The sequence below is a fragment of the Pipistrellus hanaki genome, assembly GCF_964339955.1.
Source record: "Pipistrellus hanaki genome assembly, chromosome: 2".
NCBI classification, from domain to species: Eukaryota; Metazoa; Chordata; class Mammalia; order Chiroptera; family Vespertilionidae; genus Pipistrellus; species Pipistrellus hanaki.
In genome coordinates this window covers 91399662-91540950 of record NC_140504.1, presented here as the reverse complement: position 1 = coordinate 91540950, position 141289 = coordinate 91399662, and the positions used below count along the sequence as shown (strand labels likewise).

General features: G+C 36.8%; 2 protein-coding genes across 2 annotated transcripts; one reads left to right on the top strand and one right to left on the bottom strand.

Moving 5' to 3' along the window:
• Window positions 1-39572: 39572 nt before the first annotated feature.
• On the bottom strand, window positions 39573-51043 carry RBM11 (RNA binding motif protein 11). The gene is made up of 5 exons (XM_084871434.1): window positions 50863-51043; window positions 46814-46976; window positions 43829-43901; window positions 42506-42602; window positions 39573-40592 (listed from the first exon to the last, which is right to left on the bottom strand). The coding sequence occupies exons 1-5, from the start codon at window positions 50956-50958 to the stop codon at window positions 40305-40307; spliced, it is 717 nt and encodes a 238-aa protein (XP_084727560.1). The 5' UTR covers window positions 50959-51043; the 3' UTR covers window positions 39573-40304.
• A 5343-nt stretch (window positions 51044-56386) lies between these two features.
• LIPI (lipase I) lies at window positions 56387-99721 on the top strand. The gene is made up of 10 exons (XM_084875957.1): window positions 56387-56503; window positions 66973-67358; window positions 70262-70370; window positions 73329-73430; window positions 78568-78657; window positions 79755-79922; window positions 82277-82378; window positions 87813-87924; window positions 90856-91032; window positions 99337-99721. The coding sequence occupies exons 2-10, from the start codon at window positions 67047-67049 to the stop codon at window positions 99422-99424; spliced, it is 1260 nt and encodes a 419-aa protein (XP_084732083.1). The 5' UTR covers window positions 56387-56503; window positions 66973-67046; the 3' UTR covers window positions 99425-99721.
• The last annotated feature ends 41568 nt before the right edge of the window (window positions 99722-141289 follow it).

The window sequence follows — 141289 nt, the reverse complement described above, 5'->3', positions numbered from 1 at the left end:
CTAATTTCCCTAGGATTATTCAACTAATAAGTAGAATCATGATTCATTCTTCAGTCAGTGCTTAACCCCAATAATGTGCTTCCTTAGACAACCCATAATACACTCCCATAGTACTTTTTCTGTTCAGTATCAAACTTTTGGAGAGTATCCATGAAAGACCTTTCATTGAAGGTTTAGTGTTATTTAATTTTTTCCACTTCTGACAAAGATTTTATAAATAGATAATAGTCTACTTTGTTGTTTTTTAGTAAGTGGCACATAGAAAATGCTAAATATTATGAGTGGATAGAAATGGTAGAAAGAAAAGGAAATGAACAAAGAAGTTCATGGCTTGCCAATTTTTCATGGAATTGTAAGAAAATCCCAGAAAAAAGTCCTACCTAATAAAAGAGAAATGTGCAAATTAAACATCACTCTGCTACACCCACTAGCCACACCCACCAGCCAATCAGAATGAGTATGCAAATAAACCCAATCAAGATGGCTACAGCCACAGAGTACAGGAAGGAGGCTTGGCTTTTCCAGGCAATTAAAGAAGCCAAGCTTTCTGCCTGCCATAGCTGGCCTAAGCCTCCACTCAAGGCTACAAAGTTTTAATTATAGAAGGTAAACAAATCCAAACAGAAATGGTGGCAGCCACGGAGCTGAAAAGAGCGGGAGGCTAGGGTTGCCCCCGGCAATGGAAGAAGCAAAGCTTTCCACCTGCCCTAGCCGGCCCAGGCCTCGATGCAAGGCTATAAAGTTTCAATTATAGAAGATACACAAACCCCAAAAGAAATGGCTGCAGCCATGTAGTGAGCAGGAGGCTTGGCTCCACTCCAGGCTACAAAGTTTCAATTGTAGAAGGTAAATAAATTTCAGATACCAGGGCCTCCACTTGGGTCGCTGGGGTGTGTGGCCAGCCTGCAAACCACCACAGACCCCTTGCTCAGGCTGCCCCACACCCCAAGGGAGCCCCCACCCTGATCTGGGTCAACCTTCAGGGCAAACCAGCTGGCCTCCACCCATGCACCAGGCCTCTATCCTATCTAATAAAAGAGTAATATGCAGATTGACCATCACTCCAACACACAATATGGCTGCCCCATGTGGTCAAAGATCCTGCCCCCACGTGGACACAAGATGGCCACCCTAATCCTAACCCCCAAGATGGCCAGCAGGAGAGGGGAGTTGTGGGTAATCAGGCAAGCAAGGGAGGGCAGTTGGGAGGCACCAGGCCAAAAGATTTAAAAGAATCTTTCCAAAAATCGGGACTTTTTAAAAATGCCCCGAGACACAGGACAAATTGTTAAAAAATTGGAACTGTCCTGCCAAAAGCGGGACATCTGGTCACCTTAGGTTAGTGGCAGTCAGGAAGGCAGGCAGGCGAGCAGTTGGGAGCCTGCAGTCCTGGATTGTGAGAGGGATGTCTGACTGCCCATTAGGCCCAATCCTAAACGGGCAGTCAGACATCCCTCGAAAGGTCCCAGATTGGAGAGGGTGCAGGTTGGGCTGAGGGACACCCTCCCACCCCTGTGCATGAATTTCATGCACGGGGCCTCTAGTTGGTTAATATTTTCCCTGATATTCTCAAGATCCTGATTCTCTAGATCTAAAATTTCTGTAAGTTATTGAAAATTCTTCTGATAAAATATGAAAGAATAAATTTGACTTGGTAAAACATTTATTTAATTGTGTAAAGAAAAATGATTTGACTAATATTAAGTTATTTGGATGTCAAAGCAGAAACAAATGGAGCATGTTTTACAATCATTAACTATTATTTGGTTTACCTAAAATACCTTCTAAAATATTTCAAATTACTTAGTACTTGTAGCTTTATAACTATATATTATTGTATATTTATATATAAGATACATTTCTCCTGTTGAGTTCATCTGATCACATTAAATTTTCTAACATGGCTCATATAGTAATGGAAACTAGAAATGGAATGTGCTATTAGTTGTAATTACTAACTCTCTGTCTCCTAAGTTGCTTATATAATGTTGTCACAATAATAAAGACTTTGTGGCAAAAAGTAGTAGAGGCAGACCCTGCTAAATGCTATTGCAATATTATATATTTTCTAATCATTCTTCTAGAACCAAGTTATTTTTTTTGAGCAGCAGCAATCTACTTCTTTATAACTCTTTCCCAGCTTCTTTTGCAGCTAAAAATGGCTATATGACATAATTCTGACTGCTGAGATATAAGCATAAATTACTGGTTAGATACCATAGGCTGTTTTTATTTTTTTAAGTTTACACATTTGGATCATGCAAACATTTTGCTCCTCACCATTCCTTTCTTCTTGGAATGTAGAGATGATGCTGTAAGGTAAAGCAACGAGATTGCAATTACCAACCAGCAGACATGCTACGGGTGGTTGAGCAAAGGACAGAAGCAGCCCAGTGGGCTTATGGAGCTACTCTGGCCAAGTTTGTCCTCTCTCCTTAGGGCTTCTTTCTACCTGAGAAAAATAAGCCTCTTATTTGTTCACATTTCTTCTTTGGCTTTCTTTCTTTCTTGTGTTTTTAAATTTCTGACCCTAATTTTGAGGTTAAAATTTGGTTAAATTGTCATTTGTTGAGCTTCTGCTTCTAGTCAAGATGGAATAAAAAGGAAATAATCCAACTAAAAGATCAGATAATATACAAAACAAGTTTTCAAGAGCATACAGTACACATTTGAAGCAAACATTAATTCTTGTCTATTATTGCTGAAAAATTATAGTTATAGCAATACAGGAAAAGCAGGAGGCTTTTCTGTAATGCCTGGAAAAGGTTGCACTTATTGCTCAGAAGAAAAGACCAGAAACAGATGCTCAGAGAAAATTAGTGGTGACTGAAGTTACATTGATATGTATGACTACTTCCTGTTGAATTCCAGTGTCACACATTTCAGATCATCATTTAGTTTTACTCTCTGATCACATTACATTTTCTGCTATGTACATGAGTTGAAATAGCAATAAACCAAAAATTATTCACAAGTGTATTAATAATGACATGAATTTTATAATCATGAATTAAAAAATTAATTCTATATCAGTTCCCTTGGCACATAAAGAGTGCATGAGTCACTTCTTAATGTTTTGGAGCAAAGGTTTTTCAAATTTTTCACAAACATTTTTCAATTTATGAACTAATTTTAACATTGCCTATATGATTACTTATTAATTTTATTTTTTATCTTATTTCATTATTAACAGTATGATAGCTGTCTTCCATTTTCTCCCTTTTTGCCCCTCTCCACCCAACTCTTACCCCACCCCAGGCCTCCTACCCCATACCATTGTCTGTGTCCATGGGTTTTGCATATATGCATGTATGTTGTTTGGTTAATCTCTTCCTATCCCCTACTCTTAACCCCTCTCCCACTGAGTTTTGTTATTCTGTTCCATGCTTCCATACCTCTGGACATATTTCATTCATCAGTTTACTTTGTTTTTTAGATTCCACTTAAAAGTGATGATATGTGATATTTGTCTTTCTCTAGCTGGCTTATTTTGCTTAGCATAAGAGTCTCTAGATCCATTCATGCTGTCTCAAAGGGTAAAAGATCCCTCTGTTTTACAGGTACTGTACATAGTATTCCAATGGGTAACTATACCACAGCTCTTTTATTCACATATCTACTCGCCTGCTGACTCATGTGTTTACCATCCAACTGGCTGTGTCCACGGGTTAGGTATGTATGCATACAGTGTCTTTGGTTGATTACCTCCCACCCACCCCCCCCCACCCTCCCTCACATTCCCTCCAAGATTCCTCACTCTGTTCCATGCTTCAATGTCTCTGGATCAACTCTGTTTATCAGTTTATTTTGTTAATTATATTCCACATATGGGTGAGATCATATGATACTTGTCTTTGTCTGACTGACTTATTTCATTTAGCATGATACTCTCCAGGTATGTTGTTTGCTATTTAGTTGAAACTTATTGTTTAGATGGGATAGAACAAACAGTGAACAAATAGACAATTTCTGCTTTTGCAAAATTTATAACATAGAGGTGAGAAAAGGGCAAAATAAGAATAAATAAGTAAAATTTCCAGTATGCTGAAAATTAAGAATTATAGAAAAAGTAATCTAAGAAGGTAGAAAGTGTTGATGTAAAATAGGGTGGCTAAACAAGTTTTCATTAATGTCTTGACATTTGAGTAAAGACCTATAGAAGATGGGTGAATAAGCCAACCACATAGATGTTTGGAAGAAGCATGCTTTAAATCTCAAATAGTGCAAAGGTCCTGAGGTAGGAGTATGCCTGGTTGATTCAGTAAAAGCAAGAAGTTAGTGTTTCTGGATCAGAGTAATAAAGGTAAGCATTAGGAGGTTGTGAGAAAAGAAAGGTAAACGATTTTGGGTTCTACAAAGCTTTATTGGTCATTGTAAAATGACCTGGGATTTTACTCTGAGATTTAAATCCTTTGGAGATTTTGGGTAGAAGAGTAACATGATCTGACTCATATTTGTATAACAAGCCAGTCTGGATGACATGTTGTAAACAGACTGTACAAGGAAAGGATGGTGGCATGAAGACTTGTGAAAAGGCGATTACAATAATCCAGGTGAGAAATGATAGTGATTTGGACAAAGGAAAGCTGTGAAAGTGATTAGTAGTGGTTGAATTCTGGAATATTGGATGTAATTAGAAGATAGAGCCAATGAGATTAGATGTGGAGTGAGAGAGAGTTCAGGGTGACTGCAAGATATTTTTATCTAAGAACCTGGAAGCACAGTGTGGTGTGGAGGAGGAGGGACAGCTGGCTGACCAACCCAGGACTTCAGAGGACAGGTCAGGCTAAGGATATACACTTGGAGGTATTTGCACTTAAAAAGTATCTGAAATTGTGAAATTGGATGGCAACACAAGACAATAAAGTAGAGAAGCAGTCCAAGGCTCTTAAGATCAAAGAGGAATGATTTAGTTGACTTATTGAGTCAGCTAAATCTGGTAAATACGCAAAGCTCCAGCCTGTAACATTCACATCATCCATACATCCTTAGGAATATTCAGTCCTTCACAAAAAATAAAATCAAGGTCCATTCTTTTATTCAAGGTCAAATTCTGTGTTATTGGATCTTGAGGTGCTTGATTCCATGTGACTCATTCCAATTCTCCATTTTAGCTATAATTTTAGCCACATACTTTTTAATTTGCTTATTTCTATTGTTTTCTTTTTTTCAGACTCCTGTTTGGAACTGCTGGGGGAAATAATTAATTAGGCTATTTTGCTTAAATCCCTACTCATTTTAGTTACTTACAAAAAGTATAATATAAGAAAATCTAATCAAGGTCCAATTTTTATTGTTTCTCACTTGTTCTCATCCTTCTCTCACTTTCTTTCTCTGTCCTTCTCCTTCCCCTCCTTCTCATTTACCTCCCTCCTTCCTTCTCTTCCTTTTTTTTTTTTCTAAAGAGATTCTTTAATTCCTATACCAAATCTATATTTCTAGGCCACGTTTCTTGGCTGACAATCATCTCAGTTCATTGCAGACTTTTCATGTCTGCAGCCTATTTTCATGTTCACATCTATAGTATGTATGAAGACTATGGGTTGGGATGTTTTAGCTCACACACATATAACAGAAAAATTAGAGTAGATCTCTACTACTAGAATTTGGCTAGAAATTACAGAGAGTTTAATGAGAATATAAATATATTCTCATTAAATCAAGTCACATTTACCTCACTTAAAAATTAAGACACAGCATTGTAACTCATAGTTTAAAATTTAACAACCACTAAGTATATTTTATATCCATTATAATGTACAGATACTTTTTTATAGAATGCACTTTAAATGTTAAAAATGTAATTAATTAGTTCATAATCCTAGTCAGTCTGCTATTATTCTAATACTTGCTATCAGTCTGCTCCAGGATTTGGTCTTTCAGTATATTTCTAGAGTTGATTACACCAACTCATTTTAAAGCATGAGCTGGAGATGAAGATGGTGAGTACTTTTACTTCCATATAAGCAAACAATGCATAGAACAAAAAGAAATATAATGAAATATATACAAGTTGAAATAATAGCCCTTATCTTGGGGTAAAAAGATTGAGGTACAGGGACGGTAAGCAGGTCACACATGCCAAGATCAGACATCTAGAACTACAAGACTGAGGTTCAAGTTACTGTTAGTGAATTTAGAGCTAACCATATATATTTTTTTTTTGTCATTTTTCACTGTATGATACTTAAACTGTTTGAACTTTAATTCTCATCTTTTAAAAAAAAGGGATCAGATTAGAAGTTTTTTAAGGTCTCATATAAATTCTATGTTTTCATGTTTCTAAAAGTAAGCATGTAGCCCCTAATGGAAAAATCTAATTTATGTCAACTCCCAATTATAAATGTGGGATTCCATATTTCACAGAATGAAAACTCAATTTGGAGATGTTTCAGCATCTTCCTACCTAAGGTACATCCTCATATTTATAGCTTATACTAGTAATGCTTAAATTTATATATTTATAATGCATAGAACACTTTCATATACATCCATTACATAATTAATTAATTATTAAAGAGAACCAATCAAATAAAGAGAATATTATGCAAGACAAAATAAAATGTAGATAGGATGATTGACTTGTCTGAAATCCAAAACTGTCAAAGAGAGGAGAGAGGGGTGGGTTGGAGGAGGGGAGAGAGAGAGAGAGACAGAGAAAGAGAGAGAGAGAGAGAGTTGAATAAAGCTGCATTCTGCCTCTTGTTCTTTTCACACTAAGTCAATGTAGTTGCTCCCACATTAAAAAGTATTTCTCTTTGTTCTATGCATTGTTTGCTCATATAGGTTAATATAATATTTAAGAGTTTGTTTAGCCTCTGGCATGAAACAACATTGGATTCAAATTCTGACACAATCTGTCTTGTTTTGTGCAAAATATCCTATCTCTTTGTAAAATCAGGACCATGAAGCCTCAGGACTTTTGTGGGGAGGATTAAGTAAATGTAAAACTTATGAATATACTGACATAACTAACATCCAAGACTTCTTAGCTATCATCAGTATAAGTAGTGTGGGTAAGAATTAGCCTAGAGCCTGGCTGGCCTGGCTCAGTGGTTGAGCATTGACCTATGAACCAGGACGTTATGGCTTGATTCCCCTTAAGGGCATATGCTCAGGCTGAAGACACAGTCCCCAGTGTGGGGCATGCAAGAGTCAGCGGATCTACAATTCTCTCTCATTATTGATATTTCCATCTCTCTCCCTCGCCCTCTCCCTCTGTGAAATCAATAAAATATATTTTTTTAAAAATTAGCCTAGACTAAACATATAAATATGTGAATTTGTATTTAGTCCTCATATATATGTATAAAGAGCCTTTGTTTCTTTCAATGCCAAGAAGAATCGCTGCAGTATTGAGGCAAAAGGTGGCCCAATGAAGTATTGATGGGATGGTCATAATAATCTGGCCACTCAGTTTATGTCTATGCCATAATTACTCTTATTATAAAGGGTATACACTGTATATAGGGAAGGCTATATGAATATCAGGAGAAGATGGCCATCTACAAGCAAAGGAAAGAGGCCTCAGAAGAAACCAACCCTGCTGACACCTTGATCAGACTTCTAGTTTCCAGAATTGTGAGAAAATTCTGTAGTGTAAGCCAGACCATGATACCAGACCACGCTACCCTTTTAGAGCAGCCAGAATTGACAATACACTCAGCATCTGCTTCCAAATGAATTGTCTTTATTCATTCTACTATGAGGTACATAATTTGAGCAAGAGAGCTATCACTCTGCCTTCAAGAGATTTGCAGTCTAGTGGATCTTTACCAATGATATGAATTGTCTTTACCAATGTTTACTGATAACCTCGTGTGAGACAGCATCTGTGTTCTGAAAATGCAAGGATGAGTTACGTTGTAGCTTGTAGGCTAGTGAGAGAAACTGGCTTGGGTATTGCCATTTCCATCAATAGGAGAGTAAACAGAGCACTGCAAGATAGGAAGGGGGTGCAGAAATCACTTCACTTGGAATACCAGGTGGGTAGAAGATGCTTTCAAATAGGACTTCTTAAAATGACTAGCTTTTGAATTGAAAAAGGCAATATGTGCTTCCAAGCAGAGTGAAGGGCCTCTGTCTACACATGTCAGGGCAGGCTACTCTGATTGACATATCATTTGAGGGCAGTCTGGGAAGAGTGGTTGAAAGATGAATTAGTATCAGAATAGAAATATCTTAGGTTTATATTAAGAAATTTTATGCTGATCACAGAGAAGGGGAAGAGGGAGATATGGGCATTCAAGGCTTTTAAGCAAGATGATATAATCAAAGAATAAATAATGACAAGACAGAGAGGGTGAGTTGGAGAGATGAGAGATTGAGTGACAATATTAGTAGTTAATATTAATTGTTTCTATACTTGGTGTTGCATCTGTCCTAAATATTTTGTTTGTTTTATTAAATGCTCATGAAAAACCCATGAGCTGAGTGTTCTTATAATCTCACACAAACACACCACATGCTCACATATATATATGTTTCATGTTACTTTATAGTATATATTATTCCATTCCTGCCAAACTGTGATTTCCTCATGACTAAGACTTGGTTTCATTTATTTTTGAATCCCAAGAGATAGCATAGCACCCAGAATGCAGTTATATAAAGAAGATATTTGTTAAGTAGTAGAAGGAAAAAGAAGAAATAAAAGATATACTCAGACTATTCCAAAAAAATTGAAAAGGAAAAAACACTTCCAAACTCATTCTATAAAGCCAGCATTACCCTAATACCAAAACCAGATAAAGACAACACAATAAAAGAAAATTACAGGCCAATATCACTCATGAACATAGAGGCCAAAATCCTCAACAAAATTTTAGCAAATTGAAAACAGCATTACATCAAAAAAATCATGTACCATGACCAAGTAGGATTTATCCCAGGAATCCAAGGATGATACAATATCTGCAAATCAATAAACATGATACATCACATAAACAAATTGAGAGCTAGAAATCACAGTCATATCAATTGATGCAGAAAAAGCATTTGCCAAAATCCAACACTCTTTCTTGATAAAAACCTCCAGCAAAATGGGAAAAAGGGATCATACCTCAACATAATAAAAGTCTTATATAACAAACCTATAGCCAATATCATACTCAATGGGAAAAAACTAAAACCATTTCACCTAAGAACAGGAATGAGACAGGGATGCCCACTTTCACCACTTCTGTTTGACATAGTACTGGAAGTGCTAGCCATAGCAATTAGACAAGAAGAAATAAAAGATATCCAAAATAGGAAAAGAAGATGAAAACTGTCATTATTCACAGATGACATGATTCTGTACATAGAAAACCCCAAAGACTCCATCAAAAATTATTTGACTTAATAAATCAATTTGGAAATGTGGCAGGATACAAAATTAACACCAAAAAAATGTATGCCATTTTTATACACCAATAGTGAACTTACAGAAAGAGATATTAATAAAACAATCCCATTTACCAACACACCAAACAAATTAAGATACCTTAAAATAAACTAAGAATTTTTAAGACCAGTACTTGGAAAACTACAGGACATTGAAAAAAGAGATAGAGGAAGACATAAACAGATGGAAGAACATACCATTATCATGGAGTGGTAGAATCAACATCATTAATATGTCCATACTACCCAAAGCAATCTATAGATTCAATGCACTCCTCATTAAAATACCAACAACATATTACACAGACCTAGAACAACTCACCAAAAATTCATCTGGAATACAAAAAGACTCTGAATAGCTGCAGCAATCCTGAGGAAGAATAACAAAGTAGGAAGATATCAGATATCAAGCTATATTACAAAGCCACTGTTCTCAAAACAGCCTGGTACTGGCACAAGAACAGACATATAGACCAATGGAATAGAATCACTATGTTCAATTAATATTTGACAAAGAAGGCAAGAGCATACAGTGGAGTCAAGACAGTCTCTTTAATAAATGGTATTGGGAAAATTGGACAGTTACATGCAAAAAGTAAAAGAAAACTAGACCACCAACTTACACCATACATAAAAATAAACTCAAAATGGATAAAGGTCATAAGATGGGAAATCATAAAAATCTTAGAGGAATTCATAGGCAGCAAAATCTCATGCATATGCCAAAGAAATATCTTCACCAATACAGCTCTTAGGGCAATGGAAACTAAAGAGTAAATAAACAAATGGGACATCAAGATAAAAAGCTTCTGCAGAAGAAACCATCAACAAAACAACAAGAAAGCCCACTGCATGGGAGAACATTCTTGCCAATGTTATCAACAATAAGGGTTTAATCTCCGTTTATAGGGAACTCATACAACTTAACAAAAGATAGATAAGCAACCCAATCAAAAAATGGGTAATAGACCTAAATAGATATTTTTTGAAAGAAGACATAAGGAAGGCCAAGAAACATATGAAAACATGCTCAAAGTCACTAATCATCCAAGAGATGCAAATTAAAATGACAATGTGGTAAAATCTCACACCTGTCAGAATGGCTGTCATCAACAAATCAACAATTGACAAGTACTGGCAAGGATGTGGACAAAAAGGAACCCTCATGCATTGCTAGTGGGAATGCAAACTGGTGCAGCCACTGTGGAGAACAGTATGGAGTTTCCTCAAAAAAATAAAAGTGGAACTTCCATTTGACCCAGTGGTCACACTTTTAGGAATATATTCCAAGAAACTAGAAACACCAGTCAGCAAGGATATATACACCCCTATGTTCATAGCAGCACAATTTACCATAGCTAAGATTTGTAAACAGACTAAATGCTCATCAGCAGATGAGTGGATTAACAAACTTTGGTACATCTACATAATGGAATACTACACTATGGTAAAAAAGACGTAATTCTTACCATTTGCAACAGCATGGATGGAACTGGAGAGCATTATGCTAAGTGAAATAAGCCAGTCAATGAAAGATAAATATCACATGATCTCACTCATTTGGGGACTATGATGAGCAACATAAACTGATGAGCAAACACAGTTCCAGAGAAGCATCGATCAAATTGTCAAACCTCAGAGGGAAGGTAGTGGAGGGAGGGGGTAAGGAGGGGAGATCAACTAAAGGTCTTGAATGCATGTGTATAAGCCTAACCAATGGACATAAACACCAGATGGGTGAGGGCATGATTGGGGGTGTGGGAAGGCAATGGGGGGATAAGGACACATAGGTAATACCTTAATCAATAAAGAAAAATATGAAGAAAAAAAAAAAGCCTAATTGACTGTTACCAGAACAGTTGCTACAATGTGCACTGATCACCAGGGGGCAGATGCTCAATGCAGGAACTGCCTTCTGGTGGTCAGTGCACTCCCATAGCCAACCTCCTGTTGCCTGCCAACTTCCCAAGGTCCCTCCCCACAGCTGGCAGGCTAATCTCCTGTGGTCCCTCCCCCTGGCTGGCCTGTCACCCTCCTGCAGTCCCTCCCCATGAACTGGGCAAGATGGCCCTCATTGCCAGCCAGGCTGAGGGACCCCACCATGCACGACTGCATGCACCAGGCCTCCAGTATTATATAGAAAAGTAAAAGGAGTTGGAATTCTTAAATTATTATTTTCTTACATTCTTATTTTCTATGCTGAACTTTGAAACATATTCTAATGTATGTACATTACTTTAAAAAACTACATTTTGAAAAGGGGATGGAAAAGTATTTTACTTAATAGGTTTAGGGTTCAATCAGTTCTCTAAAATTCTGTTTTTAAGATGCTCTAGTGGTCTAGATTCCTGTTGGCATCTACAACAATGTAGACATGGATGTAATTGAAGAATCAGGAGCAAGCTTCTGGACTTTCACAACTTCTCTCATATGAAATATGAGTTTTTGAATGGAAGGAACTTAGCAGGCAAATTTTTATCCACAGGTACTAAACAATGAATCAAAATGAATTAAACATTTAAAATTTTGCTAAATTTATCTGGGCAGCAGTCATTTGGATAAACAATTACCACCAGTAGGTGTCCTAAAGGAATGAAATGACTTTCAATATCATATATATCATATTTGCCAGATTTTAATATAATCATTCTAGTGAGGGTCTAGTGATATATTTTTTATTTCAATCTCTAGTTCCTAATAATTGAGCATAATTCAGTATCTACTAACCATCTAAATCTTTTCTTTAATGAAGTGTCTGTTCAAATATTTTACCCATTATTTTTGACTATTTGTTTATCTTCTAATTATTGATTATAAAAGTTCTTCATATTTTATAGATACAGCCCTTTATAAAATATATATTATATTTTCTCCTAGTTTGTGTCTTGTTTTTTCATTTTTTGGAGGTGATTTTTCTAAGGTGGGGAAGGGGGGGTAAACTGTGAAGAAACTGGCCTCAGCTCCTTATATCTTCTCTATCTTGTCAAAAGGGATAAACTAGTATTTTACCAAATAGTTAGTTAGGTCTAAGAAAAAACTCATTAGATAGTCCAGTGTTTTAGAAAAGAACAGGCTAATTAAGAATTTATTGATGCCGAAACCGATTTGGCTCAGTGGATAGAGCGCCGGTCTGCGAACTGAAGGGTCCCAGGTTCAATTCCGGTCAAGGGTATGTGCATTGGTTGCTGGCACGTCCCAGTGGGGGGTGTAAAAGAGGCAGCTGGTCGATGTTTCTCTCTCATCAGTGTTTCTGGCTCTCTATCCCTCTCTCTTCCTCTCTGTAAAAAATCAATGAAATATATTTTAAAAAAGAATATATTGAATCTTTATTGCTATTGACCTTTAAGAATTGAACAAATGGCTGGGAGTAGACCTCTCCAGAGTCTAAAGGCTGAAATTTAGATGTAAGCTATATTATTATTTCTATGAGGTTTTTCTAAGTCAAAGATCCAACCATGAGAAACTACAAGACTTCTTATAAATGAAATGGCGGTCACTTAGAAAACTTTGCAATGAATGATAATTAAAAGCCTAATCAAGTTATAGTACAAATCACATTAATTTCTCTGCAATTGGTTTCAATTGAGTTAATATCAAACAATTACATAAGCATTCATAAATGATTTGCTAAAGTATTTAGAGGATAGGATGCTGTTACTAATCCATTCATAGCTAATCAATTTCTGTGGAAATTGAAATGTTTGTTACAAACTAGAAATGTCCATTAAATACTTGCATCTTCAATTCAATCATAAATTTTTATTGACACTAATGACCTGCTGGCTGTAGCCTATTATAGTGGGAGATGTGAAAAGAATCTATTGTTGGCTTTACTAGTAACTTCCTTTGGACTACTCCTGTGCATTCCTCCACTTCCCCTAGAAGAGCAGAAAGCCCGGATGATTTTCCAGACCCAAATTGCCCTAAAAAGAGTCATTAACACTTCTTTTGGGATTTTTATATTCAAGATGCATGACAAGAAAAGGACAGAGACAATATGGTTAGTTCTTGTTATAACTGTTTTTAATTCATAGACAAATCACTGTATCAAAGTACTGAACTTAATCCCTAAAATTGCTGGCTGCTATTCACCTTATTCTACAAATACCCAACCTTCAAAAAAGCATACAACAAAATACTGCTGAGGAAATAGGGGAAATGAGTTAAAAAGAAAAGCATAAAACAACCATAAAGATAAAAGATACATTGACAGGTTTAAAAAGTATTGTAAAAATATATTCATCTTCTGCTTAAAAATATCTCTAAAATTTAAAAAAACAAAGCATTGTAGAATTCAATGCAAAAAACATTTTTTTCTAAACCATACCATGACTACCATGACTTGCTCTGTTAGCACTGATATATATATATATATATATATATATATATATATATATATATATATATATATATATATATTTATCCTAGGAAAAAGGGGGCATTTGTAATACCAATAGCATGATCTGGGGAGAAAAATAAATATAGTGATGCATTTTAGAACCAATTCTCTTCAATCCTGAGGTCAAATAAATATTGAAATCAAAAAGGATCTCCTGACTGCCTATGTAGTTTATTTCAACATTAGTGAGGAAGAAGCTTCTCTGTGTTAGAAAAGCCTTTCACACAACCCAGTGCTGTTCTTGTCTCTCAAAATAAACAGAGATGGATGTTTTTGAGGTTCAGCAAAGCTTAAACTAAAAAGATTTTATTGTGATTTACAGAATGATTGACATTTTGATATAAATTAAATATATTGATATAAATATTTAATAACCATAGTTTGAATATTTTTAATATTATAAATAAGTTCATCCCTATAGAGAAAGCACAGTTTCACGGATCCAAGATAAAAATAAATGTCATATATTGCAGCAGTAAAGCATTATAAACATATTAATAATTATAGAAAAAATAATTTTAAAAGCAATGTCAGGATTGTTGAATGAATTATACTTGTAAGTATAAACAAAATGATACTTTGGGCAATAATAGCATTTAGTTATAGTAAAATCACTATAAAATGTTTAGGTACAATTAGGATAAAGCAAATTTTTTCCCCCTGAAACTAACTTACATGAACTTGTATGAAATCTCTAGTACTTTTTTATTCACTCTATGTTAGGAGACATCTATTATTATCTCATAAGATGTATTGAGGTTTTGTTTACCAAGTGCACCATATCAGTGTGCTAGGCTGGTTCTCTTTCTTTACTCCTCCTCCTCCTCCTCTTCCTCTTCCTCCTCTTCCTCCTCCTCCTCCTCCTCCCCTTTTGACACTTGCTTTATTTATTTATTTATTTATTTATTTATTTATCTATCTATCTATCTATCGAAGGCAGTAGTATACAACTAGGAGCTGGAGAACAATTAGAATTACCAGACCTTTAGCTAGATTCTAATTTCAAAAGCAAAACAAGACTCTTCCTCTAACAAGATATTTTCTTGTAGAGAGGTGTGTTGTAAAACCTGTTAAAAGCATCAGAGTGATGGTACTTCTATGCCCTCTGTTGGCCATTATTAGTAAAGTAATATGAAAAAGACATGATGTAGCAAAATGGCTTAATTGGTATTTACTACATGATTATGTTATACTTTATTCAAATAATTTAAAATTTTAAAGGTAAAGTTCTCAGATCAAAGGGCTGGTTACAATAAGCAGAGATTCATTTTGTTTATGAACCCAAACTTAAGGTAAAGGATTCAATGGGGAATGCCCAGATAACCCAAACATGACATGTCAAAAATTTAACTGAGAAAATCTCAGGGCAAAGGAAATCACTTCTTTGGATTCCCTGTGGTTTTAGCAGCCTTCTACTTGTTGTAGTATCTAAAGATCCTACAGCAACTGGAGATTACAGTAAAGGCAGGCTGAACCAGATACCTCAGACATGGTTTGTTGGCAGACTGATATTATCAATGCACTTCTCTCCCTGCTTTATTAATTCAGAACAGATGAATACTGCTGAACTCCAAAAAGACAGTCATATCCATCTCCATACAAAACAATTACTTAAAATTTTTTTCAATTGAAAACAGAAAATGAAGTCTTTGTGGTATAGTTATCTAAATGGAAAGTCTGTGAATAATAAATGAAATCACTCATTTAGCAAAGACCCTGGTTCTAAGTATATAATTACAAAGGGTGGTAAATATTATTAATTGTATCAGTCATTCTTGGTGTGTGGTACCAAAAAGAGTGAAACTTGTTAAAAATGCAAATTTTGGGCTCTTCCCAACCACTCCAAACTTACTGACTTAGAAACTCTGTGGGTAAGACCCAGAAATCTGTTGTAACAAGTCCTCCAGGTGATTTGAGTTCATTGTAAAGTTTAAGAACCAATAATGCACATTAATTTGTATGCAAAGTGAGCTTATATAATTACACTGGAGGCCTGATGCATGAAATTTGTGCCCAGCTGCCAGCACCAGCTTCCCTCTAGAACCCGGGACCGGGCTTGCTTCCCTCCGCTGCCAAAGCACTTGGGACCTGGGCTTTCCTCGCAGCCCTGGCTTTGTCTGGAAGGACATCTGGTCTAATTAGCATATTTCACTTTTATTAGTATAGTTAGGTCTTTAAAGACCACCAATATTTATAACAATATATATGTAAGTATATATAGATACATACATACATATCTTATTCATATAGAGTTACGCGCATATATATTAGATATATGTATGATCATATATGTGACACATATGTAAGATATATAACATAAAGTACATAACAAGCTACCAAATATCATACACAGTATATAAACACACTATTCATACACATGTGAACACATATAATCTTATAAATAGGCTTTCTCATACGTTTTATGGGACATCTGATTTTAAAGTAAACCCTTTAATTGAGGAGTTAGAATGATAAGTCCATAGTAATTATGTATTATAAAATCTAGTATTTTTATTCAATATGGGATACTACATGAAAGTTCATGTAATCAATTGGTTAGTTTGTATATTATAATAACAAATAGTTGGATTGGTTTTTATATTCATTAGTTGAGATTAAAATATTTATTATGATATATCTCAGTAGTATACATAAGTTATCTAAATGATAAGAATCGACTACTAGATAATCTATATATACACTAATAAAAGAGAAAAATGCTAATTGACCGTACTTTCACTACTTTCACTACACCCACAGCCAATCAGAGTAAGTATGTAAATTAACCCAACAAATATGGTGGTTAATTTGCATACTCAGATGCTGATTGGCCTGGGTCCCAGGAACATCCTCCGGACCCAGGCTGCTCTTCGCCTGTAGGCCCGTAGGCCCTAAGCGGCAGGGGTCCCAGAAAGCCCTCTGGCCTCTTGGAGCCTTTGAGTGCAGGTGCCAAGTGGCTGGGGGTAGGGTGGAACATTCCTGCTTTGTCTGCAGCCACTTGGGAATGCACTGGCACCAAGCGATGGTTTGGGTCCACGCCCCCAGCCTGGGGTCTTAGGCCGGCAGTGGCGTGCGCACCCATGCAGTGATACCTCCCCGACCCAGCCTGGGTTCTCAGCCACTGAGTCACACCAGCCAGGCCAGATATGGAGGAATCTTAAATGTTTCTTTTTTATATATATATTTTATTGATGTTTTACAGAGAGGAAGGGAAAGGAATAGAGAGCTAGAAGCATCTTTGAGAGAGAAACATTGATCTGCTGTCTTCTGCACAGTCCCTACTGGATATGTGCCCCTAACCAAGGTATATGGCCTTGCTTGGAATCAACTTGGGACCTTTGAGTCTGCAGGCCGTTGCTCCATCCACTGACCCAAACTAGTTAGGGTTGTTCAATATATTAAAGAAAAAAACCCTATCTTATAAAGAGGAAATATGCAGGGGAGGGCATTTGGGGGTGACTGAGGGAGGGCAGTTAGGGACGATCAGGCCAGCAGGAGAGCAGTCAGGCGTTGATCAGGCTGGCAGGGGAGTGGTTAGGGAGTGATCATGCTGGCAGGCGGAAGCAGTTAGGGGCAATCAGGCAGGCAGGCAGGTGAGCAGTAGGGAGCCAGCAGTCCAGGATTGTAAGAGGGATGTCCAACTGCCTGTTTAGGCCCAGCAGTCAAACATCCCCTGAGGAGACCCAGATTGGAGAGGGTGCAGGTTGGGCTGAGGGACACACACCCTCATGCACGAATTTCATGCACCGGGCCTTTGTGCATATATATAAAAGTCTAAGCAACTGGCCAACTGGCCAGTAGGTATGACATACACTGACCACCAGGGGACAGACACTCAAGCAGGAGCTATCTACCAACAGCAACTTTGCAGAATGCTCTCTCACACTCCAGGACCCCTCAGGGAATGGCAGACTGCCAGTTTCAGCCCTATCCCCACAGGCCAGGCCTAGGGACCCCACCTGCCCAAGGGACCCTGCTCACTCTGTAGATGCCCTTCAAGCCCCGGACCCCAGGAAGTTGGCTCCAGGGCATGTCCAGCCTGTCTCACCCAGTCACGCACTGCCAGTCACCTTCTAATTAATTTCCTTTCGATGTGCACAAATCCATGCACCAGGCTGCTAGTTAGGAAATAAAAAACTAAGATAGCTGAAACCGGTTTTGCTCAGTGGATAGAGCATAGGTCTGCGGACTGAAAGGTCCCGGGTTCGATTCCGGGCATGTACATTGGTTGTGGGCACATCCCCAGTAGGGGGTGTGCAGGAGGCAGCTGGTCAATGTTTCTCTCTCATTGACGTTTCTAGCTCTCTATCCCTCTTCCTTCCTCTCTGTGGAAAATCAATAAAATATATTAAAAAAAAGAACTAAGGTAAATATTTTAAAGTATGTGTTCAGGATAAAATAGTGTAATTTTGATATTACAAGCTAAGCATTGTATATATATTTATTGTCTATCAATCTTGAAAGCTTAGTCCTAAGACACAGGCACCTAGTCAAGTTTGCAGTCTTAATTTTGTATTAACTCCCTAGTTGACCGGGATAATGCAATCTAGTATTTTGGGTCTTTGTTTATGCAGTCATAAACTGCACATACTAATATTTGGCTTACCTATATTATTTTGATAAAATGTCTTATAAGTTATTCTATATTTAAAAATAAATAATAAAATTATAAGTTTCAGAATTTGATAAAGAAGTATATTCAATTATTGAATAAGACATACCATATGATTTATTTGAAGATAGGTATACATTTAAAAATAGGCCAGAATTTTCCCTAATCTTATGTTACATAATTTATTTCATTAATTAAGTTACTTGATAATGTTGGATATTATATTCATAATGTTTTAATCAATAAATCTAGGTTTGGCCTTTTCATATATATTGTCTTTCTATAAGCCACAATCAAGCAAGAAGATCTCAATGATCCCATAGCCCAGTAAGTTACAAAAATAGATAGAATCCTAATATTTTCCTTTAAAGTACATCTAATAATTTTTTAAAAGTACTGCAATTGGAGCCAAATAGCAATCTTCATGTGAGATTAAATAATGAACCCACTAATCAATATGGTGATTTATGGGTTCATTATTTAATCTCACATATATTTTAACTTTTAAAACCAGAATGCAGTGTTGAATAGTATCAAGTCAGAATACTTAGAACAACTTTTCTATAAAAATGTACCAATTTTTAATTGCTGTTGTACTGAAAGAAAAATATACAATTGACTCAAGGGATAAAAAGAAGAAAAAAAATACTCTGCTGAAAAAAAAAAAAAAAGATATGTATTTTTTTGGCAACTGAATTTACCTTCCTCAGTTGTAGGGTGTTTTGCTCAGGACTAATATTTGGCATGTAGTGGCCTGAATAAATAATAGTTGCTATAATTTTTAACTTTTTGCAGCTTCAGTTCTTCATTCATTTGTTCATTCATTCATTCATTCATTTATACATTTAATCATTCATTCCTACTCCCCAAATTAGGTAATGAACATTATTAGGTAATGAACATTTCTAGTGGTAAACAAAGACAGTATGATTAATGCTTTTTTTTTTTTTTTTTTTTTTTTTTTTTTTTTACTGTTGTCTGAAAATTTAGTTCTTTAAAGCAGTTCAGTGAATTTATATTCAGTGTTCTCCAAAAAAGTACATTATGGTATCCTGCTCAATTCTTTAATAAGGTTTCCAATTACTTCTGGGATAGAGCAGATCAGAATAATTATCTTACTGCTACTTTGATAGGGACTAGAAGGGAAGAAGCTGCTGTGTGAACTACTGGAGAATCTGTGGGTAGAAAGTGGAGGTGGTACCAGTTTATGAGAAGGACATACCTGAGATTTTCATCAAAGTAATGGCTTGTAACCACCTCTCTCCCATTTCCACAGGCTGACGTTTTGGAGTTCTCATTTTCTGAATTTTATATTTATGTAATCAGATTCTATCTGTGTGTACATATTCTTAGGGAGGGGGTAGGATAAATGGCTGGTCTGTTTGCCATTTAAAGTCTTGTGACATGGCCCTGAGTTTTGCCACTGACAAGGGGTGAGGTTTTTACTTTAGAAGATGTTAGTTGAATTTTAAAGCAATATAATTAGTAATTTAGCAATCTCTGCTTAAAGAAACATGCCAGTCTGTGGAGATGGTGTTTGGGAGAGGGGGTTGGGTGGCTCAGGTGTCTCTGTGCCGGACCCAGTCCCTGTCCGGCCCCAGAGACAGCCTGCTGCCTGAGAAGGGATGTGACAAAGTTGAGTTCGTGTCCACCCTTAGCCACCTGGCACCAGAGAAAAAAAAAGGAAACATGCCAATTTTTCAGACCAAATATTGCACGGGCATTTGAGCAGTTAAAAAAATATGATGCATAGTTTGACATGAATACTTAGGCATAAGTTAGTTAAAACAAAAATGCTTAGCTCATATTAAATGCAGTTTAAGGGTTACTGAATTTTACCAAATGCTCTTCTGCATCTATTGACAAGAGCATATGATTTTTACCCTTACTTTTGTAATGTGTGTTGTGTTGATTGATTTGTGAATGTTGAACCATCCTTGTGCCCCTGGAATGAATCCCATTTGATTATGCTATATTATTTTTTGGGGTGTACTGTTGTATTCAGTTAGCTAGTATTTTGTTTAGGATTTTTGTCTGTATTCATCAGGGATATTGGTTGTACTTTTTTTTTTTTTTTTTTTTTTTTTTTGTGTGTGTGTGTGTGTGTGTGTGTGTGTGTGTGTGTGTGTGTTATCTTTGCCAGGTTTTGGTATCAGGGTTATATTGGCCTCATAGAATGTGTTAGGAAGTATGGCCTTTTTGTCTACTTTTTGAAAGAGTTTGAAAAGAACAGGCTTTAATTCTCCCTTTTTTTTAAAAAAAATAATATATTTTATTGATTTTTTTGACACAGAGAAAGGGAGAGGGATAGACAGTTAGAAACATCGATCAGCCACCTCCTGCACACCCCCTACCAGGGATGTGCCCGCAACTAAAGTACATGCCCTTGACCTGAATCGAACTCAGGACCTTTCAGGCCACAGGTCAACGCTCTATACACTGAGCCAAACCGGTTTCAGCTAATTCTCCCTTGAATGTATGGTAAACTTCATTGGTAAAGCTATCTGATCCTGAAATTTTGTTTTTGGGGAGGTTTTCAATGGTTGTTTCAATTTCATCACTGCTGAGTGGTCTATTTAGATTTAGGTCATTCAACTGGGCTTTCTCTTCTTTCTTGAGGTAGGCTTATAATGATATAAACTTCCCTCTTATTGCTACTTTTGTTGCATCCCAGAGATTTTGATACTCATTCTTGTTTGTCTCTATATATCTTCTTGTCTCTACAGTTTTTCTCTTTTAGTTTTTCCCCTAAGATCAGGAACAAGACAAGGATGTCCATTCTAATAACTATTATTAAAAGAGGCCCAGTGAACAAATTTGTGCACCATTGGGGTCCCTCAACCTGGTCTGCAGGATCGGGCTGAAATCAGCTCTCCGACATCCCCTGACGGGTTTCAGATTGTGAAAAGGCACAGGCCAGGCTGAGGGACTCTACGGATTCATGATCAGGGCTGGGGAGGGACATGGAAGATTGGCCAGCCAGAGAGGGTTCCAGGGCTTGTCCAATCCATCTTGCACAGTTCTGATTAGCCAGATCCCAGCAGCAAGCTATCCTACTAATTGAACATCTGCCCTCTTGTGGTCAGTACATGTCCTAGTGAGCAGTTGACCGGCCTTAGCATATTATTATCATATTATGCTTTGATTGGTTAAATGGACAACTGGACAACTGGACACTTAGCATATTAGGCTTTTGTTATATAGGACTAGAGGCCTGGTGCACAAAATTTATGCACAGGGATGTTCCCTCAGCCCAGCCTGAACCTTTTCCAATTGGGGACCCCTTGGGAATGTCTGATTGCCAATTTAGGCCTGATTGTGGGATCAGACCTAAACTGGCAGTTGGACATGCCTCTTGCAATCTGGAACTGCTGGCTTCTAATTGCTCACCTGCCTGCCTGCCTTCTTGCCCCTAATCACCTCTGCCTGCCTGCCTGCCTGGTCACCGCTAACTACTCTCCTACCAGCCTGATTATCTCCAATTGCTCTCCCCTGCAGGTTGGATCTTGCCCCCCAACTGCCTTATCCCAAAGGCCTGACCTCACCCCCAACAGCCCTCCCCTGATGGCCTGATCTCTCCCCCAACAGCCCTCCCCTGCCAGCCTGGTAGCCCCCAACTGCCCTTCCCTCTCACCCCCAACTTCTTTCCCCTGTTGGCCTGATCACTCCTAACTACCTTTGCTTTGGCCCCACCACCATGGCTTTGTCCAGAAGATGGTCAGTCAACCTGGTCTAATAAGCATATTACACTTTTATTAGTATAGATAGATTATATAGAATAGGATTGCTTAAATTGGGAGAAGACTTTTTCAGCAGAAGGATATGCTCTTGGCAGAAAAAAATACATAATCCCTTTATCTGTACTGATAGCCAGCCATATGCACGATAATGCCAAACCAGTCATTAAAAAATTGAACCACTTTCTTACACCTTACACCAAAGAGCTGTTGCTCTTAAAACCCCTTCTCAGTCCTCATCTTAGTTTTTGCCTTCATAGTTCACCCAGATGAGGTACTGATTGGTTGGTTTATATGCCAATCAGTTTCAAAAGCTCTGCCTAGTCAAAACCAGTTTGGCTCAGTGCATAGAGAGTTGGGCTGCAGACTGAAAGGTCCCAGGTTTGATTCTGGTCAAGGCCATGTACCTTGGTTGTGGGCACATCCCCAGTAGGGGGTGTGCAAGAGGCAGCTGATTGATGTTTCTAACTCTTTATCTCTTCCCCTTCCTCTCTATAAAAAAATCAATAAAATATATTGAAAAAAATAAAAAATAAAATAAAATAAACTCTTCCTCTTAGGCAGAAATTGGCTCCGTGCAGTTCCCCTAGATTAGTTTCTGATTGGTCAGTTTCTATGCCAGTCAGTGTCTCTAGGCCTATTCTCTGGTCCTGATCCACAGTCACCATGGCACCTGCAAATCAGGCCCTGCCTTTCTCTCCAGACCTCTGATAAGGCCTGATCTGCAGCTGCCATGGCAGCAGAAAGGTAATTAGGCCTCTAGCCTGGCCCCTGCTGCACATGCCTCCCCCCACCACATGACACCAGCCTTTCTGTGATAAAAGCCTGTGGGCCATGGGGGAGGGACTGAGAGGTACTCCATGCACTTCCTGGTGACCTGTCGTCCAACTGGTTGTTTAGGTCATGATAGCCCCTCGCCTTTTATGATTTAGATAATGCTAGAAGTCCTAGCCAGAACTATAAGGCAAGAGAAAGAGATAAAAAAAGGCATCCAAATAGAGAAGGTAGTGAAACTGTCATTTTTTGCAGATGACATAAAGCTCTTTATAGAAAACCCTTAAGACTCTACCAAAAAAATACTAGAAACAATAAGTAAGTACAATCAAGTTGCAGGATACAAAATCAATGTGCAAAAACCCATTGCCTTCCTGTATACCAACAACAAAACTTCAGAAAAAGAAATGAAAAAAACAATTTCTTTTGCAATAGGAACCAAAACAATAAAATAAGTAGGAATAAACTTAACAAAGAATGTGGAGACCTACATATTGAAAGTAATAAAGCATTATTAAAAGAGATAGAAAAAGACACATCAAAATAGAAAAATATCCCATGTTCATGGATTGGAAGAAGCAATATAGTTAAAATGACCATATTACCCAAAGCAATATGCAGATATAATGCAATCCCCATCTAAATCCCAATGTCATTAAAAAAAAAAATAGAATGAGAAATCATCATATTCATATGGAACCATAAAAGACCCTGAATAGCCAAAGCAATTCTAAAAAAAAACACACACAAAAGAGTGAAGCTGGAAGTATCATGCTACCTGACATCAAATTATACTATAGAACTGCAATAATCAACATAGCATGGTATTGGCAGAGAAACAGACACATAGATCAATGGAACAGAATAGAGAGCCCACCTATAAAACCACACATATATGGACAGATAATTTTTGACAAAGTAGCCAAAAATGCACATTGGAATAAAGATAGTCTCTTTAATAAATGGGGCTAGCAGAACTGGAAAGCCACATGCAAATGAATGAAACTGGTACAGTTTGTCCCCATGTACAAAAATTAATTCAAAATGGATCAAAGACCTAAACATAAGACCTGAAACTATAAGTTACATAGAAAAAAATATGGGTACTAAACTTATGGACCTGGATTCTAGAAAACATAATAAAAGCCAAAATAAATGAATGGGATTATATAAAACTGAAGAGTTTTTGTACAACAACAACAACAAAACAGACAACAAAACAAACAGGCAGGCAACCAGATGGGAGATGATATTTGAAAATAGTAGTTCTGACAAAGCTTAAATTTCCAAAATACATAAAGAACCCATAAATCTCAACACCAAACAAACAATCCAATCAAAAAGTGGGCAGAGAACCTGAAAATACACCTCTCCCAAGAAGACATACACACAGTCAATCGTATATAATAAAAGTCTAATATGCTAAGTGTCCAGTTGTCCAGTCATCTGTTCAACCAATCAACAGGTAATATGCTAATGATATGCTAAGGCCACTCAACCACTTGCTATGATGTGCACTGACCACCAGAGGGCAGACAGTCGACCAGTTGACCAGTTGCTGTAATGTGCACTGATCACCAGAAGGGAGATGCTCCGACCAGTAGGTTAGCTTGCTGCTGAGGTCTGGTCAATCGGGACTAAGCAAGATGGGCCAGACATGTCCTGGAGCCTTCCCATGGTCCTTCTCCAGCTGGCCAACCTCCTGTGTCCCTCCCCAGCCCCAAACATGCACTGGTAGGATCCCTTGGCCAGTCCTGTACCCGCTCACATTCTGGGACCCCTCAGGGGATGTCAGACAGACAATTTTGGCCATAAAAGACTAATATTCAAATCAACCAAATGGCAGAATGAACTGTCGCTATGATGTGCACGGACCACCAGGGGGCAGACACTCAGAACAGGAGCTGCCCCCTGGTGGTCAGTGTGATCCCACAATGGAACACTGCTCATCTAGAAGCCAAGGTCACGGCTGGCAAGTGCAGTGGCAGTGGTGGGAGTCTCTCCTGCCTCTGCAGCAGCAGTGATAAGGATGTCTGACTGATGGACATCCCCTTAGGGCTCCCATACTGCGAGTGTACACAGGCTGGACTGAAAGACCCCCCAACCCAAATGCACAAGTTTTGTGTATTGGGCCTCTAGTATATACTAGGTTTATCAGTTAATAATTTGAATTTTTTTTTCACTAGATGGAGTTACACATATGTTGATATATAGGGAATTTAATATATATGCTATTTTGTTGTATTGACAGCAGGCTTCAAAACTTTCTATATCAAATTTGCTGAAGGTGTTATCATCATAGATATTTTTTACACTTAAAAATGTCAAATTTTGTGCCAAAAAAAGAGCATTTGCGGGAAGTTTTAATTGATCATTATTACTTTTTAATGTATTTTATTGATTTTTTTACTGAGAGGAAGGAGAGGGATAGAGAGCTAGAAACATCGATGAGAGAGAAACATTAATCAGCTGCCTCCTGCACACCCCCCACTGGGGATGTGCTTGCAACCAAGGTGCATGCCCTTGACCGGAATAGAACCTGGGACCCTTGAGCCCACAGTTCGACACTCTATCCACTGAGCAAAACCGGTTACAGCTTACTTGATTATGTAAAACAAAACAAAACAAAAGTTATTGTACACTTCGGGTAGCTTATAGTGAACATACTCCATCTCAAGATACTTGTGAATGCTGGTTTAAATGATTTAAAAGTGATGATTTTGATGTGAAAGGCAAAGAACATCCAGGTCATCTGAAAAAGTTTGAAGACCAACAATTACAAGTATTATTGGATGAAGTTGCATGTCAATCTTAAAAACAACTTGCAGAAAGATTAAACTGCTCAGCAAACAATTTCTAATTGTTTACAATAAATGGGAAAGATTTTAAAGAAAGGAAAATTGGTGTCACATCAACTGAAAGAAAGACAAATGGAAAACCAAAAAGTCATCAACAATGTTGCTTCAACAGCACGAAAGAAAGTCTTTTTTGCATTGAATTGTGACTGGTGATGAAAAGCGGATTTATTCTGAGAATCTCCAATGCACAAAATCATGTGTTGATCCACGTCAACCATCAACGTAGAGTGCAAGGCCAAATCGTTTCGAAAGAAAACTATGCTCTGCATTTGATGGGATCAGGAAGGTGTGGTGTATTATGAGCTTCTAAAACCTGGTGAAACAATTAATACTGATCGCTACCGACAACAAATATGGTTCAATTTGAACCATACTTTGATCATGAAATGACAAGAATGTGCCAGAAGACATGACATGGTAAAATAATTTTGCTTCATGATGACACATTTCAAAACTAAAGACACATTAAAAGATCTTGCCTGGGAAGAATTAATCCACCTGCTGTATTACCAGTTCTTGCTCCTTCAAATTATTACCTGTTCCAATCGATGGCTCATGTGCTCTCTGAGCAGCACTTCAAAATGTATGAAGAAATGGAAAATTGGGTCTCTGAATGGTTTGCCTCAAAACAAGAAAAGTTCTATTGGGATGGTATCAAATTACCTGAAAGATGGGAAAAATGTGTAGCTAGCAATGGACATTACTTTGAATAAAGCACTTTTGATGTTTCTCTTGAAATTACCGTGTTTCCTTTGATTACAAAATCCACACTACTAACTGGTACACCTAGTATATGAAAAGATGTTCAACCTCACTTGCACTTAGGGAAATGAAAATTAAAACTACAGATGGCTGACAGGTAAACACCTGGCCGCAGCCGCACACAACAATTTCAATAAAATACAACTAAAATATAAAATGGACATTACCCAGAACTACAGGAAAGTCGACTGACTGGAAATTCTACAATGAGAAGCAAGGAGAAAACCAGAAGGAAGCGTGGAGGAGCTGTAAAAGCCTAAGGTACGGAGACACGCAGCACGCGGAGAGGACAGAGCCGGAGAGGAGGGGCGGCTGAGGGCCTGGCTGGCATTCCCTAGCAGGAAGGAGATAAAAGCTCCTACTGTGTTGGGCCCCAGTTCTGACTGCTCTGAACCCCAGTACTAGGCCAGACCCCGGGGACCCAGGCTCATCCAGAGGGAGCTGAAGGCAGAACCCTGGGGGAGCTGCAAAAGGAGGTCCCAGCGGCGCACACATTGTGCGCAGAGAAGGGACGGTTGGCTGTGCCGCGGGATTGCCCTGGCGGGAAGGAGACAGGGGCTCCAGACTGCTCTGAACGCCACCTCCAACTCCACTTCCAACTGAACTGAACCCCAATACCGGGCTCATTGGGGGAGAGCATAGACTGTTTGGCAGCAGGCGAAAATCGAGGGCACCTCACTCTCAGAGGTGCTAGCAGCGAGTACTGAAGGACCCTGGGGATTACTGGGACCCAGGAACCGCATAGGGTGGGGCTGATGGAAGCCAAGGCTGTAGGCTCCACCCTGAAACCCCGCACCATCCAAGCAGAACACAGATACTGTTAAGGCTACCAACTCAGGAAAGCTGCGAAAATGCCGAGACGAAATAGATCACAAATGAAAGAAATGGAGGACAAAAAGCGACTGGATATAGAGTTCAAATCTACGCTTATAAGGTTTTTCAAGAATTTCCTAGAAAAGATGGATAAGACCTATGAGGATATGAAAAGGGATCAACTAGAATTAATAAGGAATCAACAAGAAATGATAAGAGATCAACAAGAAATAAAGAATACATTGACTGAAATAAAAAATATTATACAGAGTCCTAAAAACAGAATGGAAGATCGCAAGAATCAAGTCAAAGAGTTGGAACATAAAGAGCCAGAAGACACTCCTCCCCAGAAGCTAGAAGGCAAGAGAATCCAGAAAATTGAAGATAATCTAAGAAACCTCTGGGACAACTTCAAGCGAACCAACATCAGAATTATGGGGGTCCCAGAAGATGAAAGAGAGCAAGATATCGAAAACATACTGAAAGAAATAGTGACAGAAAACTTCCCCCACCTGGCGAAAGAATTAGACTTACAAGTCCAGGAAGTGCACAGAACTCCAAACAAAAGGAATCCAAAGAGGACCACACCAAGACAAATCATAATTAAAATTCCAAGAGCAAAAGACAAAGAGAGAATGTTAAAAGCAGCAAGAGCAAAGAAGGTAGTTACCTATAAAGGAGCACCTATGCGATTGTCAGCTGATTTCTCAACAGAAACCATGCAGGCCAGAAGGGAATGGCAAGAAATATTCAAGGTGATGAATAGTAAGAACCTACAGCCAAAGATAATCTATCCAGCAAAGCTATCACTCAGAATCGAAGGTCAGATAAAGAGCTTCACTAATAAAAAAAAAAGCTAAAGGAGTTCATCAACACCAAACCAGAATTATATGAATTGCTGAAGGGGGTTCTTTCAGAAGAGAAAGTAAATAAAGATAAAAATTATGAACAACAAATACTTAACTATCAACAAGTGAATTTAAAAACCAAGGAAATTAAAAAAAAAATCTGATGAACAATATTAACTGTTGAATATAATAGAATCAGAGGTATGGAAGGGGAGTGAACTGACGATTCTTGGGGAAAAGGGGAGAGGGGGATGGGGGAAGAGACTGAACATAAACTGTGCATCTATGGATGAGGACAATGGGGAGTGGGGAAAGGGCAGAGGGTGGGGTGGGAACCTGGTGGAGGAGAGCAAGGGTGGGGGGGGGAGGAACATTTGTAATAATATGAACAATAAAAATTTATTGAAAAAAAAGAAAAAAAAAGAAAATTAAAACTACAATGAGATACCACCTTACACCTGTTAGAGAGATCATTATCAACAAGACAATAATAAGAGTTGGAGAGGTTGTGGAGAAAAGGGAACCCCTATTCACTGCTGGTCAGAATGTATAATAGATTGGTACAACCACTATGGAAATCAGTCTGGTGATTCCTCAAAAAAAAAAAAATTAAGAATAGAGCTACCATATGACCAGCAACACCACTCCTGGGTAATTACCTGAAAAACACAAAGTAATTTATTTGCAAAGATATATGCACCACTATGTTCACTGTAGCATTATTCATGGTGGCCAAAACATGGAACAACCAGAGTGGCCTTCGATAGAGGAGTGGATAAAGAGGATGTGGTAGATATACACAATGGAATACTATTCAGCCATAAAAAGGATGAAATGGTGTTATTTGTAACAACATGAATGGACCTTGAGAATATTATGCTAAGTGAAATAAGTCAATCAGAAAAGCTAAGAACTATATTATTTCACTCATATGTGGGATATAAAACTGAAACTATGAACACAAATAGCAGTGTAGTGGTTGCTTGTGGGAGGAGGGATGGGAGGTGAAGAGAGCCTTACTTTGAGGGGTCAGAAGATTTAACTTTGGGTGGTGAGCATTGGGTACTATATACAGATTTTATAACTTACAAATCCACACATGAAACCTATATGTTCCCATTGATCAATGCCATCCCAACAAAATTTAATTAAAAAATGGACTCTGAATTCCAAAAATAAAAAAGAAGAGAATAGATAAAAAGGAAAACATTTTTTTTTCAAAATGGATTTGTTGCCTGATATAAATATAAAGAGGCAAGTGTATTTGCTATCAATGGGACCAGCAATCCATCAGAATTTTATAAAGATTATTTTAAACTGAAAACATCTAAATAGATAAACAGCAGTCTCAGAAAGAAACTTTCCTGAACTGATTTAAGCTTCCCTGAACTGATTTAAGAAAGCCACAACACACCTCTGAAGGGTTTACCTATTCCGGAGAAGACTGATCCTTAACACTGGGATGTTAGAATTCACCTGCCATAAGTCACCCTTTGTGTATGTGTGTGTCGGGGGTGGTGAGGGGAGAGGAGGGTCACAGCCAGGAAGGATACTGCCCATCAGTTCCTTGATAAAAAATTGAGAAAGGAAGCCTAACAGAACCTTCCTTACTTTCCCACCAAAGTCCTAAAACATTCCCCACCCTTTTGGTAAGTTGATAACAATTATCCTTGGCACCTTGAAGAGCTACTCCTTATAGAGTACTCACACATGCATGTGAATTACACTTTTCTCCAATGTGATGTTAGTTTTATGGTATGTCAACTTGATTGGGCCACAGGGTGCCAAGATATTCTGTCAAACATATTCTGGTATTTCTGTGAGGGTGTTTTTTGGACAAATCTAAAAGCAGATTGCCCTTCCTAATGTGGGTGGGCCTCATCCAATCAGTGAAGGCCTGAATAGAAGAAAAAGCTGATTCCTCCCTGAATAAGAGGGCTACTTTCAAGCTGGGACAGCGGTTTACTTTCAGACTGGAGGTATACCACTGGCTCTCCTTGTTCTTGGCCCTTCAACGTTAAACTGAAACTATGTTGTTGGCTTTAGCTTGATCTCAGGACTTGTCAGCCTCTATAATCATGTAAGCCAAATTCCTTATAATCAACCAATTAATCCATTTTTCAATCCTATTGGTTCTATTTCTCTAGAGAATTCTGATTAATACATTATATTAATCTGTCTTCAATTAATTCATAGGCCCCCCATAACTTGGACATAAGTTGGTAGAGGAAAATATTTTCTCCCTACTCACTCTCAAGGCTGCAGTTAAGATTTTGAGACTTCTGACCATGCCAGATAGGGTAAGCTTTCTTACCAGTCTGACTCCTGGATCTCTGCTCAGTTCCTGTTCAAGCAAGAACAGTAAGAACCTCTCCTTGATTTTTCTAAAAGGTATGTACATAATTTAGATTTATAGGAGAAACTTTTGGCCCATTTGTCATTGATGTTTGTGTGACTGTTTTGTATTGTGCGACATAAAAGGGTTGTTTGTTATAAAAATATGAATTTTAGAGTAGAAAACAGGCATAGTGTTACAGAAAACCAAAGAAGAACAAAGCAATACATAGAGAGATGGAGTTACATTTATTACCAAGGGTCCAGAGGAAAATGTCCCTCAAATTCTGGGCCCCAACAGGCAGGAATTTTCCCCATTTATGTTTTTATTTTCTTTGCCTCCAAATATGGAGTGTTTCTGGCCCCTTTTGCAAGTTCTTAAAGAGCCCATATGTACTGGGGCCTAGAAACCTCAGCCAGAGGCCTGGCCTGGCACCAGCACTGATAACCTTATCTGGGGAAAGTTTAATGGCCTCTCTGTAGTGGGAGTAGTCTTAGCAAGCAAGAATTTACCGAAGCCAAATAGCAGGGTTAAAATTTCAAACAGCAGTTTTTAATATAAGATGGATGCTTCGATCGTACCTATAAGTCTATTGTTTGAGCTGGCCTCATAGACTAATGAGTTGGTGGTTTTCACTGGATTACCCATTTACTTGAACAAACTTTTCTATGAGTCATCTGAAAAACTAAATTAGTTTCTTCTTCCAACTTGATTTTGTGTCCTGAGAATTTGGCTAAGATACAGACATATAATAGTCCTTATTTTCTATCTGCTGGAGGATATAGATAGGTCAGGTTTATGTCTTGAGGCAGCCAATGGTCAGGTTGAGGTTTCAAGACATAAAATGCACAAACATTATATTCTTACTGATCATCACCAACTTTCAGGGGACTAATTTTAACCCTCCCCCGCCCCCATCTCATTCTCTTTGTAGTGCTTTATATTCCCAGCCCAGTATTGCCTACCTAATATAATGAATTAGCAGGACCAGAATGGAGGCATCTACTTTTGAGGGAGACTGGAGTACCATTTTTACTTCCTGTGACAGCATGTCTTATTTTCAGTGATCTTTAGGACTAACTTTGGCTTATGGGGGATGCATCTTCTGTTCCCTCTTCAAGGACAACTCTTGTGAGATACTTAAAACACATTCTAAGCTTAGAAGATTCCCTCCAGGCCTTCCCATAAAAGACATTGGGTTGGGTCACATTTGTAATAGACATACTTACTTATGCAGATCCAAATTATCCATGGCCAGACAATGAAAATTTTGATTTAGAAAAGTTTTATAATTAAGGGGATTCATAGAGAACTCTCATTCTAAACAACTGCCCTCTTGCTACCTCTAGAAGGATCCAATTGAAACAAGGTAAAAAATTATCACAGCTGGCCTAAAAGACTCCCTTAACAAAACTAAAGAACAGAAGTCAGACTTAGAACAAAAATTAACATTCACACTAAATTTTCCTATATCTATTTACTTTACTCCCCTTTATTCTCAACTCCCTCTTCCTGACCCCCAGAAGGTCTTTTAGATCTCTGGACCCCTGCCCAAATCCATTCACCCCCAGTCCAATTATTTTAATCCTCAAAACTTCTCCAGCTTCCCCAGAAAAATCTCTTGACCACTTAAATGTTTCCCTTTTCTTACCATTACAAGAGACCCTCTAACCTGACCTCAAAATATAGAGCAGTCAAGTCAGTCATATGACTGCTGCCAACCAAGGAATAGCGCTACCAGATAGATGACTGGAGATGCACAGCCTACATTCTGTGACTCTAATCCTCTCCCAAACAATTAGGCCCCACCAGCTTTATGCCTCCCATGAAATGCCCATTATGCAAGTACCTTTTATCCCCACCACAAAGAACTTATGAACCCCAGATAGCAGCTGATATTCTAAATTACAAAACCCCTTTATCTCCACTTACTGGAGATCCTACATATTAAGAGAAGAACTAGAAAAATCAGTGGCCTTCTATAATGCCATTCATGGAGACCTCAACTGATTGTCAATGGGTGTCCTTCCTACCTCTGGTTATATTATAAGTAATATGGCAAGCCAGATGGCCCCCTGGAGAAAAATTCCCTTCACTGAGGAAACAGATGGCCAGCTCCTCTACAAGTGATCAATAAATCAGCTAATTGGAGGTTGATATTCAAGGCCAGATAGGAGTCATTGGAGAAGCCTTCCTTCCAAAAGTTAACAGGTTTAAGTGGAACTATATGCTAAGAAGGCAGTAGAATATTCTAAAGCCTTTGTGGAACAGCATAAAACATTATGAAGATACAACTGTCCTCAATCCAGAGGCCTCAGAACACAAGAAGGATTTGATTTCTGTCTTTTGAAATATCTCTGTTGTAAAAAAAAAAAAAAAAAAAAAGTCTAAAATGATGAAGTTGGGTGGGCAGGTCAATCCCTTAGTGCTATCATTGAGGCTACCATTCAATGCTTTAAAAATAGTTTGTGGAAATCAATAAAAAGAAAAAAGTAAAGACAACAGTAATTGCCCTATGACTGAAGTTTTTATAAGAACAAAAACATGACTTTAATAGAAATCCCAAATCTATCCTTCTTATCAACCACAGAGCCTTGCCTACGGTATTTATCTCAGTACATTTTTAGATACTATATGATGTTAAGACCTTGAAAAAGGAATGCCCTATGCTTAAAGGTAAATAGTGTTTACTCTAGACCTCAGCATCTTCAGAAGTTCTGTTTTTCCCCTTCTGTAGGTCAGTTTCCAATAAAACCCACTATTTGACACATGATAGAATCCTTAGTCACACCCCCAGAACCAATCATTAAAACAGATGATCAGGAATTGGATTTTTAATTGAGTCTGATGTGACTTTCTCTATCATCTGCTCAGATAATTTATCTTTGCCTCTCACCTCTAATTCCATTCAAGCTATTGAGTCTCTGCACAACTTATTTTGCTGCCATATTCTAGCCCCATGGTCAGCAAACTGCAGCTCTAGAGCCACATGTGGCTCTTTGGCCCCTTGAGTGTGTGGCTCTTCCACAAAATACATTACCAAGGCCTGGGCGAGTCTATTTTGAAAAAGTGGCATTAGAAGTTTAAGTTTAAAAAATTTGGCTCTCAAAAGAAATTTAAATCATTGTACTGTTGATATTTGGCTCTGTTGACTAATGAATTTGCCGACCATTGTCCTAGCCTATCCTGATATCCTTAGGGTCTCTTAAGACTCACCACTGGTCTTGGGGCTCTGACTCCTCACCAGCAAATCTTATAGGTAGAAATTTATTATGTAAGTTTAGTGCTAAAATAAAATGCAACAAAAAGAGCATCTTCATTTCCCTACCTTTAGAAAAATATCTCAGCCTTCCTGTTATCTTTAATGAAAAATCATTTCGTTTCAAATGCTCTGAAAAATATCCAGTCTTAAAAGATGTCCCAATTACCTTTTGGCCTTATATGCAAATCAGGTTGCATTATTACAAAATTTAGAGCCCACATACCTTACCTGGAAAGAAACAAACCTCTCCTATTTATAACCCAAACCCTCCTCTATTGAGGTGCAGAATGAGGAACTAAGCCTATAATAGACACCCTTTTACAACAAGATGTCTTTTTCTTCACCTCCTCACTATGCAATACTCTAATCTTGTCATTGAAGGAAGAAAGAAAATTTGATTAGAGAAGAAATTAAAGCTATTAATTTATGCAAGTTCTAAGAATAATTAACTTTATCATGATCCCATGCTATGCCATAAGTCTTTAAATCAGCCACCATCTTATTTCAATCTCTGCCAATGCAATATGATTTCCAGTAGCCGAGCTCTGCTCAGCTTTCTTCTCAATACCATTGCACACTGACTGATATTTTTAAATTTTTTTTGCAAAGAAAAAGACAGCTAATGTGAACTTGCATACCTCAGGCTATTGTGAGTTCCCACTCAATATTTTTCCAAGTCTTTATAGCTAATTTATAGATATAAGCTTTACCCAAGGCTTCACACTTGTCCAAGCTTTGATGACCTTCTACTTTGTAATCAAACTAAGCACAGTGTTCTTAAAGACACCAGCTGGTGGAGGTTATACAGATTCCAGATACAAACTTCAAGGGCTAAAAAATCTGTTTGCTATTTAGATCATGAACTATCTCAGTATATTCATATAGTCACCCCCAAATGCATTGAGTCAATATGTCGTCTAGCTCTCTTCCAAAGACAAAGAAACATTTAGACACATTCTTAGGGGCAGCTGGCTATTATTAACAATCAATTCCCAATTTTGCTGCTCTTATCAAATCTTTATATGTCCTCCACTCAGATATGCCCACAGAACTCTTTTTTCTGGCCTCGCATTAAGCTGGTATATAAACCTTACTTCTACTGTTTGGGAATCTACTCCTTATACAGTACTCCTATGTGAATTTAACTTTTCTTAAATTTACTAAGTCAGAGAGAATTAATCTGTCATCAATTATTTTTCAGATTCAACACAACTTAGACTGAAATTGGTAGAGGAAAGATTTTCCTCCAACACTATCCAGGTTGTTAATTGAGAATATCCCTCTTTAATATATATCACTTCTCCTCATGATGTTAAATTCAAATATCTTTATTAAAAAACAAATTATAAACTTCACAGTTTGGAAAAGAGATCAACTTTCTTAATTTGTATGCTCATGGTTTCAAAAAGTAGCTTCTTAAAAGTTGATATCCTGAAAGATGGGTGGCTTTGGGGTCAGTATAAGTTTCTCACCATCCCACAGAGGGGTTGAAGAAGGACTTCATTAGTGAATCTTAGAGCAAGACAATGAAGGCACAGTTCACCATGCTCCCAATATTCTTTCAAAGTAGCTGAAGTTGTGTGCTGTAGGTATGCCACTGCAGGGACCACCACTGTCCTAAACTTGAAGATACAGGGGAAGTTATAGTTCTCCCTTCTTGGGATGGGAACCAGCCACTTAGCCCTCAGGAAATTGAATTTTAGTTTAATCCTGGCTGGACAAAGTGGCAGGGAATCCTTATTTCAGCTAGATTCTCATCAGACTGGATGCTTGCTTTTTTGTTGTTTTTCTTTCCCAGAATATTCTGCTCCTTGCTAACAGTTGACAATTTACTTTCCTTAGAGGTTCACTTATCTATTCACTTAAAATATTTTATGACAGGAGATAGATTTCTTATGCTATTTTAAAGTGTGTCATATTACTTGAGACTCCCTCAACTTAAATTTTAGTTGACTTTTAAAGTTTTGACTGCTATCAACTATAAATAAGTTCCTTAAATCTTCCCACTTTATTTGCCATATTTTGATTACACTTTTCATTTTCCTACCTCTAAACTGTTAATTTTGCTGGAAAATAACCTCTTTATTCCTAATGCTTCAAAATACAACAGATTATTCTAAATTCAATTTTAAAACAATAATCTTCATTGAAATTACTGTGTCACTTAGGTGGAAATGGAATCAAATTCACTTGAGCCCCTTGCTGTTTGCACTATTTATTTGTTTCAAACTCCTCTTCCAATGGTTTGGGGAAATAATATCTGTCAGTGGGAGTGTCACTCCCTTCATTATGACTGTATCCTCTTCAGAGCTGCATAATAGAGGAAACACAATTGTTGTTTTGGTATAAAACAAATCTTAATATAAGCATTTAGAAACTTAAAAGTGCTTATGTTGTATGAAAATCTAAAGATTTTACCTCCTCATATGCTAAGAAAGTACTCCAGGCCCATGAAAGAAACTCAAAATTGCTAATGTTGTATGAAAATCTAGATTTTATGTTCTCATATCTTAGGAAAGTACTTCATGACCCAATCAATATGTAAAATTGAATCTGACACAATTCTAAAAGAAAAGATGTTTTTCTTAATATTGCATTGTGAAATGCTTTTATACTCATAATAAAATTTCCAGAAACCATAAAAAGGACTGATAGATTTGAAAACATATTAACTGTCTGCAAATTAAATCTTCTGGAAAGAAAATGAAAAAATAAAATAAAAAATATAAAACATATGTATATTTCCTTTTTATTGATTTCAGAGAGGAAGGGCAAGGGAGAGAGAGATAGAAGCATCAATGATGGGAGAGAATCATTGATCATCTGCCTTCTGCATGAACCAGGATTATGCCTGCAACCCAGGCATGTGTTCTGACTGGGAATTGAACTGTGACCTCTTGGTTCATAGATTGATGCTCAACCACTAAGCTATGCCAGCTGGGCTAACACATATGTAAAAGAGTTAATTTTCTTAAGATAAAAATGATTTTAATTAGTAAACAACTTCCTTTTAATCATGACTTGTTGGGAACCATCAGAGTTGAGACAAGCAACTCAGTCTTAAGAAAATAGAATTAAGTCCCTTCTAGCAGAAGTTATGTGGTGCCCTGAGGGTTTGGCCAGAAGATAAGATTAACCTGCTGCTTAACATCTTTGCAACTTCCCCTTCCTGATCCTCCCCCATAGATAGCCCAGCCTTGGAATGTTGCACCTTGGAATGTTACACCGCCCTGGCAGTTAGCCAAACCTGTGTTGCCAGATACCTTACCACCTTACCACTCAGTGCCTAAACCAATTATACACTGCCAAAGACCCCTCTGCATAGGCAACCCTGCCCCCCTTTGTTTCTGCTGTATATATATAGCCATTTCAAAGAATAAAGTCGAGGCTTGATCAGAACCTTGTCTTGCCTCCATTCTTCCGCGTTCCTTGTTTGTTTCATTCTCTTAGGTGGTTCCTGCGTACCCCCATTGTTGCCCCTCGGGCCAGGACAATGACTTATTGAGACCAATTTTATCTTCTCTTCCTTCAAAAATATGATTAAAAAAGAGTAAGAATTTTTTTTTCTAAAATAGTAAGTATTAAGCCACAGAAAATGTGAAAATAGATAATAAATTTTAGACATTCTGGGAGGAATTGACCTCCAGGCCAATTGTCTGTAAGGATCAGTTGTGTCTATGATGTGAGAACTTCTGTGCTGTAGACACCCTTATAAGGCCTATTCAGGTTTTCTGATTCTTCCTGATTGATTTAGAAAGATTGTATTTCTCCTAGGAATTTGTTCATTTTGCCCAGGTTGTCCAGTTTGTTGGCCTATAGTTGTTCATAGGATTTGCCTACAATCCTCTATTTCTGAGGTATCCATTGCTATGGGACCTTTTTCATTTATGATTTTATTTATTTGGGTCCTCTCTCTTTGTTTCTTGATGAGTCTGACTAAGGGACCATCAATGTTGTTTATATTTTCAAAGAACCAGCTCTTGAATTTATTCTTTGTACTGTTTTGTTTTTTTAATTTTTTAAAAGTTTTTTGTTTTTTTTTTGTTTTTTGTAACTGTGTCATTTATTTCTGCTCTGACCTTTATTATTTTCTTTCTTTTATTTCCTCTGGGCTTTTTCTTTGTTGTTAGTTTTCTAATTCATTTAGTGTCAGGGTTAAATAGTTTATTAATAACTTTTCTTGTTTCTTGAGGTAGGCCTTAGTCCTATGTATTGTACTATGTAATTTTTATCTTTACCTTTTCCTTCTTTTCCCTCTTCTTAAAGAATATCTTTCAGCATTTCATACAATACTGGTTTGGCAGCGATGAACTCCTTTAGCTTTTTCTTATCTGTGAAGCTCTTTATCTCACCTTCAATTCTAAATGATAGCTTTGCTGGGTAGAATAATCTTGGTTGTAGATTCTTGTGTTCATCACTTTGAATATTTCTTGCCACTCTCTTCTGGCCTGCATAGTTTCTGTTGAGAAATCAGCTGACTGTTATATGGGTATTTCCCTGTAGGTAACTGTTTTTATCTTGTTGCTTTAATATTCTCTCTTTGTCTTTTGCTCTTGGCATTTTAATTATGATGTGTCTTGGTGGGGCCTCTTTGAATTCCTTTTGTTTGGGGTTCTCTGTGCTTCCTGGATTTATAAGTCTACTTCTTTCACCGATAGGTTAAGTTTTCTGTCATTATTTCTTCAAATAGGTTTTCAATATTTTGTTCTCTCTCTTCTTCTGGCACCCCCATAATTCTGATGGCACGCTTGAAGTTGTCCCAGAGGCTTCTTACACTATCTTTATATTTTTGGATTATTTTTCCTCTTTGCTTTTTCAGGTGGGTGTTTTTTGCTTCTTTGTATTTAAAATCTTTGACTTGATTCTTGGGATCCTCTGGTCTGCTGTTGGATCTCTATATATTATTATTTATTTCAGTCAATGTATGCTTAATTTCTAGTTGGTCCTTTTTCATATTCTTGAAGGTATCACTAAATTTATCAGCAGTTTCTAGAAGATTCTTGAGTAACCTTATAACTTTGTTTTTGAATTCTATATCCTGTAGTTTTCTTTCCTCCATTTCTTTCATTTGTGACCTGTTTCTTTGTTTCCATATTTTGGCTGCTCCCATGTATTGATAGCATGGTTTTATGTGCTAGGTGTCCTATAGAGCCCAGTGGCTCAGCCTCCCTAAGTTCCTGAAGTGGACACTCTTGGTGCACCCCTTTGTGGGCTGTGTGCACAGTCTTGTTGTAGTTAAGCCTTGATTGTTTTTGGTATCACTGGGAAAAATTGACCTCTACGCCAATTGGCTGTGAGGATCAGTTGTGTCTATGATGGGAGAACTTCTGTGCTGGAGATACTCTTTTGAGGCAAGACTTGCTTCAGTGGGGCTTTGGTGCTAAGTTTTCCCCCTAAGTGTGTCTCATGGATCTGAAGTTTTAGTCTGGATGGACTCTCTCTGACCACTGGGTAAACTGGCTCTTGGTTATCCAAGGATAGAGGCCACCCAGCAGGAGCTACAGAGAGATCTGCAAATTCCTCTTCTTTGTTTGGGTTTTGGAAGTGCCCAGATGAAGCTATTCAACATGAAAAAGAACTATCCAAGCATGGCTTTTCCTACTGAATTGGGTGGGGACCTCCCAATGATTTAGTAGCTTTAATAAATAAGTATTTTCATTGTTGAAGTTTATGGTGAGCAAAAAAAAGTGAACAAAAATGTCCAAATAAACCACTGATTTTACATATTAAATAAATAAGCCAGAAATAGTAAACTTGATTGGAAAATAAATATTAAATAACATACATTAATGTGATAGTCTATTTATTGTTATTAAGATTTGCTTGTTAAATATACCCTCTCAAATCCAGTTGGTAAAATAATTTATGATAAATTCATACATAGCCAATTAATTTTCATGAAATATAGTGAGATGAGGCAGATGTTCACATTTCTATACAGCAGTATAAAAGGAAATAATGCTAAAAATAGCTCCATAATAATTTTTCCTCAGGTATCACTACCATATATCCTCATTTTATGAAATACAGTAAACCATAAGACTGAGAAATATCATATTGACAAATAAAAAAAATGAGATTAGCAAAGGAAACTAAAGCTTGCTTATTCCATTTTTGTTAGGAACAACAACATGTAACTCTTAAATATTTGTACTAGTTTCACTCAGAAAATCTACCATTCCATATAAGCAACACTCTAGGAAAGCATGGTGCCTTACCCATAAGTGGATTTTGATTGACAGTTTATGAAATATCAGTATCACTATTAAAATATATCACTCAAAAGTACATTTCTTGTTGACAATGTGTCAAGACCATTACCAAAGCAAGAAGTTGTATATTATTTAAAAGTCTTTATAATTAAAAACAAAATTTTAATAGCAAATCAGATGCCATATTATTATATATTTCCAAGAACATAAGAAAGCCATAACATTTGTCACTTGGTAGAATACAGGCTTCATTTTTTTCCTTTTAAAAGCATCAAGACCAGTATAGATAAATTCATTTGAAGGTAATATTAATATCTTTTCTTCTTCTTACACTTTTGGAACTTTTTGCTATATTCACTTTCTTTAATGTTTTCTGTGCTACTATCACTATCGCTAGTTTGTTTTTGCCTCTTTCGTTTATTAATTTTGTAAAGGTCGAGGTCATGTGGTTGTTGGTGAGTCCATTCATAAGAGCTGGGTCCAGCCTCTAGATTTGGAACATGGTTTAGTGAAGGAGGCACAGCTGTGCCCCTAGGAAGGGGCGCTGTCATCTCACAGTAAGGGAGCTGCAGCCTTGGATCACATGCAGGCCACTGCTGTGGATAAAAACAGACATTCATTTATCAATAATAGCCAAAATGTTAAAAAAGCTTACAGTTAGTTATACAAATAACTGCCAGAAAAATCAAACTGTGTATTAGTATCAGAAAGGCCATGATTTTGCATGTAGAGATGTGGTAGTTTCCTTAAATAGTTAACAAAGATTCAAGTAGTATACAGCTTACTACTATATAGCCTAGTGCTGACCTATAGAAATAAAATGCAAGCTACATATGCAGTTTTAAATCTTCAAGGAGGCACAATAAAATATATAAAAAACAAACAAACAGTGCAATATATAATGCATTTTATTTATCTCAAAATATCCAAAATACTGTCATTTCAACATGTAATCAATAGAAAATTATGAGATATTCTACTTTCTTTTTTCATACTAAGTCTTCAAAATCGGGTATACATTTTATACTTACAGTATATCTCAATTCTGATGATAAATTTTCATAGAAAATATTTTATCTAAATTTAGGCTTCATTAAATGTACATTTGAGAAAGTAGATACCCATATCAAAGTTCTTTCAACTAAAAGTTATCCAGTAACTGAATTAATAATATTTTAAATTTTATTAAAATTTAAACAGCATAAATAACATGGTGATACAGTTTTTTGGCCTCACATGTGGCTCCTATCCACCATATTGTATAGCACAGTTGTCAATAGTTATGATATACACTTCTTTCTTTTTTTTGAAGTAACTTTTAACTCAAATTTCTAACTATTCAAAGTACATTAAAGATTAATAGAGATAACATGAGAGTAAGTATACATGTATGTTTTTCTCAGATCTACCAAAGATTAAAAATGCTGGGGAAAAGATATTGACAGTTTCAGATGAGAACTGGTGTTTACTAGTATCTCACTATAGCTAAGAAAAGTTTTTTCCCCAAAAATTAAATTATCAATTTTTCTTTTTTACAAAAATGAAAACAGCTGTTTTAAAATCTGAAGCTCACATGTATGCTGGATATTTACAAAAACCCTACCCTGTCAATCAGAATAACTGTGTTATAGTCCCACATCTGTCACTAACAAGTACAATCTTGGGTTTGTTGATCAATATTCTTTGACCTCAATTTTATTATGTATACAATGATGAGCTGGAAAAACAAACAATTTCCTCCTAAGTTCCCCTTTAATAATAAAGATCATACTTAATATTTCTAAGCCAAAACCATATTTTGAGAGTCTTTGGAAATAATGTATTTATTACATTGAGGATCTTGTCTCGAGTTAAAACAAATTATTTTTAAATTACTCCAAGTCCCAAAGCAACATGTTTGTGATTAATGTATACGTTATGTAAAAACAATTCACTAAATAAAATAATTCAATTCTAAAAAATATATTTCAAAACAGCCATTTAAGCCCTAGTTGGTTTGGCTCAGTGGACAGAGCTTCGGTATGCACACCAAAGAAGCCTGAGTTTGATTTTGATCAAGGGTACCTTGATTGCAGGGTCCTCCCCAGCCTGGCTGGGCTCATGTGGGAGGCAACCAATCTCTGTTTCTCTACCATGGATGTTTTTCTCTCTGTCTTTCCCTCTCTCTTCTACCTTCCCTGAAAATCAATGTAAAAATATCCTCAGGTGAGGATTAACAAACAAAACAAAAATGTCATTTAAATGACAACTCTATTCAAATTTTACTTGGACCAGAGTGCATCATCACTCCCATCCACTCTTTGACAGACATGCTGGCTGTCTGCTGATGTAGGTACCGTTCTGGACTTAAGATGACTGTATTAGAGCCCTCTGCCATTGGGGAAAGTGTTCTAGGAAGCTGCTGACTTTGTCCCACGGTTAGATTTGAGCACTGTAAGCTCCAAATAGTTTTCATATTGTTCACAGTTTGCATCACATTATATATGAACCAAAGGCATGTCAAACTTACCATCTTCTGAAAGAAAAAATATTCTTGAGGTAAAGCTGCATTATTAGTTGGAAAGAACTGCATGGGAAAGAAAGAACTGCCCATGGCTTCTTCATTTCTTTGGGAAGGCAAAAAAAAAAAAAGTTAAAAATTCCTACCCTCAAATGTCCTTTTTTCTTAAAAATAAAAACCACAGGTCTTAATAATAGAGAGAGAGACAGAGAGAGGGAGAGAGAAAGAGAGAGAGAGAGAGAAGGAGGAGGAGGAGGAGGAGGAGGAGGAGGAGGAGGAGGAGGAGGAGGAGGAGGAGAAGAAGAAGAAGAAGAAGAAGAAGAAGAAGAAGAAGAAGAAGAAGAAGAAGAAGAAGAAGAAGAAAGTTCCTTTAAGAGAATGTGATTAAGAGTAGTAATTAACTGTAAACATACATACACAAATTATCAATTAGATACAGCAGTACCTTAAGTCATATTAATATCTACATATTGAAATCTCAATATTTAAAGTCTCATTTGGTTTTTGATAGGAAAATAGTAAGCAATTCATTTAATAAAGAAAATGAACATTTAGATATGAAGACAGCAGAGCAAGTCATTAATAATTGCCAAGGTTAAATTCAATATTTTACAGATAATGAAGTCAAAAAAAGGTAGACATTTTTCTCAATTTACTTTTGAATGTGTATTCACTGTTTATATAAATATGCTCTTTCCTAAATGTAAGTACCATTATTAACATAAACACATAATTGCTGATTTCTTCTACATATTCATATAGTAATAAAAATTGCTAATTTAAAAATGTGGTGTATAAAGCTTCATTTAAAAGTGTACTATTTTCTTCTACGGACATGTTAAAAAAATTATAATGTTTTCAAAACTGGCTAGATCTGTAGCTAGTCTTCATTAGTCTACTTGCTCCAGCGTATTGTACAATTTTAATGTTAATACTACTAATCTTTGGGATGGAGAATATACTTTGGGGAAGAGTGCAATTAACACAGGCAAGTAGAGGCAGTCAGATGAATAGGTGTATATCCCAATTGTAAATTGCCACCAAAGGCTAACTGATCTATCACAATGATGCCTTGGATGCTTAGATGATTTTACAGCTATGAAAAGAACATAATATACTGTAACGAATATACAGATATAACTCTCTACCACATACTGTTAAAAACAATATGACTGAGGTTAAATTAAAATATTTTGTCACTTTTCATGGTTTCAGAAAAAATGAATTCCTTAATTTTATTGTATGCCTAAATGGTAAGGTTTAGAATAATCCAAAACTTTTCCTGTCATAGAACGTATTTTCTTTACCTTTATGAAAAAATATTTTAATTACCTGTAGCTGTGTGAATTGATCTTAACACAGCTCTCAAAACTTTGATTAGCTGGTTCAGAAGAACGAGAACTCCCTTTAAAAGAAATAGAATAACATGGTGATTACTTCATTGTATATATATATTTTTTGAGTTCTAACATAAAACCATAAAAACTCTCCTAACCAAAAAGGTCATAGTATTAAGTAAAATTCTATAATCATATAAGATACATGAATATGTGATTGGTCTCTCAAGTAATATTTATAGATAATTTATATTATTATAAATGACTAAATTATAATCAGGCTTTGTCCAACGCAATGGCTCTATAATAAAATTATATTGACATGGGACCATATAAGATACATGATGTTTTGTACTATATACTTGTAAACTAAAAATAGCAACTCATCAGTGTTATTTGCCTCTCATGTATAAGGCATGAGTTCTTTAAACTTCACTGACAAAGCCAATGCAACCTTACATAGGATGCTAAGCAGCTGTGTAGGGATGTGTCAGGACATAATGTCCTGGACCATTCCACCAGCTTTTATTAACTAAAAGCTGATAGAATAGGACAGTATTGAGAGCATGATGCAGCCAATTTTCTTTGCAAAGAAATTAACAGAATGAAATGTAAAGAGAAGCACTTTTCCTTTGCAACAAGGCATTGTTTTTTTTTTTTTTTTAATTCTCATTTGATTTTGTATAGAAAGAGAAATAAAAACAGACAAGGGATCCTATATAATAAAGAGGTAATATGCAAATTGACCCTCACAAGATGGCTGCCTACAATAGGCTGGCAGGGGGGTTAATGAGGGATGACCAAACGACTGAACAGCAGGCTATGTGGAGTGACCAGGATGGCAAGGGAGGGCAGTTGGGAGTGACCAGGCTGGCAAGGGAGGGCAGTAAGGGGTGACCAGCTACCAGGCTGGCAGGTGAGGGCAGTTAGGGGCAATCAGGCTGGCAGGGGAGTGGTTAAGGGGTGATCAGGCTGGCAGGCAGAAACAGTTAGAGATAATCAGGCAGGCAGGAAGGCGAGTGGTTGGGACCCAGCAGCCCTGGATTGTAAGAAGGATGTCCCAGATTGGAGGGGGTGCAGGCTGGGTTGAGGGACATGCTTCTCCCCACCGTGAACGAATTTCATGCACTGGGCCTCTAGTACACATGTGTCAAACACAAGGCCTGCGGGCCAAATCCAGCCCGCCAGGCCTTGCAATGTGGCCCGCACCGCGCTGTCATCACTGCACTCTGCTGTCAGTTTATGACATTGTCAGTTTATGACTGTTCAGTAAACCATTCGGCCCGCGATTTAGGCTGGATTTTAGATTTTGGCCCCTTCTCTGATTGAGTTCGACACCCCTACTCTAGTATATTAATAAGGCTGAAACATTTAGGGGAGAGAACCAACATTAAGCATTACCTCAATCAGTCTCTTCAAACATAAAAGGCCTAGAGTATTAGTAGTGTACTCAGGATATCTAATAAAAGATCAGTTCTTGGCATGTGTATAGGAGAAGGCACTTGAGGCCATTCATGTCAGGAAGCTTTCTTCCACCACTATGAAGGGTCACTCTGGAGCTGGTTTTGGTCAGTTGCTCTTAAAGGGGCTTAGATTCAGGGCAATATACATAGTATGATTCCTTCCCTAAGTCCAAGGAGAAGAAGGACTGTTGCCTACCATATCTTCCAAAGAGTAAGTATTTTGTATCACATATTAGAGTCCAGGTGCATGAAATTCGTGCACTGGCGGGGAGGGGGGGGGGGTGTCCCTCAGCCAAGCCTGCACCCTCTCCAATCTGGGATCCCTCTGGGACATCCCACTCACAACCCAGGACTGCTGGCTCCTAACTGCTCGCTTGCCTGCCTGATTGCTCTTAACCACTTCTGCCTGACAGCCTGATCACCCCCTAACTGCTCCCCCTGCTGGCCTGATTAACACCTAACTGCTCCCCTGCCGGCCCGATTGACCCCAACTGCCCTCCCTAGCTGGCCTGGTTGCCCCAAATTGCCTTCCCCTGCCAGCCTGATCTCCCCCCTAATTGCCCTCCCCTGTCAGCCTGATCTCACCCCCAAGTGCTCTCCCTAGCTGGCCTGAAGCCCCCCAACTTCTCTCCCTTGCCTGCCTGGTCACCCCAACTGCCCTCCCCTGCCGGCCTGATCACCACTAACTGCTCTCCCCTGCAGGCCTGATATTGCCCCCAAATGTCTTCCTCTGCAGCCAATTTGGTTCTGATTGTTTGGTTTCTATGCCAGTCAGTGTCAAAAGCTCTGCCTCCTAGACAGCCATTGGTTCCTCACAGTTGACTCAGATTTGGTTCTGATTGATCAGTTTCTATGCCAGTCAGTGTCTCTGGGCCTATTAATGGGGCCTGATCAGAAAGGTAGGGCTGATCAGCAACCCTGGGGGAGGCCTGGAGAGAAATGGAGGTGCAGCTGCTGACCAGGCCCGGGAAGAAAGAGAGAGGCAAGTGCTAATCAACAGCTGTGACATAAGCTACAGATCAGACCCTGTTTCTCTCTTCAGGCCTCTCTTCAGGCCTGATTCACAGCCCCCTCAGCAGTCAGTGCTGGGTCACTATGGCAACCCAGTGCTGACTGCAGGACTGACTTCCGGATGGCCAAGCCTCCCAGTTGTTGCAGATGTGATGGATCCAGGGAATTTATGACAAAAGGATGAGCAAATATTTTTGCTAAATAAAAGGTAGAATTGTGTGTCTCCATGTCATTTAAATTTGCTTAATTTATAATAGCCAATAGCAATTATCACAGATATTTGCTGGCTGATACTAAAATAGAACATTGAAATTTTTAATACAGAAGAGATACAATAGGGTTGGCAATAATAATTAGTAGTAATTATATACTGTTATGAATTAGACAAGTGTTCTGAGGAAATTTAATTTAGACTATGGGAAAACTTTTTTGGTCTTTGCTTTATAGAAAACAAAATGCTTACACCTCTGAAATCACCAACAATAACAAAATTCAGATAGACCTACCAAATCGATACTGCACATTAATTGGTCTTCCATATAAACGAATTCCATTCAGCAAAGCTATGGCATATGACACTGATTCTGGGTGTTTAAAGCAGACAAATCCAAAGGACTTCGGCTTTCCTTCTCTGTCTTTGCATATAGTCACTTTGGTTAATGGCCCAGCCTATAAAAAACTTAAAAATTATTTTCTCATAAATCTAAAGTTTTTTTTTTTTTACAAATAACTCAAGTACATTTAACTTTAGATTTTAAAAATATGTTAGCAGGAACAGCTTTATGTAGTTCTGCTAATAATAGATTTTCCTAACAATTAATATTATACTTCACACTTTCTTGGACTTTCTGGCTCATCAAGAAACATTCACAGTAATAAGAATAGAAAATTCTAGGTAATGGGAAATTCTAGGTAATAGGTCCAAATTTTGAAAGGAATACTTTATTACCCTTCAGTTAGGTTTAACAAAACAATTTAGAGAGCATTTACTATGTATCTTTATACATAGTAACATGTATAACTCAAAAATGAAATGACAAACCAATGTTGGTTAAGTTATGACAAAAAATAAAACCGGAAAAAATTTATCACAGCCTAATTTTTTTTTTTTTCTGTAAAGAGTGTTTTCATCAAGAAATGTTTTAAGCCGAAACCAGTTTGGCTTAGTGGTAGATCGTCGGTATGCGGACTGAAAGGTCCCAGGTTCGATTCTGGTCAAGGGCATGTACATCAGTTGCGGGCACATCTCCGGTAGGGGGTGTGCAAGAGGCAGCTGGTTGATGTTTCTCTCTCATCGACATTTCTATCTATCTCTCTCCCTTCCTCTCTGTAAAATGTCAATAAAATATATTTTTTAAAAAAAGATGTTTTAATACACAGGTCCATTATTTATAATTAGTGAAAAATCAGAAAGGCTCTAAATACAACTGGAGAATATTATTCTGTGATGTATTATTTAAAATAAAATATCATATATGGACATATTCAATATGTAATATTGAACTTGTAATTAGAAATATGGAGTAAAAAAGTGGAGTCAAATATTATAAAACAAATAATTTTGTTAATTATATTAGTAACTAAGAAAAAGTTTGCATCACCACAGTAATGATCAGAGGAAGCAAAGACACAAACAACTAAGATTTGATAGTGATGGGATCAAACTTTTAAATTGTACCATAAATTAAAACTGATTGCTTTTCTCTGTAGAGATGAATAACTATATTAAGAAACTGCTTTTAATCTGAAGAAGAATGTTAATTATCATCTTTCAAATACTGCTGTATTTTAGGATTCAGTCTTCTTTTCATTCTTTGCTTTCTCATGAACTAGCTCATCCTTCCTTCTGGCTTCAAGGATCACTTCATCAACAAATCTATTTTTTCCTACTCATATTTTCTTCTTTTGTGCCTCTTTCTAAGAGACAGTCTCCTGGGGACTTCCGTGTGATTGTACTTCCAACTCAACATTTTTGAAACTTTGTTTATTATCTTTCAACTGGAAATCTATATTCCATTCCTTAGTTTAAAGTACAAAGATATTAAACTTTACTTTCTAACTTTAAAGGATCATCAGAAATTTGAAAGACACTAGTAAAAGGATAAATGTATAGTAATAAAAACAATTTTTAATCAATACTTTTCTACCACTGGTATTAAATGTATGAAATCACAAAAGGACAGAATATCTTAAATTTTATAAATTCAAAGATAGGCCAAAGCACTTTTAAAGATAAAATTCAACAAGAGATGTGCTTGTAGCAACAATTACATGAGCTTAGTCTTTTTATCAAAATAAAATACATAAATAGTATTGTAGTTGTCAAGATTTGTTAGGTTGTCTAGATTGAAGCTTTTCTAAAAGATACCTCACTTTTTTTTTTTTTAATATTTTATTGATTTTTTTACAGAGAGGAAGGGAGAGGGACAGAGAGCTAGAAACATCGATGAGAGAGAAACATCGACCAGCTTCCTCCTGCACACCCCCCACTGGGGATGTGCCTGCAACCAATGTACATGCCCTTGACCGGAATTGAACCTGGGACCTTTCAGTCCACAGACTGAAGCTCTTCCACGGAGAAAAACCAGTTTCGGCAAGATACCTCACTTTTAGCAACTTCTCCTAGAACAGTGATTTTCAATCTTTTTCTTCTCATGACACACATAAACTAATTACTAAAATTGTGCACACACCAAAAAAATGTTATCTTTTTTACCAATCTGGAAAAAATATATTGTTATAATTTTGATTCATTCACACCAGATGGTTGTTGTTGTGTTGACTGTTGTCATTTTTTTATTTGGCAGTCTAAGGGGAAAGAAGTCAGTGCCCCTGACTAGTCAGGCACTGCATGTTTTAAAATTCTTGAGTCAGAGGTGGGAAACTGCTGTACTAGAATAGAAAAGGACAAAGGTAAAAGAAAAACATATACTTGGTTGCCTTATCATTAGAAAATATGAATATTTTGTTTAGGTAGACATCATTAAAAAATGAGATTATAGATCCAGTCCTTACTGAGTAGAAATAACATATGTGCATGGGGACCTTCATGCCTTATCCCCCCCACCCTCACCTTGGTTTTGGAGGCTCAACATAAAGCGCCTTCTGGAGAAAACGAATGATTAAGTCTCCCTTCCTCTCCCCTCTCCTCCTCTCTCCCTCCCTTCCTTTCCTCTCCCTTATGTCTTTTGGAGTGACAAGTTTTAATATTTGAGGGGGTGGGGGATATCTAAAGGAAAAAGACAAGTATTAGAGCAGATCTTAAAAAGCAAGTTTTAAAAGACGGCCAGTTATTGGAAGGATAAGCTTAAAAGCCTCCTACTTAATATTTTTCAAATATTAACAAGTTTTATGTCCAAGACAGGAAACTGTATTCCTGGAAGGGACTATCTCTATCAAATTGTATCTATTATTGTATAACTAACAGAGGGGAACTTTAGTTCAGAGACAAAGGGCCTTTCAAAAACTAAATAAAGAACCCTTTTCATGGCTGCTACTCATACTTATTCATTCATGGAAATTTAGGTTTTGCTATTGTCTCAATAGGAACTTGTCCTTATTCTGATAGGGGGAACTCACTCTTTCCTGATTTCTCTTGATGTTAGTATTAGCAGTGCTATTAGCAGTCCTGGCAGCAGCACACAGCAGGTGCCAGGCGCGGTTCTAATTTACCTGGATTCAGTTATTTAATCTTCACACATCATATTGGAGATACTACTGCGCCAGAGCAACATTTCAGGAAATCCAGGCACTGATACTCAGTTACTTGCCCAAGGTCACAGTGCTGATATCAGAACTCACACTTAAAAACAAACAAACACAAAACGTCGCTATATCCTGCTCTTCTGGAGATTATCCTAAATCATGGCAATTAATTTTGTTTTCCCTTTTTAAAAGGCCAAGGTCTACCTCTTAAGTTGAATGCTGAGCACCTTGCTCAGTGTTAGCCATGTAACTCTGGGTCATTAAACAATGAAGTGAATGGCTGGGTGAGAATCTCTCTTTAGCAAGGGAGACCTGGGTGTAAGACTTGGAACAGGTGTTCACAGGAGACAAGGCTCAGTCCTGGAGGCCCCAGGTCCGGGATATTCCCAGGTCTTCCTGGAATGAGATAAAAGGAACTGAGCAGGGAGTTAATTGGTCACAGTCATGGTTTAGCTGAGCAGATCACTCCAAATCTCCTTTACCAGCCACCCTGCACTGTAAAGGGCCTGCGGATAAAGTAGCGGATGGGGAAGCATTTACAATACAAAGCTCACTTCGCGGGCTGTAGGGCATGAGGATGCTCATTTCATCACCTGAGGGCGGTTCCTCTGAGCACGGGGCAGGCCCCGCAGCCTCCGCGGAGCCCTCACCCCGGGCGGGGCCGTCACTGCCTGGGGGGCCAGGTGCGCCCCCAGTGTCCCCTCACCACCCCGCCGCTCTCCGGGGGACGCGAGGGGCGGAACCCCAGTCCCGCGGAGGCACAGATCGGGGCGGGGAGGGGCCGGCCCCCGCGGCTGCGCTTCCGGCCTCGCGGCCCCGCCCCCCGCCGCCTCTTCCCCACCGGCGGTACCTGAAGGAACAGCTCGTAAAGGATTTCTTCCCGCACTCGGGCCTCCAAATTCCCCACAAACACCGTCCTGTCCGCCTCCTCCTGAGCAGGGAACATCCCTCCGGTCTCGGCGGAGGACGAAGGAGAAGATGCCACGCGCCGCCCCGGCGAGGGTGGGGGCACGACTAGCGCGCCGCGCGGGGGCGGGGCCAGGCTGCGGAGCCACGCCCTCTATGCCCTGAGGGACCGCCCCCCGCGCCAACTCCGTCCGGGATTGGCTGGGACTTGGGGGGCGGGGAGAGTAAGGTTAGTGTGAAAGGGGCTTTGCCTGGTTGCTTGTGGAGTACCTGCATTATTTCTGGGTGCAACATTATTCACTGATTCTGGATTTATTCAACCAGCATTTTATATAAAGTTTCTATAGAGATTACTTTATACTAGGGGTGTCGAACTCAATTAGAGAAGGGGCCAAAATCTAAAATCCATCCTAAATCGCGGGCCGAATGGTTTACTGAACAGTCATAAACTGACAATGTCATAAACTGACAGCGGAGTGCAGTGATGACAGCGCGGTGCGGGCCACATTGCAAGGCCTGGCGGGCTGGATTTGGCCCGCGGGCCTTGTGTTTGACACATGTGCTATACTATCAGGCTAATGGGGGGGGGGGGATCAGTTTCCAAAGAGTAAATGAATCATTAGGATTTTAAAATTATGTTCTTTATAAAAATTTTTTTTTGAAAGAATGAATGCATGGATGTGGCTACAATAGAATACTAAAACTAAATTTTATTCACCTAGATAGCATTAACGGGAAAAGTCTGAAAATGGCTGCAGAGGTTTTAGGTGGACACCAGAAGGCATTTGAACTTGAGAAAACAGCCTATACCAAGGAATATTAGAAAGTGTATATAGCAAGTTTTGTGACTGAAGCCAGAATTCTTGAGGATGGCTGCTGGGCACTGTAACAGGATACAAAAATATGTACTTTGTATTAGGACTGTACTTCATATATTGTGTCCCAGGGTGAAGAATTGATTCCTTTGGGACAGCATGAATGGACCTGGAAAATATTATGCTAGGTGAAATACGCCAATCCAAGAAAGAACTATCATATTATTTCACTTATTTTGAAATCTAATGAACAAAATAGTTGATCAATAAAATAAGGCCTGAAGCATGAAGGTATGAAACAGACTGACATACCTTGATGTGGGGTTGGGGAAATGAGAAGAGATAAATCAAAGAACTTATATGCATAGCCCATGGACACTGGCAATAGGGTGGAGAAGAACTAGGTGTGTGTATGGGGGTGGGCTGGGAGGACAGGGGTAAAGGAGGGTAAGTGAGAGACATCTGTAATACTATCAACAATAAAAAAATATACATATAAAACACAAATAGGAATATTTTAAAATATTCAACTCATTTGTCAGGTAGATAATCAAGAAGAATAAGTTAGGCCTTCAAAAATTATTCCATTCTATTTATTAAGTATCTACTTCATGTAAGCAGTTAGGTATGGTACATGGACTATAGAACACATCTTCAGCATGCTTCCCTTAAATCTTTTTCCAGGATTATTTGATATCAGTAGTGCATAAAGAAGTAGTCTCCAAACAGTTTTATATAGTAACTAGAGGCCCTGTGCACGGATTTGTGCACTGATGGGGTCTCTCAGCCTGGCCTGTGGGGATCTGGTGGAAAGTGGCTTTCTGACATCCCCCGAGGGGTTCCAGATTGTGATAGCTTGCAGGCCAGGCCGAGGGACCGGGCCTCCAACATCCCCTATGGGTCTGGGGTGTGGGTGAAGCAGATTTGGGGCCAACAGTGTCCCAGCAGCAACCTAATGAATGGCCAAATCTGTTAGGACTCAGGCTCCCTTCTCTACTGGTTGGAGTGTCTGCCCCCTGGTCGGCATTGTGCGTTATAACTACCATGCAAATAAACAGTCAATGGTTGCTTACGCTTTTATATATATAGGTTTTGCAAATGTATATCTTATAAGCTGATCAGATATACTATCTTATGTATGTTTTAAAAGTAATATGAATGTATGTTTTTAATGAATGAAATAAATATAAATGGGGAAATAAAGAATTGACTCCTACTTGAGGAGGATTTTTAAAAATCTTAAAAATAATAAAGCTAATTTAAAGAGAGGGGGAAGAAAATATAGAATCTCAGTACGTTGGTAAAACAATTATCTGTTAACTTGTCTTTCTTTCTAAAGATACCGTATGTACATGTAGAAACCTGAAATCATGGTGTTAGTATCATTTAAGTAATCAGGATGCCATTTGGCCTTTAGGTAGGCATGGAGAGAATTCACTTTGATTTAACGAGGCATGCTTTTACTTGGTTGGTAGACCAAAAAAATAAGAACTAGTAATAATCTCTTCAAATGAAAAGGGACACATTTTTGGAACCCTGATTTCTAATTGAACGCTGACATTACTTAATTTTCCGATATTAGATAAGTAAATTTACCTTTTGGAATTCAAGTTTTATTTCTAAATTGGACTAATATAATTAATTCATTTATTAGGTATTTTCTGAGAGCTTGTTTTGTGCCAGGCACTGCCTTTAATCTTTGGGAAGTACAAATAAGTATAAAGATCTGCCTTCCTGAACTCGCATAATGCTAGACACTGACTTAAATACAAAGTAGTGTGCCAGCAACTTTACTAATCACCTTCAGTTGATATATCATAATGTAAATCCTGTCTGCATCTGTTCTTTCTTTCCTCTGTCATCAACATTGTTACAGTAAGGTAGAAACGGGTGAAGGAAACTATCATGTTGTAAGTGCATAATAAATATATGTTGATCAAATGAATACATACTTGCAAGTTTTTATTATGACTACAACTATAGATTTAAATATATATATATATATATATATATATATATATATATATATATATATATATTATTGATTTTTTTTATAGAGAGGAGAGAGAGGGAAAGAGAGTTAGAAACATCGATGAGAGAGAATCATTGATCAGCTGTCTCCCGCACACCTCCTACTGGGGATGTACCCGCAACCAAGGTACATGCCCTTGACTGGAATTGAACCTGGGACCTTTCAGTCCGCAGGCCAATGCTCTATCCAGTGAGCCAAACCTGTTTCGGCACACCTATGGATTTTTAAAAATTCATTTACATTATAAGTTTTATCCAAACCAACATATTCAATATTTCCTTATTAACTCCCTTCAGGCACTGTTTATCTGGAAGATGTATCTTCAGGTTTTATTGTAATCTGGAAAATAATGTGCAAGATTCATATTACCCTGTCACATCAAAAGCACAAAGCAAAAGGATAATTTATGTTAAATAGTAAAGATATATCTTTTAATTTGAGTATACTCTGGTTAAGAAAAATCTCTTTGAACATGTATGACAATTATATATTTTGTCTTCCCAAATTTTGAAATGATGTTGTCTATTTATATCTTGATTAGGAAAATGCAGCTGCTACAGCTCAATAATATGAAAGGACCGGGTTATTTGGCGGTCTTCAGTCAAATGTTAATGGACACAGACAACAAAGAGCCAGAGGGAGGGATGGGTGAGGCCTGGCTGGAGAGGGACAAAGTGGGGTCCGGGGATAGGGAACATCTGTAATAATACAAAAATGTTAGTGGTGACACCCTTTTAAAAATGAAGTCTCACAAAATAATGATGAGGCTTCCTCAGCAGTTCTATTTTTCTTGATTTTTAAATGAATAACCCATTCTGTTTGTGAATCCAATGAAACACATTCCCAGACTGCAGACTGGCTTCTATTGATCAATGATATAACTTAAACACTTCTTTTTTTAAAGTATCTTTGGAAATGTATAGACTTTAATTTCAAAAAGACAAGTTTAATTTTGAAATTGTAATGCATGTATTTAGAACAATTCTTTATTTTCCTTGCTTACTGAAGTTCATTGCTGGAAGGAAAATAAGAGAAAAATTAAGTAAATGTATGAAAATAAAACCTATAATAATTTTAAAATATGTTTGCTATACTAAAAACAAAAATATACATATATTTTACATTTTCAAATTATGGATCTAGAGAGACAGGCTAGCATTTTAACTTTTAAAATAGCCACTGAATTTGGGTTACATAATGACAAGTATGAAAAAGCCATATTTTATACTTGACAGTTTTATGGATATGAATTTCATTATTGATTTTATGGTGTATAAAGACAACTTAGTTTATAATCAAAATTAGCATAAAACCACAACTTTTTCTGACTCTTTCCATTTCTAGCATTTGTTAACATCACATTTGCTCTAGGTTTTCAACAGATATGTTTTCCTAACCACTTCTGAAATCCTGAGGTTAAGAGGAATAAAGAAAGATATAATTAGGTTTTTCTTTCCCTTAAATCCAACTTGTATAGTTGAATGTTTGTGACTTATTACAAAGTCTTTGACTTAAAAGTCTTTCTCACAACCACAAGCTAATTGGGTAGAAACAATCTACCTCACCTTTTCAACAAACAGGGTGGAGCAAAGGTCAGGGATCTTTTACATTAAAACCTACTAGACTGTAACAGTCCTACCAAAGGGAAACCTCACTGACTCTCACAATTTCTTTTTTGGTGAACCTAAGTGCTTCTTTTATCAGATTCCAAATGAGAGTGTACATATTTCTCTGTTTGATGTGCTGGGCAAGATCTGGTAAGAACTTGATAATTTGTATTATTTTTAAAAATTGTGTATAAAATCAGTATGGTCTGTATTGTGGGATATAGACTGTGGACATGATATGAAAAATATACTATGATTATGGTTACAAATGATATCAAACAGATTACTATGAAGAACATTTATATTTATATATATATATATATATATATATATATATATATATATATATAAATGTGTGTCTTGGTAAAATATATGTTTCGTTTTTCCTTTCCAGGTAATAGTAACTAGAAAACCTTTTATAAAAAGACATAAATAGAGAACAAATAGAAATGTTCAAGAGAAATCAGAATAACTAAATTTTTACATAGGTATATTGTCAATTGCAAAGCAAACAAAGTAAATATACTACAATTTTCCTTTAAAAAAAAATGCATCCTATTATGCTAAAGTAAAACCCAAACTGATATTTGGTAATAAAACAAAACTTTCTTCTTCTGGTATGCTAGTTTATGGTAATACAGTTTACTATTTTTAATAATATTACTTATTACTTCATGGCAATAAAGTAGAACTACTTGTTCCACTTTATGATAATAAGAAAAGTAACAAATTTAAAATTCATGATGAATAGTTTTTTTGTTGGGATTTACAAAAGCAGAATTTTTTTTCTTTGTTTTGATTTCTTTAAAATTCTTTACTGCATACTTGAATCTCTTTAAAAATAAAACCTAAAAGTTCAAGTTATTTTTTGTTTCTCTTTATCTTGAAATTAGATATTTCAGCTAATTATAGATTTTGGAAATGGTTGCTTTTTATATTCTGTGGGGGAGGAGGAAACTTTCCTCTGCCCTCAGAGTTCTTTCAGCTGATCTGCTAATGACATGGGCATGAGACAGATTGACAAGAGAACAAACCAAATTTAATACATGCATATTAAACCTTCTTGTACACATGAGAGATTCAAAGACCAAAAGGGAGAGCAGTATATTTGACATTCAAGCTAAGGATGAGGTAAGCACCTGGGCTTCAGAGGGAGGAAAGCCGTTTACAAGATGAGAAGAGCAGCTCTTTAGCAATTGGAAGATAGATTTTTTTTTTTAAAGTATATCTCTAGATAATCTCTTATTATGGGCAAGGACCCTGATTAGAATTTCTCTAAATAGTTAAGGGGAGGGGGCAGAAGTTTCCATTAAGCCTACAGTATCTTGGTTGTGTTTAGCTCAAGCAATTTGAATACCACAGAATCACATCTGTCTACACTTCCAAAATTCAAATACAGGACTTTAAGTGGTACTAATATGGAAGTTATCGTTTATATTTTACTCATTTGGAAGTTTCTTGATAGTATTTTATGTTTCTATAATGTATAATAGTAGCACCTTTACTTGAAAGTCAGAGAAATATGAAGTCTTAGGCTCCTAAGCTTTGTGTCATATCAAGATTTATATCATTTTAATATCACAGTTTGTACATCAAATTTATATGGTTGACTTTCTGAGATTATTATGTTTCCATTACTGGCCAAGCAGTTGTCTATATTCTCAATTGGAAAAACTCAGATATAATTACACATATGTTTCTGACTATTGACTAAAATAGAATAGTAGACCTTTTAGTTATTAACAGTAAATAGGAAGTAAGGAAATTAAAGATTTCAGTGATTCTCAAAATCATTCTTAACCTATGGAAACTCTTATGCTTCCTTGTATTTTATTTTTATTTTTATTGTTAACACTATTATAGATGTTTGCCATTTCCCAGCCCCCCTTCACCCTGCTTTCACCACACTGTTGTCTGTGTCTTGGGCATTGCACTAAACTATATGTTCCTTGGCAAATTCCATCATCTTCTTTTATCCAGTCTGCCTTTAAAAAAACAAAAAATATTTTAAAAAACAGATTATTCAAAGGTTTTTTTTTTTTAATTTTACTTATTTAATAGGTTAAAAGGGGAGTTAAAGTTGTAGTTAAACAAACTACATATAAATATGTATGAATATACATCCAAATTGTATGCATATGTATATATATTGTTAGTATAGCTTCTGATTCATACATATTTTAGGCCTTGAGAGGCATTCAGTCTTTTGCCATCATAGTATGAAAACAGCCATAGACAATTTGTAAAGAAATGAGTGTGGCTGGGTTCTAAAAAAAATGTTTATGAATGCTGAAATTTGAATTTATTATAATTTTACATGCTATAAAATATTATTTTAATTTTTTATAATTATCTGAAAATGTAAATACCAATCTTAGCTTGCCATCCAGATTTGTCCCACAGGCCTAGTTAGCCAACTCTTGGGTTTCAGTAAGCTGGAAGAGATGTTAAAAATAGACTAATTCATTCTCATTTCACTATTAGAGAAAGTGAAATTCAGAAAAATAGTCATTTTTTTTAAGATGGTAGAACTTACAATATGTAATAGTGGAAATCTAGAATCTTATCTAAAATGCAGATTCTCATCTATTGGTGGGAGTGGAACCCAGTATTTTGGAATTCTAATACAAGGTATCGGAACCACACTTTTAGTGGTTGTTAGAGTTTAGAAATTTGTAGAACCTTACTTCATAGGCTGTTTGTAGGGCAATGATCTTTTTAAAACTTGTGGAATTCTGAGCCCATTGTTTCAACAAATTCTTTATTGTTTTTCTCTAAAATGTATAAAAATATCTTTGATGTGACTAGTAATTTATTCCAGTTGATTTACTTGACTCAGATGCCACAAACAATATTAATTCATTAATTAAAAAAATGAATTGATTTACTGTACATTGATTCTTGAAAATTTGGAAAATGTGAAAGAACATGAGATTGAAGTATTAGTGGCTTGCTATCCCAAGCCAAATTATTTAACCCCTCTGAACCTCCGTTTTTTTACTTGTAAATGGAAGTAAAAGTATAGTACTCTTTTTCTGTCTTGTGAAGCTCCAAGGAGATAACATAATGTGTGATTTGGTTAATTATAAAACAGTATAAATTAGGATAGAATAACCCACTATATTTTCTCCCATGACCACGTTCTCTGTTATTCTCTCAATATTCAGGTGTAAGGCTTAGCCATTGTGTGGCCTGTGGACCACCTGTATCAGGATCTCCTGGATTATGCAATTAAAAGTGCAGAGGTAGCTATCAAACTAAAAACTCTGGGGATGGCCCCAGGAAGCTACATTTTCATTGGCTTTTCCAGTCATTTTACACTTATTTTTAAACCTATATTTAGGAATTCCCACTCTAAAGACTTATTTTGCTTGCATAGTCAGCTTCATTTCAACAGCTTTCCGAACATTTTGCCCAGCTAAAGTAGTTACTGATTGAATATCTTGATTTCTTAGGACATATTAAATAATTATATATATTCTCAATGCACTTTGATCGCTTCAGAACTAGAACAAGGTATTTTTATATCATCTAATTTTGTGTGCTGCCACTAGCTTTCAGAGATTTTAAAGTTCTACCTACAGTTTTGTACCTTAACAGGCTTTATGGCCATACAAACCTCTGCCTTTGTAGCATCAGTCAGTCAATTGCTTGTACCTGGAATTCTGCTGGCCCCAAGAGGTTTTAATTTTTACTACACACGAATAAACAACCAAACTAGTGAACTTCTAATAGTCTCATTTATGTTGTTCAACTGTTTACATAATGACATGTGCCATAAATATGTCCATGCTTTTCAGATCACACCCAGAAATGTCCCCTTGCTTCTAATTGTGTGACCTTGGGCAGGTTGTTTGATCTCATAAAACTTCACTTGCTTCATATTGTATATTAAATGAGGGAAAGGGTAGCAAACATAAAACAGTGCAGTGCCTCACATGAAATGATTGCTAATGATCAATGCCATTATTATTGTTGATTGATAGTTACTGCTGTTAGCAAATACATTTTGTTTACAGAAATAAGGCCAGAGAAGGAAAGAGGTTTTCATGTGGCTTTTGAGATGAGTGTGGGTTTGGAGAGGACTACTGAGGAAGAAGGGTTAAATCTTTCCAGAATGTGAGAGGATTAGTAGGTTTTTATAGCTGAATTTTGAGGCCTCTCTGTTATTGATTTGGTCAACGCTGAAAGTTGCAAAACAGGCTAACATGTTTCTGAAAGTTACCAACTCTAAGATTTGGTTTGAAATTGAAAAAAGAATAGCATGAGTTATTTGAAAAAACCAAGGCTTAGAGATGAGAAGAAAAAGAGAAATTGTTAAGTCATAAGAGATGTTTGAGAGAAGCTAGAGACTCTTAAGCCATAGCTACCTATGTCCAGCCCACTGCCCACACATTGGCACTCTGTCTGTTTGATCTCCCCGTCCTCCTCTTCACAGCCATTCTTACTATCATGGAAAAATATTTCAGGGACTCAGCTGAACAACCTAGAGTGATTGTTCCTAACATCACCATATAACTTTTATATTTCTAACAGTTTATTGCCAAAACCTCAGAAGATTTTTAGAATTCTCTCAGTGTATCTCTGTGATGAAATATTGCTAGAGTTGTGGCAGAATGCACGGGAGAACGATCAGCCAGCACTCTGAGGAAGGAGTTTAACCTTTTTTTCACAGATCTGCTACTCCAGGAATTCCAGATCCAAAGCCTGAACTGAAATAGTGGGGAGGCTCTGGCCTACTCAGTCAGTCAGAGTGTGGAAGTAAGACCACAGTTTTAACCAGACACTGGACTAGGCTGCAAGCCTCCCCATCCCCATCTTCCTCTTCAGAGTCATTATCTTTCTACATACTTGTTAATGAAATACAATATTTGGTCCCTCTGACTGAGTTCCTAATCATAATACAGTTACTCAGTCTAATTCCCAGACTCTCAATTTTTTAGTTTTCAAACAGTATTTAAAAAAACTAATACTTTTCTTTTTGTTTTAGATCTTTTTATTTTTTTGCTAATATATTATTTTTGTTACTATCATTTTTAACTACCTGTAGCCTTGTAAAAATTTTTTGTCATTATAAAACTAAAAAATAAATAATTTAGATCTAGAACATCCAGAAAACATTAAAATTCAAAAAACAAAAATAGAGAAAAATATAAGACATCTTCATTAATATCATCATCATTACAAATAAAAATAAAGTAATTGTTTTATTTCCTACCAGTCCCATTACAATAAATATGTGTGTATGTGTACCAATATATATCCTGTATAATTAAAGGGTAATATGTAAATTTACTGGATGGTGGCACGACCTGTCGCTATGATGCTCACTTTCCACCAGGGGGCAGATGTTCAGTGCAGGAGCTGCTCCCTGGTGAGTGGCACAGGGGGAGTGCACTCAGCCAGAAGCCTGGCTGAAGGCTGGCGAGCCCAGTGGTGGCTGGGGGAGCCTCTCCCGTCTCCACTACAGTGCTGGGTATGTCCACCTGACGGCATAGGCCCACTCACCATCCCCCCAGGGCTCCCAGACTGCAAAAGGCACAGGTTCCCTACACCACCACCCCTGCAGTGCACAATGTCATGTACCAAGCCTCTAGTATTGTATAAATATCATACACTATAGATAAAGTTATAACTGTGTTTATATGGACTATTAATTGCTGCATATACTCCCTATCTATAGATACACCATAATTTATTTTTCTAGTTTCTCATTGCCATATATTTAGTTGATGTCTAAATGTGCACTATTAAAAATTTTGTGATACATGGTGTTGATGGTCAATGTATGTAATGGTAAAATGACATAGTAATGTTGTTTAATTAATCTTTATCTGACTTTTAAGAAGGTTAAGTACCTTTTAATTAGTTTATGAGCAATATTTTATTTTGTAAAATTATGTCATTCACTTTGTGTTCTTTTGGGGTATTTGTTTTCATTCCAAGTATCCTATATAATAAAGAGAGAATGTGCTTATTGACTCTCACGCCATCGCAAAGATGGCTGCACCCACAGCCTATACGGAGAGAATATGCTAATTGACTGTCCTGCCCTCAAAGATGGCAGTGCCCACAGCCACAAGATTGCAGTGTCCAGTCCCCTCAGCCCAGCGGGGGTGGCAGTCATGTGGTAAGGCCGGGCTCCACGCTCCTGCCTCCAGAGTCCCTCAGTTCCCTCAGCCCCTCAGGTTTCCAGGGCAGGCCAGAGGTGCAGACAAACCTCAAATGGTGGCTGCCCAGCTGCCCAGGCCACCCAAGGCTCAGGTAACCAGGGCTGGCCGAGGGTTGCATTGCTGACAGTGGCAGCAGCAGAGGTATGATGGGGGGTCACCTTCCTCTGATCACCAGGTGGCTTCTTGCCCCTGAGGGCTCCCAGACTGTGAGAGAGGGCAGGCCAGGCTGAGGGACTGCCCTCCCCTCCAGTGCATGAATTATCATCCACTGGGCCTCTAGCCTTATTCATAAATATATTAATTCCTTTCCTACCTTTTATTGAAAATATTTCAGAGGGAAGGTTGGTGGGAAGAGATTCACCAAAGCACTTGTATGCATGTGTACATAACACATGGACGTTGATAATACTGTGGTGAAGGTGTGGGGCATGGGGCAGGTGTGGGCTAAAAGGGGGATAAAAAGGGGACAACTGTAATACTTTCAACAATAAAGATTTTTAAAAAAATTTAAAAAACATCTTGATGTGTTTCCTCTGCTAATCTCACTTTGAAAACTACTGTAGCAGCATATCCATCACAGAACATTTTAACCTGCAAAAAAGTCCACTGGGAGAAAGAAAAAATACTATTTCCCCAGTTTATTTATTTTTGTCATTTGGCTAATTATAGTGTTTATTACATAAACTTTAAATTAATGTGCTGTGAAATCTGTTGTTCTCATGCTTTATAATTTCCCCCTTTATTTTTGGGCTAAAACATTTTTTAATGTGAGATCATGTCCATATTAACTCTATGCTTTTTCTAATTCATATAATTTTACTTTTACGTGAAAATTTAAATATAACAATAATCAATTAATTATCCTAGCCATTGTTTATTTAAAAATTCATTACCATTTACTACTTTGAATTGCCAATGTTATCATGAATAATAAATGTATTGCTGGGTGTTCTCATTCTGTTTCATTAATTTGTCAATTGATTCAGTTTCACAGGCCTCTTTTTAATTCATTTGTAATATTAATATAATATTAATCATGCCCTTTAGTGATTTTTAAAATATCATTCATTTTTTTCTTGGGCTTTTCCCCCTTTTGCAGCCATCTGGAGACATTATTTTAGAATTGAATTGCACAAATAAATTAATTTTGCTAGAATTGAATTTGTGGTATTAATGCTTCCATTCTGGATCATGATATATCTCCATGCTTATTCAAATATTTTATGTTCCTGGGTAAAGTTTTCAGCTTTATAGTTTTCTCTTATGGATACTGTATATTTACTTTTTCCCTCTGGACTTTTCTTCTTTTCTCTTCTACTTTTCCTCTTCCCCCTCTTCATCTTTCTTATCCCTTTCCTCTTTATCCATTCTTTCCTCCTCCTCCTTCTCCTTCTCCACTTCCTCCTTCTCAACCCTCCCCCTGCCCAAGTATTTCTTTTTCTCCTCCTTTTATCAAAGAGCCAATTTAACTTTCAAGTCACCAGAAACCTGGTTCAAATTAGCTTAGGCATAAAAGGAATTTGTTATCTCACATACAAGTTTTTCATTAAATACCACTGGATCTAAATATTGGGGAAAAAAAAAAAAGAATAATGTCTGCATTCAATGATTACATCATATTTCTTTTTCTTTTGGCCAAATTAGAATGCTAAAAAATTCCTTAGTGTGATAGCAGATGTTTTATGCTTCTAAAATTTAATGGAAATATGTCACTAGTGTTTAGTTATTAATATAATAATCACTATTAGCTTTAAATAAATAGCATTTTATAATTTTACTAAAAATACTTATATTTTATTTTATTCAAAACTGGAAGCCTGGTGTATGAATTTTATGCATGGGTAGGGTCCCTAGGCATGGCTGGCTATCAGGACCAATCAGGGCCTTCTGGCTGCGGGCAGGGGCCTTTCTTCATTCCTGCCACCCGCTGGTGGTCAGCACATGTCATAGTGAGCAATCAAACTCCCAGTCTCCCAAACTTCTGAGGGGACACTTGGCATATTAGCCTTTTATATCTATAGATAGTACTAATTAAAGTTATTCTTGTCATAGTCTTATGCTATGGATTGTACTATGAACTGCTCTGTATGTTTGTCAACATATTACTTGGGAATTTTTCTTTTAGATTGCTGCATGAGTTGGAATGGTATATAGCTCATGTAGCTGTGTGTCTGTGTGAGTATTTGTCCTGTTAACCTAAAAATAATAGGCCAATGTGAGAGGCAACAACATTTATTTGAGATTGAAAAGAATGGCTCAGTTGGAAGCACTGATTCAGGCAGAAACCCAAGTAATATTCTGATTAGAAGGTGAAGGCAAGGGATATTTATGAGAAAGAAAAGGGAACAATTACTTCAACAGAAGAAAGTCATTTATATGGATGCTAATAAACTAAATTAATTCTAAAGTATGCTTTTAATTTTTAATACAATAGTAATAATATCTATTTTCTTGTTATCTTTGCAAACAGTTGTTTGAGATACAATGTTAAGAGTAAGACCTGCAATGCAATACAATTCCTCTGGGAGGGCAGCTCCAACTTGATTGTAAAGTGGCTTTGTTTATATTATTTTTTGAGACTATATTTGCTATGTTTGATATTAGAGTTAATCTCGCTTATAAAAATTATTTGTTAAGCTTTGTATTTTTCTATTTTGCAAAAATATTAGACCTTTGTTATGCTTCAAGTTTTTAAACTTAACTTTATTAAATTTAATTTTATACACCATAAAATGTATTATTTAAATGTACACTTTGATGAGTTTGTAAAAATATGTTCACAATATTTTATATGATATATAACAATCATATCAATCAAATGGAGCAAGCCACCCTACCTATAAAGAGAGAAAAACACACAAATGGAATGGATTCAGGAAAAGATGTTAAACTGGAATCAATGTTTGAAATCTAGTATATTAACATACTTTCCTTTCGAGTAGAATATACTCACATCTCTATTGAAAATATCCCATGTGTGCTTCTTTCAAATATTCGTAGCTAAGTTTTATTTATTTTTCTGTGAAAATTGAGATTCTTTGCTTTTAATATTCAGGCTTTATAAAGCTATATAACTGTTTATATATAATTTTTTTCTATTGTAATTTTATTGTTTTTATGCTTTTAACTTTTTATATTTCCTTTATTATTTTCTTCTTGTCTTTGCTATACTTTTATATTTTTTAGTGTGTTGAAAGTTGTGTGGACAGTTTTATATAATACTGTAGTTAACATTTAATATGGCATCAATATCGCACACTGGCATGCAATTATTTTCTTAAATATTGTAACCACCATTCTCTCCCATCTCCATATTTCTCCCCCCACTCCACCCAGGAGAACACTGATGATTTTAATTTGAATTATCATTGTCTGTCCCATATCTTTGTTTCTTTTGTAATTTTAATTTTTCTTTCTTTTTTCTTACTTTAAAGTGAGCTTTCCATGTGTGTTTTAATATAACTAATGTGAATTTCTATTCTGCAATTGTAGTTTTACTTTTTCTTAATAGGAGTTTCTCATTATTTCATGTTTCTTCTTAATCTATGGTATTTTTATCCCAATAAATTTTATACCAATGGCTTCCTATTCCTATTTTTTTAAAAAAAAACATTATTGTCCTTGCAGTCTAATAAGTGTATTATAGTTTTCTGCAATTAATTCTAAAGCTGGTATTGGATAACAGATCTCTCTGTTGATTGTTTTGGGTGATTTCTTTTCCTTATATCCTAGCAGGGATTTTATTGATTTATTCCTCATTAATCATTCCAAGGCCAAATCAAATCTAACTTGGCTTGGAATGGACCAGCAGTTTGGATATATCTATTGCATTTGGCCTTCTTACAGTTCCAGATGGTGGGAATATGGATGGACACAATTCCATAAACAATTTGTATAGTCTAGTAAGAACTGATACTGTACTGTGGTTTGATTTATCCCTTTTCTTAATTTCCTCATTCCCTAGTACTTAGAATAAATGAAGTATCAGAAATGTTCCAAGTATCTTGTCCAAGTATCTCTTCACTGTTAACTTGGGAGTTAAATGTAGGTCTTGTTTTCCTTCATTGCCTTTCTCCTATATCTTCTTCTAAGTAATTGTGATAATAGTACATATATACTTTCCAAACTGGAGTGATTTTAATGAATAAATAATAACATTATTATGGTTTATCATATATATTATATTTATATATTAAATATATTTATACTTATCATATATATTTCACTTAATCAAATTATTATTTGGGCATTTATATAACTTTTATTTCTCCAGTATTGAAATTATATTGCTTATTTTTTTAATGTGTGTGAGAACTCTTTTCTTGGGACAATCTTATAAGTGATATTACTGTGATAAAGTATATTAATACTTCTGTGACTTTTTATATATTAAGAACTAGTTTTCTCACATCTTCATACAAGTTAAACATTCAGAAGTAGTACAAGCATATAATCTTATTTAAAATTGGTATTATATACTTATTTTGAAAAATAATTACAATTCTGAAAAACTATGAAAAAGAAAATATAAGCAGCCATTGTTTCACAGCCCAGCAATGGCTACTACTATTGATTTGGCTAAGTCATTTATTTTCTGCCCTGTTTCTTTCTAGGTTGAATAGTTAGATGGATAGATGAGTAGGTAGGTAGGAAGGTAGATAGATAAGATGAACATATACATGAGAAGACTTATAAGAGGATATTTAAAGTGTCTTAAATTTTGGTGTACTTATGCATAACCCTGTGATTTATGTCTTTACATTTAATATAATTGTTTATTAATATAAATCCTAGAAAGAAAATCAGGAAGAATAAATATTTTAAGATTATCTTTGTGATAGACACACAAACATATAAAATGTCAAAAGGATGATGTATTATACATCAGTATCCATGTAAATGAATATTTGTTACATTAACCCTTACAAATATTGAGTATTAAAATGAATTTTCTACTATTGCTTAATTTGATAGGAATAAAATTATGTTATTTTTTATTTATATTTATTTGATCACTAGTCAGGTAAAATATATTTTTTCTAATGCTTATCCATATGTAACTATTTTCTGCAGAATATCAGTTAAAGTTCATAATCTACTTATCTAATTTTACTGCTTTATTAATAATATTAATAATTTATTCAAACTATTGCTATATGGTACAGATAAAAATAATTCTTAATTTTTAACCAAATCTTATTTATTTCTATATTTTATAGTAAATTTTAAATACTTCTAGTTCAAAAATTCTTTTTAGATAATCAGCACATCAACATTGTAGTTACTCAGTAAATTGTGAATTGCTAATGAAATAACTGGTAAATTCTCCCTACCCTTCAAGTTCAATTTTGCTTTTTGCAAGAGCAATGGGAATGGAATCAAATACTATCTCAGTACTCAACTTGACTGAATTTTTTTTTATTCCAGAGAATAAAAGACCATGCCTTAAATTTTCTGAGCTAACTATAAAGGATTCCTTCAGAGATTTGTTTAATCCCAAAATGGAGATATTTTTGATAATGTATACAAGGAACAACCTAAATTGTGCTGAGCCTCTGTTGGAGCAGGGTAATTCACTTAATGTTAACTTCAACACAAGTAAGAAAACAGTCTGGCTTGTTCATGGATACAGACCACTGGGCTCCATTCCATCCTGGCTTCAGAACTTCCTAAGGATTTTGTTGAATCAATATGATGTAAATATAGTTGTGGTGGACTGGAACCGGGGTGCCACAACTTTTATTTATGATAGAGCAGTTAAAAACACCAGAAAAGTTGCTGTGACTTTGAGTGAGTGCATTCAGAAGCTGTTGGTAAGTCTGGAATGTTATATATTATATATGTTATACTATATACAGTGGGTTATGCAAGACTACCAAGTGTTGCCAAAACCGGTTTGGCTCAATGGATAGAGCGTCGGCTTGGGGACTGAAAGGTCCCGGGTTCAATTTTGGTCAAGGGCATGTACCTTGGTTGCGGGCATACCCCTACTGATCAATGACTCTCTCTCATCGATGTTTCTAACTCTCTATCTCTCTCTCTTCCTCTCTGTACAAAATAAAAAAAAAAAACCAAGTGTTAATAAAGAATGCTTTTTTTCATATTATAATGCTTAATGCTTTTTTTCATCAAAATTCAGAATTACTGCTTGATATGCTAATGTATGCAGTCATCCTTTTTTGTTTATGTAAATGGATAATTTTATACCTAGATGTGACCTGTCTTAATTTTAAAAATATGTTAAAGACTAAGTTATTGTGTTTTATCTTTTAAGATTTTAACTTTTTATCCCTATGCAGATTTTAAGATACAGTACTGATTCTGTATAGACATAGGGAATAAACTATATAATCATTAGATACTTTAGTTTTTCTAATATACAGCTAGGGTGTTTATAATTTACAGTTAATAAAGTGTTAATTGGTAAAAATTAGAGAAAAACAACTTGAAAAGTAGCTTATTTCTGCCAACCTTGGAGGAGGTCTTAGTTTCATTCATATTTGTCCAGCATTTAGGTCCAGGGTTGGGGTGAGTGAAATAAATTCAGACATTTTTAGGTCATCTGCCCTTACTACGTCAATCCATATGGAGATCCATGTCTGTTCCAGATATAGGTGGTGGTGATGTGCACTTGAGAGAAAGAAGGGTGATATTTGATTTGGGGGACATTCATGGCCTTTGAATTGTGTTGTGCTTAACTTCCAAGTCTCTGCTCAAATTGAGCAAGCATGTCACATCTAAGTAGTTACACGCAGTGGTTAGGAACTAGACCGGAGGGTTTCCAAGACCCAATCCATCTCATCATCTGTGTGACTTTGAGCAATTGCTTAAAGTCTCTGCCTCATTTCCTTAGCTATACATTTGGAATAACAAAACTTTTTATCAATGTTTAACTTTTAAATAAAATTAATTTTTAACCAGTGGCTGTTATATAATAATCATTGGCAAAAATCATTTATCCTAATTATTTTTATATACTTAAATGTGGGCAAAGCCAAACCATCCATCTAGAGAGAGGTAATTGATTCACCTGTTGTTATGGATAATCTATGAATTTCATAATTGATTTTTTCCATATAGCAGTGCTCTTTAATTAACATGTACCTTAAAGTATGGGAAATGTGAATGTGAAATAGAAAAATTTGGGAAAATTTGTAGTGCTAGATATGCTTCTAAGAGTGGCTTTGCTTACAAAAGCTTCATATTAAGGGGAAGAGATGATAGGATCAGTAGTGCTAAACTTGAAAGTGATACTTCCTCAGGTTTCTGGGCACTGCTCTGAAATTTTGAAGAAAATTATCACCCTGAGTTTATAAAGCCTAAGTCTAATTCCTCATTAGAAGTAAATGCTCTATATCTTCAACAAGCCATCGGATGTGTCACTGTGTAAAATGGACCCTCACTTCCTCCAGCTTGGAGGTTGGAGGAAGAAATTCTCCTTCATTTAAGCTCCTAATTGGTCTCCACCCCCGATAAGGAGGGATGTCTGAAGCTCAGAAAGGTATCTAAAATTTGGCATGGAAGATCAGATTTCATCATTCTCCAGCTTGTTGTGATCTGGGGAAATCACTCAAACACCATGAGTCTCATTTTATCATCTCTGAAATGAAGATGATCCAAACTGTTCAGTCTTTCAAGAATATTTGACACAATCTGATGAGAATATAATTTGGAGTTAAACAGACCTGGACTAGAAATACATTTTTTTCGCTTTTAGAAATAAATACATGTGCATTTCATACATTCTAGGAACAATAGGATAAAAATAAATGACTCACAGAACTATTGTGAATATTAAATATGAGATTTATAAAGCACTTGTCAAGGTAGCTAGTACAAAGTAAGTACCCAATAATGTCTAATTATTATTGTTATACAATGATTTACTAATTAAATGTTTTATTTTGCATATATTATTCTAGATAATAGATGACAGAGGTTTTAACATCTATATACAGTATATAAAAGCCTAAGTCTCCAGAATGACCAGTCTCTATAACATGCTCTGTCCACCAGGGGGCAAACACTTAATCAGTGTGCTCCAACAGCCAACCTCCCCAGGCCAGCCAACCTGCCATGGTCCCTCCCTCCCGAATTCCAAGATGGGACGGGGAACCAGGGATGGGTGGTGGTGGATGCAGCCCTTTCGCAGAGGGGCTGAGGGCTGGCTCCCTCCTCGGGACCTTTGGCCAACCTCTTGTGCCCTGTCCCTCCCCCCGGCCAGTAGCCCCTGATTGGCCTTCAGTCTGTCCACCATGGTGGTGGCATGATGGCAAAGGAAGGAGGTGCGGGGAGGTGGGGAATCGCACAGTGGTGGGATGCCAGTGACTGGCATCTATTGTAGCTACTGTTCCTTCGGCAGCCAGCCCGGTGCCCATTGTCTCCTTTCAGGTCCTGTACTGATTGGCCTGGTCCCAATCGGCCTTGATCACTGACCAGGCCTAGGGATCCCACGCATGCATGAATTTTGTGCACCAGGCCTCTGGTTTTTAAATAAAAATTTAATGTAATTATTAAAAACATGTAGAGAAAAATCAGATATTTCATGGAAGAAGTTGAACAAAGATATAGTTATTTTTAAAATTATAAAGTCTTATTTTCTATCTTTCAGAAATGGATTAAACTAGAAAAAGTAACAAATTTTAAAATATTGATGCAAAAGGTATAATTTGTGACTTTATGAAATGAAAATTATAACACTGACTTTCTATTGCAGAAGCATGGGGCATCTCTTGATAATTTTCATTTCATAGGTATGAGCTTAGGGGCTCATATTAGTGGATTTGTTGGAAAGATATTTCAAGGTCAACTTGGAAGAATAACAGGTAAATTTTTTTATACAATTAATGTGTTTGCATACATTTAAGAATCAGAAGTTACCTTATTTAAACTTTAATAGCTATAATATTTAAGCCTTAAAAATAATGTACAAATATTTATTTTTTTCTATATTACTGTATATTCAAATGCTTGTCTTTATTTTAGTTAGATTTAAAAGTTTTGTTTGGTTCTTAGCTGAGCATGTTACTCTTATAGAATTGAAAAGAATCAGATCAACTTCTGCAGCTACATTTGAATTTTAAAACATTATTTTGACAATACAGAGAAAAAGTTGGCCCATTAAATATAAAGCTTTTTCATGTTTTAAATAAAAATATAAACATGTACTATATTTAATTTCAAAATTTAATACAAAATTTGATGTATTTCAATTCTTTTAAAAATTTTCCTGGAACAATAGGAAAGTTGGGAGTTGTTATTTAAACTTAAGGGATTCCAGGTCCCAGTTACCCTCATATTTCTATAACAAAGTCCCCTTATCCAGTAAGCTTGATAACTCAATAATGCTGACATGGATTTTCATGCTTCCCTTTAGGAATGCTGGTGAATTTTGTAGGAATAACAGATTTTCTTTATATGGGCCACTTCCATTTATGGTAGGAATAAATTGGCCGAAGGTCACAGAGCATGGCCGCATAAATACATCTGTACTTCTCTAGGATACGATGGAAAAGGTGCTCCCTTGAGTTCTTGAGACTACAGCCACACAGCTCAGCCACCCATCATGGGAGAATTAGGGCCAGCTGGTCTTCCTAGCTCTGAGGTGTAGCCAATTAGTGAGAGAGCTGAATTTGAATGCAGGCCTTCTTTTTCTCTGCTCGTCATCTTCCAGAAGCATGTACCAGCTTTCTGGGGACAGTGGCAGAAGTGGCCTCACTAGGCAGGGCAATATGCTTCCACTCCGTTAGTGTGGAGGTGCTACTGGAAGGTGGTATCCAGGTTCTCTCTCTGCCTGTGATGCCATCCAGCCAGTAAGGCCGCATTTCTCAGCAACAAGTGGTCTAAGGGTCCAAGTAGTTTCCCAGACCTCACAGTCAACCTAAGTGTCAATCAGTGAGTATTTCATTTTAATTTTTTATTATTTTTAATGTTTATTTTTCAATTACATTAGTATAATTTTCAGGAATACAGTATAGTGGTTAGATGGCTATATACTTTTGAAGTGACGTCCTCCAATAATTCTAGTACTCACCTGCCACTAGAATAATGGTGATTTGAGAACTGGTACGATATTATTCCTCCCCAACCAATTTAGCTTTTTAAGAATTATGGAGATTGATGTTCATAGATCTTTAATAATTTCAAGTGTAAGTAAAAGGTAGTAGAGTTTTTTAGGAAAGTTAAGCAAAGGGGGAGAGGAGTGGATAACTTGTACAGATTTTTAGGATGTTTACAAACCTTTAATATACCTTCCTTGCCTTGATCAGTTTTAGTGCCATTCTCATTATATGGATGTGAAAAATCTGGTTAATTGAATGAATGTGAAAGTGTTAAAAAGTTAGCAACAGCTAAGCCATAATTTACACGAAGTTCTCTAGCACCCAAAGCCCATTCCTTCTCAATCACCACATTAACCAGTTTCAACTGGTGGTAAACCTACTTTATTTTAAGGTGTGTTTACTCACATATTAGTCCAATTTGAAAGGTTATACATGTCAAGCAAGTATGAAAGTTTACAAGTCCAAGAAATGTGGTGCTTCTACATAAGAATCACTTATAGGAAGAGAGAATTTTCTGCCTTATTCAGTAAGTGGGCTAACTAAACAAGAATAATAGAAGGGCCTGAGATAATCAATATATTTTACTTTTTAAAATCTCTTTTAAAGATGATGTGTCTTCTATTGTGTATATGTTATCAAGGCATTGACTTTTATCTCCTACCTCCTTTTTTTTTGACATTATCCAGAAGATCATGAGTCAAGCCTTTTTATTTAAAATTTCAAATATATCAGAATATATTCATATTTCATGGAACTTTAAATATATTTGTCTTATGTGTGTGGTAAACTTTTGTGAGAAGTGAATGATAAATAAATGTTTATTTAAATATAAAACAGTAATAAATGTATTTTATCTCACAACCCAAATTGCATCTGACACCTAACAATTATTTTAGACCTATAGACAGATCCAGGATGAACTAATAATGCACAGGACTGGAATGGTACTGATTTTTCCCCCCCTCAGAAGTAGTAGTAGTTATTTATTATTAAAGTTCTACCATTTTTTCTAGTTACTTCTTAAATAAAATTGCTTAAAAAAAAAACTACAATATTTTGTTGAGGCATCTCTGTGTGACTTATTAATAGTATATTGTTGATAAACTCTGAAAATTGGTTAACAGTATCCTATATAATAAAACTCTAATATGCAAATTGACCAAATGGTGGAATGACCAGTCGCTATGACAATCACTGACCACCAGGGGGCAAATGCTCAAGGCAGGAGCTGCTCTCTGAGGTCAGTGCACTTTTCCTGTGGGAGTGCCACTCAGCTAGAGACTGGGCTTATGGATGGTGAGCACAGTGACTGTGGCAGAAGCCTCTCCCACCTCTGCTGTAGGGGGTGGTAAGGAGTGAGGGCTCCCAGACTGTGAGAGCCCCAGTCTGTGAGAGGGATGTCTAACTGAAGGCTTAGGCCCGATCCCCCTCAGCAGGCGGACATCCTTCAAGGGGTCCTGGATTAAGAGAGAGCACAGGCTGGGATGAAGGACCCCCCTCCCAAGTGCACGAATTTTATGCACTGTGCCTCTAGTTATTAACACAGTAAAGATACATGCTATTCATCCAATTTTATTTATTTTTAAATTAGTTTTTAGACAGATTTAAGCTAAAACTATACAAGTTTATATTTATGATGTAATAATAATGAAAGCATATGATCTAGTGAACATTATAGTAGAATTTGATTAATAGATTGATAGTGTCTTTGTTGAATTTCAGGACTTGACCCTGCTGGACCAAAATTCTCCAGAAAACCATCAAATGGCAGATTACATTACACTGATGCAAAGTTTGTGGATGTCATTCATTCTGATACTGATGGTAACAATGCTGGATTTATTGATTAATTATTTGAAAATAAAAAAAGGGATGTAAACACTTGAATAGGATAACCTAAGAAGAAAAAGTGTAGGAGATAAAGTGATGATACATCTGTAACTATGTAGTGGCTATATTTCCCACAAGCAGTACTTTTTGGAGTTAGTGAAATTCTCAGGCACCAAATGGCACTCTTTGCCTTCAGTTTCCCTCCTTCAGGTTTTCAAAAACTGTCTTGTCATCCAAAAAATTTAAAAATTATAAAAAATACTTCATCTTGACTATTTTATTGGCAGTTTTATTGATTTGATCACAGTTTCCCCCATGCTTAATGTATTTAAGTTACCATTCTCTCCACTCATTTTCTAGTTCTATCACCTAGAACTGACCACAGCAATTCAGGCACAGGTAAGGAATACCTTTCCTTACTGGTAGGAAAATAATTTCTTTAATTTTCCTGAAAATCTCTAATAGACTATTGATAGTTTGGTCCAGAATACATTGGACAGACACTTACAAGGAATAATTTAGTTGACCCTGATACCTTTGACACTCATTATAATAATACTAGTGGCCTGCTGCATGGATTCATGCACATTGAAAGGAAATTAATTAGAAGAAATATTTTAATATCGCTATTGCCATATCTCTGTAATAGAAGTGTCAGAAATGAAAGAAAATTAGTAAAATGTACATGAAAATAATATATAAATAGATTAATAAATAATAACAAAATAATATAACAACATTTAAAATAGGGTTGAATGTGTCCCAAATGAAGAGATGAAATCCATAATACTGCATTTGTGTGACTCAGTTCCTTACATTTTGTCTAGTATCATTGTCCATTACACTGTTGTCTCTGAGTCTTAATGCAATATTCATTCCTCAGCCTTTTTCACCATGTGGAAAAAGAATAGGACACGTCATCGCATCTAATGTGGGAAACAGGATACTGATTTGTTTTGTTTTAGCAGCATTTGGATTATTGGGATCTGATTTACAATGAACAACGCCAGTTTTTGTGGCAATAGAGATACATTGTGGCAATAGTTGGTCTTTAGATATATTCTGTCAATGCTGCTGCTTTCTTTAGGCTTTATAATGTCAACAAAAACAACCAAATTTATGATTGACAATGACAGATCCAAACACATGCAATTGGTGCCAGAAAGAGTTTTATATGTATCGAGCATGTGTGAGTCAACTTAGCCTTTTATATATATAGAATAAACTTGCTTAATTAGATCTGCTTTCTGATTTAGCTAAACTTTTTCCAGCCCAGTGAAGCACCCCAACTTCTCTTTCAAGTAATTGTCAGCAACACAGCAGTAAATATCAACACAATATTGTAGATCACGCAGGGAGAACAAAGGGTAAAATATTTAACTGTAGCAGTGTTTGACTATATTCTGAGCAGTGAGAAAACTTGAAGTCATTTTCAAGGTCCGCCATTTCCTACTTCTTTTCAATCGGGACAAGTTTCTAAACTTTCCAAATCTCTGTTTTTTTTGGCTAATGAAAAGAAAATAGGATTCAACTGAGTCTCCTATCTACCTACTCCAGGACTCTGAGGATCAAATGAGATCAGGCAGGTGAAAATGCTTCACTAACATTTGGTTAAACTGTAAAATGTTTGCATTTGCCTATAAAGCAAGTCATATTCCTGGGCTGAAGAAATTCCAAGGAGGGTAGTCGCTAGGGAGAGGAAGCATATTGTATTGTCTATCATTACTGATGTCATTACCTGGCGCCCACAGGGACCATTTCTGGGCTGGTCTGGGCTGGGCTGTGGGCCACATTTTGCACCATGGGGTCTTGGAAGTGTTGGATGCAATTCGGTGGGGTGTTGCTCCAGGGTGGTGGCAGGGCCTATGCCTCACTTGGGGAAAGCCAAGTGTTGGTATGTTGGTGCCAGGTTCATGGTGACATTTATTTGTAAATAGCCAGTGCATGTCATGGCAGCTCCTGCTTTGAGTGTCTGCCCCCTGGAGGTCAGTGTACATCATAGCTACCAGTTAAAGGAAAGGATGGACAAGTTAGCCTTTTATATATACAGATATTTTATACAGATTTATTGAACATTTTCTATACAACAAGCAATGCTTTTGGTGTATGTGAATTAATTATGGAATTCTTCTAGGTCCCTATGAGATATGTAAACATTATCATTCACATTTTACCAATGGGGAAGCTAGGGTCAAGGTCACAAGGCCAGCAAGTGGCGGAGGCAGAATTTAAAATGAAACCTTTTGATTACAGAGTCTACACTTCGCTAGTATGTTGCTCTGATTAAGGTGTGCTGTGGTTGTGGGTATGGGGAGATTATGGTGTTAACACAGAGACAGGAGGAAGCGACACTGGACTGATCATACTCCCCTGTTTCCTCGAGTTTCTTTTTCTTTGGTCCAGGTAATTTATTTGCTTCCATATTCCTCTGAATTTACCTTGTGGCAATGCCTTTGTAAGGGATATAAATGCCATATATGCCATGGATAATTTTTCAACTTCTATGTCTATATGCCAATTGACTGAAATTATAGTGGGAGCAATTCTGCTCCTTATTTAAAATCTAAATTCACCTACAATGCCCAAAGTTCCATAGTTTGAGTACAGTAGCCCCAACATCTCAAGACACCTTTATCTCTAACTCTGTATATTAGCTTAACATTCCTACACACTGCAGGTTCTTTGTCTGAACTCTTCTTCCTGAAATCCCTATATCTATTCTGCCTATGGCCTTTTGAATCAGTTCTGTATACTTTTTAGTATTTTTGTTTGTATATTTCACTTTTCCTAATAAACTCCTTTGGATTGGCGTAGGCAATCATCACTTGGTATCCATGGGGTATTGGTTCCAGAACCGCTCAGATACCCAAATTCGCAGCTCTGTTGAAGTCCCATATATAAAATGGCACAGTATACAATATGCATGTAAGCTACACACATCTTCCCACATACTTTATTTCTCCCTTACTAATACCTAATATATTGTAAATGTTATATAAATAACTGTGATACTGTATTGTTTAGGGAATAATGACAAGAAAAAGTCTGGACTGTTCAATAGAGATGCAAGCATAATGGGCCTAACTACATAGCACATGTCAGAAACAATGTAATTTTTTTTTTGGAATATTTTTTATCTGTGGTTGATTGAATCTATTGATGTGGAACCCATCGATATGGTGGGCCAACTATACTCAACATCTTTTGATGAAAAGCTCTTCATATCTAAGTTGCCACTAGCTGTCACAGAGTTGATATCTTTGGTAATCTTTTTATGAGAATCACATATGGGGAACAAAGATTTTTGACACTGCATATTCACCTGACAATGTGGTTTTATATAAGAAATACAGGGTGAGGCAAAATTAGGTTTACAGTTGTGAGTACATGAAACCCAGAGTTTATTCTTGTAGCATTATTTGTTAAAGTTTTTTTTAATTATTTTCCATATGAAAAACTGAAATCTACTTTTACCCTGCCTGTATACTAATAGTCTAAGGAAGCCAGGCACAAAATCACACATGAAGTATGAATCAATTTATGTATTTTTTTAAAAGGGACAATTTTTAAAAATATATTTTATTGATTTTTTACAGAGGGGAGGAGAGAGGGATAGAGAGTTAGAAACATCGATGAGAGAGAAACATCGACCAGCTGCCTCTTGCACACCCCCTACCAGGGATCTGCTGCAACCAATGTACATGCTCTTGACAGGAATCGAACCTGGGAGCCCTCAGTCCACAGACCGACGCTCTACCACTGAGCCAAACTGGTTTCAGCTAAAAGGGACAAATTTAAATTGTAGTGTTTTGTGAGGCATGAGACTAGCTAAATGAAGGATTTTATTAATAAAAAATATTATTTTTTTAGAGGAAAGAGAGAAACTGTGATTGGATAGGGTACACTTGGGGCTTCTGAGTTACTATTTCTTTTCCAGTACTTTAATATACATAATATTTTTCTTTGTTGATTAAGGTATTACATATGTGTTCTTATCCCACCATTGCCCTCCTTTCCTCTCTCCCCCTCATGCCCTTAACCCCCTGGTGTCTGTGTCCATTGGTTAGGATTATGTGCATACATACAAGTCCTTTGGTGATCTCTTATCCCCTTACCCCCACTCTCTCCTACCTTCCCTCTGAGGTATTGACAGTCTGATCAATGCTTCTATGTCTCTGAATCTGTTTTTGTTCATCACTTATGTTCATTATAGTCCATAAATGAGTAAAATCATATATTTATCTTTCTCTGACTGGCTTATTTCACTTAGTGTAATGCTCTTCAGTTCCATACATGCTGTTGCAAATGGTAAGAATTCCTTCTTTTTTTTTACTGCAGCATAGTATTCCATTGTGTAGATATACCACAGTGTTTTTAATTTATTCATCTGCTCATGGGCACTTAGGATGTTTCCAAGTATTAGTAGCTATGGTGAATTGAGCTGCTATGAACATACAGGGGTACATATATCCTTTCTTATTTGTGTTTCTAGTTTCTTGGGATATATTCCTAGAAGTGGGATCTCTGGGTCAAATGGGAGTTCCAATTTTAGGTGTTTGTTTTTTGTTTTGTTTTTTTATAAAGGCTGAGCAGTTAATGTTATCACTTTACTCAGTTCTTTTTTTTTTTAATATATTGTATTGATTTTTTACAGAGAGGAAGGGAGAGAGATAGCTAGAAACGTTGATGAGAGAGAAACATCGACCAGCTGCCTCTTGCACCCCCCCCCCCCCACTGGGATGTGCCTGCAACCAATGTACATGCCCGTGACCGAAATCGAACCCAGGACCTTTCAGTCTGCAGACAGACGCTCTACCGCTGAGCCAAACCGGTTTCGGCCCAATTTAGTTTTTTGAGGAGACGCCATACTGTTCTCCACAGTGGCTGCGCACCAGTCTACATTCCCACTAGCAGTCCATGAGGGTTCCTTTTTCTCTGCGTCCTCGCCAGCACTTGTAGTTTGAGGAATTAGTGACAGAAAAACTCATCTTCTTAAACATTGCATTTATGTTATTTTCAATTAAAAATTTTAAAAGTCTCTTTCAATAGATTTATAGGAGCATTTATTTTATACAAGTATTGTTGATCTGATTATATGCATTTTATGATTCTTGGCTGCTTTTCTTCTCAGGTTTAGGCATTAAAGAACCCTTGGGACATATAGATTTTTATCCAAATGGAGGAAAAAAGCAGCCTGGCTGTCCTAAATCAATATTTGCAGGTATATCAATAGTATTTTTACATGAATTACATGTGATTCAAAATGATGAAAGGAAATCAGTATATATTTTTTCTCCTCTTAAGGTATTTTGACCACTATTGCCCATGAATCAGGAGTTATTGGTGAAAAATGGTTAAGTTCTATCCTTCTTTGTAAAGTTCATGAATGAGAACTAGTACTTTATGTTTTTAGCAATTTTAGTTCTTAATTTTAACACTAGGAAAAGTTTTACATCATTGAAGGAGCACAGGTAGCCAAGTATCATATAACACAAGTCTGGCCTCACAATTTAATCTTTACTGTCACCGTAATATTGTATAAACACAGATTTATAACTTTGTTGTTTTGTGAATAAATAGCTGAGCAACTGCTCCAGGTGTGGGATTAGGCTAACTTCAGAGCCTTAGAGAGTAATGCTCTGAGTTGTACAGTAGTCAAGTAACACATTGCCAAATGCCACTGTAGCTACAGAAGTTTAGTCAAGGGGAGAAGGATGTGAGAAGTTGGCAAAGGAAAATAGACATGATAAAGTTTTAAAAAAAAATACTCACCTGAGAGTATATTTTTCCAGAGAGAGGAAGTGAGAAAGAGAAAGAGAGAGAGAAGTGATAGAGAAACATTGATCAGTTGCCTCCTATATTTGAGCAGGGATTGAACCAGCAACCTTTCGGTGTATATGACAGTGCTCCAACCAATTCAGCCACCTGGCTCGGGTGGGACATGATAAAGCTTTAATATTTTATGGACATATATGACATTGAGTAGAAATGTTAAGGGTGTAGGGTTAGAAAAGAGAGATGTATATACTAGTTATTAAGTATGATAGCACCATGTTTGAGTTTGTTAAATTATTGAAATTAAAATATTGCTGATAATGATTAGAAAAGTTTCTTATAAATATGTTATAAAGGGCATGTTAAACTTAAGTTTTAATTTGTATGACTTATTTAGTTGCTCACAATAACACTGCATTGTAGTCAATACTTTAATATTCATAAAACAGTATTGAGTAGAACTTAATTTTTAATTTTTCTCCAATTTTCTTGAACTTATTTTAATGCATCTACAATTCTTTTGCTTGATTTTTAACATGTAAGGAATGAAATTTTTTAAATGTGACCATCAGAGAGCCGTCCACTTATTCATGGCAGCTTTGGAAACAAACTGCAATTTTATTTCATTTCCTTGTCATTCATACAAAGATTACAAGACTGGTTCATGTGTGGATTGTGACAACTTTAAGAAGAATTCATGTCCTAGGCTAGGTAAGAGAGATTATTATAATTAGTATAATTCTTTGTGGGAAATGTATAGCATAATTGTATTAGTATTTTGCTGCTGTAAGTTTTCATATTTATTTGTATGCCAACATTTTATGGAAAAATTATCTGTGTAGTAACCAGAAAAAATAGTTCACTTTTTACTAAATATTTTTAATGTGTGTAGTGAAGGGAACTTGATAAACTGCCTTTCTATTCTTGATATAGTGGAAAAACTTAGTGGTTTCATGATGACCCATGTTCTTTATATTCAAGAGGACTTATTTTCTATTTGTCATCCATCTATATTTCCGCTAAAGAAAGAGACTGCTGAATTCTTAGTGACACTGAGATGTGTTTTTTTGTTGTTTTGGTTTTTGTTTTGTTTTTTAGTGTTAAGAGCAAGTGAAGAGGTATGAATCATAATCATTGTTAACTTTTCATTTGCTATTAACAAGTAGACATGACTCACACATGGTTCACACCTTCTGAAGTGTTAACTTTTCATTTGCTATTAACAAGTAGACATGACTCATACATGGTTCACACCTTCTACTTGATAAAGCTTGGTAAGAGCATTTAAGTGTTGCCACTTCTGAGAACTAAAGCCTGCCAGTGGGAAATTTAGTGAAAAAAGATTCCACATAAAAATAGAATGTTAGAGCTGGAAAGAATCTGAAAGGCAATTTGTTCAGAAATTCTAAAGAGAATAGCAGACCCCAAGCGTGTCATGAGCATGTAAACATCGGATCAGTGTCATGACAAGATCTGCCGGATATGTTTCCAAAGCCAAGGGGCTCAATTGAATGGGCAGCAATTACAAAGGCTAAATTGAACAGCTTCCTGCAATTTTCTTCAGCAGGAGTTTTGCACTGAAGTACAGAGAATTGCTACGGAGGGTAGGAAATAAACAAGCTTTGCCAGTTTTATTTTCTTGTAGTCAGTTCACAAGACATTTTGTAGAATTCGTTTTCTTCATACCTCATGTTGGGGGTTGCTTTTCTGGTCCCATTGCTTTTCCATATAAATAAGAAACCTCCTGTGAACATATGGATTGCTTCAGGGCACAAGTGAGAACTAGCATTAAACCTCTGAATTCCAAGTTAAGTATCCTTTCTACTATATTCAGATCTCAAATAGAGGTAGCAATATGAAAACAGACAAATACATGAGGAAGCATTTTAATATGTACATATTTGTATAATACACATTCCTTATAATGTATTGAAGTATGGAAGCAATCATATTTGGGTAAAAATTGCTATTTAATATTTTAACCTTGCTGTTTTTGGGTTCTGTACTCATTTAAAAGTTATTTTGATTTTCTGAACTTATATATGCTATCCCAGTACTCCATTGATGATGGTTTGAATATCCCATTGATTGTGATCTCACTGGTCATCGAAGCACTCAAAGCACATTCCTGGGGTCCAAGACAGTTCAATGATCCTAAATTGCCTCAGTAGCTACAGACTGTATTCCTGCTGATTCAGTGATCCCAGAATCTGGACAGCACAATTATTCTAAATTGTCCCGGTGGTCCCAGATAATGTGTTCCTATCGATTCAGTGATTCGGAGATACTTTAGGTAACTAACTTGCTCAGTTTCACTTCTGTAAAATCGCGAAACAGGTTCCTCATTCCAGGCCCAGAAAAGTAGTTGATAGTTTTGTGATATTCTGCCAATATAAGCCAGAAGTGGCATCTCGAGGCTGCGAGATTTAGAGCTTTAGCCCCTCATCAGCCGTTGGCTTTTAATAAATGACTCCATAATTTTACTTTTTATGAGGTGTCCTTTGTGAGATTCGGGGTACATCACAACAGTATGTATCTAAAATATGTATCATTTACATAATAGATAGTGCATATCAATACTACCTATACTTTATTATATTGTACATATGTATACATAGACAAAACATCTTTATATGAATGTGTATATAGAATTATTGAGGGAAGTACTCATAGAGCTAAGTTTAATGTTAAAGTTTTATCTAATTGATTTATTCTGATAACTTTACTAATAAGAATTACAGATACAATTCTGAACTTGTAATACAATAATGAAAATGTGTACAAATGGACTATAGACATACAGAGTATATTAAGTTCTGATAAGATTTCCAGAGAGTGGATTTATTTGTAAATCTTCAATTTAATACCAATTATTGTAATTTAAAATTGTGAAGTTATTTGAAAAGTTTTAAGTTATAAAAATCCATGAATAATTATAGCAATAATAATAATAATAATAATAATAATAATATGCATTGATGCTTTAGTTTCTTTAGGAAACTGAAGTTTTTACATGCTCTTTGATGGAAATCCAATTTCAAATGTTCTATTTCTCAAAATATCAGGTTATCAAGCTGAGCTATGGAAAGATGTTTTAGAAGAAAGAATGAAAACATCTCTTAGGACGACTGTGTTTTTGGATACTACTGGCATAAATCCATTCTGTAGTAAGTAAAAAAATTAAAAAATATATTTTTATTGATTTCAGAGAGGAAGGGAGAGGGAAGAGAGAAATAGAAACATCAATAATGTGAGAGAATCACCAATCAGCTGCCTCCTGCATGCCTCCCACTGGGGGTCGAGCCCACAACCTGTGCATGTGCCTTTGACCAGAATCAAGCCTGGGACACTTCAGTCCATAGACTGGTGCTCTATCCCCTGAGCCAAACCAGCTAGGCCAATAAGTCAACATTTTTAACAAATAAAAAATGATTTATCTTATATACTATTTTATATATTGTATTATCCAAAATATTCTTTCTACCAACTCAAATTTCATCGTGCACTTTCAAAAAACTTTGAAAGTTGTTAGAGGCAGTTCTACACATTTAAGTAAACAGTTGATTTTTTTTTTTTTTTTTTTTTTTTTTTTAGCTAAAATGAACATATGCTTTGGGTAATATTTTTCCAAGGAACCAATCAAGGTTCTTGTTTTTTTGCTGAAAAATTTGCATGACTATCCTTCCCATTTTTGGAGTTATGTCAGCATATAACAGTTGCAAGTATAAGACATTTATCTATGCTACTCCACACTTTTGGGAACCAAAATTAAACAATATAATTAAAAAATGCAAGTAAATAATAATTTTCTAACATATTTAGAATTAGGCAAGAGAAAAAATTTAAGAACAAGAGAGAATCTTTTAGAAATATATTATATAATGAATTTATGGGGTGATAGATAAGAAAGCAAAATTATTCTGTTTAGAGATGAAAAGCTTGAATTAGTTTATAAATGAATTTTTCTAATCACAATCATTGACTTTGGTTATTGAGGGATAACTTTTGGCCTCTGTGGTTTCAGGTAAGGAATCTTTTGTGACTCAAATTGGTGTTCTCCTGTAGGTAATTCATCTTTTTTCTTTGGCTGTTTTCAAGATTATATTCTTTATTTTTAATTTTCTAAACTTTAATAATGATATATCTTGGTAAGAATTTCTTTAGGTTTATCCAGTTTTACTCAACTTCTTGAATCTGTGTGAGTTTTTTTTTTTTTTTTTTTTGTTCTTTACCAAATTTAGAAAGCTTTCAGATATTATTTCTTTGAATATTATTTCAGTTCCACTCTCTTTTCTGTCCTCTTACACTCTGCTAACACACACATTACATCTTTGTTATGGTTCCACAGGTCCTGAGACTCTGTTCATTTTTTTTCCTTATTCTGTTTTTGCTGTTGTTCAGAATGAGTGGCAGATTTACTTGTCTTCAAGTTCACTGATTTCTATCCTGTCTCATTTCCACTCTACTATTGAGCATATCCAATTACTTTTTTATGTTGTTATATTTTTTATTTATGTAATTTCTACTTTGTTTTCTTTTATAGCTTCTATTTATTTGCTGAGAATTTTCTATTCCTTTATTTTTTTTTTTAAAAGACTGTGACTTTGAAGTATTTTTATGATGGCTTCCTTAAAATTCTTGTCAGATAATCCTGGCATCTGAGTCATCTCAGTGCTAGCAATAGTTTATTGTCTTTTCTCACCAAAGATGTGATTTTCTTTGTTGTAAGTATAATGGATAATTTTCAATCACATCCTGGACTTCTTGTCTATTATGTTAGGATTTTGAGTTATATTTAAATCTCTCTTTTAGCAGAACACATTGTTTAAATTTTTGCTTATGTATTCTGATGATGTAATTCTTTAGATTATAAAGTTTCAGGATTGTTATATTTCCCTGGCAATTTGCTTCTTTTTTGCTTTACATGTAAGAATGCATATTGCTTCAAAAACTATTGACTGGATTCTATCACAAGAATTTGCCTCATAGAGCTTTTGAATTGTGTGTCTTCTTTTCTATCTTCTACATTATATTCTGTATTATTTTATTTCACTTCTTACCTAACAATCAATATTTATTATGAATATTATTACTATATCAAATGCTCACTTATATTTAATCATTTCAATTTTTTACATTTTATCTTACCCTGTTTCACCCACTTTTTTCTTCTGGGTCTAACTTCTATCTTGCTGAAATAGATTCTTAATTACTTTTCACTACTAGCCCCTCTCCGTTTTTGTTTTGTGTTTTCTTTAAATGACCTTATCTTTCTCTTACTCTGCAATATAAAGTTAGTACAGGATAGAATTCTACATCGAAAGTTATTTTTGCTCAGCACTTTAAAGATATTTTTTTCATATAAATTTTTAAAAATTTATTGTCAATGCAATTATTCTATAAAGAAATCTGTGGTTTTCTTTTGGTTATATTTATCTATCTATTAATCTAGATATGATTTATTATCATTTTATAGTCTTAATGATCAGTCCCAGTCTCTATCAAAAGGAAAGAAAAAATATTTGTGCTATCAAAATAAAAATCTATTCTTCTATTACAGAAAATTTTTAACAATCAGCTCTTCTTCAAAATCTCTCCCATCAGAGAAAGTTGGATTTTTCCACCCAGAATTTATGTTCCATAATCCTGGAGCATTTTAAAAAATATATATTTTATTGATTTTTATACAGAGAGGAAGGGAGAGAGATAGAGAGTTAGAAACATCAATGAGAGAGAATCATCGATCAGCTGCCCTTGCACACCCCCTACCGGGGATGTGCCCGCAACCAAAGTACATGCCCTTGACCGGAATCGAACCTGGGACCTTTCAGTCCGTAGACCGACGCTCTACCGCTGAGCCAAACCGGTTTCGGCTTATAATCCTGGAGCATTTTTAATACAAATTGGAGAGAGGGGCCTCATCAAGTGGTGAATGTAAATTTAAATTCCATATTACTATATGGTATTTTATTTAGTTTCAGATAATTGTGTCTTTTTTTTTTTTTTTTTTTTTTTTTTTTTTTTTTTTTTTTTTTTTTTTTAGTTCACCTAAGACTATCTAATACAGCATTTTTCAACCGCTGTTCCGCGGCACACTAGTGTGCCGTGAGATGTTGCCTGGTGTGCCGTAGGTGCAGACAAGACAAGAATTTTATAATTTTTCACTATTTTGTTTACTTAATATTTCATAATAAAGTAATTATAAAATACTTTCTTTGTGTTTATTTGATTCCTATTCAAGAGAATTACTTTATATATAGTCAATATAGGCACGGAGTTAAATTTTTTAACATTTTCTAATGGTGGTGTGCCTCGTGATTTTTTTCATGAAACAAGTGTGCCTTTGCCCAAAAAAGGTTGAAAAACACTGATCTAATAAATAAAATACTGTGCAGGGATTTTTGTTTTAGCCTTATTACTTGTAGAAAATAAGCCTCTGTGGTCCATCTTCAGTGTAGTCAGCTTTTGGTGGGAATATACAAGCAGCATGCTTACCAGCCAGTTACTGAACCACAAGGCTTACACGAATAAAGTCCCAGGGCAAACTGTAGTAAGAACAAGGAATTGTGTATGTGACCAACAGCACCTATTCCAGGAAGACCTTCCCAGCACAGGGAGGTGGGGACAGCTAAAAAGATCCTCAGCCTACTTTTTGAATAACCCAATAGGAAACAAAAACACCTAGGTGACGTTCAGCGAAGAATGCTAACCCCATAGTACTCAACAGATAAGGAACCGGGGGAAAGACATCCGCGCTAGGGATAAATTGCGTGTGGTAACTGCTCAAAAGGGTGTGACTGCTCAACCAGATACCCGATGTTGCAAGACTGCCATTAAAAGTTTTGCTTTCGCTGCCTTTGTGTCTCCAAGTCTGAGTCTTTATTAGAATTCAGACAGGTTAGCATGTTTTTCATGTTACTTAACATCACATCTTCTGTTCCAGCATGGAAGTTGACACTTAAGCCTCGATTTTCATGCTACACCCAGTTCTTAAGTGCCTCCTAATATTCCCCTTCTTCATCTGAGCTTTGTTGTAATTTAATTTATGGATTGTACATCCAAAATGTCTAAGCGCTTTAGCAGATTGAAGGTTTATTCTGTAATATCTCAATATGTTATGCTGCCACAGTTCACATGAGCAAGTCTGCACATCTATCTTTTTTGGGTGAGATGAACCAACATATTTTGTCTAAAGCTGGGAAGTCACTTCAAAGTAAGAAGCATTCCTATATATCTCTTGTGTTAGAAATGGATGAGGTCCAATTATAAATCCGTTACCTTATTTGAGGAAGTACTAAGTATCAGACAAGAAGTTACATGTATTTCTCACAAGAAAATTTCATGCATTCTATGTCCTGTTTATATATTGTCCTTAGGGCATGGTGTTCGTTACTTGGGAAAACTCACAGAGGGTCAGAACTTTCTGTTCAGCCCATTCAATAAAGACTACTAGAGCCCGGTGCATGAAAATTCATGCTCTGGGGGGGAAGGGAGGGAGAGGTCCCTCAGCCCGCCTCCCCCGCTCACAGTCTGGGAGCCCTCAGGGGCAGGAGGCGACCTGGTTATCAGGGGAAGGTAATGTCCCATCATACCTCTTCTGCTGCCATTGCCAGCAGTGCAAGCCTCAGGCGGCCCTGGGTGGCTGGGCGGCTGACTCCCGAGGCTTGCCTGCACATCAGGTGTTGCCTGGACAGCTGACATCTGAGGCTTGCCTGCACCTGGGGCCAGCCCTGAGGAGCTGGGGGATGAGGGGCCTGAGGGACTCCAGAGGCAGGCGCTTGTAGCCGCCAGACCCGCCTGGGGGCGGGCCCAGCTGTGCCACACACCTTCCAACCCAGCAGGGCTGAGGGAACTGGGTGCTGCCATCTTGTGGCTGTGGGTGCTGCCATCTTTGTGAAGGCATGACAGTCAATTAGCATATTCCCTCTTTATTAGATAGGATAGTGGTAAGTTCAGAATCCTTGCCTCTGAAAGATATACTGTATCAATTTTTAATAGGAGCATTTTGAATAAGAACTACTATGAGATTAATCTACCTATGATTATTTAATTTTCATAGTTAATCCTAAATTACCAGTAAAATTGGGAATTATATTTGTCAAGCAAGCTTAGCTAGGACTATTACTTTGATAACTAGGGAACGTTATATTTACTTTATAGGTAATATATTTTAAAAAAATAGTTTAATTGACCTAAATTCTGAAAACTTTTGGTTTGAAGAAGAGTTAGTATTCACTAATTATTTGTTCATTTCTTCACCATATCGATGATGTCTGGCAGGCTTTGTCATTTCTCATTTTCAAGACTAGTTAAAAATTGATAATAAGTAAAATATATTATCCATATACCAAATAAGTGCCTCTTGAAATTATTTACATATATAATATGTACTTGTATATATATATACAAGTGTATCTGTGTTAAAATTGATAATAAGTAAAATATATTATCCATATACCAAATAAGTGCCTCTTGAGATTATTTACATATATAATATGTACTTGTATATATATATAGATATATATATACATGTGTATCTGTGTATGTGCCAAAACATTTATTTTAAAAATGTGAACTGTATTTTGTATTTTTGTTTTGTAGCTTATTATTTTGTTCTCAGTGTAATTGTTTTGGATAACACCATGAAGGATGGCTATATTACATTTAAATTATTAAACCAGCTTGGAAGGTTTGAAGAACCAAGGCTCTATAAGTAAGTATAATTTAATATTATTTTTACTCATAAATTAAATGTTTGGGCTTTTTTGAGGATCCAATTTGGAAGATAATCCAAATTGCGTGGATGTTCTGTGCAGGGCGCCTTCAAAGGCATGGAGATAGGAGTGTTCCTCATTTCAATAACAGCACAGACTGCAGTCATAGAGTAGTTGTTCCACACTTGCTAGGAAGGCAAATAAATTATAAGTCTTAATTACTTTTATAAACATCATGTTCTGTGCAAACACCATGAAATATTAATGTGTTTTATTTAAATACTCGAATTTATAATTTTTAAAATAAAGGAATATAAATATGGAACATGTAGCCATGGTAAATCTGTGCTTCTAAACCTGGCCAATTAATTTATGTTTTTATTAATAATTCTTTGCTAATAAATTTAGTCATGCTTTGGGATTTAAACTGTTTTAGATGCCAAGGAAGTAAGAGACTTCTACATGACCTTTTATTTCTCTTTTGAAAATTAAAATAGGAATATTTTCTTGCTGTAAAAAGCATGTCCTATTATATAGTAGCAAATTAGAATAATCTATAATTTTATCATCTAGGGATATTTAGATTTATCATTTGGTTTATAGCCAATTTCTACATTTTTCCTTCTTTAATTCCTCCTATATCTTGTTGTACATACCCTTGTGCACACACGTATTACTTTTTATTTAGCAAAATTATGATCTTATTACAAATTTGTTCTGTATCCTGATTTTTATATAAGCGTTATTGTGTGATCACTTCTCTATGTCATTATAATCACATACATTAGATATGCCTGGCCAGTGTGGCTCATGGTTGAGCATCGACCCATGAACCAGGAGGTGATGGTTGGATTCCTGGTGAGGGCATATGCCTGGGTTGTGGTCTACATCTCCAGTAGGGGGAGTGCAGGAGGCAGTTGATCTATGATTCTCTCTTGTCATTGATGTATCTATCTCTCTCTTCCTCTCTTTGAAATTAATAAAAACATTTAAAAATCACATATATTAAGTATAATACCAAATATATTATTATGCCAATATAGGATTTTAAACAGGGGATATTGATAACAGATATTCAGGTTGGAACGATGCCCCAAGTGGATGAATAATGGGGCAATTCGAGTGGAACATCAGAGAGGTGACTAGTATAATAATTGATATGATGTGGGCATAAACCCAGTAAGTGGGAATGGGTTTTTAGTATTTAAATAGATCTATTTTTATGATTAAACATGTGAAAATGAAGGAAATAAATAGATCTAGAGTGACTTCAAGTTTTAATCTTTATAACTAAATTATGGTGCCATTCACTGAGCTAGGATATATATGGTAAGGAACCAATTTAACCAGTCAATAAAAATTATTGAGAACTTCTGTAGGACAGGAACTGCACTAAAATTGGGGCTGAAATTTGGGGCAAATTATATATATATTTTTTTACATAACTTGTCTAGTACAACAGGTAGACTTTATAAATATATAATACAAATAAAATGCTGTTCATTATTTTTCTATTCAAACAATTTTAGTGAATATCCACATGGATGTAGGCACTGGGCTAAATGCTGAGGATGCTGAGATTAAAAAAAATAGATATGGTCTTACCCTCATTAAGCTTACAGCCTAATGAAGGATATAAGTATAATGATATAATTATTAAAATATGTAAATATAACCTATCCATTCAAAATGTCTTTAGAAACATATGTGTAAGGAAACATAAAATTGGGGATGAGGATTATGTAGTGGGGCCACTAAAAGTTTCTTTAAGGATGTTTTGCATTTATTGTTTGAGAATGAACTCATGAACTAGAGTTAGTCTGCTTTGCTGTATTCCAGGCAGAGACTCATACAAAAAAAGATCCTGAAGCAGGAGGGATCATAGGCCATTTCAGGGGCTGAAGGAAGTGTATTATATCTGCAAATGGAGGCAGGGAGAGAGGTAGAGAGCACCTAGGTTTTGTAGGTACTAGATTTGTAGGAAAATTTTCAGGATTTATATTTTAGTCACTGGGAAAATGAAAATCATTGATATGTTTTAACTGAGGCAATCTGCTTGGGTCAGGACTAGATTTTTATTTCGGAAAAACAGTTTGACTACAGTGGATTGAAAGCAGAAAAGACAGGATACTGTTGCAAGAATATAGGCAAGAAACAGTCTTGAGATAGAGGATTTGCAGTGGAGATGGAGAAATGAGGATTAATTCAAAACAGATTCAAGAGTTTTCACAGGTAAAGTCAGTAGGAATTTATGATAGATTAGATGGAGAGATTGAAAGAAAGGATAATATCAAAAGTGAACTCAAGTTGTCTGGTTTGGGCAACAGGCAGTGGTACAATTTAAAATGGTGAGGAAGTTTGTAAATTTAATGATTTTTTTTTTTAATGAGAGGTAGATGGTGTTGGGGAAGGTGTATTTTAGATTAATGTTCTGGGTACATAATAAATGCTCATAAGTACATAATAAATTGTACTTATTAAATACTAAATTTATTTTTCTTTTGAATCAGGCTTTTAGAATTATTCTTCTAATTCATAGTTGTTTTTTTTTTTTTATAAAATAGCAGAGAACAACAAAGGATTATTATTTGAATACCCACTCCATGATAGCTGTTCAGAAGTCTACAAATAGAAGCATAATTTTAGACAAATCAAAAATCTAAACATCTAGTTAGAAAGATAAAATTTCCCAATTTACCTCCCAAAAGTATTTCCAAATATTGTGTATGTGGATGTAAATGTTATTATTTATTATTTTGTTTTAAATTACTGTATAAATTATTTTAACAAATACTTTAACAAACACATTGTTTGGCCTTTTCCTAGAAAATTGGCCTCTTTCTGTCCTGCGTTGTTAATATTATATTGATTTTAGAGTGAAGTTATATTTCAAATTATTAATTGCTGAGTATATAAAATTTTATGTTTAGGAAGAACAAATCATTTTATAAACTTCAAGAAGTCAAGATTCTTGCTCAGTTTTTAAATGATGTTGTAAATATTTCAAGCATTGGTTTGGTATATTATCAGAGCTCCAACCAGCAATGTTCCACATGCCAATATAGTATCCAGCGTCTCATGTTAAAATCACTTACATATCCAGAAAGGTAAGAAAATTAAAATGTTATTTAAATATGTCATCTTTTAAACTTGAAAATATTGGCTTTCTAAAAAATGGTTTAAGAATTCATGTACTCAAATATTGGCTTATTGTGTATTTCAAGATGTATCTAAAAGGTGTAAAATCCATTCTGTTTCTTTATTTTATTTTATCTTATCTTATCTTATCTTATTTTATTTTATTTGGATGAGATTCATTGGAATTGCATTACCCAAGTGAGGGAAGACACACACAATTACTTCATAAGACATCTTTTCTTTTGTCTAACTTTATAACTCTTTATTTGAGAAGAAAAAAAAAATCTATTTTCATCTTCTGTATCTAAGATTCTACAGTTTGCTGGAGATTCAACCCCAAGAATATGCTGACAGGAGTGAGACTCTAGCATGTGCACAATAACAGCATGAGGACAATATGACTTTATACTCTAATTTTATAGTCACCTGTCTTGGCTTGTCAGTAATGTCACAAACATTTCAATCCAAAAATTATAACACCATCATTACTGTGTGGGTACCATTTTTTAAAGACAAGAGACTATTGGTATTTTTCTAAGGCCATTTAATATATTCTTGTTCACCTGTCCTCACAACCAAAGAGGTCTTCCCTCTATCCTTGTCCACATGGTGTGGATGCACATGTTCTCCATGGCAGAATCCGTATTTCCACAAAACACTCATTTGAAGCATTTAGAACTACTGAGAGATCTTTAATGATCTGATCAACTGCCAATATGAATATTTGAATTGTTCTAATGTTGTGCATCAATCAAGATAGGTTTTTGGATTGCTAGAAATCTCTCTTTAGCTGATTGCAGCACATCAACTTATTTCTCTGTATGTTTCCGTGTTGATATATTTGATTTCCTAAATGCCTTTCTATGAATGTTGAACTTAGTAAGAATTTTTTAATAATCCTGTATAATAAAGAGGTAATATGCAAATTGACCATCAAACTCTCATACAAGATGGCCACCCCCATGTGGTCACAAGATGGCCCACCACAAGAGGACCTGCAGGGGAGGGCAGTTGGGAATGACCAGGCCTGCAGGGGAGGGCAGTTAGGGGTGACCAGGCCAGCATCAGAGGGCAGTTGGGTTGACCAGGCCAGCAGGGGAGGGAAGTTGAGGGTGATTGCACCAACAGGGGATGGTAATTGGGGGCAATCGGGCTGGCAAAGGAGTAGTTAGGCATCGATCTGGCTGGCAAGCAGAAGCAGTTAGGGCAGTTAGGCAGGCAGGCAGGTGAGCGGTTGGGAGCCAGCAATCCCAGGTTGTGAGAGGGATGTTCGACTGCCAGTTTAGGCCTGATCCCTCAGGACTTCTCTAGAGGGGTCCTGGATTGGAGTGGGTGCAAGTTGGGCTGAGGGGATTCCCCTCCAGCCCCTCTGTGCACAAATTTTGTGCACCAGTCCTCTAATATGTAGTTTCTCTTCCTTACGATTTTTCTAATATTTTGTTTTCTGTAGCTTACTTTATTATAAGAATACAGTATATAAAACATGTAAGATACAAAATATGTGTTAATTGACTGTTCACATTATCTATTAGTAAGGCTTCTGATCAATAGTATGTTATTAGTAGTTAAATTTTAGGAGGGTCAAAAGTTAAGCACAGCCCAGCTGGTGTGGCTCAGTGATTGAGCATTGAACCATGTGCCCAGAGAGTGCTGGTTCCATTCCTGGTTGCAGGCTTGATCCCTGGTGGGAGTGTGCAGTAGGCAGCTGATCAATGTTTCCCTCTCTCTTCCCCTTATTTCCTCTCTCTCTCTAAAAATCAACATATTTTTTTAAGTTAAACAGATTTTTGACTGCTCAGTGTACCTGTACTCCTAATCCCTGCATTGTTCAAGAACAACTGTATTTTTATAATTCCCAAAAGCTAGGTTTAAAGAAGTCAGGGTTGTTGCACCATCCTATTCTCCCCCATTAATACTTCTGTGAACATAAGAAATGTGAGTATGCCTAATATATGGTGATGGAAAATGGTTTGACTTTGGGTGTGTGCAAATAGTGCAATATACTGATCTTTTATCATAAAAATGCACACTTTAAACTTATATGCCTCTATTACACAATGTCATCTCAACAAACTTAGTAATTAAAAAATCCATAAATAAAAAGAAAGGTGAGTATGAACAGTGAAGTTAGAGACTATAGTTACACTTTCTGTTTCTGGCATTTAGATGTAAATAATGCATATTGTCCATGAATAAAGTCTTCTTCCTATATATCATAAATGGAAAGAGAAACAAAAAAGATAATTCCATAGTGTAGAAGATAATTCCATTCCATGTAAATCTTGGCCAGACACAAGACATTTAGCTAGAATCTCTGCACATAATACAGAACAGAAGCTTTATAAGAAAGATACATTTAGTTTAATACATGTGAACAGTAAAAAGATCCAAAGGCAATCCACCCATGTGTATCTAGGCAAATGCCAGAACTGGATACGCTTGTTTAAATATTTGTAGAATCGTGGGGCTCATTCATTGCAGTAGCTTCAAGGGTCACTGCTCATATAGATAACAATTGACCGTAATGTCTCTGAAGCTTTGCAATATTGTAGATCTGATTATAAGCAATTTTCTCTTTCTAACTGTAAGTCAACTGCTGCCATCTTTTGTAGAATACTCAACTTACTTTTTTTCTTTATTGTTGGATGCTTCATTTTTTCTCAATGTTTGCTTATCAGAAACACTGGCTATACGTAGACATGCATTTGAACTCTTCCCTTGTTTTATATTCATAGAAGAAATATCAAGGTGGGAGAACCTTTTCAAATCTTCCCCTTCACTTCATGATGCTCTCTCTGATACAGAAAGTTGGTGAGTTTACAGACAGCCATTGCTCTCTGAGCACTTCTCTTTTTTAAGTGACTTATTATAAGGGGAAAGGAAACGCAGACAGATGTGACCACTGTTATATCTGACTCATTATCTTGTTAATTAAGGGTTATATAGAGACATTATATACAACTCATTCATTAGGTGAAGTCATAGGTATTTGCCACAGCGAAAAGGATAGCTTTAATTGTAATTTTAAATATATTTTATTGATTTTTTACAGAGAGGAAGGGAGAGAGATAGAGAGCTAGAAACATCGATGAGAGAGAAACATCAACCAGCTGCCTCTTGCACACCCCCTACTGGGGATGTGCCCACAACCAATGTACATGCCCTCGACCGGAATCGAACCTGGGACCTTTCAGTCCCCAGACTGAAGCTCTACCATTGAGCCAAACCGGCTTCGACCATTAATTGTAATTTTAATGTAACTAGACTATGAATATTTACTAAATTTACAAAATGTAAGTACAATTATTTTCTACTCGGGGAATAAAACACAATGGAAATGCATTGTAGTGTTTAGCACTGCTGGCTGGAGATACTAACAGATGCTTAGACAAAATGTATGCTTTAGGTTTAATTACCTAGATAATTGTCATAACCATTTAGTTGCTTTTCCTATTTAGATCTGTCCAAACAGATAATGTGCAATTAATGAGGATTAGCACTGCCAAATTATTGGGAACATGCGTAATAAAAATGCGAGGCCTTATGGTACAGATTAAACTGCTAAGCACTCAACCAGTAATTATCTCCCTGAAATAGACTCTGATCGAGACTGCAACATAATTCTCCTCTACGTTTTTCCAATAGAGCAGCGCCTTCGAATGTAGGGACTGAGAAAGATGTTCATAGTGGAGGGACATGGTATGACTTCCCAAGATGGACTAAAGCTACCTTTAAAAATGTAACAGTAAAATGTACTCTTTTAGGCATAGAGTTCCATGAGTTTGGCAAATTCATAGTCTTATAACCACCACCACCATCATGACCCAGAGCATTTCCATCATTCACAGAAACTACCTTCTTCTGTTTTTTGTTTGTTTGTTTGTTTGTTTTGTTTTGTTTTCAACATCATTCACCTCTCCTTCTCCCTGGCAATCACTGTACCTGGTTTTGCCTTTTTCAAGACATTATATAAATGGAATCAGATAGTTGTAGCCTTTTAAGTATGGCTTCTTTCACTTAGCTTCATACGTTTAAAATGTACCCATATTGTTTCTGATATCAATGGAAATTTTGGATGAATAGCACTTTATTATGGTTATGCCAGAGTTCATTTATCCATTCACCATTCACCATGGTTTATTCACAGTTTTTGATATTTGTCTCTGAATAATGCCAACATAAATATTTGCATGCAGATTTTCATGTGAACATAAGTTTTTATTTCTGCTGAGTAAATATATATCAATGAGATTGCTGGGTCATATTTTAAGTATATGTTTGTCTTTATAAGAAACTTCCAGATTGCTTTTTTTTTAAGTGATTGTAAATTTTGCATTCCCACTGACACATCAGAATTCCACTGTTCTCCTGCACCCAAAACTATATGTTTGCCAGGTTTATTGTTTTGTTTCTGTTTTCACTATTCTAATAGGTATTGAGATATCTCTTTGTGTTTTTAATTTGCATTTCTCTAATGTCAAATTATGTTGATGACCTCTGACACTTTATTAAGGGTATTAACATCTTTTAACTTAATATGATTATTAAAGTGGTTGGTTTCAATTTATCATCTTGCTATTTTGTTTTAGTGTTTTCCTATCTGTTCTTTGTTTCCATTTTTCTCATTGTCTGCCTTCTATTGTGTACATTGAGTAGCCTTATGCTTCCATTTTCTCTTTTGTAAGTTTATTATCTATAACACTTTAAAAATTATTTTAGAGGTTTATTGCAGTCTACCTTCAAGTGAATTTTACCACTTAATGTGTAGCATAAAAACTGTATAATAATGTAATTCCATTTCTTCCATTCTAGCTTTTGTTTTGTTGTTGGCATACATTTTACTTGTACATATGCTAAAAATTCCAAAATGCAAAGTCTCATATTTTTAAAGAGTAAAACTATTAAAATAATATAAGTAATTAGGAAAACTCATATATTTATCCACCTAGTTATCTTTTCTAGTGTACTTCTAAACCTTATGTTGATGTATACTTTCATGTGGTATAAATTATATTTTGACCAAAGGATTTCCTTTAAATTTTTTTGTAGTATGGGTCTGCTGGTTAATTTTTTTTTCAGACTTTTGTCTAAAAAAGTTTTAATGCCTTCTTTTAAAAGATAATTTACCTGGTTATATAATTCTAGTTTGATATATATATTTTTTACTTTGACTTTAAAGATCTTGCTGTGCTGTCTGCTACCATGAATTTATTCTAATGAGAAATTTCTTACTATCCTTCCTTTGTTCCCATGAAGAAAATATGCCTTTTCCCCCCTCTGGCTAGTTTCAAGATTTTCTCATCACTAATAAAGAGTTTGATTATGTGACATGTAATTTTACTCATACCTCTTGCATTTTGAGTTTTTGACCTCTTGGGTGTATGATCTTATAGATTTTATCAAGTTTTATTAAAATTTGTAACTATTTTTTGAAATATATTTTTCTGTGTCCTTTCTCCCTTCGGTGACTATTTCAAGTTTATTAGGCTGATTGAAATTATCCCACAGCTCACTGATAGTCTGTTAATTTTTAAATTTGGTTCCTTTTTTACTTCATTTTGAATATATTTTGTTGCAGTATCTTTAAGACCACTATTCTTTTCTTCTAGAATGTCTAATCAGATATGAATCTCATCCAGGGTACTTTTTATATCAGAGATTATAATTTTCACCTCTAAAAATTGGATTTGGGTTGACTTTTTAAATCTTTAATGCCTCTACTTAACTATTTGAATGCATGGAATACAGTTATAATAATTCTTTTAATGTTCTTGCCTATTGTTTCTTATATTTGTGCTACTTCTGGGTTAGTTTCAATTAATTGACCATCATGTGGCTCTATTTTCTTGCTTCTTTGCATTCTTGGTAATTCTAATATTATAAATATGTGAATAGCAGAATCACTTAATGACTGAGGTAATTTATCCATTAGTAAATTTAATGACATATTTGTCCTAGTATGGCAAGTTAAAAAATGAGGTGTAGCCCTGGCTGGGTGATTAAGTTGGTTGGAGTATCATCTTGTACAAGAAAAGGTTGCAGGTTTGATTCCCAGTCAAGGCACCTACCTAGGTTGTGGGTTTGAAGCCCAAACAGAGCATGTACTAGAGGTAACTGATCACTGTTTCTATATCACATTGATGTTTTTCTCTCTCTGTCTTTCTGTATCTATCTCTCTATTAAAATTATTTCAAAAAAAAAAAAACCACAAAAAACAACAACAACATTTAGTCACATGTGAACTTAAAAAAAATGAGGTAGAGGAGATCCAAAATACTGAAGGCACATTCAGTGAATAAAGGATGTAGCAGGAAATATAATTGATATAAGTATAGATAAATTTGACTGGGGAAGCGGTTAAGTCATTATCTACTTAATTCTTAATAATGGAAAAAGGATGAATCTGATTTTTCAATTATATTCTGGTCTCTAATCTATAATAATAAAAGCATAATTTCTAATTAGACCAGACGTCTTTCTGGATAACCTTCCAGATGAAACCAGGGCTGCAAGAGAAACCTGGGTCCCAGGTGCCTGCCAGCAGCTGCAGTGAAGCCCGGGTCCTGGGTGCCAGAGGGAAGCCAGTGCTGGCAGCTGGGGGGAAGAAAGGTCTACTCTTGCACAAATTTTTATGCACCAGGCCTCTAGTAATGTAATAAAATATATTTTTGCTAAATCTAAAAAAACCTTATGAGATTAAAGTATTTTACACTTACTCCTATATTTTTCTATCTAATAAAAGGTAATATGCAAATTGACCAAATGGTGGAATGACCGTTTGCTATGACACACACTGACTACCAGGGGGAAGACGCTCAATGCAGGAGCTGCCTGCTAGAGGTCAGTGCGCTCCCACAGGGGGAGCACCACTCAGCCAGAAGCCAGGCTCATGGCTGGCAAGTGCAGGGGTGGTGGCGGGAGCCTCTCCCACCTCTGCAGCAGCACTAAGGATGTCCAACTAACAGCTTAAGCCCACTCCCTGTGGGCCTAAGCCCTCAGTCGGATATCCATGAGGGCTCCTGAACTGTGAGAGGGCACAGGCCAGGCTGAAGAAACCCCCCTTCCATGAGTGCATGAATTGCATGCACTTGTCTGTAGTCTCTAATAATAAAAGTGAAATATGCAAACGGCCAAATGGCAGAACAGTAGAACGACCATCTGGACATCCTTCCAGACAACCATATGGATGACCTTTTGGATGAAGCCAGGGCTGCAGCTGTGGGATCGAGGCAGCCACCCTGGCTGCGAAGGCCTACTCTTGCACGGATTATGTGCATCGGGCCTCTAGTTAACAATAAAGTTTAAACATACTTTTATTATTTTAAATGTAAAATACTGTAGTATTGTATATCAGCTTTTATAATTAGATATGAATGCCTATATTTTATCATTTTCAAATATATTAGAGAAATAGAAAATAGTTTTATTTAAAAATGGAATAATTTAACCTTTCTGTTGAATATTTTAAAACTTTATTCAATGATGTCTTAACTAAGCTAGAAGAAGACAGGGAGCAATGTGTCTCTTGAACTAGATAAATGAAAATGAACAATAAAGGTGAACTACCAGCACCTATGAAGTTGAGTTACCCTTTTTTCCTTGATCACATTCTACTGCTAATACAGAAAATTTCTATTTATTGCTACCATTTCTTTCTTTAGCTACTTTTCTGAACCTTTGCCAATCTTGTCTTATTCTAGTTAATTACTTTTTTGAAGGTTTTCAAGATATTAGCAAGAATATAACTAGACAAGATGCCTGATTTACTTGACTTCTCAAAAATCTTCAAATATCAATTATACAAACTCTCCAAGATATAGAATAGTTTACACATTATTATTTCCACTTGAGTAGGTGGCAAAGAAAATTGATTAAATTATTTTTCAGCATTTGTCTATGCTATTCAACCTAACTCTTCCACAGTGATGATCAATGATATATGAGGTGGCCTGACTACTGAGACGAGTTCAGTTTTCAGTTATTCAGTTATTTGAGTATCCAATAACATCTACCATACAGTATAAATATTCCAATGAAGCAGCAAAGAGAGAAGTAGAAACACACAGAATCTCCCTGCCCAGCCTCCACCCACACTGTGTCTACTTCATCCCAGTATAGCCCAATGAGAATGGAGATCATGATGTAGGTGTGTTCCAACTCCCAACATTTGGAGAACTAGTTAGTTATATGCATAACATAATCTAATATTTATGAGAAAGAAACTTTGTTGTTTTACCAAGAAATTTTTTTCTTTCTCTTTTTCTCTCTCACAGACCCCCACTCTGCAAGTATGATATTATACTTAAAGAAAATGAGGAGGTATTTCTCAATCTATGTACCTGTAAACCAGAGGAAATATAGCATGCCTTCTTACATCAATTGTAACTACTTGTTTGTGAAATAAGAAAGTTGTAAATGGGAACAGTATAATCAGTATTTCTTTTAGAATGTACTGTTCAATCTGGGATTCAGATATTTCTACTTCTTAAAAATTTTTTTAAGAATAAAAAATGTACAAAAATTTAAAAAATGCATATGGCAAATCATTCTGACTATATTCTAAAAGCTGTTTATTTCTGTTTACCTCAACCAACTGTTTATCATTTGATATTTCCCTTAATTACTTATCCTATATAATAAAAGCCTAATATGCTAAGTATCTGATCGTCTGGTCATCCCTTCAACCAATAGAAGTGTAATTTAGTAATGATATGCTAAGGCTGCTCAACTGCTCACTATGATGTGCACTAACCACCAGGGGGCAGACAGTCAATTTTTAGAGAGAGACAATGGCCACCAGGGGGCAGATGCTCCAACTGGTAGGTTAGCTTGCTGCTGGGGTCTGGCCAGCCCCATCCCCAATTGGTCCCCCCCACCAGACCTAACCCATGCATGAATTTGTGCACCAGGCTTCTAGTTAATAGATAATATGTCTTTAGAAAGAAGAGGAGCACAATCTAAACCTTCTCCACTTCTCAGATGGCAATGATAAAATAAATAAATATTTTAAAATTGTAATTGTAAATTTGTTACTTGGAAAAGTCACTTGGATTAATACAAATCTTATAAACACAAATACACCTTCTGTCTAGGGGTCTATTTAGCATTTTTATGATGCTTTGTACATAAATATTTTGTTCCTATGGAGCATAATAATCTACGGGTCCATAATATTTAAGGACAAATCTTAGGTCCACTACTACTGATGATATTATCATCAGTAATTAAATTTACCTCACCATGTTTCAGTTACTTAAGAATTTTTGTGAAGATTGATTCAATACTTTGATTAGTATCTGTTTATAATGATAATAAAAATAACGATAGCTAACACATAAATTACTATATTAATATTCATTTAATTTTTACAAGAACTGTATGTGGTCTTGTTATATCAATTGATGAAGAAACGGAGGCACAGAAACGTTAACTAACTTACTCAGGATCATGAACAAAACCAGAATTGCAAGCTAAAAAGCATGGCTCATGTGTCCATATTTTTAACCACTATAGTATGTGTTTCTCCACAGTTTAATAAATGTTAGTATATTCACAAGTATTACTTTCAGAGTAAATAATGTAAATGTCCTTGGCATTGTCCTTTTTGCCTGTCCAGTCCAGGAATTCCTGGCCTCAGATCTCTCACTTATGTCTGAATGCTCCCAAGATTTATTTTATGTATGTTTTAAACCAATCTATTAACTTAGTCTTTAAGCTTCTGAATTCCTCTTTATTAGGGGGAATTTCTGGGGATGCCTTAACAAAATACCACAGACAGCGTGGCCCAAACAATATACATTTTCTCAAGTTCTGTAGGCTAGAAGTCTAAGAGGTATCAGCAGGTTTGGTTTTCTCTAAGGCCTCTATTTTGAGTTATTGATAGCCTTTTTTTTTTCTTTTTACAATTTGTTTTTAGTGATTTTTAGAGAGAGGAATGGAGAGAGAAATAGAAGTATTGATGAGAGAGAAACATCAACATCAATTGTTTGCCTCCTGCACACTCCCTGCTGGGGATCGAGCCTGCAACCGGGTATGTGCTCTGACAAGGAATCAAACCCGTGACCTTTTGGTGCATGGGTGGAAGCTCAACCACTGAGTCACACAGGCTTGGCAATAGCCACTTTCTTGCTGTGTTCTCATGGTCTTTCCTTTGTGTATGGTGTCTCTAAATTTCCTCTTATAAGCACACCATTCAGATTGGAATAGGGTCCACCCCAATAAATTTATTTTAATTTAGTTACCTCTAAAGGCCCTATCTCCAAATACAGTCACATTCTAAGATACTGAGGGTTAGGAGTTTAGCCTATGAATTTGGGGAGGGGGCATAGTTCAGCCCATAATACCTTCTATGACTCATTGGCTTCACAATGAGTCTGCTGGCACCTCTATTGTCTGACAGTTGTTGAAAAGAGCTCCTTCAGTTTTTGCTACAGCCCTTCACTCCAACGCCTCTGTCTCCAGACACAGAGACACATTCTCTCTCACCTCTGTCACTTAGACATTTGCTCACAAATTTTCCAAATTCTTAAAACCACAAACTGTTAGGTAGTTTCACTTTTCCAATCCCTCTCCCATCCCCCCTTCCCCCAATAACTTGGCAAATGTTTGAATCTCAGTCAATTACATTAATTACATATAAAATGAAGGAAAAAAAAACAACATTATACATATGTTACCAGGAGCAAATATCCTGTTTAGTCTTTTGGTTGCATCAGGCCTCTTGATTACAAACAGTAGCCAACTTGTCTCGGAGCATATTAAATGACTCCATAACCCTCATAATAAAACTTCCTTGCCATGGGTGATTGAAACTTCCAAGGATAACTCGAAGACATAAACTTATAAAACGTTGTTAGGTTTTCATATTAAATTATCATCTTCAATATCCTAATTCCTTACACTTTTACTTTGTTTGTTTGTTTTTCAAGGTAAAGGTTAACAAGGGAAGGAAAACTTGAAGCTTGTTTTGCTGGTGAGGGAAAAATAAACTCCTCTGATACTCAAGTTTATAATCTTCTAGGAATATTTTAATCATACTTATTTTTTTTTAATTTGTGGAGATCATAGATCAAAAAATAGAAGAAGAGAAATATGTATTTTCCAGAGGCCCATAAAGAAGTACAGATGTACTATAGCAATTATCTGGTCAGCAAAGAGAACAAATAGCTATTATTCACAAAATATGTTACTCCAGGCTGCTTTGAAGACATGAAATTCTGGATCAGATACAAAGAGAGTGGAGAGATAAGGTGTTTAAAATCTTTATCCTTAAGAATGTCTACTTGGCACAGGTCACAGAATCAACTCAACAAGGTCTTTAAAAGTTCCCTCACAAATGTAGCCTGAAGATTTTAGGTCAAGATGATGGAGTGGGCAAATGCTGTGCTCACCCCCTCGCATGACCAATTTAAATTACAATTAAATTATAGAACAGCCACCCATGAGAACTATGTGAAGATTGGCTGAACAGAACTCTTATAACTAAGGATATAATGAATAAGCAATGCCGAGACTGGTAAGGAGGGACGGAGATGTGAAACAGGCAGGTCTCACATCCACATGCAGTGTTTGAGAATCAGGAGGGATATCTTGGCTGCATAGGTCCCCACTGAGGAGCAAGAAGTAGCAGTCCCAAACTGGGTTCCCTACCCTGGAGTACCAGTGTGAGAAAGAGAATTCCCCAAACAGCTGGCTGTGAAAGCCAGCAGCGTCTCCATCCATATGAGACGTCTCCATCCAGGGCTGCTGTGGACCCAGGGGTGAGACAGGGCTGCTTTGAATCCAGGCATCTACAAACACTAGACCTAAATTCTAGAGATGGGGCAGCAGCTCAAAAAACCCTGGGTCATGAGGAGAGGAACTGAATTGTCTGGCTTCAGGGTGAGGGCTGGAGGGGTAGCTCTCTCTGAACTAAAGTGCTGGTAAGTGCCATTGTTTTTGTTGACCCCACCCCACAAAGCTGGAAGGTGCAAGTGAACACCAAATCTGTGTCTCCATTAATCTGGCTAAAGCCATTCTTGCCCCAAACTGGTGATACTGACCCAATTTAACCACCTTGTCCAAACCTTTTTCAGAGATTAATTTACCTAAAGCACAGATGTTCTATAGCAATTATCTGGTTCCAAAATATAGACTTTTAAAAAATCTCTTAAAGATTCAAAACCCCAAACAAGCAGTCCTGTAACTCTTGGCAAGTGGCCCCACATCTGGCACCAGTAGTAGCAGGCCTCAGTCACTTCCAAGCCCAGCACAGGCAGCCACCAACTACAGATAAGTTTACAATTCTTACCAGATGACCCCAGGCCAGATATAGGCAGCAGCTAATCTTAGCCTTCACCAGAGCCTTTCCAAAAAGGTCCCAGTACCAACATACCCAGTGGCCAGCTTTAGATCACACCAAAGCACTACCTAATAAAATCCACAAACAATGCATGCAAAAGGTGAGTTTGTCAGGCACCAGAGACCTGCTAAAGCAAATCCCATGCTGTGGGGTCATCTCACACAATAGCTTTTCTGCTATTGTCATAATCAGTCCTCACAGCCAGTCAATCTGAGGGTCAGTTCCACCAATTGAAGGGCCAAAAGCAATTAAGGTGAACTCCACAGGAGAGCACATATAATCCACACAAAAGACACCCCTAGAGAACTCAGCACAGGTGACCTGGAGCAATGAGACTTTGGGCCACATAGGATACTACTATGTAAGGCCACTTTGCCAAGACTTGGAGAAGTAGCAGATCTATCAATTATATATAAAGAAAGTCAGAAAGATAGCCAAAATGAGAGTCCCAATCAAGATGAACCCCAAAAAAGACCTACATCAAGACACATTATAATTAAATTGGCAAATGTAAAAGACAAAGAAAATCTTAAAGGCAGCAAGAGAGAATCAGAACGTCACCTACAAGGGATCTCCTATTAGTCTACTATCAACTTATTTCTCAATAGAAACACATCAGGCCAGAAGGGCATGGCATGAAGTGTACAAAGTGATGAAAAGCAAGAGATTAAATCCAATACTAGTCTATTTAGCAAGGCTATCATTGAAAGTGAAATCAGGAGCTTCACAGACACACACACACACATGCACACACACACACACACAAACACACACACACAAAATAAATTAAAAAAAAAAAGAAATAGAGGAGAAAACAAGATGGTGGCATAGGTAAACACCTGCACTTGCTGCCTTGAACAACCCCTTCAAAACTACAACTAAAAGACAAAACAGACATCATCCAGAACCACAGAAAGGCTGGCTGAGTGGAAATTCTACAACTAGAAGAAAAGAGAAAAACACACTGAGACTTAGAGGAGCTGCAGAAGTAAAATGCAGAGGTATGGAGGCGCACGTCCAGAGAGGGCTGCCAACTGAGAGCGAGTATGCGGCTTGCTTTTTCAATCCTCAGGGAGACACAAGCTCCTGACTGCTCTGAAATCCAGTTCTGGGAGAGATTCTGGGGATTCAGATTCATATGGGGAGAAACTGGAATGTCTGTTAGCAGGCAGAACACGAGGGTGGCTTTCTTTCAGAGGTGCTTGCAGTGATTACCAAGGGACACTGAGACCTGGAGGCCACTTAGGGCAGGGCTGATGGGAAGCTATTGCTGTTTCCTCTGCCCTGAGACTCCACCCCATCCAAACTGTGCACAGAGGCTTTTGCATATGAATGGCCTGGTCCTTTGAAATCTAAACTTATCTGACAAACTGCAGCTGAGTTTGTTAAAACATCCAAAATAAGGCGCAAGGCCCCACAGCAGCTTGTGTTGCTTCATAGCTGGGCCTCATCTGAGCACCTACAAAATCTACAAACAAAGAAGAGGAATCTGATGATCTCTCCATAGCTACTACTGGGTGGCCTTAGTCAGAGGCTAAATTATCACCTCCTTGGAGATCTAAGAGCTAGTGTACCCAGGGGTCAGAATAGGACCATCCACATTACAATTCCTCAGATCCATAAGGTACACACTCAGGGGGCAGTCTCAGTGAGTACCAAAGCCACACTAAAGCTAGTCTTGCCTTATAAGGGTGTCTCCAGCACAGATGTTTACCCATTGTAGACACAGCTGATCCTCACAGCCAAATGACCTGGAGGTCAATTCATCCCAGTGATACCAACAACAATCAAGGCTTAACTAAAACAAGACTGTGCACACAGCCCACAAAGGGGTGCACCAAGAGTGTCCACCTCAGGTAACTGGGGAGGCTGAGCCACTAGGCCCTATAGGACATCTAGCATACAAAGCCACTCTATTAACTCAGGAAAGCAGCCAAAATGTGGAGACAAAGAAACAGGTCACAAATGAAAGAAATGTAGGAAAGCAAACTACTGGATATAGAGTTCAAAACCATGGTTATAAGGTTTTTCAAGAATTTTCTAGAAAAGGCCAATAAATTCAGTGAAACCCTCAAGAATATGAAAAAGGACCAACTAGAAATTAAGCATACACTGACTGAAATAAAGAATAATATACAGAAATCCAATAGCAGACTAGAGGATCACAAAAATTAAGTCAAAGTTTTGAAATACAAAGAAGCAAAAAAACAAAAACAAAAACAAAAACAAAAAACAAAACACTCAACCAGAAAAGCATGAAGAAAAAAGAATCTAAAAATATGAAGGTAGTGTCAGGAGTCTCTGGGACAACTTCAAGCATACCAACATCAGAATAATGGGGAGCCACAAGAAGAGAGCAAGATACTGAAAATATATTTGAAGAAATAGTGACAGAAAACTTCCCCCACCTGGTGAAAGAAATAGACTTACAAGTCCAGGAAGCACACAGAACCCCAAACAAAAAAACCCAAAGAGGGTTAAAATGCCAAGATCAAAAGACAAAGAGAGAATATTAATAGCAGCAAGAGAAAAACAGTGACCTACAGGGAGCATCCATACGATTGTCAACTGATTTTTCAACAGAAACTATGCAGGCCAGACAGGAGTGGCAAGAAATATTCAAAGTGATGAATAGCAAGAACCTACAATCAAGATTACTCTACCCAGCAAAGCTATCATTCAGAATTGAAGGTCAGATAAAGAGCTTCACAGAGAAGAACAAGCTAAAGAAGTTCATCACCACCAAAACAGTATTATATGAAATGCTGAAAGATATTTTTTAAGAAGAGAAAGAAGAAGAAAATAAAAAGGGAGTGGACTGACAATCCTTGGGGGAAAGGGGTGTGGTGGGTATAGGAGGATACTGTACAAAAATCATACATACACCTATGGATGAGGATAGTTGGTGGGGGGGATTAATGCCAATGGGTGGGGCGGGAACCTGGTGGAGGAGAGCTATGGGAAAAAAAAAAGAGGAAAAACTGTAATAATCTGAACAATAAAGATTTAATGAAAAGAAAGAAGAAACAGAAGGAGGGAGAGGAACACAAACATAAAGAATAAATGGCAATACCAGTGCCTATCAATACTAACTGTAAACATAAATGGATTAAAGCTCCAACCAAAAGACATAGAATAGCTCAATGGATAAGAAACATGACCCCTACAGTATATATGCTGTCTACAAAAGATCCACCTCAGAACAAAGGACTCAAACAGACTGAAAGATGATAAAAATATTCTGAGGCAAATGCAAATAATAAAAAAAAGCTGGGGTAGCAGTACTTATATCTGACAAAATAGACCTCAAAGTGAAAGCCATAACAAGAGATAAGGAAGACCACTACATAATACTAATGGGATCAAAATACCAATAGGCTATATGTGTCCAATACAAGAGCATCAAAATATATTTTTAAAAATCTGGAAGATATCAGGGAAGAGATTGACAGCAATACAATCATAATAGGGTACTTTAATACCTCACTAACATCACTGAATAAATCTTTTAGACAAAAAAAAAATCAACAAAGAAACAGTAATCCTAAATGACACATGAGAGAGAACTAGTTGATATCTTTAGGACATTTCACCCCAAAGCTACGAAATATACTTTCTTCTCAACAACACTTGGGATATTTTCATAGATAGGCCACACATTAGGACACAAGCTAAGTCTCTACAAATTCACAAATATTGAAATCATATGAAGCATCTTTTCAGATCACAATAGCATGAAGTAAGAAATCAGCTACAATAAAAACACTAAAAATAAAACAAAACAAAACCCAAATATATGGAGGCTAAGTAGCATGCTCTTAAACAATGAATGGGTTACCAAGGGGGTCAAAGAAGAAATAAAAAACATCCTGGAAACAAATGAAAATGAACACACAACATTCCAAAATCTATAGGACACAGTGAAAGCAGTCCTAAGTGGGAAGTTCATAGCACTACCGGGCTATCTCAAAAAAGCAAGAAAAATTTGTAATAAGTTGTCTAACACTACAACTTAAATAATTAGAATGAGAACTACAAAAAAAGCCAAGAGTAAGTAGAAGGAAGGACATAATAAAGATCAGATCAGAAATAGATGACATAGAGACCTCCTCTCTCAAAAAATACAAAAGATCAATAAAACCAAGAGCCAGTTTTTTTTAAAGATCAATAAGATTGATGAACCTCTAGCCAGACTCACTGAGAAACAAAGATCAGGATCCCAAATAAACAAAATCATAAAAATCATAATGGAAAGAAGTGAAGTAACAACTGAACCCACAGAAATACAAAGGATGGTAATATATATATATATATATATATATATATATATATATATATATATATATATATATATATAAAGTAGTTCATATATACTATGAACTACTTTATTCCAAAAATATATGAGCTATTTTGTTCTGAACACTTGGATGAAATGGGCATATCCCTAGAAAAATGCAGCTTTCTAAAACTTAATCAGAAAGAATCATAAAACTCGAATAGGACAATAACAATTGATGACTTTAAATCAGTAATAAAAAACAAACAAACCAAACCAAAACAAAACAAAAACAACTTCCTGGAAACAAAAGCCCTGGTCCTGACTGCATTTCTGTGAAGTTTTTACTAAATATTTAAAGGAGAATTAACACCTATCTTCCTCAAACTATTCCAAAAATTCAAGAGGAAGGAACACTTCTAAGCTTTTTCTATGAGGTCAGCATTACCCTAATTCCAAAAACCAGAGGAAGTCACCACAAAGAAAGAGAACTATAGTCCAATATCCCTGATGAACATAGATACAAAAATCCTGAACAAAATGTTAATAAATGGGATCCAGCAATCCATTAAAAAGATCATACACCATGTCCAATTCTGATTTATTCCAGGGATGCAAGGCTGGTACAATATTCACAAATCAATGAATGTGATACATCACATTAACATATTGTAAGACAAAAATCACAGGATCATATCAATTGATGCAGAAAAATCATTTGACAAAATCCAACATCAATGCAGCTCAGCCAGAAGCTGGGATCACAGCTGGTGCAGCTGCGGGAGCCTCTCTGGTCTCTGCAGCAATGCTACCAAAGGTGGCGGCAGGTGGCAGTGGCAGGCAGCAGCCACAGAGCTGGAGATAGCAGGAGGCTTGGGTTGCCCCTGGCAATGGAGGAAGCCAAGCAGCCAGCCTGGCCTGGCTGGCCCTGGCCTCCACTCAAAGCTACAAAGTTTCAATTATAGAAGATAAATAAATCCCAACAAAGATGGCAACGGCCACCAAGCCGGAGCTAGCTGGAGGCTTGGGTTGCCCCCAGCAATGGAGGAAGCCAAGTTTCCAGCATCCCCTGGCCAGCCCTGGAGTCTGCTTAAGACTTATAAATAAATCCCAATAAAAATTGCGGCAGCCACTGAGCTGGAGAGAACAGGAGGCTTGAGTTGTACCTGGACTCCACTCAAGGACACAAAGTTTCAATTGTAGAAGATAAATAAATCCCAGATATCAGGGCCTCCACTTGGGTCACTGGGAGGGGGAATGGCCGGCCTGCAAACCACCATAGGCCCCTTGCCCAGGCTGCCCCATGCTCCAAGGGAACCCCACCCTGATCCAGAACACCATTCAGGGCAAACCAGCCGGCCCCACCCATACACAAGGCCTCTATACTATCTAATAAAAAGTAAAATACAAATTGACTATCACTCTAACACACAAGATGGCTGCCCCATGTGGTCAAAGATCCTGCTCTCATGTGGACAAAAGATGGCCACCACAAGATGGTCAGCAGGAAAGGGCAGTTGGGAGGAACCAGGCCTGCAAGGGAGAGAAGTTGGGGGCAATCAAACCTGTAGTGGAGGACAGTTAGGGATGACCAAGCCAGCAGAGGAGGGAAGTTGGGGGCAACCAGGCCTGCAGGGGAGGGCAGTTGGGGGGGACCAGGCCTGCAGGGGAGGGCATTTAGGGGTGACCAGATCTGAAGGGGAAGTCAGTTAGGTATGATCAGACTGTCAGAGGAGCTGTTTAGGCATAATCAGGCTGGCAGGGGAGCAGTTAGGCATCAATCAGGCTGGCAGGGGAGTGGTTAGTGGGTAATCAGGCTGGCAGGCAGAAGTGGGTAAGGGCAATCAGGAAGGCAGGCAGGCGAGCAGTTGGGAGCCAGCAGTCCTGGATTGTGAGAGGGATGTCCAACTGCCCATTTAGGCCCGGCCCTACCTGGATTGGGCCTAAACAGGCAGTTGGATGTCCCTCGAGGGGTGCCAGATTGGATAGGGTACAGGTTGGGTTTAGGGACACCCTCTTCCCCTCTCCCCCCCAATGCATGAAATTCGTGCACTGGGCCTCTAGTATTAAATATTATTCTATTGCTCAGCCTTAAAAACATTATTAAATTTTACTATTTGTGACATGGATAAAACTAGAGGGTATTATGTTAAGTGCAATCAATAAGTCAGAGGAAGACAAATACCATATGATTTTACTTATATGTGGAACCTAAAAACAAAATAAATGAACAAACAAAAAAGAAAGAAAAACAAACAAGCAACCTCATAGATACAGAGAACTAACTTGTGGTTGCCAGATGGCAGGGGGTTGGAGGGCTGGGTGAAGAAGGTGAAGGGATTAAGATGTACAAATTAGCAGTTGTACAAATTGGCAGATGTACAAAATAGTCAAAGAGATGTAAAGTATAGTTTAGGGAGTCAATAATATTGTAATAATAAGGGATCTCTTTAAGGTTTGTTTTTTTAAACTTCCCTGAAGGACTTTAATTCTCTATCTTCATATAGATCATTTATTAAATTAGAAGGCTGAAAAGTAAAAATATACTTTACAATCAAAGAAAATCTGGACACTGGACCCAGGAGAATGACAGGAGCACAGGCTCTGAGACGCACTTGCACCCACACTGGCAGGTGGGCAGGAGGCCGGAGGGTGGTGAAGGGGCCTTCAGGAGACTTGGCTGCCCAGCCTCTCCTCACCCACAGCTGGCTGACGCGAGAGGAAGCAGCAAAGCCTGAGGCCAGCCATCTGCAGGCGGCTTGGCATGGGCCTCCTCAGGCCACACTGCCTTGTGGGTGCAGGCAGCACTGAGGCACAGGCTGGGCAGCTGTGGAGGCTGTCTGTTAGCAAGGCAGGCCTTGTGACATGGGGCTCTGGTCGGTGACAAACACAGGCGCATGAGAAAGAGAAGCGGGGATGTGGCAAATGCTGGTCACCCTAAAAACTACGCGCCTGCGCATGGGCCCAGTGCTTCCAGGGGTCCCATAAGTGTCTAACCACTATGAATACTCCTAAAAACTAATATATTAAATGTCCATGGTAATTGAAGAAGTTAACAAAAACCTGTAAAATCAATTTAGTGTGATGATGATTATTTTTTTTAAAATCCTTACCTGAATATATTTCCCATTGATTTTTAGAGAGAGTGGAAGGGAAGAATGGGGAGAGAGAGGAAGAGGGAGAAACACTGATGTGAGAGAGACACATAGATTGGTTGCCTCCATACTGGGGCCAAGGATCTAAACTGCAACCAGGTGTATGCCCTTGATTGGGAATCAACATTGGCCAGAGTTAGTTTGATTATTTTGAAGTTAATTTTAGAATTTATCTAATTAAATAATATATAACCTATTTTATTTATATGACTTCTTTGTGTTTCAACTGAATAATACAATTTTATATTAAAAATTAATCAATAACAAAGCCATAAATCAGAGTAGTCAACTGATATAAGTGGAAATAATCAAAGGCCAAATGGACTATATTTATTTTTATAAGCTATACTTAAAAAAATAAATTGCACCACCTAGAGAGGTTGTAATATCATTCTAATCTACTGTTTAATTGTTTAATTGTGTGTGTCCAATACAGAAGAGGCACAACTATGTAAAACTACTTACTACTAGTTAATTATATTCATAAAATTTTTGTGAGTCATAACTTTTATGGCTTATACATGAACCCTGTTATTTTATTTTTTTACATCATTATAATAATAGCAAATGCAGAAAAACTACTATTTTCTACCAGTCAGTTTTAGCTCCAACTTGAATTATTATGATTCGATTATCTATATAAAACCCTAAGCAACCGGACGACCTGATGACTGGATGACCAGCTCATAGCTATGATGCCTCAGTGACCACCGGGAGAAGATGCTCAATGCAGGAGCCACCCCCTGGTGGTCAGTGCGCACCCACAGGGGGAGCGCCACTCAGCTGACCAAAGGGCTCCAGATGGGCTCATGGCTGGTGAGTGCAGCTACAGTGGAATGAGCCTCTCCCTCAGATACTCCCTCTGTGCCACCCCTCCCCCATGAGCTGGCCAGGCCAAGCACCCCACCAGTGCATGAATCCATGCACTGGGCCTCTAGTTGATTAAATAATAGGCATTAGGTAAGTTTTCGTGAATAAACAAATGGGTAGCTGGGTCAATTAGAAATCAAATCCTGTGTGAAAAAAGCATAGGCAAAAAGGGGAATACTGCTCAGAAACTGTGATGTGGCTCGTAGGTCCCTGCCAACTGCCCATGAGGCTTGCTGAATGTGACCATCCCGGCAAATCTCTAGACACATTCGCTGGTTTCTGATGTGTGCTTTTAGGATATCAGGATAAAGACACTGCTGAAAGTTACCAAATAACTGAGTTCTGCCTCTGACAATAAACCTGCTTCTCCAGGTGGCATAAACAACATTGTTAGAAAATAGTGGGGGAATGACTATGGGGCTAGAAAATGTAGGACTTCAAAGCACAGATATTTTCTTTGTTCCTATGAACATGTGGTACATGAAAAAAGGAGATATGGGAGTGGTGGTGAATAGCTGGTGATTCAGATGGTATTGATTAATTGGTTTTGGATTTCTGTATCGTGGCAGACATTTTTGGAATCCTAGGCTCTTGTCTAGGATTTGAATTATATCTCACAGGGATGTGGAAGAATAGATTTGCATGTAGACTAGCAGTAATGAGAAAGTGCTTAAAATGTAACATAATATTACAGACAGTTTGAAGATTCAAACAACAGATCACCCATTCAGATTCACTAGGAACGTATGGAATATTCTTTCAGCTTTATACTTTACCTCCATTAGCTCCTTCCAGTTCTTAACTCATAATTTGCCCTCACATTTTTCTTCTCTCTTGGGCCCTTTTTTGGATTTTTTCATGGTTAACTTGTTATCTCTCTCAGTGCACTCCTTCCTTTGCCTTTACCTCCTCTTCTGTTTCCCAGAGATGGCATTTTACAGCACAGGCATTAAAACTCTGGGCTTACTTGTCTGTATCCATCACTAGAATGGAATTTTCCTGAGATAGGAAGTTTTGTATTATACATATTTGCATTTTCAGGGTCCACGTGTGTGACTGGCCTGTTTCAGGAGCTCCATAAATACATGTTGAATGATAAATGAAAAATTAAATAAGCAGAACAGTCAGTTTTTAGCTTACTTGGGGAAGAGTGGGCAGAGACCAGTGTGTGCAGGCTATTTAGAAGAACAAAATGTTAAAAGTGGTTCTGGTGAAAGATCAGAGCTCTCCTAGTACAACAAATTTAAAATTACCTATGTCTTATACTCTTTTCTAAGAATGAAGTAAAACCAGATTTTAATACAGTCTTTAAGAATATTTTTCATTTAGAACTGAATTTGAACATTTTCCACTATATCATTAAAATATAAAAAAATTCATTAACACTCTAAACACATGGAGGGATTTAAGTTTCAGGTCTTGCCTTAATTACTCTTTGGGTAGAGAGACCATTTAAAGGCTTTTCTAAAAAGTCTACTGCAGCCCCAGATTCTGAAATCACTAGATTTTGTCAGTTGAAGCTGTCATTGTTTTCATTTTTTTTCTATTTTTACTCTTCAATATTTGTTAGTGTTGTTTTACGTGTAACCCTTGATAGACATATTTAATTAGGAAAATTTCTTTTAAGATAAGGGTTGTCAAAATGAATGGCAAATGGAGAACTAGAAAGTAGGTTTACTCTTAGCAACGCACTATTTTAGAATGGAGAAATAGAATGAGAAAGAGACAGAGGAAAAATTAGAATTTATTAAGAATATCTTTTATTTTTAATGATTAAACTAAATGTATTCTCAGAACCATATGACCTAGGACACTGTCCCCAAGAAACTTTCATTCTAAAAAACATACTGTTTTTGTTAACAGTGAGTTATTAAACATAGGGACAATCTTATTTCAACCTTTTCCCCTAACAAGCTGTACCAAAAAATAACACTTGATCAATTTATAGACTTTTATATAGACACAGTTTTATACTTGGTAAAGCAAAATTATTTGGAAGACTCCCCAGAGATATGATGATTGCAACCAACAGTGCTGGAAGACCAAGTCAAGAAAATAAACATTTATTATTAGTAGTGGATATTTCATTGTCCAGATAAATCACAGTTGATTTATATATTTACCTACTGAAGGACATCTAACCTGCTTCCACGTTTTGTAAACTATGAATAAAACTATTATAAACATTCACATGTAGGTTTTTGTATAGACATATGTTTTCAATGTCTTTGGATAAACACCGAGGATCACAATTGTTGGGTCATATGATAAAATATGTTTAGGTTTGAAGAAACTGCCATGTCTTACGAAATGGTTTTGCCATTTGCATAGTCACCAGCAATGGATGAGAGTTCCTGTTGTTCCACATCCTCACCCACATTTGGTGTTGTCAGTGTTCTGAATTTTTGGCCATTCTCATAGATGTGTATTGGAATGTCACTGTTGTTTTAATTTGCATTTCCATGGTGACATATAATGTTAAGCATATGTTCACATGCTTATTTACCACCCTTACATCTTTGGTAAGGTGTCTGTTAAGGTGTTTGGACATTTTTCAATTTTTTTTTCTTATTGTTGAGTTTTAAGAATTCTTTTTTGAATAAGTTCTTCATCAGATGTGTTTTTTACAAGTATTTTCCCCAATCTGAAGCTTGTCTCATTCCCTTTCAAAGAGCAAAAGTTTTTAATTTTAATGAAGTTCAATTTGTCAGTTATTATTTTTATGGATCATGCCTTTAGTGTTGTATCTAAAAGTCACGGCCATGCCAAAGGTCATCTAAGCTTTTTTCTAAGTTATCCTGAAGGAGTTTAATGGTGCTGCATTTTATGTTTAGATCTATGATCTATTTTGAGTTAATTTTTGTGACAAGTGAGACATTTGTCTAGATTTTTTTATTTGCATGTGGATGTCCAGTTGTCCCAACACCCTTTTCTCCATTGTATTGTTTTTGCTCCTTTGTAAAAAAACCATTTGACTATATTTATGTGGTCAATTTCTGGATTCTCTATTCTGTTTCATTGATTTATTAGTCTGTTCTTTTACTACACCATCTTGATTCTTATAATTTTATAGTAATTCTGCAATTTCGGTAATGTCAGTCCTCCAACTTTGCTCATCTTCTATCTTGTGCTGGCTATTCGTTGAAAAAATTTTTTAGAATATATCTCTGAAGACTTGCTTTTTCAGCTTTAAAATATTTTGCAAGCACCCAAATATTCATCATGCATCTCCTTAAAAGGAGTGGGGTTGCTGTATACTTAAATATTACAATAAATCTCTTGGAATGCAAAATGGGAAAAGTTAAAATTTCTATTTCAAGGAACTTGGTTGTATATGCTGCAATACTGTATGATGCTTACATAAATAATTATTATTCTAAGGTGTGGTGTGGAAAAAGCTGAGTATTGGCTGCAGTGGAGGAGGTTAGGGAAGGTGTGACTGATAGTAGAGATGATTACATTGGTTCTTGAATGTTTAGGGATTAGTATATGCAAGGAGCTATATATAGAAAAACATATCTTGGTGCTTTGCAGACTATGAGACAGGAAGGGAAGACATAATGCAGGCAGGTCAGATTCTATAATTTCTGTATTGTCATAGAAAATGAATTATTCCAGTCAGGAGATATTTAACATTCTTGTGTAAGGACAGGGCATATTTGTGATTTTTCTAAAGATATATATCTCATGTACCTTACTGGAAATATTATTAGTAACCTTTCTGCTGGGGTCCTGGGCATACCGAGGAAGAAAGATAAAAGATGTTAGGTGAGCAAGCACATATATGATGTGCTGAAGTTTTGCTACAACAGTTTGATGAGAGCAAAAGCAAAGTTTATACTTTATGAAAATGTAGCCCTCTAATGTGGTATAATTTTCTCCATCTCTTCTCTAAAACATGTTGAGACTGTCAGCTCCATCAAAGGGAAAACTTAGTGGAAATTATGTAAGTGGTCTCCAGTGGAGTAATGGACAGCACAAGAGAAACAATTAAGAATTGCTCACCACCAACTTGAAAATTGCATGGGGTTTATTTTACAAAACACAGTACAAGCTATTTGAAGGATTACTAGTAGAAGTGGTTGCAAATCCATGCCTACCAAACATATATATCCTAAATGAGTTATATCTATACTCTCTGGGCCCAAACTACAGCATATCTCTGCCATTCCTTCTCCAGAATAAGGGTATTTTTTTGCTCATTTTTAAAAAAAGAAAGATTATGATAAGAGATCTTATGTGTGAAATGGTTAAATAGAATAAAATGAGGCAGAGAAAAACTTATTGTGCTTACCAGATATCTTGCAGAAAGCTTGCAGCCTTGGGCACGGCATAGCTCAGATAATCAGAAGACACCTGGCATGGGAGGAACCAGACCCTTACATCAGCAGAGCGGTTGCAGTCAGCAAAAATTAATGAAAACCTATCTCTCCCTGCTCTCTTTGCTGATGCCTTTCTCTGTCTCAGGTGCCTGGAATAAAATATATTTTGGTACGTTATGGCCTCATGTCATAGGTGCGTGACCCCAGCCCACTCTGGGCATTTCAATATGTAATTTTTATTTTTATTTACTCCTGGCAAAAATCATATATACATATGACATATATATATGTCTATATATATATAGACATATATATATGTATATATATATATATATATATATATATATATGTCAATTTACACTTTTTCTTTGTAAGTGCTTGGTTACATCAGCTATTTCCTGTATTACACCAAGAGCTCTTCAAAACCAGAAGACATACTATTTATCTTTCCATTAGTAATGTTTATTGTTTAACTAATTATTCATTCTGAGGGTGACATTCATAGTTACAATAACATAAATGACAAATTAATTTATTATGTTATATGATATATGCCACTGACACCTCAATCTATAGATAAATTTGACTAATTTATTTATTAAGGGCAGATAAGTGAGTTGTATATGTTAGAAATAAATTCATTAAGTGAGTTAAATACTGAGATGCATTTAAATGTTCAGTTCCCTGGAACATCTGTCTAATCAGTACTATTCATTATCCAAAATTGCCATGTAAGCAAGATAGACATTTTAAATTAAAAACTTTATCAAGGTTTTATTTATTTCTAATAGTATCATCAGTTGGATTCAAGAAGGTAAGAGGCTGATTTTCCAGTACATACAATGCATTGTCACAAGAGGGCAGCCTTTTAGCAAGGATTGTTCTTCAATTTGTCGGCATTCCTTAAATTTTAGACAGTTACTTTAATTACACAACTGAATAATAATAAAAAGCAACACAAAACATTCAAACAGATATTTCTTATTATGTATGCTGGTTTTTTTTGCATTACTTATTCCAAATATTATTTATATAATGTGCTGAATAGATTGCACTGTAAACATCAAGACAGCAGGTCGATGGCTGAGTTGAATGCATTAAAAAATTACATGACCAAATTTGAATTCTCCTCTGATCTACAAAAAATTCTAACCAATCAGTCTGGAAGCAACCAGATTGATATATTAGCCAAGGGCAAATGAATATCATTGGATTGCATGTTTCTAATTTTTAACTTTTGAAGTGTGTAAAAGACATATTGCCATCGGACATATCGATGAAGAGTAAATTGCAAGATGTATTGGTGCATGGCTGGTCTCGGTCTGTTTTACAGTTAATAGAGCTACCTCTCCCAGAGTCACAATGCCTTTCCAGGAGGGGCCGGTGGCATGGTAAATGCCTGGCCCCACCTTACTGCAATTTATGTTTCTCTAATGACTGAACAAGACAACTGTGGTTTCACCATCCTTCTAGGATATTCTAACAGAACTATGGGCAGCTCCTAGCAGATAGCAACAAAGGCCAAATCCCCCTGTATGGTTTAAAGGCCGCATCTAGTTTTCAGCTTTGATGCAGCTCTCCTAGTCACAGCCTTGTCCTTTAAGCCCCACACAGTCCTATAAGACAGAATTAACTGTGATCTAATACTTACCTCCCTGTCTCTCGGACCAATCTGACTATGGCAGAGTTGTTGAGAGAGCTCACATTTGAAATTTTTTCTGTATCATCTCTGACAGTTAGGAGGTATTCCGGTTGTGATCATGATGTTAAACCATTTGTTTCCTATCCCATGCCCTTCTTTTCTACAACTGTCTTCCTCATAACTACCTCAATGATTTGGTAAGTAAGCTCTTGCCCACCTCCCCAAACCCTATTCTTAGGTTTCTATTTTGGTAATTGGTTCAGTATTCCAGTTGTTCTCACTGCCCTGAAACCCCAGAATACAGCATTCTGCTTTGTATTCTTCTGAGTATTTGAATTATAAACTTTCCTTTTTGCTAGTTTCAGTCTAGCAACAGGCCCAATTTCTGTCTGAATTTCAAAGTACTGACTATTCTAAACTTACTTTCATGGGTGATGTGCTTTTTCATCTTAGACATCACTGCCAATCAATTAATCTTAAATGCAACTGAAATGGTTTAATCTGTGTTACTTCCCAGTAGCAAGGACCTTCTTTACCAAATCTGGAAGGGGTGGGGTGGGGGGTCAGTGTCGCAGCTGGTGTCCCACTCCTTGTGAGAATGTATGACAAAGCCTGGCCTTTCTTTGCCCCCAGCTGGGTTCTCAATAACTAGATCTTCCCCACAAAGTTCCAAGGTGCAGCTCATGAGGCAGGCCATGTTTGGGAGTGATAAAAGCTGTGAAATAAACCTGCCTTAAATAAGGACTTAGAGTGTAAAGAAGCAGGACAAAATTGTTTTTTAGGATGTATATTAAATTGTTCACTCACTGGTTACTGAGTTTTGAAAGTTGTTTATTTATTTTTTTATTGTTTAAAGTATTATACAATATATGTCTCCTTTCCCCCCAATTGACACCCCCATTTCCCAGTCCCATCCCCCAGGACAACCCCCCACTGCCCCAGTGTCTATGTCCATTGGTTATGCTAATATACATGAATACAAGTCTTTTGATTGATCTCTAACCCCTTCCTTTGCCTTCTTTCCAAGGTTGAATGGTCTGTTTAGTGTTGCCTTGACACTGGGTCTATTTTTATTCCATAGTTTATGTTGTTCATTATATTCTACATTTGAGTGAGATCATGTGATATTTATCTTTCTCTGACTGGCTTATTTAGCTTACCATAATGCTTTCTAGTTCCATCCATGCTGTTGGAAATGGCAAAAGTTCCTTCTTTTTTACTGCAGTGTAGTATTCCATTGTGTACTAGTAGATGTACCAGTTTTTTAATCCACTCATCTGCCAATGGGCACTTAGGCTGTTTTCAAATCTTAGCTACTGTAAATTGTGCTGCTATGAATATAGGGGTACATACATTCTTTCTGATTGGTGCTTCTGGTTTCTTAGGATATATTCCTAGTAGTGGGATTACTGAGTCAAATGGGAGTTCCATTTTTAAATTTTTTCCCCACAGTGGCTGCACCAGTCTGCATTCCTACTAGCAGACATGAGTGTTCCTTTTCCTCCACTTCTTCTTTAGCACTTGTTATTTGTTGATTTGTTGATGATAGCCATTCTGACAGGTGTGAGATGGTACCTCATTTTTTTTTTTTTGCATCGTACTCAGTGGGCAAAAACTAAAACCATTTTCCCTAAGAACAGGAACAAGACTGAAATACCCACTCTCACCACTCCTGTTCAACATGGTACTGAAAGTGCTAGCCGTAGCTATCAGACAAGAAGAAGAAATAAAAGGCATCAAAATTGGAAAAAAGAAGTAAAATTGTCATTATTTGACATGATATTGTCATTAGATGACATGATATTGTATATAGAAAACCCCAAAGACTGCATCAGAAAACTAATAGACTTACTAAATGAATTCAACAATGTAGGAAGATACAAAATTAACACCCAGAAAACTATGGCTTTTTTATTCACCAATAATGAACTCACAGAAAGAGAAACTAAATAAACAATCCCATTTTCCTTTGCATCAAAAAATTAAGATACCTAGGGATAAACTTAACCAAGGAGGTAAAAGTCCCATACTTGGAAAACTATAGGACATTGAAAAAAGAGATAAAGGAAGACATAAACATACGGAAGAACATGCCGTGTTTATGGATTGATAAAATCAACATTGGTAAAATGTCCATACTATCCAAAGCAATTTATAGATTCAATACAATTCCCCTTAAAATAATAATGGCATATTTCACAAACCTAGAACAAACTCTCCAAAAATTCATCTTGAATAATTAAAGACCCGTAAGAGCATCAGCATTCCTGAGAAAGAAGAATAAAGTTGGACGGATCACAATACCAGATATCACGCTATATTACAAAGCCATGATTCTCAAAACTGCCAGGTACTGGCACAAAACAGGCATATAGACCAATAGAAGAGAACAGAGAACCCAGAAATAGAGCCAAGCCATTATGCTCAATTAATATTTAACAAAGGAAGAAAGAGCATACAATGGGATCAAGACAATCTCTTCAATAAATGGTGCTAGGAAAATTGGTCAGATACATGCAAAAAAAAAAAAAAAAGAAAAAAAAAGAAACTAAAGACCATCTTACACCATACACAAAAACAAACTCTAAATGGTTAAAGGACTTAAATGTAAGACGGGAAACCATTAAAATCTTGGAAGACTCCTTAGGCAGGAAAATATCAGACATTTGTCATAGCAATATCTTTACCTATACAGCTCCTTGGGAAATGGAAACTAAAGAGAAAATAGACATCAAAATAAAAAGCTTCTGGCCAAAACCGGTTTGGCTCAGTGGATAGAGTGTTGTTCTGCAGACTGAAAGGTCCCAGGTTCAATTCCGGTCAAGGGCATGTACGTTGGTTGTGGGCACATCCCCAGTAGGAAGTGTGCAAGAGGCAGCTGATCGATGATTCTCTCTCATCAATGCTTCTAACTCTCTATCCCTATCTCTTCCTCTCTGTAAAAAATCAATAAAATATATTAAAAAAAAAAAAAAAAAAAAAAGCTTCTGCAGAGCAAAAGAAACCATCAACAAAACAACAAGAAAGCCCACTACATGGGAGAACATATTTTGCAATGTTACATCTGATTAAGGTTTAACCCCCAAATTTACAGGGAACTCATACAATTTAACAAACAAAAGGTAAATATTCCAATAAAAAAATGGACAAAGGACCTAAATAGACACTTTTCAAAAGAGGACATACAGAAGGCCAAGAGACATATGAAAACATGCTTATTGATTCTTAATAGAAAAGGGCCAGTAGCAATTTATAAAATTTCTAGAGGCCCAGTGCATGAAAATTCATTCACTGGAGGGGGCAGGGCAGTCAATTAGCATATTCCCTCTTTATTCGCTGTGGGTGCCATCATCTTTGAGAATGTGGTAGTCAATTAGCATATTCCCTCCTTATTCACTGTGGGCCCCATCATATTTAGATAGCTGGAACACACACGTTACATCATTGGCACTCAAAGGCACAGAACCAGGTTATAAATAGTCAGTGGTATTTCCCATACACTTAGCAGCCATAACAATGGAAGGTGCATCCCAGAAAATCAATAGATTTGGAACTGTTGAAGAGATATAAATGGCATAAGCACTTTGAATCTATTTGGATTCAGATTAAGTAGGAGGCTGGGTAGCCCATTTGTTCTGCACCAGCCACTCATTACTGCTGTTTCTCCCTTTTCAGTATCTCTAGATGGCAGTAGGTATGGCTGCCTTGGTGTTGGTGGAAAACAGTGCCATTCATAGAAAGACTTCATTGGTCAGCATCTACATCATCTCACTGTATGAGCCCTATTTTTTGTTGCTCAAGATGGCAATGGTTATATAATACAAAACAGCTATTGGAAAGCTAATATAATACACTTCTCTAACAACTGATAAAATGATGACATCAATGTGAACAAGAGAAAATCTGAGAAAGCTGTTCAGACAGTTTGCAATCTAAGTAAAATATCTGGAAGACATTGTAATCTTGAAAATGTGCTTTCATATAGTTCTTGTCATATACAAGACCTTGTTACTCCAATGGGAAGCTATAATGTCCATTTATTATGAAATTCCTAAGTTGTTATATGATAAAGTTATAATTAATGGTAGTATTGAAGTGTCCATTGTGATTTCAACAAAAGAAAGATGGTTGCTAAATTCTGATCACTTGAAATTAAAATTGACTTCCTGCCTGCTCTCATTGCTGTCCTGTTGAAATACTGCAGCTTCCTGAAATCTGGAATCTCTTATAAATCCTGAAATTCTCTGTTGTTGAATAATAAGATTATCTGATGTCAAATAAAGCAAAACTTTTCCTTATAAGGACATGTGCTTTCTTGTTGATCATTAAACAGAATGTGTGTTTGTCTTGAAAGTTTCTGTAGCTATGGACTAACCTTGGGTCATAATAATTTTCTGCCTACTTTTCATAAAAATACAATATTTAGTTTTAAAATATTCTTTTAGTATTTGATGTAAACAGTAAGTGCCTATAAGAGTCTATCGTCTATCTCCCAGCATTTTAATTGTCAAATCCAGGGAAATCATGAGTCACTATGGAAAGCAGTCTGGCAATTCCTCAAAAAATTAAGAATAGAGATACCATACTACCCAGCAACCCCATTCCTGAGTATATACCCCAAAAAACTCAAAATCATTTATACACAAACACCTAGTACCACTATGTTCATTGCAGCAGCATTATTCAGGGTGGCCAAAACATGGAAACAACCAAAGTGCTCTGCAATAGAGGACTGTATAAATAAGATGTGATACCTAAATACAACAATACTACTCAGCCACAAGAAAGGATGAAATAGCATCATATATATATGACTAATATGCAAAGTATATCCTTGGGAGTTCAACCAGTTCAATCACTCGCTATGATGTGTGCTGACCACCAGGGGGCGGAATGTAATGAAGGAAGGCTCTGACTGGCAGCTGGCAGCCAGGGAAGGGAGACCATGGCCGGCAACCAGAAGGCCCTGATTGACCCTGATGGCCGGCCAGGCCTAGGGATCCTAACCGTTCATAGATTTTCTGACCTAGGCCTCTAGTTTACAATAATATGGATAGACCTTGAGAACATTATGCTAAGTGAAATAAGTCAGACAGGAAAAGCTAAGAACCATATGATTTCACTCATATGAGGGATATAAAACTGAAACTCATGAATACACACAGGAGTGTGGTAGTTGCCAGAGGGAGAGGGATGTGGGGGAAGGTAGTCCTAATATGAGGTGATAGGAGAAGATTTGACTTTAGGTGGTGGACACATGGTGCAATATACAGTTTGTATAACTTAAAAATTCACCATGAAACCTATATGTGCATGTTGACCATTGTCACTCCAATAAAATTTAATTTAAAAGAAAACGAGTCATGCCCTAGCGGGTTTGGCTCAGTGGATAGAGCTTTAGCCTGAGGACTGAACGGTCCCAGGTTCGATTCCAGTCAAGGGCACATGCCTGGGTTGCAGGCTCGATTCCCAGTTGGGGCATGCAGGAGGCAGCCGGTCAGTGATTCTCTCTCAACATTGATGTTTCTACAATATCTCTCTCTTCCTCTTCCTTCCTCTCTAAAATCAATAAAAATATATTTAAAAAAAGAAAAAGAGTTACTGTTAGAGATCTTCACCAACAACACTGTAAAGTAATAGATATATCGATAAAGATATCTACCTACCTACCTACCTACCTACCTATCTATCTCAGATTGGGCAGGGTTTTGACCTTTCTCTTACAATTCTGGGTTAGGGATTCTGGTCACATGTACTATATCTTTTGCATGTCCTTCCAAATTATTTTATATAGACTTTCCATGGGCTTGCATTTGAGAACCATTGATAAAGGAAATCATTAGAATTGTTTCGCTCAAGTAGATTTTTCCATTAATTTATATATGCAATAGTGATTTTCTGAAACCAATGTTCTTCTTTTGAAATTGTAAATCTTAAATATTGACTGGTAAGTGCAATACCTTAAATAACAATGTTTAGCTAAAACCAGTTTGGCTCAGTGGATAGAGCGTCGGTCTGTGGACTGAAAGGTCCCAGGTTCAATTCCGGTCAAGGGCCTGTACATTGATTGCAGGCACATCCCCGGTAGGGGGTGTGCAGGAGGCAGCTGGACGATGTTTCTCTCTCATTGATGTTTCTAGCTCTCTATCCCTCCCATTTCCTCTCTGTAAAGATAAATAAAATACAGTTTAAAAAAATAACATTTGACTCAAGTAAATTGTGTTTTTTTTTTTGTGAAGTGATGCAGATTCTGAATCACCATTCACTCCTCTATGTTTTCTAAGTTTCAGGGGAAGATTGAAGCTTCTCTGCTATATTAAAATCATGTGTCAGAATGACTAAAGCAAACCAGTATTTATTAGAAACACGTCCTCCAAAGCCAGCATTGAATATGTGGTGATATTTGAAAAGACATCAATTTAATCATCACAGCATTTACTACCAATTACATCCATATTATTGGTGTTTATGATATTTAATTAAATGTTGTGTGTATAATGATAAGAGAAAATAGTGTAGCACCTTGGCAAACCTATTACTCAGCTGGTGGTAGCAGACATGTCTGGGTATAATAGCAAGAAACAAGCCAGCCATAAGTGGTAGCAGTTCTTCAGGCAGAAATGTATGTTAAATCAGAGCCAATAATAACTAGTGATCAGTTAAAAGATCAAGTATTTGCAAAGTGTTGCTTAAATTTCTACTAAAAAAGAAATATGGCTATAATGATTTTTCCCATACTTTTCTGGCTGTTACTTCTCAGTCCTTTATGAAAGCTGCCACCAGCCACGAGTCATCTAAAACCTATGGATCATACTCAACATTTCATTTTCTCAAAACTTTTTTACATTCTCAGGTTCTCCATCAGAACATTCAAGGCACTCAACAGTTTCCAGTCCCTGATTGATTCACCATTGTGATCTCATCCTTAGAGACTTTCCTTTCCTCCTCTCAATTTAACATACTATCAAATATATTTTCCAGTAAAATTGGGCTGTTTATATGGTTTTGTATTTCTTTCTGTTGTCTTTATATATACGTACTTATGCATGTTGAAATTGATTTTAATCAGGTGAAGAAAACGGTATAAAATGGCTAATATGTATTAAGAGTCTGGTACTGTTCTAAATGTCCTACAAGCATAAACTACTATAATATTCACTAGGTTATTAGAAAGGTACAGATTGATTCATAAAAAATTAAGACCCAAAGGGGTAAAAATCACAGAATCACATAGCTACTAATGGGATGACTCAGAATTTGACAAGAGCTCATACTGTACTAGGGGTGTCGAACTCAATCAGAGAAGGGGCCAAAATCTAAAATCCAGCCTAAATCGCGGGCCGAATGGTTTACTGAACAGTCATAAACTGATAATGTCATAAACTGACAGCGGACTGCAGTGATGACAGCGCGGTGCGGGCCACATTGGAAGGCCTGGCAGGCTGGATTTGGCCAGCGGACCTTGTGTTTGACACATGTGCTTTAGACCATCACTTGTACTGCCTCCCTAAATTATACTCTACTAGTCAGAGTATAATCTCAATTATGCTACTGATTATCTGGGTATCATTACAATTTATTCTCTATATGACTCAATTTTTAAAAAAAATATATTTTTATTGATTTTGTACAGAGAGGAAGAGAGAGAGATAGAGAGTTAGAAACATCGATGAGAGAGAGTCATCGATCAGCTGCCTCTTGCACACCCCCTACTGGGGATATGCCAGCAACCAAGGTACATGCCCTTGACCAGAATCGGGACCCTCCAGTCCCCAAGCCGATGCTCTATCCATTGAGCCATTGAGCCAAACCAGTCTCGGCTATATGACTCAATTTTATGGTAAATGTTCTCAAGGTCTATTTTCTATATGACACACAGTGATAAAGTTAGTACATACCTCAGATTTTTTGGAAAAAATTGCATGAGATATCACATGTAAAGATGATAGAAAAAACTGAAAGATAGTAAGCTCTTACACTGAGTGGCCAGATTATTATGATCTCTGAATGCATAATAATATGGCCACATGCATGAATTTGTGCATGGGTGGGGTGCAGCCAGCCTGGCCAGCGGGAGGGGACATGGGCAGTTGGCCGACCTGCCTGCTGGTCAAACTCTTGATGGAGGGGACAATTTGCAAATTCATGCACAGCGGGTGTTCCTTAGCCCAGCCTGCACCCTCTCCAACCTGGGACTCCTGAAAGGATGTCCTATTGACGATTTACAGGAATTGGGCCTAATCTGGAGATTGGACATCCCTCTCTGGAACTGCTGGCTTCTATCTGCTCACCTGCCTACCTGCCTGCCTGATTGCCCCTAGCCACTTTGCATGCCAGCCTGCTCGCCCCCAACTGCCTCTCCCCCCACCCCGCTAGCCTAATCACCTCCAACTGTCCCCCATGCCAGTGTGCTCTCCCCCAACAGCCTCCCTTGCTGGCCCCCAACTATCCCCCAACTAACCTCCTGCTGGCTTGCTCACTCCAAAACTGTTTCTACCTCCCCCCATCCCCTGCCCCGCTGTCCTGATCATCCCAGCTGATCCCCACTGATGGTCTGCTCACCCCAACTGGCCCCCCCTGCTGGTTTGCTCATCCCCTACTACCCCCCCTGCTGACCAATGCTCCCCCCCCCCCCATTGGCCTGATCACCCATAACTGCCCTCCACTCTTGGTCTCTAACCACCTCTTCCCTCAGCCCCATGGCTTGGTCCAGAAGAATGTCCAGAAGTTCTCCTGGAATGTTTCCAGTCTTATTAGCATGTTACCCTTTTATTTGTATAGATAGAGGCCTGGTGTATGGGTGGGGGCTGGCTGGTTTGCCCTGGAGGGTGTCTCAGATCAGGGTGGGGGTTCCCTTGGGGCATAGGGCGGCCTGGGCGAGGGGCCTGTGGTCATTTGCAGGCTGGCCATGCCTGCGTAAGATGAGGGTTCTTATTAGGGGGGTATGGCCAGCGTGGGTGAGGGGCTGAGGGCTGTTTTCAAGCAGGACAAAGCCTCTTCACGGTGGGATCCCCACTGGGGTCCCTGGCCAGCCTGGGTGAGGGGCTGATGGCTGTTTGCAGGCTGGCCAAGCCCCCCAGCAGGGACCCTCACCCCATGGAAATGTGGCCAGCCTCTCTCCTCTCCTCTCCTCTCCTCCCCTCCCCTCCCCTCCCCTCCCCTCCCCTCAGCTCCCCTCCCTTTCCCACCGCTCCCCTTTTCTTTTCTTTTCTTTTCTTTTCTTTTCTTTTCTTTTCTTTTCTTTTCTTTTCTTTTCTTTTCTTTTCTTTTCTTTTCTTTTCTTTCCTTTCCTTTTCTTTTCTTTCCTTTTCTTTTCTTTTCTTTTCTTTTTTTCTCTTTTCTTTCTTTTTCAGTGCCTCATGAATGGAGACTAGATCTGGCTGGAAGCAGGTACCCAGGATGTATTTATCTTCTATAATTGAAATTTTGTAGCCTTGAGCAGAGGCCAGGGATGGCCAGGACAGGCAGGAAGCTTGGCTTCCTCCATTGCCGGGGGCAACCCAAGCCTCCTGCTTGCTCCAGCTCTGTGGATGGCATCATCTTTGTTGGGTTAGTTTGCATACTTGCTCCTGATTGGCTGGTGGGTGTAGGAGAGTGATGGTTAATTTTCATGTTTTCTTTTATTAGTGTAGATATACGCTGAGTGGCCAGATTATTATGCTTGCAAAGATCATAATAATCTGGCCACTCAGTGCATTTTCTCAGTAGTATATCAATGTTATGTACTTAATCTTAAATGAGTTTCACTCAATGAACAAATGAAATGTTAATGATAATATTGAATATTATTAATAACATGAAACTTATTAATATAACATTAATAAATGTAGATATTTAATTGATAACATATATATATATATATATATATATATATATATATATATATATATATAGTGCTTTTCAGGGAGCAGGGACTTAAGTCTTCTTAATAGTGCATACATTTCTTAATTTTGGTGGAAGGATTCACATGAGCATTTAAAAAATTATCTTTATTGTTGAAAGTGTTACAGATACTTTTCCCCATTGACCCCCTCCAACCTGCTCCTGCACCCTCTCCAAATGCTAAATTCTGACATGCATGAGAGGTTTTTTATTGTTGGCACACTGGTTTAATAGTTCTTTTATTTGCTATGTGGTGGTTCTGACCTAACTGGTGTTTAGAATAAAACTCTGTCCTTTTTAGAACCCCTCATAATTTCAAATTTGTATCTTATTACCTTCTGCACATATACTGTGTTTTTTTTTTTTTATTTCTTTAAGGTTTTTACTGTTTTATAATCATGGATTTGAAATCTCATAAATTGTTAGTTTTGGGGCCTGCTAGAAATTTCATCTACATAGTAATTGATTACATTTATAATATCTTTAAAGCATAATAAGAGATAGAATTCATAGCAGAATAATAAATATATCTTTTTAGGGGTTTTTGAAATGGGTAGGATTTTGCTCCCAGAGTGCAGTTAGTAACACAGCATATGGCTATGTAAAAAATCCCCGCAAAACAAAAATTTTCTTTTAAAATTAAATACATAATAATAATTATTATTATTTAATATATTTTTATTGTTTTCAGAGAGGAAAGAAAAGTGAGAAAGTGATAGAAACCTAAATGATAAGAGAGGATCATTGATTTGCTGCCTCCAGCATACCCCACACTAGCAATTGAGCCCACAGCATGGGCTTTTGCTCTGACTGGGAATGGAACAGTGACCTCCTAGTTCATACATCAATGTTCAACCACTTAGCCATGGCAACCCAGCAATACAGAATTATTATTATTAATTTTGGTCAGAATGCAAAGTCTGTGAATGCTAGACTTGTGACTTCTTAATTTAGCTTTGCAAGTTCCATGAAGTGATCAGATTTTTCAGGGCACTTTTGAGTGAATAATCTGAATCCAGAAGAACATTGTTTGGACACAAGTTTATGAAGTGACCTAACTGAGCAGAATTAAGCACAATAATCCCTAGCAGGTGTAGGGCTCTTCATCTCTTCTTATGAAAGGAGCTCTTGATGTACAGTTAGAAGGTAGATGGAGCCGAAACTGGTTTGGCTCAATGGATAGAGCGTCGGCTTGGGGACTGAAGGGTCCCGATTCCAGTCAAGGGCATGTACCTTGGTTGCGGGCATATCCCCAGTAGGGGGTGTGTAAGAGGCAGCTGATTGATGACTCTCTCTCATCAATGTTTCTAGCTCTCTATCTCTCTCCCTTCCTCTCTGTACAAAATCAATAAAATATATTAAAAAAAAAAGAAGGTAGATGGATATTTATCACATGTTATATGCAAAGGAGAAAGTTCAAGAGAAAGTACTAAATTTAATCCAGAATAATGACAAATCAAAAAATAATGAACTTTACCCATGTGTGCTACTCACAAGATAACTTAAATACGTTAGAGTTGTACTAATAATTACAAAAGTCTACAATGGTGACATCCAAACAAGCTGAGTGTTCTTGTTCTGTGAGTCCAAGCATAAGGCCACATGGTTAGCAAGTCAGCAGTTGAAGTCTTCCCCTGATATGTTCATACTAGAGGCCTGATACACTAAATTCATGTGAGGGGCTCAGCCCTCACAGCCCAGCCTTCATCCAGAAAATCATTCGGCTGTCAAATTAGCATATTACTTTTATAATTATAGATGTCTTCATTATAACTTAGAAACTATTATACTTAGATAAAGTCCACTTGTTGTATCAAGTCTCTCAGAATCTCAGAGCCTGAATGCTTAACTCAGCCTGTATTTTTTCATGAGAAATCAGAATCTTTGCCTAATTAGGAAAAAATGAGGGAAAAACATATTCTTATTTACAAATGAATCCTACCTAATAAAAGAGTAGTATGCAAATTGACCATCACTCCATCACACAAGATGGCCATCTGCATGTGATCAAAGATGGCTGCCCCATGTGGACACAAGATGGCCACCACAAGATGGGCAGCAGGGAAGGGCAATTGTGGGAGATCAGGCCAGCAGGGGAGGGCTGTTGTGAGGAACCAGGACTGCAAGGGAGGCCAGTTAGGGGTAACCAGGCTGACAGAGGAGGGCATTTGGGGGTGACCACGCCTGTAAGGGAGGACAGTTGGGAGGTTCCTAGGCCTGCAGGAAGGGCAGTTGGGGGCAATCAGGCCTTCAGGGGAGGGCAGTTTGGGGGGACCAGGCCAGCTGGGGAGGGAAGTTGGGGAGAAACAGGCCTATGAGCGATGGCATTTGGGGGTGACAAGGCCTGAAGGGGACAACAGTTAGGGGCAACCAGGCTGGCAAGGGAAAGCAGTTAGGGGTTACTGGGCCAGCAGGGGATGGCAGTTAGGGGCAATTGGGCTGGCAGGGGAGAGTTAGGCATCGACCAGTTTGGCAGGGGAAGGAGTGATCAGGCTGGCAGGCAGAAGCAGTTAGGGGCATTTAGACTGACAGGCAGGTGAGCAGTTGGGAGCCAGCAGTCCTAGATTATGAGAATGATGTCCAACTCCCCTTTTAGGCACGATTCCACCAGCAGTTCTGGATTGTGAGGGGGCAGTTGGACATCCCTCAAGGGGTCCCAGATTGGAGAGAGTGCAGGCTGGGCTGAGGGACACACACACACCTGTGCTCCCCCCACCCCCGGGTGGCACAAATTTTGTGCACCAGGCCTCTAGTCTAATCATAAAATTGGACAGTTTTTATCCTCCATTATATTATGTCATTCTGGCAATAGCAGGATTTCAGTTAAATAATTTCTAAAGCTAAACTTTATAAAAGAAGAGTTCTCTGGTATGGAGTACAAGACCCTCAAAAATAATCCAGAATTTGTAATTGTGAGTTTAGATTGGAGGAGGAGATGGTATTAGATTTTCATTGATCTAAAAGAACTATCCCAAGTATAATAAAAGAACACATGGTAAATTAAAAAAATGCTATATCATTGAGCTTCATATTGATCCTGTGTAGAATTTCATGAAGCCCATTAAATGGTGTTTTGAGAGCACTTAGGATGAAAAGTTGGCAGCAGAGATTCTCTATAGTGACTTGTGCCAAGCTTACCTCCAATACCTTGTTACCTGGATGATAGAAAAAAAAGTATACATTAGAGAAAGATAATCTGAATATTTCCAGGGTAAAGTTACTGTGGTCTGTAATTGCCCTTTGAAACTACCCTCAGCTTCTCCTTAGGCCAAATCCAGAAAGAATAGTGGATTTGTCATCTAGAAATTTATATTGCTTAGTAAATAAATAAATTCATAAATAAAATAGTAAACTATTCTTTAGGCTGCTCTATGCCCAGTTAATATTAGATCATATGAATGTTCTTTTAACAGGATGCGCAGGAAGGTCACACTGCAGACACTGCTCTAGGGATGAGTTTCTTACATTCTGTCCTGCTTCAATGTTCTTCAATAGGCCTGTTATTTTACATCAGCAATCAGACTGCCAACTACTTGAAAGGAGGGAGCATATTTTTTTTGTCTCTAAGTCTTATCAAATGTCTTTCACATTAGGGGGGCTTTACATTTTAATTATATGATTGTTAATTACTATAATTATTATTGTTATGAACTATAGAAGATACACTTGTTACCTCACATGAAACATTCTCTCTTTCTCTGATTAACAGAGCTCCCACTTCATACAGGAATTGGACACCATGTGCTTCAACAGGCCCTCCTCTGCCTTAGAAGAAATCATGAAAATCTAAGCCGACGGATCTCTGCTTTATCTCATCCAATACTTGTAATTCATAACTTAATCTTTACTGGCCTGTTCACCACTCTAAAATGTTAGTGAAAGCATAAATACATTATGTATTTAAGTAATTAAAAATATTATAATGCTACTACTAATATGAAGAGGAAATAATTTTATAAATATAGCAATGCATGTGAGTTTTACTGGAGAGCTCAAATACTGAAAATGCCACTCCCATTGTTGATATAATTAATTTGGACTGTCATATGTTGTGGATATCTTATGTTTGTCCCTCATCCCCAGTTGTCCTCCACCCTTTTATCCAAGTGAATGGCCGGTGTTGAATATATCAGTAACACACACCGCTCCCCCACTCCCACACACACCTACTCTTGGCTTCTGTTTGTGTTTAAAATATTGGAGGTAAGGAGGAAAAAAGGGTCAGGCATAATCTCCAGAACTTTCTTCTTACTAGATCTTCATAAGGTTAGTGTTCCCTTCTTCTTTTAAAGTGATTTAGTCTCCGTGATCCTCTCTGCTGCTGCTAACCCAGCATTACAGTGCTACTGATTGTGGTTCCTGTACTCCTATTGCCACACATCTTTGTTAGTAGTCTTTTTTTGTCAATAAACCTTTGTTAAAGTATCTTAACTTGAGAATGCTCTTTCCTTTCTTATTTATTTATTTATTTATTTATTTATTTATTTATTTATTTATTTATTTTTGTGTGTGTTCATGGGAGTACAGCTCTCTCTTTGGATCATGCAATTTGAATATATACATATCTTATCTTACCTCACAATATCATTTCTTTTTTTTGACCTGCAAAATTATCCCGTGATAATTGCATTAAAGATCAGTTTTCATGTTTGAAAAGCAATGACATATTATACATTATGGTATCTATGGAAACACTGTTTAAATCTATGATGTTCTTTAATATTGACTGTGAAGCAAAACACATGTATCTGTAGTAATAGGCTCCTATTTATTTTAATTTAGAAATAATTATAAATATTGAACTTCATCTGAGTTTTTTTATTTTTGATATTAAGATATGGAATCTCAAGAGGAAAATGAATTGGTATCTGATTCTGTTCTGAGAACCATGATTTGATCAACCATCCAACAATGTGTATTAATTTTCCTTTGCATTGTAGATATACATAATACTATGCTGAGTAAGTAATGTTGGAAAAGGTGCATTGTCAATAATGCTTTTATGAGATTGTCAAATCACCTCACCTAGGTATTTTCTTTTCCTTTTTAAAAATTTGTTTATTGATTAAGGTATTACATATGTGTCCTTATTCCCCCATTGTCCCCCAACCCCCACTCATGCTCTCACCCCTCTGTTGTCTGTGTCCATTGGTTAGGCTTATATGCATGCATACAGGTCCTTCGGTTGATCTCTCCCCATTACACCACTCTCCCCTACCTTCCCTCTAAGGTTTGACAGTCTGATCAATGTTTTTCTGTGTCTGGATTTGTTTTTGTTAATCCATTTATGTTGTTCATTATATTCCATAAATGAGTGAGATCATGTGATATTTATCTTTCTCTGACTGACTTATTTCACTTAGCATAATGCTCTCCAGTTCCATCCATGTTGTTGCAAATGGTAAGAATTTAAGAATTCCTTCTTCCTCTTCTTCTTCTTCTTCTTCTTCTTCTTCTTCTTCTTCTTCTTCTTCTTCTTCTTCTTCTTCTTCTTCTTCTTTCCCACAGGTTTTTTTTTTAATATATTTTATTGACTTTTTACAGAGTGGAAAGGAGAGGGATAGAGAGTTAGAAACATTGATGAGACAGAAACATCAATTCAGCTGCTTCTTGCACACTCCCTACTGGGGATGTGCCCTCAACCAAGGTAAATGGCCTTGACTGGAATTGAACCTGGGAACCTTGAGTCTGTAAGCCGATGCTCTATCCACTGAGCCAAACCAGTTAGGGCTGTACCACAGTTTTTTAATCCACTCATCTGCTGATGAGCACTTAGGCTGTTTCCAAATCTTATCTATGGTGAATTGTACCACTATGAACATAGGGGTGTATATATCCTTTCTGATTGGTGTTTCTAGTTTCTTGGGATATATTCCTAGAAGTGGGATTACTGGGACAAATGGGAGTTCCATTTTCAGCTTTTTGAGGAAACTCCACACTGTTCTCCACAGTGGCTGTACCAGTCTGCATTCTCACCAGCAGTGCACGAGGGTTTCTTTTTCTCTGCCTCTTAGGTATTTTCTTTTTATATCCTTTTTTCTTCGCTTCTATCAATAAGTATCTTCTAAAAAATGGGCAACTAGAAAAATAACCTTAATCTAATTAACTAGCTCTCTTTCAATATATTTTTTTTTAAAAAAAACAATGTTCATTTTTTTCTTTGCAACCTTTATTTTTTCTACATTTTTAAAAAGACACCTATAATAAAGATAAAAGAACACTGGCATTTCCATGCAGCTGCAAATTTTGCACTGCTGTTGACAAAAAGCATTATCTACTTTAAAGAGAAAAAAAAAGCAACCAAAATATGAACCAAGAAAGCACAGAAGGTAGTAACCACATTTAGTTGTTTATCATGGAATCATTTTTATAATCCATCTGTTTCAATTCCACAAATTACATGTAATTAAAAAGTCTCTCTTCATTTTATAGATTTGTGCTTGGAAGATTATCAGGCCAGTGCAACTTAAAGTTTATTTACTTGTTTGGTATTTAGGTTTTAGCCTGGGAAAATGGCCATCAGGTAGATGATGGAGGCCTCTGAGAAATACAGCTAATCTTTGTACAGCTCTGATGATATAAATATTACAGTGTGTTTCCATTCCCCTTTTATTTTTTTTAAACACACTTTGTTAGAAAAGATAGCATCATAGCAACAAATCATTAAATTTAAAAGACACAAGGAAAAGGAAAACACAAGGAAAGTAACACGTTAAAAAAGTTCCTGAGAAAAATTAATCATCACTGTTTTCTTCAAATAATTTCAGCCCCTTTAAATGTAAGCCTCTTTCGATCCCAGGTATGTGGTCCTGATGATATCATAAATGATATTTACTGGGCATTGCTTACATAAACAGCTTTTCTAGATGCCAAAGTCTCTCCACAACCTCCCTTTTGCCTCTTTAATGGTAGCATGCCTCTGGTTTGGTTTATTTGGTCATAATTGAAGTTGGCTGTGGTGAGAGCTCATCTGAGACGCATGATTGAGCAGCTGGGCTTAAACTGAAGTGCTGGGAGGTTGCTCTCAGATGTAAGTAAAGCAGGAGAGAAAAAGACTGGGCAAAGTTACCAAATTTTAAACTATAGGTTGTTAGAAATCAAGTTTTCAACTTCATCAAGCATCCAGAGAGGAAGAAACAAAGGATGATGAGATGAACCTTTCATTTGTTTGGTTTAGTAGTTAAGCTAGGCAAATTTTGGGTATGCAATTTTCCATCTTTATTCCTGTGCCCAGGGCCAATTTGATATTGGAGGGTCAAAGGTAAACATCGCTGAGACCCAGCAGAAATATCCATTGGAGCATAGAGGATAGTCATTTTGGCCCAAATGATGTTTCTTTCCCTTTTGTCATATAGAGTGGGATTTCTTCTTGCTGATCGCTGTTCTGAAGGAATGTTGGGCAGAGGACAAGTTGGTACTGGAGGATGGAAAGAAGTTCTATCAAAAATGCAAAAAGAATTGAGATCCACCGGAGAGCCTTTCTGTGGGCCAGGGGAGAGGGCTGTGGAACACAAAGGAAGAGGAGCCAAGAGGCCAGATAACCCACTGCCTTCTCTACCTTGTGGGAGTAAAATTGTGAGCAATGAATATCAATAATTAACTAGAAGCTTTTTAGAAAATATGAATTCTGATGCCTTAATAGCTGAAGTCCCTTCTCAGTACCACACATGACCTGTGGACAGATTTTAGTTTCTGTTAATTATTCATTCACTCAAGAAAAAGCTATCGAGTTTAAGGCATAGCCCTAAACTATGGAGAAAGTTAAAACCATATCTTCCAACTAAGGAAAGTAAGGAACCAATGTAATATACTGGGCCTCCAGTCATAATTGGATCTCTGTTATTGATCTGTTTACCTTTTTGTTTTTCTGATACCCTGCCCATCTTTTGGCTCACTCCCTTCCATTGCCATAGCCAACCCACCTGTGGATGGATCTCCCTCACCATAACCACCTTACCAGATATTCTATTGCTTGTTTCTTTTTCAATGTATCATTATTTTAGAGCCACATTAGAATGTGACTTTGGGACATAATAATCTAAAGATAGGTAATGACTGAAGCTGTCTTGATTCAACGATCTTTTGGAGAAGGAATTTAGTTTGAAATTTTTTGAAAAATTCCTCTGTTCTTTATAAATCCGGGGCTAAATATATTGCTGGATTTCTACATCAATTATATTTTAAGCTGCATTTGTGCAAACTAATTCTGATGAGAGTTTATTATTCTCCTTCAACTGATGTCAGCAATGATGATCTTCATGGTGCAATGGATAATTAAGCATTTTTAGTACCAAAGGTCCTCTTGTTACTAGGTCACTGAAACAGTCTTATAATGGTACCCATAACCTACTTCTCACTACTATATGTGGACTTTTTTTTTTCTTTGACACATTAAATGTAGAGGTTTTATGCTCTTAATTTACAAACATGGCTTATTTATAAAATAATAATGCCTCCAAATCTTGTTCTTTTGATTGCTAGACATCCAAGGTATTTTTTTCTGCAAGAAAAATAATACCCAAATATAGAATAAGACATGGCTGAAATAACATTTATTCTTGTGACCCTTAAATGCTTTCAATTGGCATGTTTAATTTATCCCTGGATAATTGTACATAATTGTTATGTTAGTCAGAAGCATTTGTTGTGGTTAACTTTCATAGAGATAGAAAAAAATTTCCTTTCTTCCTTTCTAGGTTCTTTGGCTTGTCTAGTAATTAAATTAGCATAGACAGGTCAACAGGAGAAAAACAAATTCAATTTCATACATCTGGGACCTCCAAAGACATGAGATTCAAGGGCAAGTTGGCAATTCAGATTTATATGCCATCCTGAGCTAAGAAATGGATAGTAGTCAGGCTTTAACAAGGAATATCAGAGAAGATAACACATATTTGGTACTAGGATGTTTGCCCTGCCTTGTAAATAAATATTTCAGATAAAAAAGTTCTCTCTCGCAAAAGCTATCTTTCTGGGCCAGCTCCCCTTTCTAATTTTTTTAGGTCCTTAAGAGAGAGGTAAAAGTTCTTCTTGAGTCTGCAGGGTCTTTATTGCCTTAATTTTAAAATAATCTACATGTCAAGTGGTACATTTTGGGTTGGCTTACTCTCCTCCCCCTTCACACTTATAAAGTGAATGATAAATAAAAATGTACTTGAGTAACAATAGTATTCTGCAAATATTGCTTTTATGAGAACTACTGAATTTTCAAAGTATTAAAGTCCTCAAAATATGTCTTTAACTGTCAACTTTGGATCATAGGATCATCGTATTCTAATGATCCAAAGATCTATTTGATAATTAATAATTTTGACACTTCTGAATATCTGCATAGTATACAGCTAGTTTGTAACAGGAATTTCAAGTGTGAATTACATATTATTCTTTAAATAATTATAGTAGAATATGGATACTACCAATTTATACTCCAGATATACAACCAACTTTAATTTGTCCTTAAAAGAAAGGCTTAATTTTGCAGGTACAATCCAAAATATGAGGTGTTAATAACCTATACCCTTATTTTCACTTTTAAGTGATTTCTTTGTAATCATGGCACAACACTACAACAACATTTCATACTCAAGTTACTTAGGAGATCATTTACCTTCAGTCATAATTATTAATGCAAAAGCATAGCTTATCTATAAAATTTAGAATAGTTTCACTTAATGAGAACATAATGAATTATCAAAGCAATTTTATTCATTCCCAGATTTACCATAGAAGAAATAAAACACACTGACAAAAACTTCCCAGCACTTAAGTCCATTTGAAGTCTATTTCATATGCCCTTAAGCTCTTTAAATGTTATTGCCAGTAAAAGGAGAGCCATTCATCTCTCTTATTTTTCTTCTCTTCCTTATAAGTATACAGAATGCTGTCTCCATTCTTGTGGGAACGCTTTCTCGCTGTCTCCTTAGAGTTTGTGTAGGTTTGAGGACTGTGTCGGTTCATTTTACTTTTTATAAAATAGTCTCAATGGTTGAAGATCTGCCAACCAATGTTTCTTTTATCATCTTACTAATTAATACCTTATTTAGATGGTATGATATTGTGATTTATAATAAATTTATACTTTGGTCCTTTCCCAACAGCTACCACAAACCTTGGAATTACTTGAGCAATAAGAACAATGGGAACATCATTTGTTACAATATTTGGCCTCTTTCTCAGTTCTTAAAACCACTTCTGTGCCTAACGGTGAAATGAGTGTCTTGTTATTCATAAATGCCTTTCAACCACACCTGAGTTTGTCAGTGAGTTGACTTTTGGAAATCCCTTAAAGATGGTGGGAGGCTGGTTTCCAGGGGAAGCAAGCACGAACAGAAAATTAAAACTTTCAGTCCTACACTGTGACTTTGGGGAGAAAAGAGGGGTTGGTGGCCGAATAAATCACCAGTGGCCAATGATTTAATCAATCATGCCTCTATAAAGAAGCTTCCATAACACCCAAAAAGAAGTGGGTGTTGGTGAGCTGCTGTGTAGTTGAACATGTGGCTATCTGGGGAGAGTAGCACACTCGGTGTACATTGAAGCTCAGTTCCCTTTCCTATGCCTTGCTCTCTGAATTTCCTCATCTGGCTGTTGATTTGTATCCTTTTTCATATACCCATAATCTAATGAATAAATTGGTTTCCTGAGTTCTGTGAGCTGCACTAGCAAATTAATAAAATCCACAGAGGAAATCTTGGGAGGTTTTAACTTATAGCCAATTTTTAAAAAGCACACGTAACAACTGGATTTGTGATTATCATCTGAAGTAGGAGTAATCTGGTGGGATTGGATAATCTGGTGTCAATCTTTGTTGTAAAATATCAGAATTAAGTTGAATTTTAGGACCCCCCCCCTAGCTGGCATAAAAGCATTGTTTGGTAGTGGCAAAAACTTACACATCAGTATTGGGTACAGATAATTAGATGTTGAATCATATAAGAAGAAAGTTAACATTTATAAGAACTATATATCAGAGATTGTATTGATATAATTTTTAAAATTATCACACTCATTTTTACAATTTACAATTAGTGTTACTTTTTCCATGCTTTGAAAGGTTCACTAACTTGCTGTATATTTCATAGTTTACAACAGAAAGAAACCACAGTAAAACTCAAATTTATCAAACTTGAAAAGCAAATGCTTTTGTATCCTCATACTGAACAGAGAAGAAAAAACTAAACTCTTTTGTAACAAAAACAAAATTTTCAATCAGAAAAATGAATTATCTTTAAACTTTGAAGGTGAAATGGGTAGCAAAACCCAAATTACATTTAAAAGTAATAAATTAGTATGTAAGATATATGTCCTGTGACATGGTAACATAAGATTGCTATGAACACCTGACCAAAATCTCCCTCATAGTTCCTAAATTATATGCACAGCTGCATTTAATGAGAGTTCCATGAATCATTCATATCAAGCTATGAAAGCTGAATTATCAAAGGAATATTAAGATTTACAATAGCAAAGATCTTGTCTAACTAGTAAGAAAATTATATTTAACAGAGGACTTTATTCCCCAAGCAGTCTGGTTAATAATTCAGCTTGCTCAGTGATATGAAATATGGCAACTGAAAAAAATTATGGAAGTTTTAACTTTGTGCTCAATGTTTAGGACAGATACAACCACCATAGGCCTAACTACAGACACATCAACACCAATGTAAAAGTGCTTTTTGTTTTTTTCAAAATATTTTAGATCTATGACTAGTTGAATCTTCAGATGCAAAATTCTGGGATAAGAAATGCTGATTTCTATATATGTTCCCATCTACTCACTTTCCAAGTCACTTAGGTAATGTTTTTACATCTTCTTCTGTCTCTTCTTATACCTCCCACACCTCCCCAGTGGTAAGTACATATCATAGTGAGTGGTTGAGTGGCCTTAGCGTATTACACTTTGATTGGTTGAACAGATAACTGGATGACTGAACACTTAGCATATTAGGCTTTTATTATATAGGATATACTAGTGGCCCCGTGCACAAAATTCAAGCCCATATATGGTCCTTCTGCTTGGCTGGTGATCAAAATGTGAGCATCTAGCATGGAAGGCAGGTCCCAGCTGACCTTTGGGCCCTGGGCAACATCTGGATCCCTGAGCCCCCATCCACCCCTCCTATGCCTGAGTCATTGAGCTCTTGTCCAGCTCCCTCAGTGCCTGGGAGCTGGGCGGTGACCCCAACCCCTTCCCTCCCCCTCCACTGGTCACCCTCCTGCAGAGTGATTGGCAGTGTGATCAGGTCCCACTCACACCTGCCTTGGCCTGGCACCATCTGCTCACCTGCTCCATCATCCCACTGTGGTCCCACTCTCTTAGGGCCCCATTGGCAGCAACTCCACTGCCAGTGCTGTGTTGCCAACATCCGCCATGTGCCACAATGCCCCCTGGTAGTTAACACACATCATAGTGAACCGTAGAACTCCCAGTTGTGGGATGGGGACAATTTGTACATTAGGCTTATATTATATAGGCCTATTTTTATTAAGTACTAAAGGCCTGGTGCATGAAATATATATATGTATATATATGTGTGTATATATATATATATATAGTCTAATCTTTAAATAAATACTTCCATAGTTGTCTCTTAAAATATTACACAATTGACATTGGTTAAACCCTGATAAAATATCTAGATTATGTGCAGCTAATGCAAAGTGGAAGCTCTAAATGTCTATTATGTTCTAGGGGCTCTTTAGTCTAGTTTCTACAAAATCCTATCTAATAAAGAGGGAATATGCTAATTGATCCTCATGCCATCGCAAAGATGACAGAACCCACAGCCAATAAGGAGGAAATATGCTAATTGACTGCCCTGCCTTCAAAGATGGCTTGGCCCACAGCCACAAGAGGGTGGAACCTAGTCCCCTCAGACCTGCCGCACCTGCTTCCAGAGTCCCCCAGTCCCCTCAATCCTCAGCTGCCCAGGGCTGGCCTGAGGCACAAGCAAGCCTCACTTGGCGGCTGCCCAGCCTCCTAGGGCTGCCCAAGGCTCAGGTAACCAGGGCCGACTGAGGTTTTCACTGTCAGCAATGGCAGCAGCAGAGGTAGGACTTCACCTGATTGCTGGGTTGCCTCCTGCCCCTGAGGGCTCCCGAACTGTAAGAGGGGGCAGGCTGGGCTGAGGGCTCCCCTTCTAGTACATTAATATTCATGCACCAGGCCTTTAGTACTTCATAAAAATAGATTGGTTGACTAATAGAAAATTTGAACTTTATATACCGAAATTTTACTTTGTATAATCAACTCTTGAAAACTTATTGCATAAGATAGATATAACACTGATTTTTATTACATCATATTTCAGACTTGATATCTTCAGTTACAGAATTGCCATTGTTATAATTATATTCATAGCCATTTCACTGCCTAAAGTCTTGCATTGTCTATCTACCTCCCCTAGTTCACAACTCTATTATATTTCTCCAGACTGCCTTTCTACAGTCTGCCTTGTTATAAAGTTTGGTTTTTTTTCTTGCAGTTCTTGACTGCCATCCAAATTTTTTGGTTTTATGAAAGGTTTTTTGACACTTCCTTCTTTTTCTAACTTTTCAAAATTTATTGCAGTTCTATCTTGCCTAGGTTTTTAGTTCCAAATTTGTTTTTAAGACTTCAAACTTTTTATTTTTAGCTCATGGTACTTGCAAAAGTCTGCACCCTTTTGATTTTCACTTGCTTCAACACATTCTTATGTTTTGCTTTTATTTTAAATACCAGGAAGTAAAATGTCTCAGCA

Excerpts from the sequence above, each read along its gene's own strand:
- LIPI (XM_084875957.1), top strand. The coding sequence starts at position 67,047 with ATGGAGATATTTTTGATAATGTATACAAGGAACAACCTAAATTGTGCT. Across the intron at positions 73,431-78,567 it reads CATTCATTCTGATACTGATG|GTTTAGGCATTAAAGAACCC; the intron begins GTAACAATGCTG and ends TTTTCTTCTCAG. Across the intron at positions 78,658-79,754 it reads TCCTAAATCAATATTTGCAG|GAATGAAATTTTTTAAATGT; the intron begins GTATATCAATAG and ends TTAACATGTAAG.
- RBM11 (XM_084871434.1), bottom strand. The coding sequence starts at position 50,958 with ATGTTCCCTGCTCAGGAGGAGGCGGACAGGACGGTGTTTGTGGGGAAT. Across the intron at positions 42,603-43,828 it reads ATCAATTCACACAGCTACAG|AAATGAAGAAGCCATGGGCA; the intron begins GTAATTAAAATA and ends GCCTTCCCAAAG. Across the intron at positions 40,593-42,505 it reads ATTTTTTCTTTCAGAAGATG|CAGTGGCCTGCATGTGATCC; the intron begins GTAAGTTTGACA and ends TTTTATCCACAG.